Genomic DNA, 140,625 nt, shown 5'->3' with positions numbered 1-140,625 from the left:
TGTTTTCGAACTGGCAACAAATTCTTGAGCTCTATTAAAGCTAGATACACATGATCAATACAACAGTTTGTATATCATTTGAAATATCTCTGGGAAACACCCTCATGCTCCATCTCCCCCTCTCTTTACACACACACACACACACACACACACACACACACACACGTGGGCACACATGCATTATGAGCGTTATGCACTCACTCACAGTGCGGTTCTGCCAAAAACAGAGCAGTCATGTCAGCGCACACCTGCATCTCAGTGGGGTTGAAAACAGTTGTTAAGGTTTTAACAACTGCGGTTCCTGACTGCATTACCACCTCGGGTGTGCATTATCTTTCAATAATTAAACAATCCGTCATCAATTATTCCTTACAAATATATATATATATATATATATATATATATATATATATATATATATATATATATATATATATATATACACATACACACCGATCAGCCACAACATTAAAACCAACTGCCTAATATTGTATAGATCCCCCACGTGCCGCCAAAACAGTCCAATCCGCATCTCTGAAAAGCATTCTTCTCACCACAATTGTACAGAGAGGTTATCTGAGTTACAGTAGACTTTGTCAGTTCAAACCAGTCTGGCCATTCTCTGTTGACCTCTCTCATCAACAAGGCATTTTTGTAGACAGAATTGCCGCTCACTGGATATTTTTTGTTTTTGGCACTATTCAGAGTCAATTCTAGAGACTGTTGTGTGTGAAAATCCCAGGAGATCAGCAGTTACAGAAATATTCAAACCAGCCTGTCAAGCACCAACAATCATCCATGTGATTATCCAATCAGCCAATCGTGTGGCAAAAGTTTAGCAGATATGGGTCAGAAGCTTCTGTTAATGTTCACTTCAACCATCAGAATGGGGAGTGTGGCATGATTGTTGGTGCCACTCGATCTGGTTTGAGTATTTCTGTAACTGCTGATCTCCTGTGATTTTCTTGCACAACAGTCTCTAGAATTTACTCCGAATGGTGCCAAAAACCAAAAACGTCCAGTGAACGGCAGTTCTGTGGACGAAAATGCCTTTTTGTTAAGAGAGGTCAACCAAGAATGGCCAGACTTGTTCGAACTGACAAAGTCTATGATAACTCCGATAACTGCTCTGTACAGTTGTTGGGGTTGGACTGTTTTGGCAGCACGAAGGGGAGCTACACAATATTAGGCAGGTGGTTTTAATGTTGTGGCTGATCGGCCACAACATATATGTATGTTTGTTATGTGAATCTCCAAATCCCTAAATCTCATTATCTAATTTTGATGAAAAGCCAGTGATTATTATGATGATAATTGTTTGTTGCTGTAGTATTTGAAGTTTTTGTTGTTGTTGTTTTGTTTTATTTTTATTTATTTTTTGTGTGTTATTTATTGCAGGCCCAACTCTGGCAATATGTGTAACTCATCCTGGCATTTTAATGAAAGTTTGATCAAGGTAGTTTCTTAAATTTCTGTTTCAAAAATATTATTCTTTTCAGTTATACGTACCATGTAATGTGAATGTATGTTTTTCAGGACATACTGCCTGAAATGGAGAAGTTCTGGCCAGATCTGCTCATGCCTTTATCTTCAGAATTTTGGTATTTCCAGAACTTTGTAAAAGTTGCATACATTCTGAGGCCCAATACTTTCCATTTGGTGCCGCTAAAGACCCATAATCTATACAGCATTTGAAGAATAAGGCTTGGCTGAGGTTATCTTTCCTTTTTTTTAACCATATAGTGATTTGCTTTGTTTGTTTTTAGGGAATATGAATGGTTGAAACATGGAACTTGTGCTGCAAAAGCCGAGTCTCTCAACAGTCAACATAAATATTTCAGCAAAGCTCTTGAGCTGTACCACAAGTTTGACCTTAGTAGGTGAGTTCTTGTTTTTCTGTAGTAAAGCCAGTTATTGAGTCTTTCTACAAGTTGGGAAGCTCAGGAAGTTGCTACAGTAGGTACAACAAAGTGTTTTTGAATCAGATATTTGAATATTATATATACTGTACATTGTTGACATTAGGGGTGGGCGGTCTGACCAACATCTCACAGGGTTGTTCAGTGTCAACTCAACTAGAGGTTACTGGCTTGAAGTGTAGTTTTTGATCATTTTTTACTGGTAGATTTTTTTTTTTTTAAAAGTAATCCATTGTTTTGTATGGGGGGGTCAAAAGCCATACATAAATGTAGCAATTATTTGATGGAGCCACATTGAGAGCACCATATCTCTGATAAGAACTCTGATGAAGATATCTAAACATTACTTGAAAAGTCAAGTTTTGGGCTCTTAATTCAAATGTCTAAGTTCCTTGAACTTATTTTTCTTTAAAATACATGGACTTAAGATTTTAAGTGTTAATAAATCAAACGATTGGGTACAAAATTGAGGCTATGGGGAATACCCATAATGCCTTAGGCTTTATTTAATTGTGTTTCCTTGATCAAAGAGAACACATGGGGGCATTTCAAGTTATTAAGAATCCATTGAGGTTTTAGCTCTTTTGTAGTATTACTTAATTTATGTTGTTTATGTGTATTCTTTGGTAAAGTTGGACCCTGTTAAAACCATCTCAGGTCTCCTTGTGAATGTGAAACTGAAGTACAGGTGTCTTTGCGTTTCTGTGGAGAAATACGTTTCTTTAATGGTTGACCTAAAATCAGTTATAAGCTTCATTTTTTTAAGCTGACTCTCTCTTTAAAAATAAATAAATAAAATATGATGTTGCCTCTTTTCTAAGGATTTTAAATTTCTTTTTCATTCGTTTTTGCTCCAAAATCATAGGTGAAAATTGTAAATTTGACTCTACCTTTCCGTTAAAATAATGGATAACTCTGTAAATATTGATCCGTGGCATTTCATATTTTGGCTTTTATTGTCATTTGTTTATTTTTATTCAGAAAAGGTATTAACAAACTCATACATTTCAGCCAAGTTTCTGGAATTTTGTTGATTTGAAATTGAATAACCCACGGTAAATCACAGTACGAGTTATTCAGCCCTAGTGTCACATTTCCTAATGAGTGTTATGTGTTTTCAGTGTTTTAAGGAACCACCAAATTGTGCCCTCTGAAGAGCACTACACAGTAAGTAGAATAAGTGTCTTCTAACTACTTGTGTTGCCAAAACTAAGTTTTGACCAAATCAGGTCTCCGAATGTGTTCTTGTGCCTAAAAAGCTAGACGGAACGCATATAACAGAAGGCTGGTCTAGAAACGCTCTTTTAAAAGTTATTCACAACATTTAAAAAACACAGTGAAAATGAAAAAAACAACAGGACATGCCATCTAGCATATGTTTACATAGACTAACAATGGAAAAAGAGCACAGACGGACACCAAAACGTGATCATGTGAACGGCCCATAAGACTTTGATAAATCCTGTAGCAAGTGGATTTGGCTCCACTATGCTCCGATTCTGAGAAATCATAACATGAAAACTGCAGTAACTACAAAACTCACTCTAAAACCAAGTAACTTTGAAGCCATTTTTCTCCGTTTCAGTCTTGCCGCATTTACTTTGTTTTGCCTTCTGTGTGAGAGGCAGAACCCCTCGAGGTTTTCTCTGTGTCTTTGCTGTTGAATGTAAAGTAGATGTCTGTTTTTTTATCATGACATTTGACCAGAGATGTAGTGCGTGTTGTCTGTGATTTGCTATTCATTTGTAAATAATTCAGAAGCTTGGGTTGCTTTTGGCAGTGTGTTTACTGTAACGGTCCAGCTTCCTGTTGTTTTCTGTTCACGTCAGTAAACCCACAACATGTGATTACTTAAATGATATGATGATCTAGTTCATTCTCCCCATTGTTCATCTAATAAGAGGAACCAATGCTTTTTCCTAAACCACAGCTCAGTCATGTTCAATTGAAAATATGAAAGAATGGGTCATTGGGGGGGCCTGGATAGCTTAGTGGTAAAGGACTCGGTTCGCTAGTTCAAATCCCAGGGCGTTCTGAGTGACTCCAGCCAGGTCTCCTAAATTGGCCCGGTTGCTATGGAGAGTAGTCACATCCAGGTGGACGCTATAATGTGATTCGTTCTCGGTGGAGTGCTTGGTGAGTTGTGGTTGGATGCTGCGGTGGATGGCGTGAAGCCTCCACACGCGCTATGTCTCCGTGGAAACGCGCTCAACAAGCCACGTGATAAGATGCGTTGATTGACTGTCTCGGATCACGGAGGAAACTGGGATTCGTCCTCCGCCACCCGGATTGAGGCGAATCGCTACGCGACCATGAGGAATTGGGCATTCCAAATTGGGAGAAGAAAAAAAAAGAATGTGTCATTGTTTCCCATCATATGCTGCATTCGTTGCAATATCAGCATTTCATTGGAGTCTGACTCCTTGAAAGCTTCTGTTGCATTCATCCAACTTCTCTATTTCTGAACTGAAATTAACCACAATGGTGTGATTAAATGAGTCATATTTTCTGCTTGTTTTAGTTTGATGCTGTAGAGACGGCCATTACCAGCTTCTATGGAGTCAAGACAAAGATTCAGTGCATCCACCCACAAAAGGTATGAATGTGAAAAAGCCAGAACTTATTAAACCCGCCTTGCTATAAAACACCATGGTGGTACCATGGTACAGTGATGGTATCACATGGTAATCCCATGGTTGTTTGTACTTTGATATATTGTATAGCATGGTCGTTGGATACATTCAATTGCTGTTTCAAATACTTTGTTTCAAAATATTCTGTAAAAAAGGTTTAGATTCAGAGTTGCTTTAAATTGTACCAAGTCACTTAATGGGTGTTTCTTCAACTTCTAGAAAGTAAAGCCTCATTAAAACAATTTTCACACTCTCACTAGTTTAACCCTATAACACCATATGTATAAAAAATTATACACCGCATTTAACAGCTCCTGTCTCAATCTCTGTTCAAGCCACAAAAACGTATGTTATGTAAGGCTCACATTTTTATGGCACCATCTAGTGGGTATTGGTGAAAAAAGTGGTTTCAATAGCTGTGTCTTGTTTCGAAGCCTGAGTGCTAGCTAGGACGCGTCCTTTGAAGGCAGCGGTATACCGAGCGTCCTCCTTTAAATAAGCCTTGTTTAAATGAGACAGCCTTTGTAGAACAAACGGAAACCAAACTTACCATGGTTGCAATGACAGCACGCCACTCTTTAACATGCACGAGTGCTTAGAGTGGCATGGGAACAAAGTCTATTTTAGGAGAGTTATATTGATGTAGAGAAAAGAAAATAGATTTTACAAGTGTACTTTTTGTCTATAATACTTTATTTGAATTATATATTACTATAATTATAAACATGATATACTATGTACCTGTCTACTGAGGTACTTCAACTTGGGAATAAACATCACTTGCATTTAAACATAATTTCTTTGAGCAAATTGGCATAATTTTTTCAGACAAATGATGTTCATTTCCATTGAAGCAAAGAATTGTGGGTTGTGAGTGCCCACGATGGATACACCTTATGCATCCTCCGAATTCCCATGAAAGGTTGCATTCAAAGGCTGCATTTGGAGTGTCCTACTCGCTTTTCTGGAACAAGACAGCCTTGATGACATATGCGGTCGACAAATACGACCTCCGGAGGATGCAGCGTTCAAAATGAGACACAGCTAATGTTTGTATCCATCTGTTTAAAATGGTGGCGGACTTCCGCAAAAAATTACTCTTATGTTGGGATAATTGATAGCTTATTTTAATAAAGTAAAAGTGACTAATGATTATATTGTTACTGATATTTTAAAATGAGAATTTGCGGAATATAAGCAAGTTATGCTTGGTTAAAATGTTGTATATTATTTTATTGAAATAGCATGTTGAAAGTACATGTATAAAATATGATACAATAGGTTCTGAGGTATATCTCTCAATCACCATTATATTCTATTCATGCCCACTATAATAAATAATAATCACAGAGCTTTGAAAATATTGATTATTATAAGATATATTTAAAGTTTTAACTTAATATGTTTGTGTTTTTTCATATATGCATTCTGCTCAGCCAAATCTAATCTAATTATTTTACATTACAAGCGGTGATGTCATTTTACCATAAGTTCCTGAGACCCAGTGAAAAAAGTTGAACAATTTCCCTTTATTTAAATGTTAATATAGTGTTTGGTACATAAAATACATATGATAAAAATAGTTTATTGTAAAAATAATATTGTGTTCATTTTGTATTTTAATTGAATTGAACTGTGATGCATTTCAATCCATATTTATAGACCAAGGAGAGGAAGTTGTCACGGCCAAACTCTCAAACATTTGCAACGTCCAACAGTGTATGCACATACTATATACATCAATGAAGATTTGTCATTTTTGTATTTATTTATTTTTTCTTATTAAAATTAGGTCTAATGAAAAGTTAGAAATTCCCAGCACAGAGTCTGTGTGTCATTTCCAGCACATCTCAAGTTCTGTATTGTTTTTAAAACTAGAATTCTGTGGTGGAAATGAAATGTTTCATGTTTTTGGAATAAAATGGCTCTGACTCTTTAGTCTTGCTAAGTTGAATTTCATGGCTAACATTTTATACATCCTAAATATACACAATTAAATAATATTTTCACACTTTTTGCTTAATTTGGAAAAATTTGAGCTTGGTTGGAAATGATGCCCAATAAAAATGCTCACAAGTGATATTTACTTCTATAATTCTTTGTTTTCTTCAAATATCTCATACATTTCATCTCAAGCATGCTCTTCAATTACACTTGTCAAATTGGTTAACAAGTACACAAACTTTTTGAAGAAAAAATATTAGGTGCAACATTTTTGGTGTGACAGAAATTAAAAATAATTTCAACAGCTTAATAAAAAAAAAAACCTGATAATTTTCACACAATAAATCTACATTTCTTTTAGGTTAGTTCACTCATTGTTTTGATGTTCGTGTTTTTATTATGAATTTTCAGTTTAATATTGAAAGTCTGGGACAAGACTAAAACAACTAAATCTATACATTTGAAAAATACCAAAAATAAATGATGAATGTCTGGTGAAAAAAGTTTCAAAGTCCATTTTAATGAGACCATATACAAAAAGTTCTGTTCATTTTAATAAAAATCAATCCCTGGGAAATGAAAGTGCCCAAAGCTGAAGTTATTAAACTGGCCATCACCCATCCAGCTCTCTAGATAACTGTATTGGCATCAGCCATTAAAAAAAACAGATCTGTGCTTTAATATCATGCTACAAGTCCTACATACTACAAAAAATCATGGTAGTAGCGCGGTCATTTTTTATTCTTTCTTGTTCATGCTTTTATTGGCCCAACCAATCAATCTGAAAATGAAAACAAAACATTATTTGGTCACACTTCACTGTATTGGTTCAATTTGTTAACATTAGTTAATGCATTATGTATCATGAATTAACCATTAACAGAATATTTTAACAGCGTTTATTAATGCTCAGTGAACTAACGTGATCTAACAATGAGCAAATATATTTCGATTAACTAACATTAACAATGTTAACATGTACAACTTTTTCAACTAAGTAAATGTTGAAGTTAACATTAACTAAGATTAACTAAGATTAATAAATGTTGTAAAAGTATTGTTCATTTTGTTCACGTTAATGTTAACATATAGAAACTTATTGTAAAGTATTACCCTATATTTTTCTTTAAAACAATGTGCACAGATGGATAATGCACAATAAGACCAGGAATATGTATTAAACAAGTACAGGAGATAAATATGTATTTTAAGTTTACTTTTCAATACAATGGGCTTTATTCATGAAACATGAGCGGAACAAACTTGTATGTAAATCTGTGATTCGTGACGAATCCCATCTAACATAAAAGCTCCCGTTGAACTCAATAAAAAAAATCGTTTCTCTAGCGATTTTCACAGAAATTTGTTTTACCAATGTTTCATGAATAAGGCCCAAGATTCACAAAATGTCTTAATCCAATCTAATTTTTGCAGGGAGGCCAGGTCCAGACTTTGGGCCAAATCGAGATCTGTGTTGACCAGGATTTCCAGCTGATTAATTGTGAAAAGTCATCTAAGGAGGTCTGGAGCAACGAGATCCTGCTCCAGAGTGATCCTGTGAGCGGCCATTCAGACCTCAGCGTGTGTGATCACTCCATGCCAGTGTATTACCCTCCTGTGCCACACAGGTGGTAAACTCTTGTCTCATTGAGCAGTAGTGAAATCAGATGAGGTACTGTATCACTGAATTCAGTTGAGAATCGTCTAGTTTACCTCTTGAAACATTGCACAGAAGACATAATCATGATTACACTATATGATGCATTCTTTAAACTAATTACACATTTAATTCTCTTGTTATTTAACTGATTACACGCTGGAACACATTTACTGAAGATGTAAGGGTAACAAATTCACAGACTGCTGTATTCATGTTATTTTTAATTGATGTCATGATTATTTTTTGATGAATCTCATGAAAACATGTTCAGGCCACATTTTGCCATTTTAAATAAAATAAAATAAATGTACTTTTATTTAAAAAATATTTATCAATTTTTACAAATATTATTTAAAAAAATATGTATGATTTTTAAATAATATATAATAATTTTACTGTGCATTTTCTTTATTCCAAATACAATTCCAAATATGACCTGGACATGTTCTTGACATGTATTCTTAATAGATCTGCTTGAACTAACTGTTCTTGAAATATTTGTTTTTATTCACAGCATTTACTGTTATTGTTAAAATATGTCCCAGGAGTTGGTTATAATGTTCTGTTTTCTATATATTAAATATGATACATTTTATATTACACTTAGAATCAAAAGAGACTATTCATACTATAATTTGGAATGCTAATGTGTAAAATTTGTGGTAGGTTTTAAGTTTTGGGCCTACAGGCTGCAATTGCAGATAATGCACATTTAAGCTCCTGCCACTGGAGGGCAGCACATGCTCTCTGGTGTAATCAGGTTTACAGAGCAATGCCAGTTTACAAGGAGATGGTTTGCACAAAATGTGGTTAAAACACTGTGTCTTTCTGTTTTTTTTTTTTTTTTCTTCAGTATTTTTAAAGGACATATATTTTCTGATCTGTATTATGGCATTTACATATATCTGCTGCTGGGCATAGTTTTTAACGGGTACAAAGTTGTGTTTTTACGGTGTGTGATAAATGTAAATCAATAACATATTCATGTGTCGAACTGAAACCTTCTCGCTCGTGTGTGTGTGTGTGTGTGTGTGTGTATATATATATATATAATTCATGAACTTCTGCTTCTTTTTTTTTGTAGTGCAATGCTAATTGAATGAATATAAAGATAATCACACCATCCCGATTTGCAATTTTTTCATCTTGGTTGCATCACCTTGGCATTACAGGTCTTTAATTATTGAATTGTGTGGCCTTCACTTTATCCATCAAGGTTTGACGTACGTTCAGAAATGCTTTTCTGCATAGCATGTTGCAACGTGTGTTTATTTGGTTATTGTCGTGTTTCCTGTCAGCTTGGACAAGTCTGGCCATTCTCCTCTGACCTCTGTCATTAACAAGCCCTTTTTGTCCACAGAGCTGTTGCTCGCTGGATGTTTTTTGTTTTTCGCTCCATTCTCTATACACTAGAGACTGTTGTGTGTGAAAATCCCAGGAGATTAACAGTTACAGAAATACTCAAACCAGCCCATCTGGCATCAGCAATCATGCCATGGTCTAAATCACTGAGATCACATTTTTCCCCATTCTGATGGTTGATTTGAACATTAACTGAAGCTCCTGACCCAGATCTATATGATTTTATGCAGTGCGCTGCTGCAACATGATTGGCTGATTAGATAATTGCATGAATACAGTAAGTAGGTGTACTTAATAAAGTAGTTGGTGAGTGCATAAAAGTGGTTGGTGTGTGTATTGCGGCAGTTTCTTAGTGAAATAAACACTAGGCTCTACAATAACAATGACTTTTATTCCCTTTCACACAAATCAGGAGTAAAACGACGGATTGTCATTTAATAAACATACTTTTCACCCTATTCCTCACAAAATTCTGTGTTATGACATCTTGGCACTTGTACTACAGGGCATGACTTGTAAGGCAATATTTAAGAAAAAAAAATGTAAGTTCATTTTATAACCGCATTTATAAGCTTAATGAAACCCAATCAAATTGTGCAATAGCTCAACTGATAGAGCGTTGCACTTACAATGAAAAGTATGAGGATACGAGTCTTGAAGAGCCGAAAGTGTCGTAGAAGCACCACAAAATGATGTGGTTGCTTCGGCAATTGCGTTTCTATCTCACATTTGCTTTTTATGACACTAACGGTTAGTGTAGGGAGGTAGGTTTTGTTTATTTAAACTTTGAACAAATTAAAATAAGGCTGACAGATGAAACCTCTTATTTACATGGACGTAAGTTGTCACGTGTTTTATATGTTTTAATTTTATGCATTAATAACAATTCTTGTTGGCCAAAAAATGTGACAACTAGCTCTGGTCTCCCCAACAGTCATTGTTGCAATTGGCAATGTTTCCAATGCAGTGATTGTAATTGTGTTTTTAATATGTGTGCAGGAAAACAGAAACAAATTGATGGTTTGAATAAGATTTCTCTGACACGTGAGCAAATCTATGTGTGAAATAAGGTGTGTATTTAAAACTACATTAAATCAAGGCAATCTTATTTAAGAAACAATCAGCACAAGACAATTAACCAGAGTGCACCTGTAAATTCAGGATGTGTTTTTGAATAAATTATGGAAATTACTTTCAACAGATTAATCGGGAAAGCAGCTAGGATTGGGGAAAAACTAGTTCAGTACGCACAAGACATTTTGGGTACTTTTTCAACAACAACATCAGACTGCTGTTTGTCCCTGCGGTAAAAACCACAAACCTTTTTTACACTTTAAATCCCTGAAATCTAGTTTACCTCATCTAATCCCTTCGTGTTAAATCGTATACAAAGACAGACAGCTTCGAAGATTTTCAGACAAATCCTGTAGTGAACTAGATAAAATGACATAAAATAGAAAAGATTTCCTCATCGCTACAATTTTACAAGGACTGTGTATTGTAATCATTTTAAATGGTCATATATAGTTTATTCAATGAAAAAGAGTTTGAGACACAAAGTAAGTTTTAAAAAAATATGAAATGTCTCAATCATTCTACACACACATTTATTAATTTGTTTTTACAGTAAATAAACTTGTAAAATGACAACCTTACTCTATGCTGTATGACACTATATTTCTAAACTATATTACTCTATAGGTATATTTGTTTGTCCAGAGTGGCAAACTGAAAAAAGAAAAGTTGCAGGTTCAAACACACTTAAGACGTGGTTCAGGAGCTATGACCATTGCTGTGAACTATAAGCACCTCTAGCCTCACATTGCTCTATGAGAACTGTTCCTGGTATGGGTGTAACGACAAGCACTTTTTATGTAAGCATCAGCTGAATGACAAAGTTCAATACAGTATATATATATATGTATATAAGTCAGAAGTTTACATAGGTTGAAGTCATTAAAAACATTTTTTAAACACTCCATAGATTTCATATTAGCAACTATAGTTGGCAAGTTGTTTAGGATATCTACTTTGTGCAGGACACAAGTCATTTTTCCAACAATTGTTTTCAGACAGATTGTTTCACTTTTAATTGACTATTTCACAATTCCAGTGGGTCAGAAGTTTACATACACTAAGTTAAGTGTGCCTTTAAGCAGCTTGGAAAATTCCAGAAAATGATGTCAAGCCTTTAGACAATTAGCCAATTAGCTTCAGATAGGCTAATTGGAGTCAATTGGAGGAGTACCTGTGGATGTATATTAAGGCCCACCTTCAAACTCGGTGTCTCTTTCTTTGACATCATGTGAAAATCTAAAGAAATCAGCCAAGAAATAAGACAAAAAAAAAAAAAAAATGGTTGACCTTCACAAGTCTGGTTCATCCTTGAGAGCAATTTCGAAATGCCTGAAGGTACCACGTTCATCTTTACAAACAATAATTTGCAAGTATAAACACAATGGGACCATACAGCCATCATACCGCTCTGGAAGGAGACACATTCTGTGTTCTAGAGTTGAATGTAGTTTGGTGCAAAACGTGCAAATCAATCCCAGGACAACAGCAAAGGACCTTATGAAGCATGGGGGTGGCAGCATCATGTTTTGGGGTGCTTTGCTGCAGGAGGGACTGGTGCACTTCACAAAATAGATGGCATCATGAGGAAGGAAAATTATGTGGATCTATTGAAGCAACATCTCATGACATCAGCTAGGAAGTTTAAGGTCGGTCGCAAATGGGTCTTCCAAATAGAGAATGACCCCAAGCATACCTCCAAAGTTGTGGCAAAATGGCTTAAGGACAACAAAGTCAAGGTATTGGAGTGGCCATCACAAAGCCCTGACCTCAATCCAATCTGGGCAGAACTGAAAAACCTGGAGGCCTACAAACCTGACTTAGTTACACCAGTTGTGTCTGGAGGAATGGCCCAAAATTCCAGCAACTTATTGTGAGACGCTTGTGGAAGGCTACACAAAATGTAAAACAATTTAAAGACAATGTGACTAAATACTGACAAAGTGTACATTTTTGACCCCCTGGGAACGTAATGAATTAAATAAAAGCTGGAAATGAATAATTCTCTCTACTTTTATTCTGCCATTTCACATTCTTAGAATATAGTAGTGATCCTGACTGACCTAAGACATGGCATGTTTTCTTTGAATTGTGAAAAATTTTGTTTAAATGTATTTCGCTAATGTATGTGTGTGTGTGTGTGTGTGTGTGTGTGTGTGTGTGTGTGTGTGTGCGTGCATGACAAATGCAAACCTAAATTAATCCATGTATTACAAAAATAATACCAGTGTTAAATTCATTAAATAACATGGGAAACACATATGCATGAAATAGGATCCACATATGCGTTCTAGGGGAAGTGATGTAGGAGTGATGGTGGTGTAGTGGGCTAATGCACACAACTGTTAATCAGAAGGTCATTGGTTTGGTCCCCACAAGCCACCACCATTGTGTCCTTGAGCAAGACACTTAATTCAGGTTGCTCTGGGGGGATTGTCCCTGTAATAAGAGCACTGTAAGTCGCTTTGGATAGAAGCGTCTGCCAAATGCATAAAAATGTAATTTCCCTTATGATTTAAAAATATATATTCAACTAAATGTTAAAAAGTAATTTCAAATGGTAGAAGACATCTTAATTGAGGAATACCTGGAGTGGCAGATCGAAAGACCAATTCATGTAAAAATTATGTCATAAAAATGAGATGCTAGGACATTTTTGACCCACTTGGTTTAAATTAAATTAAATTACAATTAAAAAAAATTGGCATAAATCTTTATAGTATTTAAAGAAGTGCCAATGTATGTTTGAAATACTTCAATGAATTAAAAGAAGAATGTAAACGTAAACGCATAAAACATTTAATTCTTTGGAACATCTAGAGAAGTGTTGCTGCCAATGTTTGTTGTAAATTATTAAATATAAATAAATAAAAAAATTGGAAAATTAAGCATGAAACAGAACCTATAAACTATTGTTGCTGCTTTGTTGTTTTAAAGCTGCCAGTTACCCAACATCTGAGCACACTTGTATGTTTTAAGGTACGGTTAATGGGAATGTATAAATGTATTATTTAAAGTTCCAGATTTGTACCCTCATGTACTTGTGAGAGTTATTGATGTAAAACACAAGACATTGTCTATGACCTTGACTGCAACTGCAGATAGAAATGCAACAGAGAGAAACGATGATGATGACTTTAAATAGACTGAATTAAACATCAGGTCCTAGCATGTCTGATGTATTGCTCTCAGTATCAGGGGTGGATCTTCTACCTCAGTTTAATATGCAGACAAAACTATAAGTAAGCCATTTGTAGATGGATTTCTGTTTGATTGACCAGCCCAATACAGCAACATTGGCTCAACCAATGGTGTGAGTTTGGGGGCGGGTCTATCTGTTTTGGCCAACCATTGACAGATGGGCGAGTGTTCGGGAAAGCTGTTTGAAAACAGTACCCCCCCACCCCCCCCCCCCCCCATTTGGTGACACTAGTGAGACATATGACACAAACTTTTGACTTCTGATCACTCCCTACATCCTCAATTATGTTTTATAAAAACTACATAAAAGGACAATGTGTTTTCTGGAAAGGAATGACAGACAGGAAATGCATATCTGCCTTTCTGTCTGCTGTTTTCTTTCATGCTGCAATAACATGTTTCTGCTCACTTTTTCCCCCAGATGTTTAATGTGCTAACTTTGCAAAATACAAGTAACACTTCTCTTGTATTAAACACACAGCTGCATTATTTTATAAGCAAATGTATTTCCAGACACTCAGCATTTCTTACCTTAGCTTGTGGTGTAACCACAGAGCTGAGGATCATTTACACACCATCCGTATCTTTACACCTCAGGGCCATTACTATTTGACAGTGTGCTTTTACTCTTTTCACCACAGAAGTTACACACAATTACACACATTAAAGGTTGTGATCATGTTGCAGAAACACACTCTGTGATGTCTGTGATTCTCCCAAAGAGTAACTTTGATTTTCAGTGCTTATTTAAAAGAATGTTTCACCCCAAAATGACAAATCTGTCATAATTGACTTACCTTCATGTTGTTCCGAGCTTTATTTGTATCTGAGAGATGGGAATTTGAGACAATGAAAATACTAACAGTTGTGCTTTGCTAGACAGTGCACTGACATTGGAGAAAACCGAGTTAACTTAAAAAGATTATATGAACAGACTTACATTTTACATTTACATTTATGCATTTGGCAGACGCTTTTATCCAAAGCGACTTACAGTGCAATTATTACAGGGACAATCCCCCTGGAACAACCTGGAGTTAAGTGCCTTGCTCAAGGACACAATGGTGGTGGCCGTGGGGTTAGAACCTGTGACCTTCTGATTAACAGCCCTGTGCTTTAGCCACTACGCCACCACCACTCCATGTTTTCACTTCATTTTGATTTTAATTACATTAAGTAGAAAGAACATGATACAATGCAGTTATAGATAAAATGTGAATATTTTCAACTCATATATCTCAAATGCAGATAAATACATCTTTTGTGCAAAACGTTTTTTGTTTTTTTTGTCAGTGTAGCCTCATCTTCTTATTCCAACTATTATTTTGCCTTGTAAATTAATTTGAAGACACTATAAAACAAATAAGAACAAGTTTTCAAGTTACCCAGATGAACATTCTTTTGCTCAGAAGTTGATAAATTGCTGCTCAGGGGACTTAAAAAATTATCATTATTCAAGAATGAGGAATTATTCAGTCTCGGGTGTTTCTCCTAAAAGTACTAAAGCAATAAAAGGACAACAATGAGACAATTGTTCATATACAGTAAAATTATAGAGCTATAAAATTAATAATTTGCATACTTTAAGCATACAATCGAATTGTCAACTATAAGGCTGCAGGTACCAGTGCACGTCTGAAGATGTCCCTGCACAGCCTTTATATCAAAGTAAGCTTAGTCCATAAGGCTGGTCAGTCCATTCTATTTATAGACCTCAGTGCCATGCCAGCTCTGATGACTCACCACATCATTCATCAATTAAAATAGAAACTAAGGAAACCACTATATAACTGACTGACTGATTGATGTTATGTATGGGAGCCAGCTGGCAGATAGCTGTGCAGTGTGTAAACCTCACTCTCCTGACCTCAAGAGGTGCACTTGCGACTGACGCTAGAGGCTGTAGCCTTTAGCCTCCTTGTTAGCGCACCCACCTCCCAGTTTGTTTTATAGATTATCTTCTGTTGTGTAATTCTGTTTTACAGAAATTGTATAGAAACTCCAGACTTGAGCAATCCAATGGCAATGTTGTCGCAGGGGCTCTCATAGACGTACATAGACTGTTTGATTTTAGAGGGATGGATGCTGGTTGCTGCAGGGTTAATGTTTTTCTTTTTTCTGTTTGTTTGGTTTGGGGTTTGATTGTTACAATAATGTGGAATGTGGTTTTAAAATTGTATTTTTGACACACAAACTATTTTTTCCAATATGTCAAAATGTCAAATGTTAGTATGAGTGGATTGTCTCTCTCCACATGGAATGTGAAAGGTTCGGGCACCCAATGAAAAGAAGGAATGTTATAGCTTTTATTAAACATAAGAAATATGCTATAGTGTTTTTCAAGAAACGCATCTTTCCCTGTAGGAAGCTGAAAAATTTGGAAAGAAATGGGGTGGACATGTTTTCTTTAGTGCTGGCTCAAGTAAGAACAGGGGAGTCATTACACTGATAAGTAAGCATCTACAATTCAAATGTCTCAAAAATATTAAAGATAAATTAAGAAGAGTCATTATTGTTTTAGCAGAAATTCAGGGGCAAAGTCTGATTTTGGCTAATATGTACACACCTAATGCTGATGATCAGGGCTTTTTTATAGATCTTGAAGGGATGTTGCAAGTCGTTGGCACCCCTCATGATATAATATTGGGTGGAGACTTTAATCTATTGATTGAATCAGTCCTTGATCATAGTGAAGCAAAAGTGTGCAAGCGCTCTAGAGCAACATTGACGATTCACCGGATGTGTAAAAATCTTGGTCTTACAGATATTTGGAGACATTTGAACCATACTGTAGGGAATATAATATTTTTTATATCTAAGTCCCTCATTTCATCTGTTCTTGATTGCTCAATTGGAAACATCTTAGTCTCAGATCACTCCCTAGTGAATTTAGAGGTGTTGCCACATACAAAGAAAAAGAAACCATATAGTTGGAGCTTTAATGTTTCCCTTTTTCAAAATCCTGAATTCCAACAAATGTTAAAGAATGAAATCAATGTTTATATGGAGACCAACTGGTACTCAGTATCTTCTGTGGGCATGGCTTGGGAGGCACTTAAGGTGGTTCTTAGGGCTCGGATCATACAGTATGCTTCATTCATCAAAAAATCCAAAGCATGAGAACTTGTGGAGTTGGAAGGGAATATTAAAAGTACAGAGGCAGAGCTGAAGTGCCGAATATTGTCTGATGGCCTCGATTGAAATACAGATATAATACTATTTTGTCACAGAAGGTGGAGTTATGGCTATTCTGTGAATGACAGTCATACTTTGAGTCAGGGGACAAAGCAGGGAAGCTTTTGGCTAGATATATAAAGCAGAGAGGGTCTTTTTCTACCATAGCCTCAGTGAAATCTGCTGCTGGTGAAATATTTACCTCAGCCATTGATATTAATAATGCCTTTAAAGCATCATATCTTGACTTCTATAGTTCCAGGTCTTTGTTGAACCATTAGAACTCCCTATACTGACGAATGTGCGAAAAAATTATCTTGATTCTAAGATAACCTTGGAGGAGCTTGGTGAGGTGATTAAGGCCTTGCCTACAGGCAAGGCTCTGGGGCCAGATGGCTTTGATGCTGAGTTTTTTAGATCTTCTGCTACAGAACTGATCAGACTCCAGTCGCTGCCATCTCACTTGACGCCGAAAAGGTGTTTGATATGGTAGAATGGTATTATCTTTTTAAGATTTTGGAAATTTTGGTTAATACATTTATTGGATGGATTAAGTTACTTTCTAGACACCCAGTAGCGGCGGTACAAACAAATGGATACATTTCAGATTATTTTACCATGTATAGGGACACTCGGCAGGGTTGTCATCTTTCCCCATTATTGTTCTGTCTTGCCCTGGAACCATTAGCAGCCACGATAAGAAAGGATGATGATTTTCCAGGGATGATGGTGGGAGGTGTAGTGCATAAACTTTTGCTTCACGCCGATGATATATTATTATTCGTCTCTGACCCTTCTAGATCTATGCCTTGCCTCCACATAATTGTTCATTCCTTTTCTAAGTTCTCGGGATACAGAATTAATTGGGCTAAATCTGAAGCTTTGGCTCTGACAGCGTACTGCCCGATAAAGCCTTTTCAGCAACAGGCCATTAAGTATATGGGTATTTTATTCCCAGCAAATTTGAGTGATTTAGTTGAAGTTAATTTTGACCCTTTAATCAAAAGGTTTTCGAGCCATGTGGGTTTCATTATATTTATCGATGATTGGGAAGTTTAATATTATTAAAATTAATTGTATTCCAAAATTCAACTTCCTGCTTCAGTCTCTCCCTATAGATGTCCCCCTCTATTATTTCAAGCAATTTTGATAGCATAGCGAAGTCCTTCATTTGGAAATGTAAAAGTCCCAAATTACATTTCAGCAAGCTGCATAGGCCAACTGAGGGCTAGGCCTACCCAAGAATTTGTTTTATTATTATGCGTTCGGTCTCAGACATTTGGCTCATTGGTCACTTCCACCTGAGAGAGCCCCTCCCTGGTTCTGCACTGAACAGGAAGTTCTTGCCCCTATTTTGCCATAACAAAGCCTTTCTATCAAACTAACTGGAGGAGTTACAGTACACCACTTTATCTCGCATTTGTACTCGGTATGGACAAAAGTGTCCTGAGTCTTAAATGTAGTCTCGAGCATATGGCTGAACCCCACATTATGTATTAATAAGACTATAGGAGAAAGATTCAAATTTGATATTGTAGGAGGGAGAGTGCACCATGATACTAAAAAAAATTAAGTCTGCATCTAGAGACTTAAGGATGTGTCTTATGCAATTCAAGATTTTACATCGATTCTATTGGACTAGATCGTATAGGCTTGGTCTTAAAGACACACCTACCTGCTGGCGATGCCAGTCAGAGGATGGAGACATAACCCATGTCTTTTGTGGTGTGCTAAGATCCAGGTGTTTTGGTTGAAGGCTCAGTGTTTTTTGTGTGACGTATTGAGCACTCAAGTTTCATTTTTCCCCAGATTTTGTATTTTGGGCGATGGGGCAGTCATCGATGTAGAGAATAGAGACAAAAAGAGTTGGGTCCTAACCAGTGTCAAGATTGCCAGACAGATAGTTTAAAGGGATGGAGGGTAATTTAGAAGACTGGGGAAATTGGACTTGTTTGTGGGGAATTGGGGTGGATATCTGGCATTTCTGGAGGGCTCTTTGGGAGGGGCAGTGGAGAGAGAGGTGCAGTTGTCAATGTGTGTGTGTAATCATTGTATGACCACTGGGATGTTGTTGGGGGCCATGGTGGGGTTGGGGATTGGGAGGGGTAATGGTGGGGGTTAATTGTTGATTCTGAGTATAAATGTTTAGTTTTTCTATGTTTAATATGTGAATCAATAAAAATGGTTATGTATATTGGTTTTACTCATTCAATGCGTCTTCAAAGACGAGACCCAATCCATTTGTCATTTAATAATTTCTCTGGCATAATGTTGATTCTCACAAAAAAGATATTTGACTTTTCTTTTATAATAACAATAATCCTTTACTTAATAATAACAATAATAATAATATTACTAATAATAATAAAAATACATGTGTTTATGGCACTTACAATGTGAAGATTTTCAGTGCATTATGACTTAAGTTTTGTTCTTCACATAGAGCTATTGTATGGCTTTAGAGGATTTGAAATCTAGCCCACTGAGACTTGTAGACCGATTTTATGGTGTTTTTAGTTTTTATTTTTTTCTTGACATCATCAGTCTCCATTTGCATTCATTGTGTGGAAAAGAGCAGCGTGAACATTCATTAAAATTTCTCCTTTTGTGTTTGTGTCTGGTCTTAAGGTTTAACTGATCTGGATCAAGCAGATGGTTGACAAGTGTCCATAACCTCTCTAAAACCCTCCAAACAAATCCACCTAACCAGCTTGGCCAGACTCGGAGTCCAGCTAACCACCTCAGGCTGGTGTAATCTGGGCTTTTCAGATAGACAGGTTTGTATTGACATGAGGATGAGAAAGTGATGACAGTATTTCCATTTGCGGGTAAACTATCACTTTAAGGAGCTCGATCATTTGGGAGGGTTTCACAGCGCAAGTTCAACAGTGTAGTAGAGTATGACTGAAGGTGGTGCTGAGGACAGCTCCCGTCATCTCTGCCATGCCACAACCGAACTGAGGCCGAGAGGAGAACCTGTCAGCGTCGCCAAACCTTCCTGAACCTGTGTGTTTTGTTCTGTTATGACCTCACCCCCCTCATAACTAAGCATTATGGATTAGTGGAGGGGAGGGGTGGCGGTTGTAAATCCCTGCTGTTGAGCGCTGATCTGGATTTAAGCACTGGGCAGAGACAAATTGTCATTTGAGGATATCAGGTGAACCGGAACGATGGATACGAACATGCGGAAATTTACGGTGAGAAGATGGTTTTCCGTGTACCTGCGCAGAAAGTCGCGGTCCAAATGCTCGAGTTTATGCAAACTAGAGGTAGGTGTCACTTTATTTGTTTCTTATGCTAACCAATAAGTCGCATTTTGGACATAATGGTGTGTTGTGCTTGTGAATAATGGGGTAACGTCAATTTGCGGTCGTTCGGGACTGTCATGGAATTTTAGGAAGTGTGAAATCGGATCAAATCAGATGCGAAATATTTTCACTGCTCAAATGTATTTCAGCTCTTGGTTTCTTCTGTTTTTTTACTGGATTCTTTTGGTTATTCCGTTTTCTTTTGGAAAAATTTCAAAAATCTTGTCAAAAATCCAAAGGAATGTCTTCCTCTGTCTTCCAGTCATAATTTGGTACCAATCCTAAAGGATCCTCATTGAATAAAATACAGTATCGTCCAACTGCAGTTCTGTAATATTTATCAGAACACTTCTGCAGCTGTTACTGGAATGATATTTTGTCTACAGGAAAGATAAATGAGCTATATTCGTTTTAAGATACTGAAAGAGGTTGATTTATTTATTTACTTTTTTTTTTTTTTATCATGTTGGGATCCTAATAATCCGTTAGTAGATACAGTATGTGTCAGAATATATCTAGATGTAATTTTGTGTGTTAGAATCCTAAAATTCCCTTGAGGATTTTTAGGATGGTTTTAGTTGACATTATTATAATTTTTATTAGCCTAATAATATTAAACATATTCTTAATATTATCATTATTATTCATATTAAATAAATTAATATGATTTCAGAAACAGGGTGTTTTATTATTGTTGTTGTTGTTGTTGTCATTAGAGACAGCTGTAGCTGTAAACAGTATGTGCTCATGTTTAGTTTTCAGACAGCTTTGGACTTTGCATCAATTCATTCCTGTGTTGTTTTTGCTGAACTCTCAAATGTCTGCTTGCACTGATAATCAAACGTAACATACTTGTAATACATAGTAATAGTTGCCTCAAAAGCATTGCATTTCTGTGCAGCACCTGCACCCTGCTGCCCTGATGTTCAGTGGATGATGAAATGGACCCAAATTGATTTCTGATGTCTTTAAGAACAGTGTATTTATATTAAAGTGATGTTGGTGTATGTGGGTAGAAATACCATTTTAATAATATGACATGTCTTTGAACTGTATTTTATTCTAAGGTTAAATTATGTATTTGCAGGAAAAGTGTATTTTAGGTGCTGTATCTGTTCACCATTTCGAAACACCGTCACATGATCAATTCTTTTCCAAAGGATTTTTTTTTTCTGTTTTACCTTTTAGAAATGTACACATGGAAAGTACAAATATTTTACTGTATGTATAGTTAAATATACAGGAAGTATAGAAACCATGCATTTTCATTTTATTGCAAAATATTCTGATATATACAAATATACGAGTAGTTTGAGAGTGTGGGAAGACTAACACAGTGCGTTATGAGAGTGGATGGCCGCTGCAGAGCTCTTTTGGTGCACTTTGTCGAAGAGCGTTTCTATTCAAGATCATAGTACAGTTCTTCACCAGTAATTTAAAGATTAAATTGAATTTAGATTGAAAAATATATAAAGTTGAAATAATGTGGACTAATGGCTTTACCGGAGGCATATGCCAACACACTCTCACGGCAAAATCCTCAGTATTTGTACAACTTTTCTAAATTTGGCTAATTCATATGATATTGTGCGACTGCAATCGTTTGAATTCTAAGAATTTCACTACAGCCAATGACGTCGCTGGACATCGTTTCCATCTAATACTCGACAATGACTTGCTCCTGTCACACACAACAGCTTGCTATCATGTTTACACACTCTACTGATTGGTTCAGTTTAGATAAGGGATTTGAGTAACGGCATAATATTAACAAGTGTGTCCTTAACACCTCGTGTGCGGAATTTGTGCTTCCGCATAACATATCTGGGAATTTGCATGTGATGAAGTTGAGTTTATGCGAACAACATTGTGCGAGACCATACGAAATAGCCACCTCATAAATCATGTACGATTTTTCATGAGATCTGGTTGCGTATACCATTGATTAAAAACCTGGAGCTCACAGTAGGTCAGTCTTTAAAGATTTATAATTTATTGTTGAAAAGCAATTTGCCTTTGGAGAAAATAAACAGGATTTTTACTTCCGTAACCAGACTGCTGCAATCTAGGTCTTGTCAGGTTGGCGGGATAATCTCTTTGAAAATTAATTTGTATGAGAAAAACTCATTATTGTGTCTGTAAGGTTTCTGTGCCCACAAGCAGTGTTAAACAGGTATAATGCTGCCAATGTTGACAGAAATGAATTTCTGATTTACAAAGAGGCCTTGTATGATTTGATGGGAAAGATTAAAGCTCTGTGCACCTCTGAACCAGACACAACTCTTTCCCTAGACACAGCTTTTTGAACTGAGAGTACATTGCATGAAGGTTCCACTGCCAGAACAGGGTTGAAATAATGGAAATCTATATGCTGCCTATTTTTATTGATTGACAAAGTACTGCATGTAGTGTACTGTACAACTCAGTGACCATGTTTAATGCACATCGTTTTCCATTTAAGGTTTGTATTCTAGAATGTCAATGTGGCAGGGCGGAGGGCGGGGCCGGGTAATGATCCTACACACCCGGTCCGTATTAGGCTAATCAAGCCTCCCGAGAGGGATAAAGGTCGACTGCAGAGGATCGTGCGGGAGAGAGAGATAGTTAACAGACATGTCCGTCATATGTGTGTGTTTGTCTTTTGTTTAAGTTGTTAATTAAAATATTATTTATATTTTCAAGCCAGTTCTTGCCTCCTCCTTTCCATGGATCCCTTTACACTGGTGCCGGAAACCCGGGAAGGAGGAGGGATACGCCGTAGTAGAGTTATCGCCACTACCGTCCACCCCAACGGAGCAGCCGCGGCCATCTGCCGGGGGACGAAGAGTCCAGTCGCCTGAAAGAGGACGATGGCCGCAGACCCTTATCCCTCTCGGGAGGCTTGATTAGCCTAATACGGGACCGGGTGTGTAGGATCACGACCCGGCGCCGCCCTCCGCCCTGCCACAGTCGTTAATATGAAAAAATACGTATTCATGCCATTGGAAAATTTTCACAAATTCCTGTAGTGCATGTAATCCGCATATTCCGAATAAACAATATAACCCTGTATATTAAGGGTTTTATACATTAAGTCACCTCAAAATGACTGACACCATTGGTCCATTAGAAAGACAGAAATATTTGTTCTCTGTTTATAATTATCTGGCTGCTTCTGGTTATTATGCACAGGTTATAATGAAATCCCACTGTTTGCAAAAGTTATTTTATCACCACTTTAATAAATGCATGTCTTCTTGACTCTTGTCAGCAATTCTGAGCATTATTAGTTTAGATGCTGACTCTCACTGTTTTGATAAGGTTCCATTAACCTTTCCTGCAGATATAGACTGTCTGCAGTCACAGAGCCCTAGGGAACTGACTTTATTTTAACAACAGTGATAGGTATAGTCAGCATACAATGTGGTTTGGAAATTAAATGTCTGGAGTAAATTAGTGCACAGACACAGACCATAAGATTGGTTTTGATCCCATCAGGTTTTGCAGCTGAAAGATAAAACTACTCATTTTGATTGTCAAATTGTTCTGCATTTAATGAATTATAATGTCATTACAAACATCTTAACATGCACAGTTTACATGCAATACATTATATGCAATACAAGTGAGTTCATAATGTTTGATCCAGTTAAATATTAATATCAATACAGATTTATATCCTGCAGGTGGGTTGTAGCTTTCACAGATATTTTCATAAACAGTGGACTGTTATTTATGACCATGCACTAGACGGAGTTTACAGTGAGGCACTTACAATTTAAGTGAATGGGGGCCAATCAGTAAACGTTAAAATACACACTGTTTCAAAAGTATAGCCACAAGACATAAACCAGATGCCTGTTTGCATGATTAATTTAATGTGATCTTACTAACCTTTTCTATGTAACGTTATAGCTAATGTTTGTAACTTTGTTGCTATGATTACTGTACATAAACCCTGTAATCTGCCTAGAACAGAAGTTATCTACAAAAATGTCCATTTAAACAACTCAACAGCTCAAACCATACAAGTTTTAACAGAGTAATCAATGAAAGTGCTTTTATAAAATTACAAGCTTCACATTTCTGCATTTCATTGCACATTTCTCACTATTGCACTCTTTTAAAGCAGCAAGACTTACTGTAATTAATTCAAGAATCTACTGCATGTAGTTCTACGCTCAGTGGCACTTTTAGTTCTCCATTCAAGGTTACATGCTGTTTCATCCATAATTTGATGTATGTTAAGATAATTAACGATGCATCATATGGCAAATAGTTATTAGTTCAGCTAAGAGCTGAACAGAAATCTGAGCTAAGTCCAGTCATTTATTTCAATGAAGGGATCTGACAGGCCTGAATCCATATCTGTGTCCATATCAAGTTATGTAACGCAGCCAGGTTGTCACGTGTCAGATTTGCAAAGATACCATAGATTATATTGTGACATATGTGCCTTTCTTGGTATGGCGGGGTTTTGATGAGCCACGAAGCTGTTATAAAAAGTAGACAAACACACCCGTGAGACTGCACATTCAACATTAAAGGGATAGTTCCCCCCCAAATTTAAATTCTCTCATTATTTACTCACCCTCCCAGATGTGTCTGACTTTCTTTCATCTGCTGAACACAAACAAAAAAGAAAAATAATCTCATCCTTGTTGGTCTATTCATTGCCTATTCAAGTAAATGGTGACCAAAACATTGAAGCTCCAGAAAGTATGTAAAGGCAGCATAAAAATAATCCATACAACTTCAGTGGTTAAATCCATGTCTTCAGAAGTGATATGATATGTGTGGTTGAGAAATAGATCAATAATGAAATAACGTTTTACTATAAATCTCCACTTTCACTTTCACATTCTTCTTCTTTTGCTTTTGATGATTCACATTCTTCATGCATATCACCATCTACTGGGCAGGGAGAAGAATTTATGATCAAATATACTTAAACGTTGATCTGTTTCTCACACCTATCCTATCACTTCTGGAGACATGGATTAAACAACTGGAGGCAAATGGATTACTTTTATGCTGCTTTTATGTTCTTTGTGGAGCTTTAAAGTTCTAGTCACCATTCACTTGCATTGTATGGACCTACAGAGCTGAAATATCCTTCTAAAATCTTGTGCTTTGTTTTCTATGTCATTGAATTTATGATTTTCATCCGGTAGCCTCAGTCACTTTACCTTCATTGTCTGGAGTGAAAGTGACCGAGACTAATACCTCCTTTTGCGTTCCACTGAGAAATAATGGGTTTAGAACAATATGAGAGTGAGTAAATGAGGCTCATGGGATCATATGTAACTGTATGACAAGTAGTAGAGTTCTAACTTGATGTCATGTTCCATTATTTGTGCTGTAGACCAATCCTCCATTCAAACTAAATAAAGTGAGTTCACATCCTTGAGGCAGATTGTACACTCTCACGTACAGACTGCAGCTCAAGTGAAGTGTGTGTTAACACTGGCGCATATGCCGGATGGTGAAGAGCACCTCTGACATTACTACGCTAAAGATCCATCTTTTGATTACAGTATAATCATGCCAGCAAGGCCGCAGTGCTCTGCTATAAAATGTTAATAGATTTTTGACACAATCATTGCAGGAGAGATAAAGAAGTATAATTCTATAAAGTATAGAGGGTTTTATACAGAACCTGAGTAAGGAGGGCTAACTTTGATGTTGGCTTGACAGAGCTTTGCCTGAAAGTAAAAAAGAGGGAAGTAAAAACATGGGTTTAAATATCCTTGAAGTTAGAGGTTGCCTGCTGAATATCTGTGCAGGGTTAGGAGACAGACAGACAGACAGACAGACAGACAGATGGACGGATGACAGACAGACAGATAGATAGATAGATAGATAGATAGATAGATAGACAGACAGACAGACAGACAGACAGACAGAAAGATTTTAAAATGTACTGTAATTTCAAATCAGATGATTACAACACACTCCAAAAAAGTTGGGACAGTCGAGTGTTTAGCACTGTGAAACATCACCATTTCTTCTAATAACACTTATTAAGGGAGTGGTGGTGGCGTAGTGGGTTAAAGCACATAACTGTTAATCAGAAGGTTGCTGGTTCGATTCCCACGTTCTCCACCATTGTGTCCTTGAGCAAGGCACTTAACTCCAGGTTGCTCCAGGGGGGATTGTCCCTGTAATAAGGGCACTTTAAGTCGCTTTGGATAAAAGCGTCTGCCAAATGCATAAATGTAAATGTAAATTAAGCAATTAGGCGCTGAAGACATATGCTTGTTAAGTTTAGAAAGTGGAATTTTCCCCCATTCATCCATTATGCAGGTCTTCAACTGCACAATTGTACGGGGTCTTCATTGTCGTATTGTATGCTTCATAACATTCTTAATTGGAGACAGGTCAGGACTGCAGGTAGGCCAATCTAGCACCACATTCTCTGCTTACACAGCCATGCACTTGTAATCCGGACAGTATGTGGTTTGAAGATGTCCTGCTGTTAAATGCAGGGACATCCCTGGAAAAGACGGTGCTGGATTTCAGAATTTGTTGCTCAAAGATTTGTAAATATCTGTCTGCATTAATGATGCCCTCACAGATGTGCGAGTTACCCATGCCATGGGCACTGACACACCACCTGATGCTAATAACAGCTTGGATGGTCCTTTTCCTCTTTGGCCTGGAGAACACGACAGCTGTGTTTTTCAAAAACTATTTGAAATGTGGATTCATCAAACACAAAATACAGTTCCACTGTTCTACTTTCCATCTTAGATGAGACCGAGCCAAGAGAAGTCGGCAGCGCAGTGTTGATGTATGGCTTCTCCTTTGCATAGTAAAGTCTTTATTAGCATCTGTGTATGCAGCGGCGAGTGGTGTTGACTAACAAAGGTTACTTAAGTAATAACAAGCCCATGTTCATGATATTAGTTATAGATGAATGATGTTTTTAAGATAGTGATGTCTGAGGTATCAGAGATCACGCACATTCAGAAGGAGTTTTCATCTTGCCCTTTACACACAGAGATTTGACCAGATTCCTTGAATGTTTTAACTATATATTTAACATCATTGAATATACCTGAATATATTAGGTTACACCAACAATACTAGTTTTATGGGTTTGATAAGGTTAACACCTCCTAAAGGTAACAATTGTATGTTTTGCAGTGCAGGTGATTGAAACCAACATACAAAACCTTTGTAAGTGTTATTATAGTTAACGAAAACAAAAACTAACTAAAATGATTTTCGTTAACTAAAATAAAAATTAAAACTGAAATTAGTTAAAAAATGAAACTACACTAAAATACTTTTTCATAACTCCAACAAAAATAAATTAAAAATGATCTCAAATTAATTTGAGTTTTTGTTATACTATGGTGGATATGGGCAAAGTGGGACACTTTTGGAAATGTTACTATTCTTGAGACTTTGAATTATGATCTAACCTAACATTATACCTTTAAAAAAAAAAAAGGATGTCTTCGACCTTTGTCAAAAGCAAAAATTAAGAAATATTCAATACTAGGATGTAGAACTTTTGAAGACCCTCTTTTGACCAAATCCCAGATTGTTTTAACCAGTACTGGTAAAGTGGGACAGAGGAAAAAAATATTCTCTAGAAAATGTCTACATCTAATTGGAATGCATTTTTATATTTCCACATACATTTTAATATCACAACATTAAGCTAACTTTTACTTTTTTAACTTTGACATGTTTTTAGAAGAATATTTCAGCTCTGTAGGTCCATACAATGTAAGTCAACAGGGTTCAAATCTCTGACCCTCCAAAAAAGCACGTAAAGACAGCACACAAGTTATTCATAAGTGATTTAATCAATGTCTTCTGAAGTGATCTGATCTGTTTTGGGTGAAAACGGACCAAAATGTTACTCCTTTTTCACTGCACACCTTGCAATTGCATTCTACAGGACCGATCATTATTGCATTATTGCATTAAATCAAGCTTGAAATCATGATTGCCAAGGAGACAGCTGATATCAAGTTGTTAAATATTCATCTGTTTCTTACCCACACCTATCGTATCGCTTCTGACGACATGGATTTAAAAACTGGAGTTACTTTTATGCTGCTTTTATATGCTTTTTGGAGCTTTCAAGTTTTGACCCCTATGTTGACTTGCATTGTATGGACCAACAGAGCTGAAAAATTCTCCTAAAAAATCTTTATTTGTGTTCTGCTGAAGATAGAAAGTCATACACATCTGGGATGGCTTGAGGGTGAGGAAATGATGAGAGGATTTTCATTTTTGGGTGAACTATCTCTTTGAATGTTTACTCCCCAAAGATTAGTTTAGTAATGATTTTTAATCAAAGGGCTGAGTTTGAACAGTGAATATCCTCAGTGTACTCATCATCACATCACGCAAGTGATAATGCTGATGCGCATTTATTTATTCTGTTGCGTGACTTAAGCTGGTTTAAGAGGCCTCTGAGCTGTGTGTCAGACCAGTGCAGACTGCATCATTCATCTGCGCTCAGGATTTCACAACACAGGCACATTTATGCAGTGTGGCAACAAGCGCTGTCCAGACCATCCCCTCTGCAGGGATTCAACCTTTTTTTGTATTTTGTAAGTTGCTTTGTAAGAAAGCACCTACTAAATCAATATGCAGTACAGTATGCCAATGTATTGCACTCATAATCATACTTTGAACCCTACTCCTTGATCTGTTTGCTATTATTAACAACCGGGTCTGATTGGGCCAGTGCTCAGGGGCCTCTAAACCCAAAGAGCCCCAAACAGTAAATTGGAATGGTGGCTCAGTGGTTTGCACTGTCACCTTACAGCAAGAAGGTCCTGGGTTTGAGTCCCGGCACAACTAGGGCCTTTCTGTGTGGAGTTTGCATGTTCTCCCTTTGTTTCCGTGGGTTTCCTCCAGGTGCTCCGGTTTCCCCGACAAGTCCCAAATTTAAGGTCAGACTATTAGTCTGATCATAGCTTGCAAATGCTACTAAATGTGGCAATGGCATTATGTCATTATACAATACATAATAACTGAATTATTTGCAATCAAAGAGAGTTCTGCATTGCAGATTTTTATACTGAGTGTCTATTGTTAATGTGAATTTGTGAATTGTTAACTAGACACATACAGATATCAACACTCAGCATATAAAACTCAACGATTGTGACAATTAACAATTCGATAAAATGTAAAACCTAAACCTTTAAAAACAAGTAACTAAATCTGCAACAAAACAAACATCAAAAAAATGCATGTAATTTCTTCATGTCGCAGTGCATGCTGGGAGCTGAAGCAACGACATAGTACTGTAGAACAGTACTATAATTACTTTGAAAAACAGTAGCTGTCAGTATTTGATGAATACAGTAAAAAGCTGCATTTGAGCTTTACATGAAGTGTGCTGTATATTTGCAGTAAATTGCTGGTGAAATTGCTGCCAGTGATTAACTGTAAATCTAAGAGTAAATTTTGTACATTGTACTTGAAAAACCTACCCGAACCTGGTCCAAAACCTGTAGGTTTGTTGTGTACTGTCAGACTCAGTTCGGGTTGAAGACCTCTAAACATGTGCAGAATCACCGAATAGTGATTTTGGTATTTGAATACCATGCTAATCCCTATTAATAACGTATCATTTTGGATCAGTTCATAATGAAAAAGTACATATAACTGGTCGTGTAAGACATTGCTCCAAACTTTTCTTCCATCAATTTAAAAAATGCAACAAAATCTGGCAAGCGAATTCAAGTGAGCGTAGTCACGTGACACGTCATGGGGGGCCCATTGGGCCTCTCAGTTCTTAATCCATCCTTGACTATTACTCATAATGCCAGCTGATATCATTCCTCAAAATATACTTAAATACACAACATTATGGTAAAAGCATTTGTTTATTTTCCTCTAAGTTGAGCATGTGCCATCTGTTGCCTTTTCAGGATGACAGTATCTTAAAGGAGTTTGATATCAGCCATCATGTGAAAGAAGGCTTTGAGAAAGCAGATCCAACACAGTTTCAGCTGCTCAAGGTGTTGGGACAGGGCTCGTATGGAAAGGTAAGCTTCAAACTGGGGTTGTCACGATACATGAAAATGTAACTGAAATTTCTTGATTCTCAAAACCAATTTTGATGCCACTGTATAAATTATATCTGTGTTAATTTAGTAAACATTTTTTCAAATTCTCAAGAAATTATTCAAGACAAAACCAACTTAATCTCATAGAAATAAAATGACTTTGTAACTACATTTTTTGCAATGTAACTTTTATATGCCTCATTTTAACACTTCGACCCGTTCCGAAGGGTATTCGAACCTGTGTCTCCGGTGTGGGAGGTGGGTGCACTAACAATGTGGCTTAATGCTACAGCCTCTAGCATCAGTCACTAGTGTGCCACTTGAGGCCAGGGGAGTGAGGTTAACACACACTGCACAGCACGTACCAGCTGGCTACCACTACACTCACCCCCCTAAACCTCACTACCATCCGGGTCACGGCACCACTGTAACCGGTCCTGCTCAAACCGCCCCAAACGGGATTCAAACTGGCGTCTCTAGTGTGGGAAGCAGGCATGCTAAAAACTAGGATAAAGGCTACAGCCTATAGCGTCAGTTGTAATCACTGGCATTATAAAGCTATTCACACAGTCTACTTTAATGAAGAAACTACATTTACCGGAGCTACCTAAAGACATTCAATGTCAGGCACAGGTACACGATCGATCGCTTTGCTTATGCACTGTTTGTGTGTGCGGTGTGAAACTGCCCTTACACTTATCCTCTGGATGTTACTGTAATGCAGAATCACGTATAACATAACTAAGATTAGATGTGACAGGCGATGTACATTCATCGTAATTCAGTAATTCTGTCGATCACAATGCAGAAGTAAAATGGGTTGCAAATGCCGTTTTATGTTGAATTTGAATTTTAGCTTTAGTATGACTTAGGATTTTGACAGCCACATCTAAAATGAGTGAAATTTGTATTTATTTATTTATTTTTGACTTTTCAATTTACAGGTCTTCTTGGTGAGAAAAATCAAAGGCTCCGACACAGGACAACTCTATGCCATGAAGGTCTTAAAAAAGGCAACACTTAAAGGTAAAATAGCCCTCAGATTACAGTGGCGGTCCATCAGAGGAGGCAAGAAAGTCTGAGCCTCCTCAAAAATTCTAAATGAAAGTAACAACAATTTAATTAACAGTTTTAATTAACAGTTGTTAAATGAATTAACAGTATCTATTAATCTGCATAACTCAGATGCATACAACGGAAAACAAATGACCACGTTAATGCATTTAATTAATTTAAAATGTTTAACACATTATTTTTCTTAAACACGATTAATGCATTTACCAATTTTCACATTAGATTCTAACATTTTATTTTGCTCTGTGTTAATTCTGAGCACAAGTTGTAATAAGGCAGAACCTTTGCAATGTGTCCGGGGTCAATTAGACTGACACACACACAACACACAACATCTATTCAGATTTTTTACAAAACAAGCTGAGATGGGACTTGTGAGAAGCCACGTTCACACGATCCGCTGCAGCGAAGCATCAACATTTCCCTGGCGTTCCGTTCCAGACAGTGGATGAAGTATCATTACATGGGCAGTGCCAGCGTTAAAAGCAAAACTTGACGTTCTCTGCAAGCGCTTTTCATATGGAGTTCAATGCAGTATGAATCATGTAAATGCAGCTTCACGATTGCTGTAGCAAAGTGGATAGCCACGATTAATATTGTGGAGGATGAGAAATGAATGGAAAATGTGATTGTCTTCAGAATTTGGATGTACGCACCGTTAAATGATAGAAAATGTATGTTGTATTAATAATTTTCATGTAATGGCGCACAAATCATTGCTAGTATTAACAGTAATTGTATCGGCACACATTTCTCTTCTACAGGTCAATTTCAATTTCAATTTTGAAAGTTTTTATTAATCTATTTAAACAAGGAAAAATTCAACCAAAAATATTTCTAAAATAGAAATTACACTTCAGACAAAACAAAAATAAAATCAAAATAACAAAAGTGGTCAAAAATCATAGCCTACCATTTCCAAAAATGTGATTCTCTCCAACTTCTTCCAATGGCCCATTTTGCAGTGACTTAAATAAGGTAGTGCATTTGTGTATGCATGTGTGTGCACGTGTATGTATGTTTGTGAGCGTGTGTAAATGCGGGTGAGCACTAAAAAAACTGTTTGTTTTTTCCGATTTTTTTTCTCTCATGCACCATAGCTGAGACAAGTCTATAAAAACTCATTTTTTTCCATCCGAAAAAGGCAATATGAAATTTGCCTCTTTTTGAATATACAGTATAACCAATCATCAGAAGTAACTTGTCAAGCCAATCAGCTTTCAGTATCATATTAGCGTGTCATCAATCATTGTGATTAATGCAACACGACAGGTGAAAAAGGCTTTTGAATTTAGCCATTATAATGAAATCCAAATTATTGAAGGATCTCAAAACTGAACTGAACAGCAGGATCATATATAAATTTAAAGGAACATTTCACACAAAAATGAAATTTCTCTCATCACTTACTCACTCTCTTGCCATCCCAGATGTGTATGACTTTCTTTCTTCTGCAGAACACAATCAAAGATTTTTAGAAGTATTTTTCTGCTCCATAGGTCCATACAATATAAGTGAATGGGTGCCAAAATTTTGAAGCTCCAAAATCCACATTAGGGCAAAATAAAAGTAGGCCTACTCCAGTTGACTCCAGTGGTTAAATCCGTATGTTCTGAAGCAATTTGATAGGTGTGGGTGATTTAAGTCCTTTTTTACAATAAATTCTCCTCCCTGCTCAGTCACTCTCCACTTTACTTTCACTTTCTCATTCTCCTCCTCCTGTTTATGGTGATTCACATCCTTCTTTCATATTGCCCTCTAATGGGCAGGGAGGAGAATTTATGACAAAAAAGGCCTGAACTATCCCTTTAACTCTTTGAAGGAACGGACAATAGAGTTGATGTACGCATAAGTGAGCAGCAGATGATTGAAACCCTCCAATCATTTACTAAATGTGTTATTGATCATCTGTAGATTAACAAGTGTTTGGTTGGTGATCGGAAAATGATAATGCATCATTAATTTTTAAGATAAGCAGTGAGAGATCATTTTTGAAGTGCTGTCTGGCTGATTGTTTTTCTGTATCATCAAATTGTTTAACATAGGGGAAAAGTCCCACTCAGATCCCCAAAAATATCTCTGAGTGACTATTCTAGAGCACACTTCAAATCATAGCGACTTCCCTGGAACAGAGAAAATGAATTGAACTCAAGGCTTACCACAAGAAGTCTTAAGTAGCTAACTGTCTTTCTTTATCACACATTTGTTGTGATTCATCCCTTCGTTTTACACAATAAACTCAAATCTGAGTAGGAATGCAGTTGTTGTAGTGATTCATAATGTTCAATTATGAGTGGTAGTCTCACAACCTGTTCGCAACCCACATAACCTATTCACTGGTGTAACCATGGTTACATCCCAAAGTCTTCGCTCTCGGCGGTTGATGTTAGCAAGTTCTTTATGTACTTGTGAATGAAAATAACACTTTAGGTGACTGGCACCTCACAGTCAGACCACAGCAATGCAGCAGCTGTTACAAAATATGTCCAACTCTAAGTGTCCAGTGACAAATGAAGCATCTGGCACCCTGATTTTTGTTTTCATACTGAACATGTCAATGATTAGTAGTCCATAAGGAGTCCTGCAGGCCTGATTTTAATGTATACCTCTTATTACAATATAAATTGCTTTTCTTACAATGTCATACAATGTTGTCACTTTGTTGATTAAAGCATCTTTGCAGCACATTAGGTTGGTTTAGACCAGCGGTTCTTGACCCAACAGTGGATCGCAGGTGTGTTCTGATAGTGTTGCAGATGGGAGGAAAAAACAATGCTAAATGCAATTAATAACATGCAACTAAACATATAATCCTGCATAGTTAGGATAGCAAAATAAATAGGCTTATCAACTTTTAAAAGGCAGGAGAAAACATGCCCCATATCTATTGTTGTAGATGTTAAAGGCTATACATCCAATAAAAAGGCATTATTCTGGAGCAAATTCATCGCTAACCTGTTAGGATCTTGCAATATAAGGTAGACTCCATCATGTACAGCAGGGATGGGCAACTTTGAAGGGGCATTATTTCTCCATTCTACCAAGGAGCCGGATTACAAATCCACGCTCTAACAATGTTCACCTCTTTAAACAATTTCCTCATTATTGTGGGTAATCCATGCACAACTAATTCAATGTCCTGATGCCTTTTACCCTTGTATTTTATTTACCCTTTACATCTGTGAGGAGAGCAGATCTGGTGTATGTATCTCTCATACTGTACGTCTCTTTGATCACTTTGTGTATTTGCGAATCAAATTAAAATCTTTAATGACAGATTTCAAATCCAGGCAAACAAAAGACATGAGTTCCACCTGCGTACATTAACATTAGTGTGCACTATGTCAGACGGGCCATATTCAGTCATACAGAGGGCCGTATATGGCCCGCGGGCCACCAGGTCCCATCTCTGATGTACAGGTAGCTTGACATTTCATCATTTGTGAAAACAAATGAAATTAGGCGTAAAATAAATATTAATGATTGTTTGTTTTTAAGAGACATTTTTGGGCAATACTTCACATTTATGTTCCTTTTGTTAACCCTCTATTGCACTGTGTGGCCTCAAGGTAACAAACCCAGTTTCTTCACTTTGCAAGCACATGATGAACATATAAGATGGCCAAAATACTTCCTGGTTGTCACTTTTGTCCCTTTTTTTTTTATGGTGCACTGTGGTTACACTTTTGTGCTCTGGAGAACTGCAGAGTTGTTGTTTTTTATACGTATACCCAAAAAATATAATTCAAATTTGTTAGTGAGTAAACGTTTTTTTAAACCATTGAAAGTCATATTTTCTCATTTTCTCTTCTTGTTATAAAGAATTGCTTACATTTATTTATTTTTTATTTTTTATTTTTTTTACAGTGAAGTGGATATATTTTTTATATTATCCATCATCTAATGATTTGGTTGACAATTAAGTTAAATTTAGGTACAAAGCTACCTAAGTGACAAATTTATTTGACTGTTTCCTATAGCAGATGGTTTAAAGCCAATTACAGTGCAGAATGTATATAATGTATATATATATATATATATATATATATATATATATTAGGGCTGTCAATTGATTACAATTTGTAATCAAATTAATTACATGATGTCCCGATTAATTAATCGCGATTAATCACATTTAATCGCATATACAAATATTTACTGAGAAAGCCCCTCATATAACAATAATTCAATATATAATGATGAAATAATTATACATAGTTATCTTTAAATATAAAAACAATTATATATATTTATCAGATATATTAAAATGCATTACATTCTTGTGGCAGAAGAGTTAATCATTGATAAGAAAATACAAAAAGCGGCTGTAGAATACAATGTATTGTTTTCTATCATATTATTGATCATAAGTCAATCATTGGCATATAGTTCACAGCAATCCATTTCACAAGTGAAATTGTCAATCAGTTTGAGATTTATTATGAGGGCTTGTTTAAGGACACCTGCGTCAGACATGCTTGTGTAGTGTCTCAGGTGTGTTGCGCCATAAACATAAAATGTTTAGGTCTCTGTGTCAAGTTAAATATATTTTAATACTAAGAACACATCTTGAGATCCCTTAGTTCGAATTTGCGCTCCATCAAATGTTTTGAATGCAAGAACATGACTCATGTTTGGGTTGTGTGTCTGCCGGATGGTTGTTTTCTTCACTGTGTAAACTGTGCGTTGCTCATACAGCTGAAATATCAATTACTGCCCTCTGGAGTAAACAGGTGGTACTACAAGCTTACATTTCTCAGGAAGCTTTCTTATTACAATCCAGGGGCATTGTGATTAATTGTGTTTTTTAACACGTTATTTTTAATAAAATCAATCGCACTGAATTAAATCGACAGCCCTAATATATATATATACAGGGTTGGGAGGGTTACTTTTGAAATGTATTCCACTACAGATTTCAGAATACATGCTGTAAAATGGAATTTGTAATGTATTTTGTTAGATTACTCAAGATCAGTAATGTATTCTAAATACTTTGGATTACTTCTTCAGCACAATAAAAACTCTGTCAGTACAGTAAGACATAATACATGTTAAAAATACATTCTCTGAAAAACCTAAATATCTTATGCAGTGTTGTTTCTAAATTAAGATTAATCAAATTGATCTTGTTTTAAGGATTTTTCGATATTTTCACAGGAAAACAATAAAAACAATACGATTTTTGCACTAATATCAAAGGTCTTACTAGAAAAAAAAAAAATTATGATCCAACGTGAATTTTCTTGATAAAAAACATGATTGTGCCTGGTAACATGTGCATGTAGAATGGCTAGAAATAGCATTTTAGCTTAGCATAAAGCTGACAGTTTACACAAGGTTTATTTCTATTTCTTCTGCTTCAAACTTACTTCTCTGTCTGCTCGTATGAATGTAACACATCATAAGAAAGTGTTTCATCACGGTTCAAATGCACTTTGGATCACATCATTTATATGTATAAATGTTTTCCATCTGAAAGGACTAAATATTAAATGAAACAAATGACAATAAAATGCAAAGTAATCTCTTCAGTAATCAAAATACTTTTTGAATGTAACTGTATTCTAAATACCAATGATATGAATTGTAACTGTAGTGGAATACAGTTACTTATATTTAGCATTTTAAATATGTAATCCAGTTACATGTATTCTGTTACTCCCCAACCCTGTGTATATATATATGGCAGTGACCAATTCTAAAATATTTTGACATCCACAAAAGATATTTTAACTCAATTTCACTTCAAATATTTAAATAAATAAAAACCTGTCTTTAATTAATTTATTTTCATTGTTGCAAAATGTTGCCTCCAAGCAACATACCTAAAATTCTTATATTAAATGATTATTTTTCTAACTTTGTTTTGATTTTAGCAATAAGGTCCATTTTACATAAGAAAGTAATTTTTTTTAAAGATTCTTTAAAAAATGATTTCATAATTCTATAGAGGTGGTTATATAAATCTATAAGGGGTTTATAAAGGGGTTAAAAAATCTTTGGGACTTTCATACAATTCTCACACTCTAAGCATTTTTAACTTGTTATTAATACTTAATAAATACACTTATTAACATTATATCTTTATTAATACAAATAAAAAAGAGGAAGGATTATGTCATTTTGCTACAGTCTGCTTTGTGTTTATATTCAGTTATCTAGTTACATAAAGTCCTCTGCAAAAACAATGAAACAGTGAAACTGGTTGAGAACCACTAGTTTAGACTAACCTTTGCATGTTTCATTTATGTTCTGTCTCTGTCTCTTTCTTTTTTCCTTTTCCCTTTTTTTTGTCTAATGAAGTGCGGGACCGAGTGAGGTCCAAAATGGAGCGAGACATTCTCGCAGAAGTCAATCATCCTTTCATTGTCAAACTCCACTATGGTGAGTTGTTCTCTCAGGAGGAGATTGTAACTCAATAGAACATTTATGTTTGTCTTAAGTCCAATCTTGAAACTTTGGGAAAAAATTGTTTAAATGTGACCTTTGTTGCTTTTTCCCACAGCCTTTCAGACAGAAGGAAAGCTGTACCTTATTCTGGATTTTCTCAGAGGGGGGGATCTTTTCACGCGCCTCTCTAAAGAGGTCAGTTTTTCTCATACAGTTTAAGTCAGCGAAATAATTCCACTTAAAGTGTCAAAAATGCTATTTGCGTTCTGTAAATGTGTGCTCAAGGGATTGTTCACCCAAAAATGAAAATTCTGTCAGGTCGTTCCAATCCCATTTGACGTTCTATCTTGAACAGATCATAAAGCACTGTGAATGAATCATTCTGACCAATTCATTGAAAAGATCTGACTTAAAGAACAACCTGTTCTCGAATCAGTCACACTAGCCAACTTTGATGATACATTTATGGTGTTTTTGCATCTTTTTTTTCATCTTTTGAGTATCCATATGGGTTCTGAACAACCTGAGGGTAAGTAAATGATGACAGAATTTGCATATTTTCAATCCTTTCATGGGGTCAAACCATACTGTTGTGTCCTTTCATTATACAAATCCAGTCTAAGCTCACTATAAGTTCTTATAACATATTTATACCTTTGATCAGTTTAACAATTGTCAGTGCTTCCACCTGCAATAACAGAGGCACAGCAAGCTGTAATGGACATGTTGTTTCGGTCCAGATGTTTGGTAATTAGAGGCCAGTCGACAGCTCTTCATAGATGGATAGATCCTGTTTGGTGTAATAGGTCCCAGTTAGCATTTACTGTAATTCTCCTTAATAGAATCTTTGAATTACTTAATAATGTCACTTATCTTTTATATCTGCCTGGTTCAGTCAAAGCCTCCCTTAAGGATTTGTGCCTCTTCTCGCATGAGGGACAAATCACATTTTTGATCCTTTAACAGCAACACTCCAGCGAGCCCTCACTTTCCGAGCTGTGAATCACGCATTTTACTGCAGTCGAGGCCATCGGTGGAAAATTATAGTGTCATTGTGAGGAAGTACAATACTGTCTAGGTGCCGGAATGGATGAAGGCAGAAATTATTGTTTTACAGTGTGTTGGTCATTTAGTGGCACACTTTGTGTCTGGATATTTTGTAGAGTTTTGTAATAGATACCTCTGCATGCTTTGGCTATCAAACCCATTGGAAACCAGACATTCTTCACTTTAGCTGACAAGTGTATACTGTATTTACAAATGGTTGAATCTCACGAAAACATGTAAATGTCAACAGAAAAATAATTAAAACGTATATCTTTCTTAAAGCAAATAAAGCCTATTGTAAGGCTGTTACATTTGGGTTTTTTTCTTGCATTGGGACATTCATTTCATGAAGTTAAATACATTTTCCCCCAAATGCTATAATGTGTCCATATACAGTATATATATATATATTGGATCAATGCATCAATCAAATCACCAACGATACCATGTCATCGATTCAAAGTGCAAACTTCAATATATATATATTTTTTGAGATGCACCTTTATTTTGAAATTCTCATGCCTGCCACGTCCATACACATTTCCATCATGCGATGCAGCAACCTTATGATTTTCATCTCGCTTCATAAGCGCTAAATATGCTTCTTATGTGGGACACGGATGCGCATCAACTGGGCTGTGAGCCCCGGTGACAGGATAGCACAGTGTGGATCACATGTGCGATTAAATGCGCGATTAAATCGATATTGTAGCGCATGCGAAACATTTGAATTCTACATGAGTATTTTCTATTTTAAAGGGCTGTGAAACAATTCAACCACATCAAACAGCTAAACAGCAGTGATTTTCTGATCAGCACTGACGAGGGAAAGAGAAAACACCTGTGCTGCACCAACATCAATTACAAGACTTTTTACATCTTCACGTCAACACACTTACTAACATTTATCACACTTCCTGTAGCACTTGCCATAGATGTGACTGTCTTGTCAGGCACTTCTCACGCACCTTACAGTCTAGCTGATCCCACAAAAGCTCAATGGGGTTAAGATCCATAACACTCTTTTCCAATTATCTGTTGTCCAATGTCTGTTTCTTTGCCCACTCTAAACTTTTCTTTTTGTTTTTCTGTTTCAAAAGTGGCTATTTCTTTACAATTCTTCCCATAAGTCCTGCACCCCTGAGTCTTCTCTTTACTGTTGTACATGAAACTGGTGTTGAGCGGGTAGAATTCAATGAAGCTGTCAGCTGAGGACATGTGAGGCGTCTATTTCTCAAAGTAGAGACTCTGATGTACTTATCCTCTTGTTTAGTTGTACATCTGATCTTCCACATCTCTTTCTGTCCTTGTTAGAGCCAGTTGTCCTTTGTTTTTGTAGACTGTAGTGTACTACTTTGACTTAAATCTTCAGTTTTTTGGAAATTTCAAGCATTTTATATCCTTCGTTCCTCAAAACAATGATTGATGAGTTTCTAGAGAAAGCTGTTTATTTTTTTTCCATTTTTGACCTAATATTGACCTTAAGACATGCCAGTGTATTGCATACTGTAGCAACTCAAAAACAAACACAAAGACAATGTTAAGCTTCATTTAATGAACCAAATCGCTTTCAGCTGTGTTTGATATAATGGCAAGTGATTTTGTAGTACCTAATTAGTATTTTAGCATGATTATTCAAGGATAAGGTGTTGGAGTGATGGCTGCTGGAAATGGGGCCTGTCTAGATTTGATCATAAATAGCTTTTTTCAAATAGTGATGGTGCTGTTTTTTACATCAGTAATGTCCTGACTATACTTTGTGATCAGTTGAATGCCACTTTGGTGAATTAAAGTACCAATTTCCTTCCGAAACAGCAAAATCTGTACATTATTCCAAACTTTTGGCAACATCTGATATCATTCTTAGTAACCAGACTTTAATGGCAATTCAACACCACTATCTAGCATTATGGATTCTGTTAAGTTCATGTATACACACATAATTCCTGAGGGACTCTTCCACTCTTGTAATGATGCTTGTGTTTTAAATCACTGCCTGTGTTTCAGAAACTCAAGGGAGATCCACCCATTTATCTGCAGCTGACTTTTCTTTAAGACATTGATTAATGTGACTCATTGACCATTCTCGTTGGCCCATATCACTCTTCCTCAGTCACATTATTCAGTCTTTACTGGCATTGCTTAGAGATGGATGTGTTTATTTATTACTTGTGAACCATTGTGGTAACATTGTACCTCATACAAACCTTTGCATTAAAGCAATGTTATATAAAACTAGAATTGAATTGTTGGAATCACTTTTTTCACCCTTGGCTCTTTCAATTATTAAATGTAGATACATACAAGGGAACGAAATTTCGTGCCTCACAGGACCACGCTGCTACATATATAAACATATTACACAAAGACCTATCTAAATTATTGTCATGATTCACTGTTGTGTTTATCCTTTGTCTTCTTATTTCCCTGGAATACACTTCCTAAAATGCACTGCCCTCATCTCTGTCAGCTGTTTCCAATTGTTCTCACCTGTGTGCCATTCCCTCGTTAGTCCTTGTGTATATAAGGCCCTGATTTCTGTTCAGCCTTTGTCAATTGTTGTGTTTTCTCCAGTTCCTGTACCAGTTATCATCTTGTTTGTTTTGTTTCCTAGTTCCGAGTCTTGCCTTGTTACTGTGTTCCCCCTGTTTTGTGTTTTATAAAAAATCTTTCCATTAAACTTAGCTGCATTTAGATCCGGCTCTCTTGACTTCCTCCAAATGTTACACTTATATATTTTACATATACTTTTAACATATACTTTACAGACAATTAACAGAAAATTAACACACATAATGCAACAGTACAGAAAAACAGTGCAAAGAAAACTTTCAGGGCTAATGATTGGTCTCATTCTCATTCAGTCCATTCTGATCCTGTTTTTGTAGCACCACATTGAAAAAAGATACCATGACCGTGCCAACGAGACCAAATTTGTATGGAAAGGCACGATTTAGCAAAGGCAACCGTCTGAGCCCATGGTGCAAAAGCGCATAAAGTTTGAAACCGACCATAGGACCAACAAGTCATATATGTCATTCGATTGCTGATTCAGTTGCAATTTCATGCATTTATCCACTATTTTCTACTGTACAAAACGTAGATGTAGAGATGTAGAGAGGAGTAAAGTTATCAAGTTAAATATGTCACAAATTCATTCAAGCTCTTGAATTGGTCATCAAGAGTTATTGCACCCTCAAAACCCTGTTTATCAAGTTAAAGACAATGGAACGGTTAATGAAACAGAATCATTACATTCCTCACAATAGTACATAAAGACCAACCCTGATTGCACTGTACAAAAAAGACCAACTTCTGCAAATTACCCTCTTATTGTAGACACTAATTCAGTTTCTCAGTAAAAGCATGTGAATTAAGGAAGAAGCTAGGACACTTCCACCAAGCGATTTGCACTCTTGATTTAATTGAGCTTATCTGCGCAGGATCACACTTGTGAATTAAGGTGTAAATTAATTACCGCTGATGCTCAAATCTCTCATCAGGCTGCAGCAGATGCTGCTCTGCTTCCTGGAACTTGTTACACCGATCAACTCTCCTCAATATGGCACTGTCGATCCCCTGAGCAATTTTTGTACCATATAAAAATGCTTTTTATATCAGCAGCCCAACAGTTTAATACAAGACCTGCCACTGGTCAGCTTTTGCATTAAAGGAATATTCTTGGTTATTTCAGCCGGCATCCATTGTAAATTACTGTAAATATGTTTCTCATATGTTTTTCATCACTATTGTGCCCATGAGAAAGACACTCAACCTCAGATTTCTGCAAGCTTACTGTCTCTGTTATAAATGGACTGTATGTTGCCTTGGGTCAAAGCGTCAGCTAAATAAAAAATAAGCTATTTATGATATGTTTATCTCTAGGTGATGTTTACTGAGGAGGATGTGAAGTTTTATTTGGCTGAGCTGGCCTTGGCCTTGGATCATCTTCACAGTCTGGGCATCATCTACAGAGATCTCAAACCAGAGAAGTGAGTAACACCCAACAGACCAGTCAATAACAGCCATCAAATTTCCCTTTAAAACTGAGCTGATGTTGCTCATGCAAAGACAGAAAAAAAATCTTAGGCAAACTCAATAATGTGTTGTAAAACGATTTATTGAAGAGCCAAACGAATGGACAGAGAATCAACTGCAGTCTATCTGCATATCTATTGATTTTCAGTATGGATCTGAAATCTGAATTTGTGAGATAAGTATAGCATCCAAGAACTGTATGGAGATTCCAAGTTCATTAAGGCACCAAATGGAATTGCAAATATATGAAAGACATGTATTTCTGTCTATAAGATCACAAGATGTCTCGCCATGACACAAATAATCAAGTTATCTCAAGAAAACAAGACAGAACAATTACAGTAATGTTCTACCTTTAGATACTTATCAATACAATGTTAAATAATCATCCTGTAATAGTTAGCATATATATGTACAAAAAACTATATGTTGATGATTCTTCACTTTCCTGCCATGTTTAGATTTTTTTTTTTTATTTTAGCTTTATTGTTTTCTGTCCATTTGTTTATTTTTGCAGACTTTTTTAAGAGTGTTGAACATTTATGTTTTCCAGATTAATTTTTTTGTGTTTTTTGTGTTTTTTGGCTTGTCCCATACCCAGTCTTTTTAATTCTAGAATAAATTCCACTCTATATAATTTTTTTAAAGTGTCAAAATTAAGAAAATTATATAAAGTTTTTGATAAGAACTGAAAAAGAAAAAAACACATTTCTATCGATTTTTCTCAAGAAAACAAGAAAAAAATATTACAATAATGTTCGATCTATAAATACTTCTCAATACAATATTAAATGTCACAGTTAGCCTATATATTGGCAAACAATTTAGACAGTGTATATATATATACATATATATGGATGATTCTTCACTTTTCTGATTTTATATAATAAATCTATGTATTTATAAAAATTAAGAAGAGTATATGCACTTTTTCATAGGAACTTAAAAATATTAATAATATTTTATAATATTTATAATATTATTATGATAATAATATTTCAGTCTCATTTGATGTTTGCGTACAATTTGCATTTTATAATAAATAATCATAAAAACCAAGGTCATGATTAGATTCTAGAACAAGTAATACCCGTTTTAAATAAATAAAAAATATATATTACAAGTATATTTCAAGATTACAAGTAGTTTCAAAGTAATTTAGGAATCACCCAAATATATATTTGAGGAGTTACATATATATATGCTGGCAAGGACGAAGACGATGATGTAGTGAAGAACCCAAGTGCAGTTTATTTAAATAAACATGAAACCAAAAACCCTAACAATAAATGAGAACTAAACCTAAACATGAACTTTACTTGAACTAGTCTAGACTTTGCTTTGCATGGAATGAACAAAAACAACAAAGTTACACTTACAAACATCAACACTAGACAAAGGAAATGGTAAACACAAGGGCTTAAATACATGACATGGGGGACATAAATCAATGATCAAACAGAACACCAAACAAGATAACAAGACAATGAAATAATAAACCAATGAAAACAAGACACATGAACATGGAGGGAAAACAGGACATCACATGACTAGGGAATCACATGACATGAAACAGGAACTAAACTTATCAAAACATGAACAAAAACACATCTAAAAATGACATATATCCCTCAAAGATATTATCTGTTAAATAGCGATAGATTTTGCTCAGCAAAAACATTGTTTCAACAGAGCTTCAACATTGTTACACTGCAAGCAACTAACGCACCTTAGATAGTGACCTTATGCCTGTAAAGCCACCAGAATGCCCTTGTGTTGTTAACCTGAGTAGAACCATGATTGGACGAGATGTTCAGGAAAGCTTAAATCTTGTATTTTCAAGCATTTTATAATCCACGTCTGGATTAGAGCTGAGGGAACTCGGTGAAACTCTTATGTAATTACAGCCATAATTCAGAGGATCAAACTGGGTGATGCAACGACACAGAGAACTCCCCGTGCTGTTCTTGTATCTTTGGTGCTGTTACAACAACTGTTTTGTGTCCCTATGCTGTTTTCACAGTGATTGTCAAAGCCTTTACCTATGTTATGAACAACTACCATGTCTGTAAGGTCATAGTTCACCCAAAAAATACATAAAAAAAATATAATTTTCCCAACATCGTGTCATTCCAAACCCGTCAAAATACTGAAGTATTTTGTTTCTGTGCAAAAATTATTCTTCTTAATCAGTATTTTTGTCTTGTTTTCCATTAAAATTTCAAATAAAAATAAAATATCTGCTCTTCAGGCCTCTAATGTTCATTTCTCCAGGAAATGAACTACCGTGATATGTACAACAAGGCACAAGCTCCATTGCAGGTTCAGTCGCTATGAACTGTCATTGTGTGGAAAATGGCTGCGTGAGGATTTGTTGTATATGCTCCTTTTAAATACCACAGAAAAAATAACAACATACAGGTTTGGAACGACATAAGGGTAAATAAATGATGACAAAAGGCTTAGTTTTGTGTGAAATCTTTTACTAATACAATCATACCTATTGCTCCCACTTATCGCAATGCCCCTCAGCTTGTGCCTTTCTACATCTATTCAAACTATACTTCAAAACCAGGTGCACCCGTACACTGAATGGCTCTTTTGAGGGATTCATTGCAGGAAATAATGAAAGGGACACACTGTACAGTACAAGAGAGAAACATATTCCTTGTGACTCTTGTCTCAGAATCAGGTATCGGCAGAGCTCTCTATATCTCTTAAGAATGCGCTGTTTTGAGACTTGCCAGAGATGATTAATGACGGATAGGCAAAGGCAACCCTAAGGACACTGCACAAGTGCGTTCATAAAGAAAATATATCCCCAATCTTGTCAGCCCTAAATACCTATATAGCTGTAGCTGCTCTATATGATGTAAAATAGAAATGAAATGTATTCTTTAATTCACTGTTGTTTTGTCTTTCCAGCATTCTCCTTGATGAAGAAGGCCATATAAAGATCACAGGTGAGCAAAATGTTGATAAGGTCCAAATCTGTAGATTTGTCAATGACTTAATGCTGTATTTATGGTTTAATATCTTCTGTGCTCTCTCAGATTTTGGCCTGAGCAAAGAGGCGATCGATCATGACAAACGAGCGTACTCGTTCTGCGGGACCATCGAGTATATGGCCCCAGAGGTGGTTAATAGAGGGGGTCACACTCAAAGTGCTGACTGGTGGTCTTTTGGTGTGTTAATGGTAAGTGTCCTTGCAGATTGTGGAAGATCAAGTCAGCTACATGAGCACTACAGTGTTTTAGTGTTATAAGCTCGTAGGGTTAGCCAGGGGCTGAAGAATAATGTGGTCATAGCTACATTTTTAGCTCAACTTTACATTATAAAGGTTTATGAAGGGGTTAATTAATTACTAATAAGTTGTTTTAAATCTCATATGTTATAAATGCTTAATAAATAATGTTATTCATACTTATATTAATCAAAATGTATGATTTATGTCACAATGCAGCAAAAATGGACTATTGTAGTGAGATTAAAATTAGGAATTATATCATTTTGCTAGAGTCCGCTTTGAATTGACATGTCTTGACTCACTTTTTCACATTGATGTCAAAAGAATAGTACTTCTCCGAACAGTGTCTCAACTTAACTAGTCCTAGTTACCAAAATCCTCTGCAAACACACTTTTCAGCTCTTCCTGCTCATTCACAGCATACAGGATATCATGTAATAAACCCTGATGACCATTAAACCATACTGGACTTTATGTACAAAGGTGACATTTGTTTCCTTAATAAATGCTTCATATATGTCCACTTTACATTAAGGTTAATTTTCATGGGTTACTAATGTTAAATATGTGTTATTAAGCATTTATAACATGTGAGATAAAATAGCTCACTCTTTGTTAGCCATGTCATGAATGTCACCTTTTTATGCATGTTGTTATAACTGCAAATCAATGCTAATTATAATGCATTTGTAAATGACATATTAGTCGTTATTGAACCACTATATAAACCCTTTACAAACTGAACTTTAATTTTAAGTTCTACTATTAATTTAGTTTTAGTGTGTGACACAGTATATTACAACATTTTTAACCATCACAACCCACTTTCATTAAACATGAAAATGGCACTAAATAGCAATAACACTAGATGGTCTTCAGAAATGTAGCTTTTTAAACATCAGTTTATGCAGTAACTTTGGCAGCCCTAAAATCCTAAAACTGAACTGAAATTAACAGTCACAGAGTGAAAACTGATGAAAATAAACTAAATTGAAAAGGCAAATTGAAAATAACATAGACTAAATTAAAAAATGTTATATATAATAGCCCTGCTTCCTTCTTGTTAAGGTATAGTAAAAATTCCTGATGCTCAACTGGTAGAGCATGGCGCTCACAACACCAAGATCATGGGTTCAATTCCCAGGGAATTGACACTATAAAAGTAAATAAAATGTTTACCCCGAATGCACAGTATGACGTGTCTGCCAAATGCATAAATGTAAATGTAATTACGCATAGCACATTTGTGTCTCTCATATACTTTCACTCATATAAAGAAATGCTTGGTTTTCTTAAAGAGACAGTACCGGGTTTTAGCACTTGTTCAACAACTCAATGTAAATTTCTATGAATAGTACAAATTATGCTATTAAACAATAAACATGTAACACAATATAATATATGCAATATAGTATCATATTTATTGATGAAATACATTTATTTGTTCAGTTTTAAATAGTAAAAATGTGACAAATTATGAAAAACGATTTAAATCTAATTGGTCAAATGTATATTTTCATAATGTACATAGTTAGAAGATCCCCTGTGTAATTCACAGAAGTAGCTGAGAGAGAATGTCTTCATATGTAAGCAAAAGGGACATTAAAACTGAAATAACATATTAACCCATATGAATCGGAATCGAATTAGGAACTCTGTATCAATACCAGCCCTAGGCCCTACTTTAGTTAATTATTTTCCTGTAGTGGAGTTAGTAAGGATTCATACAAGAAGAAATGTCTCTTTTGTCTCCCACTCACCAAGGACATTTTCAAAAAATCACCATCAAATCTGTTTTTCATTCCTGCTATGTTACTTTTAATTTTTTAATACTTACGTACAATTTAATGTGGTACTTTTTTACTTTCACTCATGTATGTTTCTGGCTAGATACTTTGAATTTTAATTGAGTCAAATTTTTACTCAGTGTCCATACTTTCAATTAAGTATAATTTACGAGTACTTTTTACACCCTTGATGATGGCATTGCCATTTTCTTTCCTTGTCCGTCATCTTCCCAATGTTAGACTCTTCAAACAGCTTTATGGTCTAAAGTTGGAGATATCAAGTATCCCACATCCGACTTTGAATGGAACACATCAGAGTTGCCTATTTTTGCAGAAACACTTGGCAATAGTTCTAAAAGTTATTAATTGATAGGATGCTTCCTTACAATATGGCATAACAGTGGATCATCTTGTTGCTGCACTTTGGTAAAGATTTTTCCATTTATTCTAAAAAAAGATGCCTGAAAGATTCTTTTAATTGCCTTGAGCTGTTTCTGGTAATTACATCTAGATGAGGGTTTGTCCTCTAAGGATTCTCATTCCCTCTGCAGCAATTTACTCTGTTGAAGCATCTGTTGAAGCAAATTAACTTTAGAAGGAGGTGCTTCATTAGAAGTATCAAGACCTCGGCCAGAAACAAGATGACTAATGTGGAACAGATAATAGGTGTTGTAAAATTGCAGAAGTTCACTCATTTTGGCCAGCCTGGTCTCATGAAGTTTAGGTCAACATGACAACATTTTTGCAATTCAAAATAAACGTGCTGTATAAAACTTTTGGTTGCAGTTTTCCAGTGAAATGTCCAGCTGGGGGCGCCAAAAGCGAGTAAAAACATTTCGGATTCAGACGAGGTTTTAAAGTGAATTTTAGATGAATGTTTTTAAACTTTAACTTTTGACTGTACCTAACCAATAGTGTTTTCAAATATAAATGAGACTTTAAAAAAAGACATCCTTACCTAATCAATGCCTAAACCTGAGCAATAGGGTTTTAAAATGCATGCGCTAAAATTAGCTTAAAAAGCTAATTTTCTGAAGCAACCACCTCATTTCGTGGCACTTCTATGAGTCTGTAATGTCACATGTCAGGTTGAGTTCATGGTTGGTGAATAACCCAGCCTTAAAATTATTCTCTCACAGGGAAAATGGTTACATAAGAATGAGCACACTGAGAAGAGGCAGATTTAGTTTCAGCGTGTAATGTTACTGTGAAATGGTGCTGAATATACACTTCTTATTGTATTGTCCTGTTTCTGTTACTGTCCCCAGTTTGAAATGCTGACTGGATCCCTGCCATTTCAAGGCAAAGACCGCAAAGAGACCATGGCATTTATTCTCAAGTAAGATTTACTGTTGTATTTGTGCATTGTCTGACAGGCTAGGTTATTGAACAGAGATAGTTCACCCAAAACTGAACATTCTGCCATCATTTACTAACCCTCATGTTGTTTCAAAACTGTATGTGTTTCATTTAATCCATGGAACACAAAGTTTGGAACTGATGTCATGGACTGACAGCTTCAGTCACCATTCACTTTCACTGTGTGGAAAAAAAAAGACGCAATGAAAGTGAGTGGTGACTGAAACTGTCGTACGGGTGAGGGCGAGTAATGACAGAATAGTCATTTTGGATGAACTATCCCTTTAAAGATTTGCGATTCTAAAGGTCTCCTCACAAATGGGTCTGTCAAAATGATTTGTGATGTTTATGGCTTTGCATCACAGTCTCAATTGATTTCAGAATCAAATAACAAAGTGAACTATTTATTTTCTATTTCACAGGGCAAAACTGGGCATGCCACAGTTCCTAAGCACAGAAGTCCAGAGTTTATTGCGGGCTCTATTTAAAAGAAACCCTTCCAATAGATTAGGTAGGTCACCATATGACACCAATGATGCTTTCACCCAACAAGTATATGATATTCGCCTGCCCTCCATTGCTGCCCAAAAGACTAACTGAAAGAGCTCGTTCATCCATAGATGAAAATTCTGTCATTTTTTATTCATTAACCCTTGGGTCATTCCAGATTTTTTAAAGAATGTATTGGTCACCCTTTTCCATATTTTGTAAGTGAAAGGGGACTAAGTCTATCAAGCTTCAAAGTGACAAAAAAATTAGAAAGAAAGAAATACAAATAAAAAATTACAATTGTAGGTAACCTAAAAAATCTGCCTTTATGTGGTAATATTGAAATGAACTGGTTTTATTTAATTAAGAAAAACAATATAATCTGACTAAATTTACATGACAAATTAGGTTAATCCAACCAAAGTAATTATAATTCAGTCAGCTGAACCCCTAAATTATTTACTTGAAGTATCTTTTAACATATTATTAATTTTACAACTTTGCTCTTCATTTAATTATTCATGTTGCATTTGAATGAATCTTCATTGCATTAATTGTTTTTTTCATATAATAAATATACATTCTGTTTTATTAAATTTCCAAACGGAGGTTGAGCTACAAGCGATCTTCTGTCACTGACGTACTCAGTTGTAAAATATCTGTCATGATCTATTTTTTTCATCATGTTTGTTTTCATTTCCCTGCTAATTCTATAAATACATGCAGATGTACCATTTATATTTTCGGGCCCCCTGACTTTGCACTCTGGGCCCCCATCTCATCGCAACCTGAACGTATATGATCATCAATAAAAGACACTAAAAACAAATTTAAGTTTGAAAAGTTCATTCAAATAACTTAATGCATTTAATAGAAATAACTATACAATAAATGAACATATATGAGCATGTCATTTTAGTGAGTTGGGTCTGCATTTCTAATGGAAATATTGGATTTTTACGTTTTAAATGATGATTTTAGACAAGGTAAACAAAAGCAGATTCCCCCTACAATTAGAGAGCCCAGTCCAACATTCATATAGGTCCAGACTTGATTTGAAAGTCCTTGATTTTACTTTTAACCACAGATTTGACCATGGATGGCTCATCATTTTTGATGCAATTATGATGCATTCAATGCAATTATGGTTTCTATAAAACAAACTATTTTTTGTTAAGAAAAAAAAACTGTAGCCGAAACATTTTAAATCTGCAATTATAGTAAAACTAACTGCTTCACTTTTTATAGTTTTAATATGAATCAATAACATATCTTTCGAATCATATCTGTTACTACAGTAATGGCACACACTATGATTTCTCGTCTTTTCCTCATCAGTAATGTTTAAAATGTCAGGTCTGTCTGGCCTTATAAGATGTTTGACATTTTGACTAGTGCTTTAAAGTAGAAATGTATCATTTTAATTCAGGTTTGTGGTCTGTACCATGCTGTTTATTGCACAGCATGAATTAGTCGAGCCTGGTTTTTGTCTCATCCAGAGCGAATCGCACCGTGACTATACAAATGGGAAGCTCATTTAGCGCTGAAAATGTTCTTTTGGGATAAACAATGCACGGCCATAAGAATCGACCTGCTTAAAACAACAATAATGCTAAAATGAACGTATCTTCCTCTCAAAAAGATATCGTATGGCTTCAGAAGACTTGGAATATATAGCACACATATCATATGGATCGTTTTATGATAATTTCAAAGTGGATTTCTTAAGTTGGACAGATTTTTTTCATTTTTGGGTCAACTATTACTTTAAATCAGGCTTAGGTGGTTCTCTAGTCTTAGCTGGTTTATGCTGGTCTACTAGACTGACCAAGCTGGTTCTCAGCTGCTTTAGCTAATTGGCCATCTAGTCACCTAAAACCCTCTAAAACCATAAAATTAGACCAGCCTGAGCAGTGGAAACCAAACTCATGGACAGCTAACACCAGCAAACCACATTAGGCTGATTTAAGCTGTTTCTTTGAGCAGGGATAGAAAAAGAAATGTATCACATGTTGTTCTTGGTCACAATGTTGCATCTTTTAAAGCATTGTTATTTTGACAGCAGTGGTAGGGCAGATTTTCATTTCAAGTCAGATTAGATGATTTCCTGAGCTAATGACTGCAGTCAGATCCAGACACTGCTACTGAATGTTTGTCAAATCTGAGGTTGAATTTAACTGGGTGAATCACTTTATCCATAATTTATAAGGCTGAGAGAAATGCAACCGACACCTTGTGTTGACTGCGGCTTAATGTCTCAGATTAGCTGTGCATCCCCACTCAAATCCCAACTCACTCAAGTATGACCGTGTACACACTGAAAGCTAAAGTGAAAGATAACTATGTATAAGACATGTGGTTGTGGTCAGGCAATGTAGAGCAACAGTAGGGTTCCAGAAATAAAAAGCTCATTCGTGTTCATATTTAGAAGGTTAGCTATGGCAAGAAAGGGCAAAGAATATTCGAGGAGGTGCTTTCAGCACTTGCCTGACTCAATGACAGAATATGTTTCAAGGCAATCTCATCCTTCAAATAGGTGACAGATGGATTTTATGAGACATTTGGTTTATGAAGCATAGAATGACAAAATATTTCCATACATCATGTTATCTGATTGGTTTTCCTCTGCTTGTTCGGCAGGCGCAGGACCTGATGGAGTGGAAGAAATCAAACGGCATATTTTTTTTGCAACAACAGACTGGAATGTGAGTTCCAAACACCCTCAACATAAGTGTGTGTCTTTAATAGTGTAAATTATAACCTATGGTCTTATCTGTTCACAGAAGTTATATAGACGTGAAATCAAGCCTCCGTTTAAACCAGCAGTGGGCCGACCAGAGGACACCTTCCATTTTGATCCAGAGTTCACATCCCGCACACCAAGAGGTGCCAGATTCTGAATTTCTGTTGATTTGCGCATTGTGACTGTAAAACTTCACGGCATTGGGAAGATCCTTTGTCAACTGCTACTTTGTCAACTTAGGCCATTGGTCATGCTAATGTTGTTGTGTCAGACTAGTCTATGATATCTATAGAGGAACAGTTTGTACTTTTTTTTTTTTTGGTGAAATCAACCTACGAATGGCTTACTTATAGTTGTCACTTCATATTAAGTTTGAATAGGGAAAAAATGCATATTTCAAGTTTAGGTTAGAAGCTTAACAACTTCAACTATTAGTTACTCTGCAAGAGTGAAACCATATGGTATTTTATTTGATGAATGCTTTAAAGAATCATTCAAAGTTTGGAATAGATCATTATCATATTCTCAAACAATGAGAGGTAATGTGTGAGACAGAGAGTCTTACATCACAGCCTGTGCCCAACAAGTGTGGGGAGAGTGCAAAAACTAATTGGAGTGAGTTGCCATTGCAATACCTGTTTACCAGGAGGCCTTGGGCATCGCCACAGTCAGTTCCAATGCTCAGAGGGGATCAATTGTGAGTTTCAATTCAAAGAGAGACTTTGTCCTTGTTTCTAAGACTTTCTAAGTGTGTGTGTGTGTGTGTGTGTGTGTGTGTGTGAGCGTGTATTTATCACTTTGTGGGGACCAAATGTCCCCATAAGGATAGTAAAACCCGAAATTTTTGACCTTGTGGGGACATTTTGTCGGTCCCCATGAGGAAAACAGCTTATAAATCATACTAAATTATGTTTTTTGAAAATGTAAAAATGCAGAAAGTTTTCTGTGAGGGTTAGGTTTAGGGGTAGGGTTAGGTTTAGGGGATAGAATATAAAGTTTGTACAGTATAAAAACCATTATGTCTATGGAAAGTCCCCATAAAACATGGAAACACAACATGTGTGTGTGTGTGTGTGTGTGTGTGTGTGTGTGTGTGTGTGTGTGTGTGTGTGTGTGTGTGTTTGTGTTTGTGTTTGTGTCTGCAGATTCACCCTGTGTTCCGACCAGTGCAAACGCCCACCAGCTCTTCCGTGGCTTCAGCTTTGTGGCCTCTAACCTGGGTCAAGAACCACCATTGGCCGAGACCAAGCTAAACTCTGTGAACCCTATTGTACAGGTGAGAAGGACTGGTCCATTCCTGTTCATGCCACAGACATGAATAATACCTCAGTCTCAATATATTAGACATATTAAGCCCTTTGCAAGGTATTATTCATAATTGCTTATTGGTAAGAAACCACCTAGCAACTACACACTGCACCATAGCAACCACATATCAAAGTCCTGGTTACCACCCATAACACTAAGCATCCACATGGCAAAGTCCTTGCCACACCTCACAACAATCTAGCAACCATGCAGCAACCATGAAAAAAAACACTTGCAACCACATAGCAATGACCTGGTAACCATCCACAACACCCTTGCATCCACATTGCAAAGTCCTGGCAACCACCCATAACTACCTAGCAACCAAAAAGCAATGCCCTGGCAACCACCCACAAAACCCTTGCAATCACTCACCAATGCCATTGCAATCGCCCACAACACCAATGCAACTACACAACAACCACCAACAAAAAACCCTTGGAACCACATAGCAATAACCTGACAACCAACAACACCACCCTATCATCCTCAAAGTCCTTCCACCTACAACACCATAGGAACCAACCACAAAACCATTGCAAGCATATAGCAATGCCCTGGCAACAACCCATAACATCCTAGCAACCATTCCTCAAATACCCACAAAATCCTTTCTACCACATAGCAAGGTCCTGTCAATCACTCACAACTACCTAGCAACCACATAACAGCATCCAGGCAACCACCCGCAAAACCCTTGTAACCACATAGTAAAGTCCTGGCAACCATTCACAACACCCTAGGAACCATCCATAAAACCTTTGCAACCACATAGCTATGCAATGGCAACAACAACAACATCCTAGCAACCATTTTGCAAATGCCCACACAGTCCTTGCTATCACATACCTATGTCTAGGCAACCACCCACAACACCCTAGCATTAACATTGCAAAGTCCTGGCAACCACCGATAACAACCTAGAAAACACCTAGTATCACCCTGGAAATCAACCACAACTCCCTTGAAACCACAGAGCAACACCCTGGCAACAACTCACAACATCATAGCAACCACCCTTTTACCACCCACACAACCCTGGCAACCACATAGTAACACCCTGGCACCTACCCAAATCATCCTTGCAATCAAATAGCAAAGTTCTGGCAACCACATACAACTACTTAGCAACCACATAGCAATGCCCTGGCAACCACCTAAAAATCCCTTGCAATCACATAGCAAAGCCCTGACAACCACCCAAAACACCCTAGCAACCAATTAGTATTGTCCTGGAAACCACCTGCAACACCCTAGTAACAACCCACAAAACCCTTGCAATCACATAGGAAAGTCCTGACAACCACCCACAGCACCTTAGCAACCAACAAAACCCTAGAAACCAAACAGCAACGTCCTGGCAACAATCCACAACATCGAAGCAACCACCTACAACACCATAGCAACCACATAGCAATGTCCCAGCAACAACCCACAAAATCCAAGTAACTACCAAGCAACCAACCACGAAATCATTGCAACCACATAGCAATGCCCTTACAACCAGTTAGCATTGTCCTGACAACCACCAACAACAAGGGCCGGCCCAAGCATTTTCAAAATGAGGCCCCACCTACCTTCAAGGACACCTATAAATTGTGCAAATAAATAAGTCTATTTGTTTTGTAAGTGTAATGCTCCTCACTGTTGTCTTCAAATGCTAAGAGCGGCTTTAGAGAGAGCGGTTTCTTCAGGTCCAATAAACGTGTTACCGCCACCCTCATTCCACTGGCCCGTGAGATACTGAGCCTCTAATCAACCACACATTTCATACTTGGAAAGGTGTGCGTGCGCCCGTCCACCCCCTTCTCGTCACTGCCTAACCTTTAGTGATTACGACAAAAATGCCACGTTCATTTTCAGTGATTTCACAGTCCCCTTAGACACTTTATTTAAACATTTTGTGTTCATTTTAATTTAAATGAAGGGACTTTCCGATGGCGTGTACTGTATGTCTTCAATGACATCAATTAGATCAATAAGGGGAGAATACTGAAATAGGCAAAAGGTGGCCTCAAACCCAGATCACCCACACATCTAACTGGCTATTTTACCAATGTCACCACATCAGATCTCAGTTTGAGGGTGGTCAAATTCACATACTTATCTCTCCATGTCTTTTCTTCAAAGCGTATGAAGTATTTTTAATAGTTTTGACAGGTTCCATAGGACTATTGGCATGCATATACAGTAGCTGCTCTGTGTGCCCAGTGTTATTTTCACTTATTGCAAATAATGTTATGGCTATACTGAACTAGTGGTAGAGGGGCCCCTGGTGGAAGCGGGGGCCTTATGCAGCCGCATGTCGCTCATTAGGCAAGGCCGGCTCAGCCTACAACACCTTAGCAACCACCCACAAAACCTTTGCAGTCACATAAAGTCCTGACAACCACCCACAGCACCCTAGCAATCACCTACAAAACCCTTGCAACCAAATAGCAACATCCGACATTTTTTTTATTGTCATTTGTTTATATTTTATTTTATTTTTATCAATATCCTAAACCTTTAATTCCATGTTTAAATGTTTAAAAATACCAGATTTTCAATGTGATCTCAGTCTTAAGGACCCCACTGCAATTGAAGCTATTACAGTAGTAAGTTAACCTTGTTCTGGCTGTGCACACAGTCGATTCAGATCTATCCTCGGGGGAACCACTGTTTGGTGCACAATATCAGAAGAAAAAAAGAGTACCATATTACATAAACTGAACTAATTCTGCCAGATGGTACATACCTGAAGAGGTGGTTTATTGAAGTGTCTGTGTTGAGATATATTGATTGGTGGGAGCATACGGGCCCATATGAGTCTGACACAAGTGGATAGCTCTGCAGTGCTGTTATCTAGATCATTCTGATGTGATGCGGCACCTGTCCAGCATACTTCCTCTGATAGCGCTCATAAACATGCATGAGTGCAGCTATTTCTGGAAGGTAGATTGCTAAACCTGTGATGTGAATTGCTTTCGTGAGACGTTTCATCCACCTGATGCGGTCGGTCATGTGCATTTGTGTCACATACTGTCTGTTGTATATTTATATCTCCATGCACTCTTACAAAGCAATACAGAATATATGAGAAATATGTTATAACTTGTTAATTAAAAATATATGTATACTGTACTGAATGGGCAAAATTGTTCAAGAAGAGAGAGACAGGGAGAGAGAGAGAGAAAATAATTTGATTACTTCGATGTTTTTTTTATAGATTTGTTTTAATCTAATGCAATGACATTCAGACAAATGTATGTGTGTCTTAAAGGTGCAATACCCCCGCCCCCCACCCCATTAAAAAATTGTACTCCTAAAGAAATTAATTGTAATTTTGAAACGTATATGTATAAAATCATGACCACAAGAGATGAGGACTCTAGTCATATCAGTAACCTTATAAAAGCTGTTTTATTCTACATGGGGCAGGGGTGCCCTCATGGGGGCTGCCATTTTAGAATCACATGACCAGCTGAATACTACTTTCTTAATATCAGTAACCATCTTGTTATTGGACAATTTCACTCATGGATTAAATTAAGCATGTCTGTTTGTGAATAGTGAATTTCTTCAATGGCATCTGCAACTGAAAACTATTGATTTTGATGCTGCATCCACACCACTAGGTGTCACTGTAAGTCCAAGATTTACATTTACATTTACATTTATGCATTTGGCAGACGCTTTTATCCAAAGCGACTTACAGTGCACTTATTACAGGGACAATCCCCCCGGAGCAACCTGGAGTTAAGTGCCTTGCTCAAGGGCCCAACAGTGGCATCTTGGTGGTGCTGGGGCTTGAACCCCCGACCTTCTGGTCAGTAATCCTGAGCCTCAACCACTGAGCCACCACTGCCCCAGATAACACAAACAAAAAGCTGCTCGGTGCACCTTTAAGTGTCCAAACACTTTTTGGGCCACTGAATGTAAATATTTAGTAATCAGTATAATCAGATGTGTTGGTATTTAATTGCAGCAACTTCATGGCAACAACATCCTTTTCACTGACGGCTACGATTTAAAGGAGGATATCGGTATCGGAGCATATTCGGTGTGCAAGCGATGTGTCCACAGAATCACCAGCGTGGAATATGCAGTCAAAGTAAGTCTTCTAAAAACATCCTTGGTCCAAAACATGTTGTTGTCTGACAAAGTCTTGTTTAGTGAGCAGCAGAAGCAGTTGATTAATTGCCATATAGGACAGCATGCTATAGTGTCAGTCTAAAGCATTTTTAGACACTGCTGTGACCAGCCCACTTCATTTCAGATTATTGACAGAGCCAAGAAGGACCCGTCTGAAGAGATCGAGATCCTTCTGCGATACGGCCAGCACCCAAACATCCTAACTCTCAAAGATGTGAGTCAAACCATGAAAAAGACAGAAATGTCATTTTCTCTGAGTTTTTATACTCAGTGTTACTGATGTTTGTTGCATATTCTCTACAAATTTGTCACAAATAGTTTTTCCGTTTTAAAAAGAACCGAGTGAGCCCATCTAAGTTTTCAGAGGATTACCTTGATGTGTTGAGACATTAATGACAGTAGCTGAATAAAACATTTGTAAAGCTACAGAGGTTTGTTTCTGTGCTACTTTTGAATGAACCACCATTTACTCGCCTCAATCCGGGTGGTGGAGGACAAGTCTCAGTTGCCTCCGCTTCTGAGACCGTCAGTCCGTACATCTTATCACGTGGCTCGTTGTACCTGACGCCGCAGAGACTCACAGCATGTGGAGGCTCATGCTGCTCTCCGCGATCCACGCGCCCCATTGAGAGCGAGAACCAATAATCACGACCACAAGGAGGTTACCCCGTGTGACTCTACCCTCCTTAGCAACCAAGCCAATTTGGTTGCTTAGGACTCATACAGGCTAGATGGCTCTTATGATTTACTAGACCAGTTATTGAACCAAAGAATCTGTTCTAAATGAACGAATCAAATCTAGACGCTGAAACTGAAGTCCGAACTTTCGGTCTTGTCCGACTCAATAAGAACCAAAAACCGATGAAAGTGCTGATCCCAGAAGTAATGAGCATATGTGTACAGGACTTGAATGGGCCTGGGTTGAAATTTATGTTTCTTTAATAACAAATTAAACATTCTGGAAATATGCTTATGACTTTTTTTATTTTATTAAAACGTGAAAAAACTTGATTCACGAAAACTTTGTTTGTTGTGCATGCAGATTATATTTTAAGTTGTTACAAGCTGAATCATGTTTTCTGCTATCAGCCAGACAAACAGATAGTCCCGCCCTAAACTCACACCATTGGTTGAGTCAATGTTGCTGTGTGGGGCTGGTTGGGATGCTTAAACAAATAGAGCAATATTAAAAACTACTTTGTTTTAGGGAAATCAACATTCAAATGGCTTACTTTTAGTTTAAGCTGGTTTAACATCGAAAAAATGCCACACTTCAGTTTTAAACGGCATTATAATTGATCCAGTTTCACACGTTGTCTTCTGGTTGTATAAGCCTTCTTGGGCTCCTGCTGCTCTGCTGATGTCTGCCAGTGAAAGGTGCTTAACTGCTGTGCTGTGTGCCACAGGTCTATGATGATGGAAAGTTTGTGTATCTGGTGATGGAGCTGATGAGAGGTGGAGAGCTGCTGGACCGGATCCTGCGGCAGAAGTGCTTCTCAGAGCGAGAGGCCTCAGCTGTACTCTGTACCATCACTAAAACTGTGGAGTATCTGCATTCACAAGGGGTCAGTTTACATACATCACAGTGGAGAAAGTACATCGACAATTGCTCAGAGACTGCTAAAGATAGTCTAGATAAATTTGTTTAAGTTTATGTGCAGTTGATGATTTAGTAACAATAGCATTATATTAGGCTTAATATAATTTGTTCACATTCATTTAAACATTTTGAAATATTATACTTACATACATACACACACACACACATACACTCACCTAAAGGATTATTAGGAACACCATACTAATACTGTGTTTGACCCCTTTCGCCTTCAGAACTGCCTTAATTCTACGTGGCATTGATTCAACAATGTGCTGAAAGCATTCTTTAGAAATGTTGGCCCATATTGATAGGATAGCATCTTGCAGTTGATGGAGATTTGTGGGATGCACATCCAGGGCACGAAGCTCCCGTTCCACCACATCCCAAAGATGCTCTATTGGGTTGAGATCTGGTGACTGTGGGGGCCATTTTAGTACAGTGAACTCATTGTCATGTTCAAGAAACCAATTTGAAATGATTCGAGCTTTGTGACATGGTGCATTATCCTGCTGGAAGTAGCCATCAGAGGATGGGTACATGGTGGCCATAAAGGGATGGACATGGTCAGAAACAATGCTCAGGTAGGCCGTGGCATTTAAACGATGCCCAGTTGGCACTAAGGGGCCTAAAGTGTGCCAAGAAAACATCCCCCACACGATTACACCACCACCACCAGCCTGCACAGTGGTAACAAGGCATGATGGATCCATGTTCTCATTCTGTTTACGCCAAATTCTGACTCTACCATCTGAATGTCTCAACAGAAATCGAGACTCATCAGACCAGGCAACATTTTTCCAGTCTTCAACTGTCCAATTTTGGTGAGCTCTTGCAAATTGTAGCCTCTTTTTCCTATTTGTAGTGGAGATGAGTGGTACCCGGTGGGGTCTTCTGCTGTTGTAGCCCATCCGCATTAAGGTTGTGCGTGTTGTGGCTTCACAAATGCTTTGCTGCATACCTCGGTTGTAACGAGTGGTTATTTCAGGCAAAGTTGCTCTTCTATCAGCTTGAATCAGTCGGCCCATTCTCCTCTGACCTCTAGCATCAACAAGGCATTTTCAGCCCACAGGACTGCCGCATACTGGATGTTTTTCCTTTTCACACCATTCTTTGTAAACCCTAGAAATGGTTGTGCGTGAAAATCCCAGTAACTGAGCAGATTGTGAAATACTCAGACCGGCCCGTCTGGCACCAACAACCATGCCACGCTCAAAATTGCTTAAATCACCTTTCTTTCACATTCTGACATTCAGTTTGGAGTTCAGGAGATTGTCTTGACCAGGACCACACCCCTAAATGCATTGAAGCAACTGCCATGTGATTGGTTGATTAGATAATTGCATTAATGAGAAATTGAACAGGTGTTCCTAATAATCCTTTAGGTGAGTGTATGTATATATATATATATATATATATATATATATATATATATATATATATATATATATATATATATATATATAGCCGTGGCCAAAAGTCATGGCTGTGACATCAATTTTGTGTTTTGCAAAGTTTGCTGCTTCAGTATTTGTAGAGTTATTTTCACATGTTTCTATGGTACACTAGAAAACAATGATAAGCATTTCATATGTTTTAAAGGCTTTTATTGGCAAAAACATTCAATATATGCAAAGAGTCAATATTTACAGTGTTGACCCTTGTTCTTCATAACATCTGCAATTCACTCTGGCATGCTGGATATCAGCTACTGGGCTAAATCCTGACTGATGGCGATCCATTCTTGCCTTATTAGTGCTTTGGAGTTAATCACAATTTGTGGGCTTCTGCTTGTCCACTCGCCTTTTGAGAATTGACCACTGGATCTCTATGGGATTAAGATCCGAGGAGTTGCCTGGCCACGGATCCAAAATTCCAATGTAATGATCTCCGAGCCACTTCATTATTACTCTTGCCTTGTGACATGGAGCTCCATCATGCTGAAAAATGCACGGATCATCACCACGTTTCTCCTGGATCGTTGGGAGAAGTTGCTCTTGCAGGACGTTTTGATACCATTCTTTATTCATGGCAGTGTTTTTGGGCAGAATTGTGAGAGAGCCCACTCCCTTGGATGAAATGCGACCCCACACATGGATGGTCTCAGGAAGCTTCACGGTTGGCACGGCACAGGACTCATGGTAGCGTTCACCTTTTCTTCTCTGGACTATCGATTTTCCAGATGTCCCAAACAGTCTGAAGGGGGGTTCATCAGAGAAAATAACTTTGCACCAGTCTTCTGCTGTCCAATCCTTGTACTTCCTTCAGAATTTCATGATTTTCTCTGAGAAAAGTGGCTTCTTTGCTGCCCTTTTTCTTGACACCAGGCCATTGTCCAAAAGTCTTCGCCTCACTGTGCATGCAGATGCACTCACACCAACCTGCTGCCAATATTGTGCAAGCTCTGCACAGGATTCGGTAACTGATTCCTCAGGAGGAGACGTCATGGCACTTGCTGGACACTCTGGGACGTCCTGAAGCCTTCTTCACTGCAGTTGAACCTCTCTCCTTGAAGTTCTTGTTGATCTGGTAAATGGTTCTTTCAGGTGCAATATTCTTTGCAGCAATTTCCTTGCATGTGAGGCCATTTTGATGCAAAGCGATGATGGCTGCATGTCTTTCTTTAGAGGTAACCATTGCTAACAAGAACACAATGATTGGAAGCACTTCTTCCCTCCATTTATAGCAAACAGTCATCTCTTATAATCCAATCAGAATGATAGAGTGATTTCAACTGACTATTACTCGTTCACACTTTCCCAGGTGCTGCTGAAATGATTAGTGAAATTATGTTAGCTGGTCATTTTGTGCCAGGACCAAAAACTGTGAAATTTGGGTTTTTGTGATAAAGTTAATTTTTTTGGCCAATAAAGCATTTTGCAATTATTTAAAATTCATCTGATCACTCTGCACAATAATCTAGAAACAATGTGAATCAACATCACAACAACTGAATCAGAAAACTTGTGCGAAACACAAAACGTATGTCACTGCCAATACTTTTGTCCATGGCTATATATATATATATATATATATATATATATATATATATATATATATATATATGCTCTGTTGCATACAATGAAGGCAGCAGTGACCAAGAGCTGTCAAGCTCCAATAATTAGGATTACATGACTGTGTCGACATGTCCACTGAGTGGTGCTAAAAGCAAGTTACATTTTCTCCCAAATAGATTTTTTTCACGACAGGTTTTTATGGTTAATGCTCTGTCGAGTTTTAAAGCATCAACACCCACCCACCTCCCTACCCTAAACCTTAAACTAACCGATAATGTCATACATCTTTAGCTATTTATTATTATTATAACTGATCATACAATAGACCTATTTTATTTTTTAAACTGATTAATTGTCTACAAAACACTGCAAATACAACATACATTTTGGACACTTTTATGTCACAATTTACTAAATCACTGTGTCTTCTTTTGTGTGTAGGTTGTACATCGAGACTTAAAGCCCAGTAACATCCTGTATGTTGATGAGACAGGCGACCCGGAGTCCATCAGAATCTGTGATTTTGGGTTCGCCAAACAGTTACGAGCAGAAAACGGTCTGCTCATGACCCCCTGCTACACTGCAAACTTTGTAGCACCAGAGGTACCTTTAAGCAATTTTTCTTTGCATTGTTGTTATGATCCATTAAAGGTGCTGCATATATTTTTTTATGGAATAGCATGCAGAAAATGTCCCTGCTGTCTTACAGATATCACTGAAATAGGTGTTCAGAGAAAACTGTCTCACAGCCCTAGACTCTAAACAGCAAACAAAACAAACAATGACACTTCATTATTTTTGCAATTCCATTTGGTGCCGCTTGTGTTACAGAAATAACAAAAGTTCACCTTTAAAAGCTGACCAAATTCTGTTGTTTGTAACCCTGTTGAACTTTACAGATTGGATAGTTCCCACCTGGATGCCGGGCTAAAATCCATAAATAGTAATAACTGGTTACAAAGTTTTTGTTTTTTTCACCTACTGGAAGGATGACGTTTAATGAAAATGCTTAGTATAACAACATTTTAGTGACAGTTGTATTCTTTATACAAAATTATCTTTACTGACTTAAATTTCAACCTAATTACCACAACTTATTATTACTAAAACATGTACCAGTACCGTAGTAATTTATACAGACAAGAGCATTTGAACAATTATTGCATGGCAAATCTGAAAATGGATCCTTAAAATAAACATTAGCCATATATATACAGTGCCCTCCACAATTATTGGCACCCCTGTTTAAGATGTGGTCGAGGACTTCTAAAAATTCTCCTTTTTTTTTAAACAACATAGAACCCAAATGCAAAAAAAGAGAAAAATCCAACCTTTCATTTAAGCACATTACTTTGGTGGTAAAAAAAAAAAATCACACATTTGAAAAAAAAAAACTGGAAATCACGTGTCCCACAATTACTGGCACCCCTGATGTTTGACTTTGTACAACCCACTTTTGCCAACAAGACAGCACTTAATCTCCTCCTATAACATTTCACAAGATTGGAGAACACAGAGAGAGGGGTCTTTGACCATTCTTCTTTGCACAATCTTTCTAGATCATCCAGTGTCCTGGGTCCTCTCTTATGCACTCTCCTCTTTAGCTCACCCCACATGTTTTCGATTGGGTTGAGGTCTGGGGACTGAGATGGCGATGGAAGGACCTTGAGTTTGTGACTGCTGGACCATTTTTGTGTAGATTTTGCCACATGTTTTGGATCATTATCCCGCTGAAAGACCCAATGACGACCCATCTTCAGCTTTCTGGCAGAGGCCATCAGGTTTTTATTTAAAATGTCCTGGTAGTTCAAAGCGTTCATAATGCAACACCCTAACAAGTTTCCCAGGGCCTTTGGAAGAGAAACAGGCCCACAGCATCACAGATCCTCCACCATACTTCACGGTGGGCATGAGGTGCTTTTCGGCATACTCATCTTTTGTTTTACGCCAGACCCACTTAGAGTATTTGTTGCCAAAAAGCTCAGTCTTAGTCTCATCTGACCAAAGCACACAATCCCAGTTGAAGTCCCAGTGCTGCTTAGCAAACTCCAGACGTTTACGTTTGTGAGTGTTAGTGAGAAAAGGCTTTTTCCTTGCATGCCTCCCAAACAGCTTGTTGGCACGTAGAGAGCGTCTGATGGTTGTTTTGGAGACTTTGTGACCCCAAGATGCCACTCTTTGATGCAATTCTGTGACAGTGAGCTTAGGACTTTTTTTTACTTCTCTTACCATCCTCCTCACTGTGCGTTGTGGCAAGATAAACTTGGGACCTCTACCAGCCTTGTTTGTCACTGTTCCAGTTGTTTTAAACTTCTTAATGATTCCTCTGACTGTAGATACGGGCAAGTTGAGGTGAGTGGCTATTTTCTTGTAGCCATTGCCTGACTTATGAAGGTCGACACACATCTGCCTTACTTGAATGGTGTGTTCTCTTGTCTGTGCCATGTTGACAAATGGGTAAGAGAATTAGGCCTCTGTGTCACGTCATATTTATACCCCAGGGAAACAGGAAGTCATGAATTACTAATTAAAAGTTCCTAGATACCCTGACCAACTTTAGCAACTACAGAAAAGTATATTTAAAAAAAAATCAATTAAATTTTTCAGGAATTGTTAGGGGTGCCAATAATTGTGGGACACATGATTTCCAGTTTTTTTTTTTCTAACTGTGTGATTTTTTTTTTTTTATCACCAAAATAATGTACTTAAATAAAAGGTTGGATTTTTCTCTTTTTTTGCATTTGGGTTCTATGTTGTTTAAAAAAAAAGGAGAATTTTTAGAAGTCCTCGACCACATCTTAAACAGGGGTGCCAATAATTGTGGAGGGCACTGTATATATATATATATATATATATATATATATATATATATATATATATATATATATATATATATGTTGTTTTTATGCTGCTTTTATGTGCTTTTTGTAGCTTCAGAATATTGGTCTCATATATATATATATACACACACTGTATACAGTTGTGGTAATGAGATATGATATATTGATAAACAGTGAACACTCTTTCATCTTAATGTTTAGGTTTTTATCTTTAAAAATGAATCAGCTTTTATAAATTATTTTGGCCTAGGTTTTTCTTTGTTACAGTAATGTAAATACTGTATATCCGGACATATTAGGCTAGAGACAATATCAATAAATTGTGGAAAATGTTTTAAATATGTCTTCATAATAGTGTGTACAGTATTTTCAGACCTTCCATTGTATAGAAAAGTTACAAAAATGTTAACTTTCTTGTGTTAAAATTCTTGTGTGTCCTGAATGACATCAGTTTTTTTGAGAATAACCCTAATAGTTTTGTCTTGTCAACCATTTCATTAAAACAATTGCTAGACACAAAGGGATTGCTCACTCAGAAATGAAAATTCTCATAATTTACTCTCCCTCATGCCATCCCAGATGTGTGACTTTCTTTCTTCAGCAGAACATAAATGAAGAATTTTAGAAGTATATCTCAGCTCTGTTGGTCCATACAATGCAAACGAATGGTAAACTTAATAACATGTAAAGAACAAGTTAAATCCATATCTTCAGAAGCGATGTGATAAGTGTGGGTGAGAAACCGATCAATATTTAAGTACTTTTTATACTATAAATCTCCACTTTCACTTTTACATTCTTCTTCTTCTGTTTTTGCCGATTCACATTTTTCGTGCAAATCACCACCTAATTGGCCAGGAGGACAATTTATAGGAAGTAAAATTACTTAAATATTGATCCCACACCTATAATTTCACTTCAAAAGACTTTGATTTAACCAATGGAGTCGGATTAATTACTTTTATGCGGCCTTAATGTGCTTTTTGAAGCTTCAGAATTTTGGCACCCATTCCCTTGCATTGTACAGACCTACAGAGCTGAAATATTCTTCTAAAAATCTTCATTTGTGTTCTGCAGAAGAAAGAAAGTCTTACATATCTGGGATGGCATGGGGGTGAATAAATGATGAGAGAATTTTCATTTTTGGGTGAACTATCTCTTTAAGGATGTGCTTTATTGTAAATATGATCTGTTGCAATTCATGCCTAACAGTTGCCTTTATCTGTGATTATATTGAAAATATAATAAAGCCTCTTGTACCATACTGCTTAAATAGATGTGTGTTATATTGTATATTCTCACATTCACAACAAACCTATAATTCACGCAGGTCCTGAAGAAACAGGGTTATGATGCCGCCTGCGACATCTGGAGTCTGGGGATCTTACTGTACACCATGCTGGCAGGGTGAGTCAAGAAAGTCTTAACTGGATATATATTATATAAGTCATAAGAGTGTGCTGTACTGCATAGGCAAAATGCAGTAACTACAAATTTAAGTCAAAAATAAGAGCCAGACTAGTTTATAATCCACATTTGGCTTTTCAATCAAAAAACTTTGAAGACATTCTTTGTTTCACATTTGGCAACTGCATTTTGGCTTTGTAGAGCGGTATGAGTATTCCCTATTTGTACTCATAATATTTCCCTTATTTTAACACAACAAAATAATATAGTTAAGAGCTTACTTTTTATAAGCAGTAAAAAGAATATCAGTCCTAGCCTAGCGAAACAAACCAACCGCTTGTCTCACATAAGGACATTTATTATGAAGTCCATTATGCCTGATGGATGTAATCACATGTACCCACTCTTTGTCATATTAACTTGCTGTTAAACTAATCCCAATATGAGCAGATTTCATTTGTTGCTCTAAATGACATGGCATACTATATGTAGGTATATTTACATTAAGCTGTCATTTTCAACAAAATTAAGACAAACAAGTCAAAACACTATTAGAACATCTTTTCTCCCATTGCCTTGATGAGGTGACTAATTTCTAGAGCAGGGTTGAGTGGATTACTAGGTAAGCCGGGTCAAGCCAACACTTCACACAGAGTAATTGTCCCGAACACAATGCCAAAGCTATCAGCAGCCAAGCAGCACTCTCAATTTAATGTTACTGGTGATGGATTGAGCTTTAAACTTCTGTGTAATCAAAAAATCCATCTCACTCTTCCGACCTAGCCATATGTGTACGCTAAAAATAACGCATTTAAAAAAATGTAGCCTATTTTCACCCTTTCTATGAAAGCACATTTTCACACGTCCTTTCACATACTCAGCGATCATTCTGTTCCACAGTTTCACGCCCTTCGCTAATGGCCCTGATGACACACCAGAGGAGATCTTGGCCCGCATTGGCAGTGGGAAATTTGCCCTGTCAGGAGGCAACTGGGACACAGTCTCTGAGGCAGTCAAGGTCAGCTTTCTTCTTGCTTTTTATGTAACAAGTCATATTGTCCAAATGAAGAAAAATATTGTAGCTAAGCCTTTACAAATAGTAATTGTAGCCAGAAGCTAAGTATATCAAAATGTTTATGGCAACCATGTTTTCCACACAGTTTTTCACTAAATGAAAACAATCAAAGATATATATATATATATATATATATTCATTTAGCTATACGTACCAGTATAACTATACATTGTAGTAAAAAGCAACATTTACCGACATATGTTTTTAATAAAACATATTAATTCATGAAAAATACCAAAACTATTCTAAAATAACAGAAGTGTAATGGCCCCAAAAAAGACATTTAAATCATCACAATATTCACAATGTTGTTTAAAGGGACAGTTCACCCAAATATTTTCCTGTCATTTACTCACCCTCATGCCATCCCAGATGTGTATGACTTTCTTTCTTCTGCAGAATATCTCAGTTCTGTATGTCCATAAACTCCAAAAACCACATGAAGGCAGCATAAAAGTTATCCATATGACTCCAGTGGTTTAATTCATGTCTTCAGAAGTGATCCAATTGGATTTGGATGAGAACAAACCAAAATATGATGCCTTTTTCACTATAAATATTGACATCAGCAGTCTCATTGGTAATCACGATTTCAAGCTCGACTACACTTCCTATAGCGCCATCTAGCGATCTGTGCATGCGTCAAGCACTTGAAAGTGTTATCGAGCTTGAAATCATGATCGTGCATAGAGACTGAAATGAAACAAAATGTACAGTGAAAAAGGAGTTTGATTTTGGTCTGTTTTAGTAAGCAAGCATAAAAGGATTACTTTTGTTCTGCTTTTATAGGCTTTTTGGAGCTTCAAAGTTTTGACCACCATTCACTTGCACTGTATGGAACTACAGAGCTGAAATATTCTTATAAAAAACTTAATTTGTGTTCTGCTGAAGAAAGAAAGTCATACACATCTGGGATGGAATGAGGGTGAGTAAATGATGAGAGAATTTTTATTTTTGGGTGAATTATTCCTTTAATTTGAATAGATCATCAGCAAACTCATCCTTAATATATATAATGAATATTTGATATGTATCAAAGAATCTCATATGATGAATCTTACTACGTGCTGTGGGTAGCATTTTCATGAGGGTCATCTGAATTATTAGATTTCAGACTCAAAAGAATCATGTTTTTGACATCTTCGAACAGGACATTGTCACTAAAATGCTGCATGTGGACCCTCACCAGCGGCTGACAGCACCTCTGGTTCTCAGACATCCCTGGATAGTCAATTGCGATCAGTTATCTCAGATCCAGCTCATCAGACAGGACGTGCAACTGGCGAAGGTACTGCTCTTTTTCATTTCATTTCAGACTCATTATTCATTTTTTGAATAATAACAAAAATAAAAACAAGAAAAAAACACTAAAACAGATGAAAAAGTATGCTTTGATGACATGATCAAAAGATATTTTCTGTTGGCAGATCCACTATAAAATGTCTTATATCGCCACCTAATGTTTACCTGTAAAGTTGTATCTGAGAACTGATGTTACCTTGCATGGTACACATTGTTCTAACAGTGAAATATGTTTTCTATTTGATTTTCTGACATAAAATAGCTCTAATAAAAACATGTTTTTTTTTTTTTTTAAATTGTTGCAACTCTGTACCACAATATAAAATTGTCCAAAAGACAGTGTTTGTTTAAAACGTTATTAAATTAATTACAAATAATCAATTTCTCCTTAAATTAAATGAATATTTATTTAATTAATTTATGCATTTATACACTTGGAAGTCTACAAACCAAAACTATTGAACCATTATCATGTGTTAATGATCAATATCTCTAAACTCATCCTCGCTGTTGCCAATCGGAAGATCTTACTCTTCTTTCCCTTTCCATTAAACATTGCTGTGTTTATTTTGGTCTGAAAAGAAGAAATACAAATCATAATTGTGTTATTTATGCCTAAATGCAATTATTTTATGGATATAACTCTCATAAGTATATGAATAAATGCAATAATATAATTGATGTCTATCTATAAAAATGATTATTAGTGCAATTCCATTACAGTGCAGAGTTGCCATATGGCAACATATCAAATTTTCCATTATAAACAGCATTGCCATATGACAACATTCATATTTTCTTAATTTTCTGTAAAACAATGTTAGACAAAGTTGATCATTTAATAGCAACATCTAATTAACATACCAAAGATGCAGCAAAAATCATGATGTGAAAGAAGCATACAGCAATGTGTTTAAAAGAGCAATTTGTGGATCACTGTAAGGGTGACCTGAGAACAAAATATTTTGGAGACAAAAATGAAATGTCATGTGGCTTAAAAACAACAATTATATTGTTGGTTATATTATTGGTTCTGAAAGGTAAGAAAGTAAAAAGAAAATAAATTGTTGCCATGTGGCTACACTATAACATACAGGAAATGGAGAGTACTTTTGGCAAATATGATTATCATTTAATCTGACACAAAATCTCAACAGAATCTCATTCAGTATCAGTAGAAAGCTGTTTTATTGTACGTGTACCCCCTCATGTTGACTGCAATGTTGAGATCAAATTACCAGTCAAAGACCCCTCACTTTATGACATTAACACCCCTATTATAGGACACTTTTGGTTGTGGAATAAATTAATCTTCATGGGTGACCAAATGCAGGGAATATTATACAAATGCATATCTTTTAGCTTTTTTTAGGAGCCCTGAATACTTGTCAGGGTAATGTCCAAGACTACTATCAAACTGGCCTGTGAAATAAAAACAAAAATATACTCCATAAAGTACACCATGTCACGGATTTAGAGGGATAGGTTGATAATACTTCCTTTATTATCACCAGAGGTGGGTTTCAATGTATGCTTTCTTGCTTTGCCACAGTATACTGTAATTTATGATATATTAAACCAGTGTATGGCATCACTTCCCAGGGGGCAATGGCTGCCACATACTCCGCTTTGAACCGATCGCCTCAGGCCCCGAAACTGGAGCCCGTTCTGTCCTCCGGTCTGGCTCAAAGGAGAGGAATGAAGAGACTCACATCCACTCGTCTATAGCACTCTGACCACAGAGGCATCAACAGCTTTAAGACATGTCCAGCGTCCAGCCTTTGGACAGGGCACCAGGCTGCCACCAAAGCATCCAGAGCAATCTCCAAAGAGTGGCAAATGATCTGCCCAGTGTTTCCACTGATGTTAAGAGATTGCTGAAGCCCAGATGCAAATATCACAGCTGTCAGGACTGCAAAACAGGCTGATATGTCTGTTGTTTTGTGGATGAGCACTTGTGTATCATTATGGAAATGTTTTAGCTTGGAATGGTGGACAGCATAGATCACGGTTATCCTTCCCAAACTGTGTGCAATCGGTTGGAAATGCTGTCGTTTGCACATGCATGACATGTACAGTACAGTGAGAAATGAATGGTTGAGCAGTATGGTGTTAATGAAAGCACCCATACTTATTTGATTGCTTACTTTCTTTATGTCCCAGTTATATGTTTTATGTTGTATAATGCTGAGACTTCAAGTGGACAACCATTTACGTGAGGAATATTTTATTTTTAAAAGCAGCTATTTTAATTCTGATGTTTGTATATTTTGTTCATCTTCCGTATTTGGACTAAATTGGTTAATTTATTTATTTGTCTTTGGTTCATTTGTTGATATTGCATGTACAGTATATGTACTGTATTTTTATATCTGACTGTCTATGTATTTATTTATACATTTATAGAAAATATCTGGTTCATTTTTGTATATGTAATTATTATTTTTAAGTGACCTTTATGCATAAACATAAAACCCAAACAAGTGCCACACCTTTGTACTAGGTAAAGTGACTATAATATTAACGTGGGCATGCGTATAAAATTTCCTGGAAATGTGAAGAATTTGCAAATACAGTTTGAACTAGATTACTAAATTGTAGCTCTATGTGTATTGCATATAGTCTTTAGATCAAAGTTCTGGCAAACACATGACATGGTGGATGTATTGAGGCCATCATCTACACTGACATTATTATCCCTGATAATCTGAGCTAAAGTGAGGTTTTAGACTACTTTGATCAATATTCCGAAATTCAATGCTATTACAAAAATTAAACAGGTGCTAGAATTTTTGTTAAACTACATAATGCACTCTGTTAAACTTAGAAATCCCATTTGCATGCAGTCGTGCACTTTGAACTTTGTAGCAGCTTCTGAAACACTAATGATAGCAGTAGATGCATTTTGTAAGATAAATTGGAGACAGTCCAATATTTTTGTATGAATATGATGATACAGATGATCAGCAGCCAAACACTTCATCTCTTGTTGGTGTGGCTTAATTTTTACATGTGAAATTGTTTTGTTTGAGATTTGTTGTTTAATGCTGGGGTTTTTTCAGCACCCTCACCAGTGTTTAAGGGAAACAGGCTTATGTCATTACATCAGTGCTTTTGTTAGAAAACTAAACAGTTAATGCTGCACACCAGTGACTCCCTACAGTGATACCAAATAGCAGTATTGTTAGGACACATCCTTGTTAGAAAAGGCTATAGTTTATGCTCTATGTTGGAGTGCATACCAAATGTTTCTAAAATAAACAGCATTGATGAAAATCTGATCAAACATGTCTCAAGATTCTGATAGGTAGTAAAGCCTACTTTGTGGAGAAAAAAAAATGCCAGTTCTCTATTCAAATGGTTATCAGATCATCATTAGGCCCATTCACAATATTAACATATTTAGACATGTCATCTACAGTATGTTTATATATATGTATATATATATATATATATATATATATATATATATATATATATATATATATATATATAAAATTAAATTATTTATATGCTATATCTTCTCTGATATCAATAGGCCTATTCACAAAATTCACATAATTAGAAATGTCATGTATTTAAATTATTATTATTATTATTGTTTTATTTTTCTTCTCCGTTGACACCCTGGGGTCAAAGGAAAAATAAGTAGAAATATACTGTATATATAATTAAGTATATAATAATTTGAAAAACAAAATTATGTCTAAACATTTATATATTATTATTAACATAAAATGTTACATTTTAAAATGTTTTTACATCATAAAATTTTACATCATAAAATGTTAAATAAACAAAATATTAAATCATTTATATGCTATATCTTCAGAAATAGTATCAGAAATAGTATCACGACTTGTGCTGTTTCAAACAAATTATTGGATAAACAAGGATGGATGTGTGTGTGTGTGTGTGTGAGAGAGAGAGAGAGAGAGAGAGAGAGAGAGAGGTGGAGAGAGAGTGAGAGACAGAGCGTGTGTGATCACCTGTTGCCACACCCGAGCAGAGATGCTGTCAGCTTTCTGAAGATCAGCTTTCTCAGTGGTAAAATAGCGATCTGAGCGGGGGTATTCCTCTCCATTTCGCAGTAGGTGGTGCGCAAGAGTCAATCACTAAAGAAATAGGAATGTCCTCTGCCATTTTAAACAGTATGTTTCCTATGTGGAAACTCCAGTCTGTTGTGTCTCTTAGCTGTGATGAGCCTTAATGCTCAAGTTGTTTGTTTAAAGCTGTTTAAATTTCCTAGCTTAAGTAATGTATTAGTAATACGAGCGATCACGAAGTGCTGTTCTATGTAAACAATGACTAACGGATTCACTTCACGTCACCAACTGGCTCATATTACACAAAAAAATTATCTTTTATGTAATGTAAAAAAAAAAAAGACATGTAAAAGAAAAGACAAACCATAGCTCCTAACAGATCTGCACTGCTCTTACACTTTAGTATAGAACAGCACAAACAAAAGCAGAGTGATACACACACACAGTGACGCATCGGAGTGCTGATGGTGTCACACCATCAGTGCACATGTAACGTCTCTCGTCCAATCAGATTCGAGGGCTGGATCTAACTGTTGTGTGTATTTTTCTTCTCCGCTGACATCCAGGGGTCAAAGGAAAAGTACGTTAAAATATAGAAGTTGACAAAAAAGAAAGCTAGCGAAAGAAAGGCTCACTGATATTTGAACATACTGTATTTGTGGAGAAATAAAAAATACGTTTATTTTTGGGTTTGCAGCAGATTTCGTGAGCATTATGCTATGTGTTAAACTCTTTCGAGATTATATTTATTTATTAATTTAAAAAAACATGTAAACTATATGCTTATTAAAATGCCTATAGCCTATTACAGGGCCTGTGATATATTAAAAATATAGGTTTAAACAAAGTTTTGCATTTGCTCGTAAAGTCCCTCGCTAAATTTAAATTGAAAACATACTTTATCCGGGATGTCTACTAAACTTTTAAAAGGGAAAGATCAAAATGTGTCGTTTTCTTGTCATAAGTCAAATGTTTTCATGACATAATGTGTGTTTTCACATAGAAAGGCATTGGTACTATATAATATTTGATGTGATTCGATTGTAGTACCAAAATGTACAAAACAAGAAACAATTACCTACATTGTTTGTCTAATAAAATATTATTTGACACATGTGCACTATATAGGGAATAGAGAACGGTTTGAGATCGATTGTGCGCATGCTCGCCTGCGTTCCACCAGTCTATTTGTTTCCATCCGTTTTCCAGAAAGTCCCGCCTTCTTTATCATGATTGGCTTACCATCTCCACTATCACTTTATGATTGGGCGGTTGAGAAGTCCGTCATCTAGGCGTCCAATCACAGCAAATAGCATTGAGTCCAAGGGCGGGATGTCGGGGAATACGGGTGGGAAAAAACGCCAAGTTTGACTTGTGTCAAATGCTAAACTTCGAGGAAGTGTCCTAGCATTTTAACTAAACAAGCATTTCAACATTCGAACAGCGATGGACAAGTTGCGTCGTGTATTAAGTGGTGGAGAGGAGAATGAAGAAGTGGGGCTTACAGCACAGGTACGAAGATAAAGTGTGCTTTATTAAGTACAGAGAAAGTGTGCTTATTTTGCTGTCTGTAATGGGCAGAACACATTAGTACTGTCAGTCAGACTGTTGATTCAGATGGAGATACATGCTTCACTATCTTTGAAACACTTACAAACGTAAGTACTGTGGCGGTTCCATGGTACGGTAAATGGTAATACCGCTGTACCTTGATATATGCCATGGTATTGTATAATAAACATATTAATTTACCATATAATTTAAATGGGACTCCTCCAATGTATTTCATAGAGTACAGATGTATTACTGTCATTGTAATATATAAAACATGTTATTACCATGCTTACATAAAAAAAAAAAAAAATTTAATCATGGTAATAACATAATAATACCTTGTACTTTGTTGTACGCCATGGTATGTACATAAATAATACCGTGGTATTACCATCATTATAGGATCCAAAAACATGTTATTACTATGGTACCATGTCCAAAATATAGTATTTCACAGTACTTCAAAACGTACCATAGTCTCCTGAATGATTAAACTCATTAAACATGGTTTTTAAAAGAATAATATGGTATTACCAGCATGTTGGCATCCATAAAAGTATGGCATTACCATGGTACCTTGTACAAAACTGCATTTTGTGTATGTATTTGCCAATAATTGTTACGTGATAATGATATTTGTAACATTGCTGATTTTACATGCTTCCTGAGGGGAAGGATCATGTGAGGTAAGGTCATGACCTCCGGATGTTGTATGGTTTGTGCCAGCCAATCTGATCTTGGGGTTTAAACTTCATTACAGACCCTTTCAATTGTTTTGTGTCTTTAAATCCTGATTTGTTTTATATAGTGTTTTTAGAGGGGTCATATTGTGAGAAAATAAATGTTTATTTTTCTTTTCAGTTTTATCTTTTGATAATTCATTGACAAACTGTAAATTTCAGAACGTAAAACTTCCTCCCAAGTTAAAAACAGAGAATTTATTGAAACTAAGCTGTAAAAACGGTACATTCTGCAACTTTCTAACATCTTGTTGAGAACATGGCCAATTTAATTCTGAGGATCAGATAGAGGGTGGAACATTATCAGAAATTCGATTATAGCTGTTTTTGGCACACATCAAAATAAAAAATTATAATTACTAGGGGTAGACCAATAAATCAGTTTTACCGATTAATCAGTGTCGATTGTTGTTTTTTGGAATTATCGGTTATTGTCAAAATCTGTGCTATAAATGTTTAATTTTTTTACAAAACTTCGGCTGATTAATCGGTTATCGGTATCGGCAAAATCCACTCTGGGTTGACCTCTAATAATAAAAGCATTTTATTAATAAATAATAAAAAGTAAAAGAAATGTATAACCCCAATTCCAAAAAAGGTGGGACAGGATGAAAAATACTAATATAAACAAAACAAAAAAGAGTAGTTTGTAAATGATATTCACACTTTGCTATATTAAAAGCACTACAACTACACAATATATGATATTTTACTTTGTGAATTTAAAAGGTTTTTTTAGAGAATATTCAATCATTTCAAATCAGATGATTGCATCACGCTCCAAATAAGTTGGGACAGGAGCAATTTAGGACTAATAACAAGGCGATGTGAAACAGGAGATGTGAAACAGGTAATCGTGTCATAGTACTGTATACTGTATAAGGAGCCTTCAAAACAGCCTAGTCCTTCAAGAGCAAAGATGGGTCGAGGCTTGCCAATTTGCCTACTGATGTGTGAGCAAATAATTCAGCGCTTTGAGAAATGTAAGCGCAGCTTAGTTCTAGCGGGAAGACTAGCAGCTGTACTTCATTGCACCATTAGCTGGGTAACTCATGTACTCATCACATGTAAGCCATTGCTTTATAAGACTGCTCACAATCTATCACATTGTGAGCAGTTTCAGTGTGATAACACGGCAACCTCTACCACCCCACCACCACCAGTTGAGTCCCGTCCTGGATGGGGGTAGGTCCTCGCCACTGCCTCCTATCTCTGGCAGGATATGACGGTTCCGAATACAAATTCTTCGGACCGCCAGATGGGGACTATGCCAAAGAGAGACATTACTTTTCTGTTTTATATTCATCAAATAAATGTCATCTTATATCTCACTCAAGTCTGCAAGTCTTCCTGATTTCACCATCTAAGGTGCTCAATAGAACGTAACCGAAAACTGGAACTTACTGATTTTCAATGTTCCAGAGTGGAAACATTATTTTTTAATTCTGCTAACCGGTTAATAACTGGTTAATTTCGTTCCAATAATTTTGTCATGATTGGAACAAAGGCCAGAGGGTTTGTCACAGTAAATGTTTGGAACTGCACCAATTCCTGTTGCCAGTAAAAATGAAACATGTACTTTGATCATGAAGGAAACTGCAGCATCACACATTTCTTTGCCTAATTGCCTGTTGTAGATGTTGCATTCTGTGAATGAAGAACTTTTTAACAGCTATGTATAATTACAACATATACTGTACATGCACAGCTAATCCAGATACAAGGAAAACATTAAAGAGGTAAAGAGTACATTTCTCTTTGTTTCTAAGTCTTCAGTAAATTATTGTTAGGTATGAAGCATTAATACAGATTTCAATTTTTGTGAAGTGTTTCAGAAATGCTCGTGGACACAGTGACGGCTGAAAGCGCACCCTTTTTATTTTCTTTATTTTACAAAAGCACAAAGGTTTGTTGTTATTGTGAGTGTACACAAATAAAAGTAGACACTTTATAGTCTCTATTGATGTCTTACACTTATCTGTACGTCCCAAAATTACGGAGTATTTTAAGTTCTTTCCGTTGTAATGAAAATACAATCCAGCAGGACGCGCCGGGGCGTCCATCAACCCCCGAGGGTTAGGTGTTTACTATGCAAAGGAGAAGCCATACATAATCACTGTCCAGAAGCTCCACTGACTTCTGTCCAAAATTTTCTTTAGCTTCTTGCAATTATCTGATTTTAGTGTGTATTTGAATTACAGTCAGTTAAATTCACAAGGTAAAACATCACATAATGTGTTGTTGTAGTGCTGTCAATATTGCACAGGGTGAATAGAATGTACAAAACACTCCTTTTTGTTTTTATTAGCATTTTCCATACTTTCCCAACTTTTACAGAATTGGGGTTGCACGATATGACTCCTTTAAATTATGTACATTTCAGTTAGTTGTCTGTTAGTTAAAATAAGACAGGGAATGCCCTTATGTGTTTATGTTAACTGCCATTTTATTAATATCTGTATCTAAGTTCTGGCCATGCAGGAAATAACACCACAACAAGCATGCATGATCATATAAACATTGACTTGGTAAATCAAAAGCACATTTTCTTCCTGTCTTGTTCTCCCCGTGGATCTGTGCATTTATGCATGAATTGTATTTTGAATGGATCATATGCAGACATCAGGATGCTCAGTTATGAACTCTTTGTTAGTAGGGCATTGAGAATCATGTGACATCCTGTGATTTTTCTTTGTAGGTCCTGGATGGCACAAGCCTCAGTTTCAGCACGCGGGTTAAGTGGTTCTTCATTTGTTTCGCAGCAGGGATCATCTGCTCAATACTTGTAAGTTTTATTTGTTCTGTCGGAAGGCACACTCACATATAGCCTGTGTTGATATTCAAGGCTTTTTACAAATGACAAACAAATAGTTTTGCCTTGCTCTTCAAGGAACAGTTGTAGTATTTTGACATCATTTGCCGATAATTTCCAACCCTGTATGATTTTCATTCTTCCATGAAACACAAAGTAGAATGTTTGGCAGAATGTCCGAGCTGCTTTTTTCCATACAAAGAAAGTGGATGGTTATTTATACTGCCAAGAAAGAAAAGAAGAAAGCACCATCAAAGTATTTTTTTATTTTGTCTACTGTATTTTAAATCCTCTGAAGACATACAATAACTTTATGGGAGGAACAGTCTGAAATCAAAGACTTTATTCACTGACAATCCTTGCCTCTACCTTGGCTTGCAAATCCTATTCACACATTGTGGTTTCCCATGCTTGATGTCATTGACACCAAATGCTATTGGTTCTCACATGTCACATGACACCGGTGCGGTGTTCACGTTCAAACCGACTAACACCGCTGTATCAGAATCAGAATCAGAAAAAGCTTTATTGCCAAGTACATTTTTTACGCATACAAGGAATTTGTTGTGGTGTTGTAGGTGCGTTCACACAGTCTCTAAATATATGAACAAGAATAAAAATAAAGCAATATAAATATAAATATAAACATGTCCCCTCAGTATCAATTAAAAGTAAGTATAAAATAAAAGAGAGCAGAGTAGTGCAGTGAAATGTAGAGCCAGAGGTGGAGTGTGGAGAGTGTCAGGGGTGGGTACCGGGCATTGTTGATAAGGCAGGTGGCGGATGGGAAGAAACTGTTCTTGTGGCGTGAGGTTTTAGTCCTGATGGACCTCAGCCTTCTGCCGGAGGGGAGTGATTCAAAGAGATTGTGGCCAGGGTGGGAGAGATCAGCCACAATCTTTCCAGCACGCTTCAGGGTCCTGGAGTCGTACAGGTCCTGGAGCGGCGGCAGATTGCAGCCAATCACCTTCTCTGCAGACCGGATGACATGCTGCAGTCTTCCCTTGTCCTTGGCAGTAGTAGCAGCGTACCAGATAGTGATGGAGGAAGTGAGGATGGACTCGATGATGGCTGTGTAGAAGTGCACCATCATTGACTTTGGCAGGTTGAATTTCTTCAGCTGCTGCAGGAAGTACATCCTCTGTTGTGCTTTCTTGATGAGGGCGCTGATGTTCAGCTCCCACTTGAGGTCCTGGGAGATGATAGTTCCCAGGAAGCGGAAAGACAGTGTCAATTGTGGAGTCACAGAGGGTGATGGGGGCAGGTGCAGGTGAGGCTGAGTTCTTCCTGAAGTCCACAACCATCTCCACTGTCTTTAGAGTGTTGAGCTCTAGGTTGTTTTGGTTGCACCAGGTCACCAGGTGGTCGACCTCCCACCTGTAAGTGGACTCGTCACCATCAGAGATGAGTCCGATGAGGGAGGTGTCGTCCGCAAACTTCAGAATCTTGACGGACTGGTGACTGGCGGTGCAACTGTTAGTGTACAGGGAGAAGAGCAGAGGAGAAAGAACGCAGCCCTGGGGGGATCCAGTGCTAATGGTCTGTGAGTCGGAGACGTGTTTCCCCAGCCTCACGTGCTGCTTCCTGTCAGACAGGAAGTCAGTGATCCACCTGCAGGTGGAGTCAGGCACACCTAGCTGGGAGACCTTTAAGGTGGGCATTGGTGGGGGTGCCCCGGCCCCTGCTGAGGTGGTGGAGGTGGAGGTGATGCACTGTGGTTGGAGCTGTTGGGAGGTGTCATGGGGGATGGTTTCAGGACTGGCCCATGGTCTTTCAAAGCGGCAGTAGAACTCATTCAGGTCGTTGGCTAGGCGTCGGTCGTTGATGGCCTGGGTTGATTTAGGCTTGTAATTGGTGATTTGCCTAAGCCCTTTCCAGACAGATGCAGAGTCGTTGGCTGAGAGCTGGTGTTGGAGCTTCTCAGAGTACCGTCGTTTAGCCTCTTTCACCGCCTTGCTAAACTTGTACTTCACCTCTTTAAATCTGTCTTTGTCCCTACTCCTGAAGGCCTCTTCCTTATCAAACCTTAACCTTCTGAGTTTGGCTGTAAACCAGGGTTTGTCGTTGTTGTAACTCACCCTGGTGCGTGATGGAATACAGCAGTCCTCGCAGAAGCTGATATATGACGTCACAGCCTCTGTGTACTCATCTAGACTGTTTGTGGCAGTCCTGAACACATCCCAGTCAGTGGTGTCAAAACATGTCTAGAGATCCTCCACAGCCTCACTGGTCCACTTCCTTGATGTCCTCACTACAGGTTTGCAGAGCTTTAGTTTCTGCCTGTACGCAGGAATCAGGTGGACCATGACGTGGTCAGAGTTTCCCAGTGCAGCACGGGGGACGGCATGATAAGCATTCCTGACTGTGGTGTAACAGTGATCCAGAATATTCTCCTCTCTGGTCGGGCATTAAATAAACTGTCTGAATTTAGGGAGTTCATGAGTGAGGTTTCCTTTGTTGAAGTCACCAAGGACAATAACTAAAGAGTCTGGGTTGGTCCGCTCCACACACAGTATCTGGTCGGCGAGCATGCGCTGTGCGGCCTGCACGTTGGCCCGCGGTGGGATGTAAACACCGACCAGAATGAATGAAGCAAACTCACAGGGTGAATAACAAGGCTTACAGTTTATGATGAAAGATTCCAGGTCAGGAGAACAGTGCTGCTGGATCACTGTCACATCGTTGCACCAACTGCTGTTGATGTAAAAACAGATTCCTCCACCTTTAGTTTTGCCGGAAAGTTCCGTGTCTCTGTCCGCTCTGTAAATTTGGAAGCCTGCCAGCTGCAGCGCAGAGTCCGGTATTAATCCACAAAGCCACGTCTCCGTGAAGCACAAAACAGTAGATGAAGAAAAGTCCCTGTTTTTCCCCAACAGCAGTTGTAATTCCTCCAGTTTGTTGGACAGTGAACGCACGTTAGAGAGAAATATTCCCGGTAACGGTGTGCGTAATGCTCGCTGGCGAAGACGCACAAGCGCACCAGCCCGTTTCCCTCTCCTTCGGCGTTTCACTGCTTGAGTAAAGGTGAGTGCACCTTTGACCAGAATGTCCAAAATTTCCAGTGTAGGGAGAAGAAAAGTAGGAAATAAGTCCTCTGGAGTTGTACCCCTTATGTTCATGAGCTCATCTCTGGTGAAAGAGCTCCCGGTACGACGCAACCCTAAAACGAGTTAAAACACAAAACAAAACAAAACAACGCGCATACACACACCGAGGCGGCCGTCTGTGGCGTCAACTTGAATAGAAGTATTAGAATAGAAGTATTACTGCTGGTTGGACACTAAGTGGTACTATGGGGTAAATTTTCAATAAGGCAGCTTGATTTCAAATTTTAACTTTATTTTTTATTAATTTTAACTAAACATTCAAATGAAACTGAAAAAATGTAAATGTGCATTGTTCAACTTTTTAAAAGCTTTTCAACAGTTGTGAAGGGCAACATCTCTTTTCAACATCCTTTATTTATAGAGCACATTTAAAATCAATAGAAGTTGACCAAAAGTGCTTTTCAGATCAAACTAAGAAAATTACAGTGATATAAAAACATGTCGGGTATTTCGTTGTCTGGGCAAATGCATCACTTATTGTGGGATGTTCCAGGTTTAATGTTGGTCTTTTACACTCTTCTTTAATGTTGGTCTTCTTTAATGTTGGTCTTTTTACACTCTTCACAGAACTGCCAGTTTATTTAAAGAGACAGTAATGATTTTTATCATGTGTTCAACAAAGCAATGAAGACACTTGTATCATTTATACGTTCAACAAAAAAATTATAAATGCAATATAATAACATATTTGTTGATGGAATATATTGATTTATATGTTTTTTAAAAGGCTAAAATGTGACAAATGATGAAAACCAAAAAATATATATAATTAGTCTAATTAATATTTGCATAATGTTCATAGTTAGAATAGTTCAAATGTCCCCTGGATAATTAACAGCATTATCTGGGAGAGAATTTCTTTCATATGTAAGTAAAGTGGACATTATAACTGAAATATACCCATATGAATCAAGTTCGAATTGAGAGCTTGTGAATTGAATCAAATCGGGAATTCTGTATAGATATAGATAGTGTATGACTGAATATGTATTTCTATAAAAACTGGCCGCACTCACTGATAAGACTTGTTTTAATTGTACAGAACTGATATAATTATTTTCATTCTACTAATTTTGCCTTTACGCTTTTATTTGTTTTTTCTTCTAAACTTGAGAAAGAATCTGTATATACATTAGTAGGGGCAGAGTTCAGCTATTTTCATCTGGCAAGACTCTTGAAAACAACCTTTTGTAGAGTGGAAAGAATCAGCCATTGTGAGATGCAAAGAGTAAGGAATTATGAGTTGGGTTCTTAAAATAAAAGTAGCTCATTAGCATGTTCAACACCCTGTTTCTATTGAAACTCTGTTTCTCCTCCTTTAGATACCAACTGCTTTCAGCTGATTTGCAGTTAGCCCACAAAAGAGTGATGATAACGCTTCACTGATAAGTCTTACAACAGTGTCCATGAACTATGTGTGCATAAAGCCTTATGTCCTTAAGTATGTACGGTGAAAATTGATGCAGGAATTCCTTTAAAGCTTTAATATGACTTAAAGAAAAAGAGATTAGCCATTATGTTTCTTGACAACTTCGTCCTATATATATACATGACAGAACATGACAGAAAACATTTCATATCTATATAGATATGAAATGTTTTCTGTCATGTTCTCCATATAGCAGCTGTGCAACACCACTAGGTGGCAGAAGTGCTTTGCCTATTCATGTACCAAAAGTTGAAATTGATAGTGGATAACTCACAATAAATGTATTTCCATTTGAAGCTTTTCTGTGTGTTTTTGAGCTTTGAGTTTCACACATACTCTCACCTAAAGGATTATTAGGAACACCTGTTCAATTTCTCATTAATGCAATTATCTAATCAACCAATCACATGGCAGTTGCTTCAATGCATTTAGGGGTGTGGTCCTGGTCAAGACAATCTCCTGAACTCCAAACTGAATGTCAGAATGGGAAAGAAAGGTGATTTAAGCCATTTTGAGCGTGGCATGGTTGTTGATACCAGACAGGCCGGTCTGAGTATTTCACAATCTGCTCAGTTACTGGGATTTTCACGCACAACCATTTCTAGGGTTTACAAAGAATGGTGTGAAAAGGGAAAACATCCAGTATGCGGCAGTCCTGTGGGCGAAAATGCCTTGTTGATGCTAGAGGTCAGAGAATGGGCCGACTGATTCAAGCTGATAGAAGAGCAACTTTGCCTGAAATAACCACTCGTTACAACCGAGGTATGCAGCAAAGCATTTGTGAAGCCACAACAGGCACAACCTTGAGGCGGATGGACTACAACAGCAGAAGACCCCACCGGGTACCACTCATCTCCACTACAAATAGAAAAAAGAGGCTACAATTTGCAAGAGCTCACCAAAATTGGACAGTTGAAGACTGGAAAAATGTTGCCTGGTCTGACGAGTCTCGATTTCTGTTGAGACATTCAGATGGTAGAGTCAGAATTTGGCGTAAACAGAATGAGAACATGGATCCATCATGCCTTGTTACCACTGTGCAGGCTGGTGGTGGTGGTGTAATGGTGTGGGGGATGTTTTCTTGGCACACTTTAGGCCCCTTAGTGCCAATTGGGCATCGTTTAAATGCCACGGCCTACCTGAGCATTGTTTCTGACCATGTCCTTGCCTTTATGGCCACCATGTACCCATCCTCTGATGGCTACTTCCAGCAGGATAATGCACCATGTCACAAAGCTCGAATCATTTCAAATTGATTTCTTGAACATGACAATGAGTTCACTGTACTAAAATGGCCCCCACAGTCACCAGATCTCAACCCAATAGAGCATCTTTGGGATGTGGTGGAACGGAAGCTTCGTGCCCTGGATGTGCATCCCACAAATCTCCATCAACTGCAAGATGCTATCCTATCAATATGGGCCAACATTTCTAAAGAATGCTTTCAGCACCTTGTTGAATCAATGCCACGTAGAATTAAGGCAGTTCTGAAGGCGAAAGGGGGTCAAACACAGTATTAGTATGGTGTTCCTAATAATCCTTTAGGTGAGTGTATAGCTTTACAGAAATGTTTGAAAATGGACTGACATGCCACATTTTGCCCTGTGAAACAGGGAACTGCACTCCTCTTCTTGCCGAAAGCTGGACTAAAGCTGTTTGCGGTATTTTACACCCTTGGAAACATTTCAGCACTTGCAAGGTACGTGTAATTATATTCAGAATTAATTTCCTGGTAGTATATACGTGGATATTCTTGCACAGTGTGTCCATGATCTCTTTGCAGTTTCTTGCTTTGTCCACATCAGCTATAGAAACTGCTTCGTTTTAATAATTTCTGTGATCAGAGGACTGGGGACTCAACTTCCACCCACCTCAAGTGACCCACAGCTTTCCTAACATGAACTCAGACATCAGGAATTTGATATTACATGTTCATATCTATGTTACATGTCATTTCAAGGCATGATTGCATTAAAAAAGCTGACAAGATTAGTCCTCTAAATCATGCTTTCACTTTGGTTTCATAACATTGTGCTGTGTTAATACACAAAATAAGTGCATGTGAGTATAACACTTATTCTCAGTGTTCCACTCAGATTGAAAGAACAAACCTCTGTCATGTCAAGTGCTCGTAATGATTTCCTTGGCTTTAATTGACATGCATTATCTTTTCAGTAGAGTTTTATGTTTGCTTGTTCCTCTCCTCTTACTGTGTTGTTGGATTGCCATGGTACAAGATGTTCTGTTCCCAAATAGTAGAACAGGCCTGCCTGGTTCTCTGAAATCGCCAGCAGGCTGAAGAGTCTTGGTAATCAATACAGTATTTGAAGTGGATGATTGCAGATTCTTGGCACTGTCACTTTTTTAAACAGTTGATGATTTATTCTTACTCTGACAGGTGTAAACTTATGTTACCTGCAGGAAACATACGATACATAAAATAAACTGAGTCGTCTTGGTTGGCCTGCCCCCTAGTTACCGCATGAGAATGAGTAGTAGCCAAGCAAAGATCATCAAGGCCAAATGAATCCTGGTGCTCATGCTCATTGTTCTCTCTATGGCCTCCACACCACACAGTACCACAGTCAGTACTTTAAACCACTTTAAATCAACTTGTGGTTTCAGAATTAAAGGAATATTCTGGATTCAGTACAAGGTAAAGGGATAGTTCACCCCAAAGGTTAAATTATCTTATTGTTTACTCACCCTCATGCGATCCCAGATGTGTAAGACTTTCTTTCTTCTGCTGAACACAAACAAAGGTTTTTAGAAGAATATTTCAGCTCTGTAAGTCCAAACAATGCAAGTGAATGGTGACCAGACCTTTGAAGTCCAAAAGATCTTCATCAGATCAATATGTCATTTTTTTTACCTTAAATCTCCACTTTCACTGTCAAATGTGAAAGTGAAACTAAACAGGCACCACATGTGACTTTTAAATGTAAAAGTGAAAGTGGAGATTTAGAGGAAAAAAAGGACTTAAATATTGTTCTGTTTCTCACCTACACCTAATATATCGCTTCTGAAGGTATGGATTTAAATACTGGAGTTGTATGGATACTTCTTTGGTTCCTTAATGTGATTTTTGGAGCTACAGAGCATAATGGCATAATGTTGATAACCACAAAAAACGATTTGTCCTGTTCGTCCTTTTTTTAAAGAGAAAGAGAAAATAAAATCTTGGTTACAGTGAGGCACTCACAATGAAAGTGAATGGGGGCCAATCTGTAAATGTTCAAATACTCACTGTTTCAAAAGTATAGCCACGAGACATAAACTATCTGTGTGTTAACATGATTTTAGAGTGATAAAATCACTCACTAACCTATTCTTTGTAAAGTTTTAGCCAATTTTACAACTTCGTTGCCAGGACGACATATGCCGTACATTCAAACGACCATTTAAAGAACTTTACAGCTCAGGTAATACACATGTTTAAATAGAAGAATTAATTAAATTTAATGAATTTCAGCCTATAAGACCTTCAAAACTTGGCCCCATTCACTTCCATTGTAAGTGCCTCACTGTAACCCAGATGTTTGCTTTTTTTAAAGAAGAGGGGGGACAGGATGAAATTAGATTTTGTGGTTCTCAACATTATGCCACAAATGCTGTCAATTGAACCTGGAACATTCCTTTAACATTTAAAGCGTGTTGAAACTAGCAAATAATTTGATAATCAGTTCATTTGTCAGTTCTTTCATCAACTAATCAATAAACGTTACAGAATCTCGCATAACCTGTCAAGAACATCCCAAAAGAAAGAAATATCAATATATATTTTGCATAAAGAAAATGTTCTTTATGCCTGTTTTAGAACATTCTGGAAAAAAAACAAACAATTGTTTTGTATTCTTTTTTAGCATTTAGCATTGTAATATAATTTATATGACAGTTAAAGCTACACTATGTAACTTTTGGCCCTATAGTGGTTAAAAATACAACTGCATATGTCTTGCGGAAGAACATTGTTTTGGTAATGACGTAAGTTGTGGTTTGGCTCTGCTCCTCTGCGCGGATGAATGTGGTTTGAGGCACGGGTGTACACGTGGATACAGGACATCTTATCAGAGCGATTGGACATATAAATAACGAAAGATAGGAAAAGACAGATATCTGAAAACATGTCATCTGATCAGATAAGTGCCATATCTTCTGCTGTTGTTTTGACTTATTGGAAACATTGATGTTTTGATATAAATTATGTTACAAAAGTTTGGCAACGTTCATTAACATTCAACATAAAGATTGCTAGTCTGATAAGGTCAAACGTTGTAAAGTTTTTATAACTGCAGGATATTCTGGCCAAATAGACCACGGTAGTAACTAATTCATAGATTGTCATTGTTACCAACCAGTGGTCAACATCATTTCAAGACACACATGTCCTTGGCAAGCCTAGGTCTAAAGCATTTATTTATATAAATGATTGCCGTTATAAAGAAAAATACACACGTGTGCTAGCAAGTGAAAAGTTCTGCACCACTTTAAGTATAATTATTGTATTTCACTACACACACACACACAGACGTGTGTCGCTTTTAAATCCTTTCAGATCTCTTGAGTTGTCGCCACCTCTGAAAAGCCAAGCCGATGTTGATTCGATGTTGATTGAGTCGCTTTCACTTTTTGCTTAGACTCTGCTCTGTTCAGGGTTTCTTTGTTTTTACAAAGTGATTCCCTGGAGGTTTGACATTTGGAATGATCCATGATCAATTTTCAAACTTTCAGCTTCAGCTACTCCCACACACGCACAACAGTAGCAGGATCTTATTTTCTATGTGTACGGATATGACGTCAACATGCACGGGCGAATGACGTATGTATGCAATTTCCCGTGACAGCTCTGAAGTATTTATAATATAATATCAGTATTATAGGCAGTAATAATTTAACTCTGAGATGACACACTTGCCGAAAACCAATCACATTTGGTGATTTTGTTAAGAATTTTCAACCCATTCTAATTGATGCTTTAAAGGCTATCATAAAACATTCTCATAATTTCGACAAAATCTCATCTATGTTAGCTTGTTGGAACTTTATCTTGATGAAATATTTTAATAAGCTCAAACAACAGTAGTCAGAAATATCATAGAATTCATAAAAACACACACAATGAAAAACACAATGAAAATGCATCAGTGGCACAGTTTCCCCCCAGACTGTCACTACAAAACATTCACATCATCACTATTGTAATGGGAATAAACAAAATAATATACAGTATAAACATCATGGTAGTGTTTGTTGTTTATGCTCATTTTAATAAAAAGGTTATTGTGGATGAGATGATTTACATCCTCTCTATTTTCTTTACGCACTATAATATTCTTATTTTTTTCTCTTGATTTTGGTGTGAATCATGAGAAAGTTTCATAATGGAGCTAAAATCCTTGAAAACCACGACACCGGTATATCAAGAAGATCGCGTCTGTCATTTATTTCCAGTCATGATGAAGGAACTAGGAAGAGGCCCAGTGAGTAACCAGGGCAATGAGATGGAAAAACTGCCTAGAAGAATTCCCAGGCAATTTAGGCATTTTCCCAGACTGCACCTCTGCATATCCGAGGACTACTCTTCACTTTGAAGCCTGTGAGAAATCATTTAACTGATACAATTCAGCCACCACGGTACAAAATTGATCAGGTTTGATCAGTAACCAGACTGTTTCCTTAATCATAGACCTGTACTAACAGAGGAACAGAAGTTACGTGTTTAGAGTGACGAGTTATGCTCAGAAGGAATGGGCTATCTGGGTTCTGGTCATGATTTTGTTTTGGAAACCTACTGACCTGATACACTAGCAGGCATCAGGAAACATCATTACAATGTCATGACCCGGACTGAAGTGACAATGCAGATTGTGGTCTTTATTTCCAGCTAGACATCAGAGTAGAAATTGTTAATTACTGGTTTAAAGTGAAGATCTGGACAGAGACTGAAACAACCTGATGAACAATATCTGATGTGCAAATACATGTTAATTGTAGTTTATTTGTTTGTGTGCTGCTAAGTTGACTGAATTCTCTCGAATGCCCAAGACAAATTTCTCCTAAGGGAGACAATAAAGGCTAAACTAATCTAACCTTTTTTATAAGCACAATTTGCATCAACAATGGTCAAAACATCACAGAAAACCAAATGATTAATTTTACATGGCATATGAACACCTGTACAATGTCAGCAAATGTAAGACTGTAAAGCTGATAGGGCAATTGATCAACATAGTCTCATCAAAAAAAACTATATTTTTGCAAACTGACATTTACGTGCAACTTTCTATGTTTCGTCGTGGTTTTCTGGTGAAATTAACACTACAGACGCTGCAAAAACTGTGATTTTTATTCACTTTCACACAAATCATGACTACAGTGGCTGATTATTAATTTATTAACACACACTGCTATGTTATGATATGAACCACTTTTACATCATTTGAAAGCGACCCATTTTTATATTACAAACTCGCCTACATTTACACACTTGTGTAATGTGGTTAACTTTTGTGGTAGCTCACCTCATAGATTGTTGGACTTTGGACTCGGAAGACCAAGGTTCGAGCCCAGACAAGCATTCAAGCTGACATGTGAAACAAAAGTGTCATAGAAGCAACACAAAATGATGTGGTTGCTTCAGAACATTTGCTTTTTATTTTGCATTTGTTTTTAGAAGAACACTATCAGTTAGGTTTAGGTGTTAGTTAAGGGTAAGGATGTCTGGTTTGTTCACATCACATTGGCTTATAGGACACTATTGGGTAGGTTTAGGTGAAAGTTTTAGGTTAGGGAGGTATGTTTTACTCATCAAAACCAACATTAAACTCCATTTAATATTCACCTCAAAAACCTTGTCTGATTACAACAACATTTCACTCGCTTTTGTCGCCCTCACTAGACATTTCACTGGGAAACTGCAACAAATCTTGAAAGGCACATAATTTTTCAGTCACGAAATGTTCATGAGATCAGGCTGCTCACAGTTCCATAAGTTGGCCTGCAACTCTCTCACACTGGCCCTGGGCGATCTGGCCATACTTATTTCTGAGCCCTGTACAGGGAATGAGCAAGCCTCTTTCCTCTTTTAAAAAGTTAAACCTTTGCTTGAAAACATCAGATTATTGCTTCACTCTCATGGGAGAGATGATGACATCATGGCTTCCTCATGCATTAGTGCTTGTGTGATCTAATAAGTGTCCTGGGTAAGGTTGCTTGAATAATGCAGGGGAGACGGGGTTCACCCCTCCCCCAGGCCGCATAAGTTTATAAAAAGTGATATTGATTTTGGAATAATGTTGTTTGGGGCCTTTGATGTCGTCCTGTCACTCTAATGAAAATCAATAGGATTTTATTTTTTGTAAGGACAAGACAAAACAAAAATTATCCACTACTAGGGCTGGCCGATATATCGAAAATGTACAATATATTTCAAATGATCAACACCGTGAGAATTTTTGCACTTAATTTGCCCATTTAATTTTCTAATGACTTTATAGTAATTTATAGAATTAATGGGATAGTTCCCCCCAAAATAAAATTTACTTTACCTTTAATTTATCACCTTTTTTCAGTAGAACACAACTTTTTTTTTTAAATAATATTTTAGCTCTGTAGGTTCTTGCATTGCAAGTGAATGGTGATTTAGAAATTTGTAGCTCCAAAAAACATAGTGAAAGTGGAGATTTAGAGTAAAACATGACTTAAATATTGATCTGTTTCACACCCACACCTATCATATTGCTTCTGAAGACATGGATTTAACCACTGAAGTTGTATGGATTAAATTTTGGTTTCCTTAATGTGATTTTTGGAAAAAAAAGTCTTAGTCTCCAGTCTGTCTTTATCCCTCTCTGAGGCTTGGTTAGCCTGATTAGGGGCCTGGTGTGCGGAATCACGACCCGACCCCGCCCTCCGCCCTGCCACAATCGGTAAAACCGATATATCGGTCTACATCTAATTGAGATAACATTTTCGCAGCTATATCGCTCAGCCTTACTACTCACACCAGATTGGTGCCACTAGATTTTTGTATACAAGTCTCACAAACGTATTACAATTCTGTTAATCCACATATTGAGCAGCTTTGGTGTTACTGTGAGTGATGGATACATGTGTGCCCTCCCTGTGATTGTACCTCATTCTGTGTCACTGTTACCTACAGCACCTGTTTCCTGATGGGACCTCTTAAACAGCTAAAGCGCATGTTTGAGCCCACTAGACTCTTAGCCACCATTCTGATGCTGGTAAGAAACAGCCTCTGTCCCACCACACTGCACTGGAAAGCTCACGAGAAAAGACAATTTAACCAAAGCATCACATTAGCTCATCCTGTTATTGGCAGTCTGGTTTTTCAATAAGCTGATGCCAATATTTAAAGAGCACGGTGGCCAGTGTAATTGCAGTTAATACATCAAATTTAATGGTGACAATGGAAAACAGGAAATGTTTATTATCAATTGACAAGGCTGCCCTTGCAAAAAATGGTTTATATGTCTGCTAGCAGGGCACAAGGAATGCTTCAGTCTTTTGCAGTCACAAATCTGGCTGGTTTTAAGGGGACTATGAGGCATTAAGTGATTCAAAGGGCAGCTGTAATAATCCAGAGACATCACAGCAGCTCTGTACAACACTTTTCCCCTTTAATCTGTTTCTGTCCACAATCTCTCAGACACAGCACAATACCAATCGATCAAAACCAGACTATCAGGATAACTGCAACATATTTTTGCAGACAACTTTGGCCTCAACAATAACAATACTCTTATCAAACATATTATGTATTAAGTTTTTAATAAAAATATTGGACATAAGAAATTGAATTCTTATTCAGCATCCTGTTTCTAAATGATGAGATTATTTCATATTTAACAGAACATAATCTTGCGAAATGTGTCTTTTTAATTAAGATATTTTATTAATTCATACATTTTTATAAAACACAACTAATTACCACAAAATTCAGAACTTATTTTCGAGTCAGAGATGATGAACTGAATAACTAATAATAGAGTCATTTGTTTGGGAATCTGACTACAGTGCTCGTGCTATAGATTCAAAAGAACCAGCTGATAAGAATCATTTGTTAGTGAATCAGACTACATTGGTCACGCTATATGTTTTGCACTGTAGATTGAAAAGACCTGGCTCATAAGAATAATTTGTTCTGGAATGTAACTACACTGGATGCGCTGTATGTTTCGAGCTGTAGATTCAAAAGATTTGGCTCAGAAGAATCATTTGTTCAGGAATCTGACACACTGGACGCGCTGTACGTTTCGAGCTGTAGATTCAAAAGAACCAGCTGATAAGAATAATTTGTTCGGGAATCTGACTACACTGGACGCGCTGTACGTTTCGAGCTGTAGATTCAAAAGAACCAGCTGATAAGAATAATTTGTTCGGGAATCTGACTACACTGGACGCGCTGTACATTTCGAGCTGTAGATTCAAAAGAACCAGCTCATAAGAATCATTCGTTCGGGAATCTGACTACACTGTACACACTGTATGTTTCGAGCTGTAGATTCAAAAGTTTTGGCTCAGAAGAATCATTTGTTCAGGAATCTGACACACTGGACGTGCTGTACGTTTCGAGCTGTAGATTCAAAAGAACCAGCTGATAAGAATAATTTGTTCGGGAATCTGACTACACTGGACGCGCTGTACATTTCGAGCTGTAGATTCAAAAGAACCAGCTCATAAGAATCATTCGTTCGGGAATCTGACTACACTGGACGCGCTGTACGTTTCGAGCTGTAGATTCAAAAGAATCAGCTCATAAGAATCATTCGTTCGGGAATATGACTCACTAGACGCTCTGTACGTTTTGAGCTGTAGATTCAAAAGAACCAACTCATAAGAATAATTTGTTCAGGAATCTGACACACTGGACACGCTGTATGTTTTGAGCTGTAGATTCAAAAGAACCAGCTCATAAGAATCATTCGTTCGGGAATCTGACTACACTGGAAGCGCTGTATGTTTCGAGCTGTTGATTCAAAATAACTGACTCATAAGAATCATTCGTTTGGGAATCTGACTACACTGTACACGCTGTATGTTTTCATCTGTAGATTCAAAAGAACCGACTCATAAGAATCATTCGTTCAGGAATCTGACTCACTGGATGTACTGTATGTTTCGAGCAGTAGATTCAAAAGAACCGGCTCATAAGAATCATTCGTTCAGGAATCTGACTACACTGGACGTGCTGTAGATTTCATAGCAGTGTTGCAGTGCCGTTTAATGGCAGGAAACATTATCTAAGTATTTTAGTACAGTGTTCCGTCCACATTGGCGAAAGATTGTCATGAAAATCACACTGTTCTGGTGTTTTTTTATTTTTTTGTTTATAATTCTCGGTTCCCAACAAACTCTTTACCATATACACTTTAACATATATAAGACCAGTCAGCAATTACACTAATTTAATTTTCTCTTACCATTCACATTTACATAATTGGACCGCATTTCTGAATAGTGATGCATCTTATACATTTATATATATCTTATATGTTTTTTTGTTTATTTTAATGGTTGCAATTCTCAATAAATTGTTATTGGTACAGTAAGTGCTTAACACTAGATCAGTGCTATTTAATTACTTTGGATTATCTCAAATGTCCAATCACTCCCCCTTTTAAATATGAAAATAATAATGTGTGTTTGAGTCATTTCACAGATATATCATATTATCGGGATTAATCCCAGATAAAGGTTGAACTCACCGGCTGTTATTGGGTGCATTGTTCCTGCATACGGTACAATGCATGCGTTGATATCTATTTTGCTTTGCCTCATGGGTATTTGGTCTCTTATCGTGTGTGTGTGTGTGTGTGTGTGTGTGTGTGTGTGTGTGTGTGTGTTTCCTCCAGCTGTTCCTTGTGTTGACGTTATGTGCAGTGTTTTGGGTAAGCTTCTTACACAACAGGTTTATTGCTAATATTTTTGTTGACAATAAAAAGACAAATTGCTCTGATTTGATTCATCTTTTTTTTTCCTTGCAGTGGAACAAAAAGGGTCTGGCGATCATCTTCTGCATTTTGCAATTTTTGTCTATGACATGGTAGGTGATAGACATCAGTCATTGTATTATTTTTGAATCAATCCTTGTAAGCGTTGTTTTTGCTGCCTGTTGTAAGGGGGTTTATCGTATTCACAAATAAACCAAACGCGCTAAACAATATACCTTTAAATACGCTGATAAGTCATAGCACCACTCATAAAGGAGTACTATCTAGGCCTGCTGACCTTTAGTGTAAAGGTAATGTTTCATTGTACATGCAGCATCATGATGTTTGTGTGCCTGTATGTTTTTCTACGCGTGTGCAATTAAGTTTATCCTGGAAGTAAAGTACTAGGCTAAGTGCTCAATCCCTCTAACAACTAAAGACCTGAGCTGGTCATGTGGTATTTAAAAGGTATCTAAAACAAACTGGCAGACTGTTCTGCTTGTCCCTGGAACCCTGCTGCCTGGGCACATCAAGCTGATTACCTGTTAATTAAACTGTGCATGCAGTTTGTCATCCATATCTGGCTACAGGGTTTGAGGCAGGTGGGTGAGTCCTTGAAAATAGAGCCATGATCAGTGATGTGACAGATGATGTGACGAATATTGTGGGTAAAGTGATAAAAGTTATGCCCGTTAACACTAAAGAAACAGAGTTAATAAAAAAAGCTGACAAGCTAAGGTAATTAAGGATTTTGTATTGATTTATAGGTGTTTGCTGAGACAAGCGTTAATGTTACTCTTAAACTGCTTTCTTGCATGGCTAAATTATCCAGATGAAAACTTGAAGGGGGGTGGGCAACGTTTTTTTCCATATTATCTACATGCTCTTTATCAGATCTTCTGATGAAGAGCATGTTGCTTGAAACGTCACGTTTGTTAATTTCAGTGGTGAGCTCATTACATTTTTTGGGAGCAACATTGTGCTGACTTTCCTGGAGTTCCTTTCAGCATTGTTAAAATCACTTCTGAATGTTTTTATACTTTTATACCACTGAGTTTTACACAGAGAGCGCATGGCATTTTAGACAGCAAGACAATTGTGTCAAAATCATTTGGGGCCTGATGAGGGCCACCATTTGACTAGCTCTGCCCTAAAGTATAAAACTTCAAATCATCCTTCGATCGGACAGTTTTCACATAGTGGAAGATAAATTTACTGAAAAATCCCATAGACTTCAGTTGGAGGGAGCCGATTTATATCTAGGGGCCAGAATTGAATTGACTTAGTGTGGGCTCTTTTGACTTGGGCCATTGGGCAACCATCCAAAATGCTCTTGCAATCTCATTGCAACAACATAGCAACCACCCAGATCACCCTAGCAACTGCATAGTAACACCCTAGCAAACACCCAGAACACCCTAGCAACTTTTACAACCACCCTGATCATCTTAGAAATATCCTAGCAGGGGCCCGGGTAAATTAGCAAGCAAAGAAGCTGACTTTAAATCCACAGTGTACTGAGTGACTCCAGCCAGGCTTCCTAAGCAAACAATTGGCCCAGTTGCTAGGGTGGGAAGAGTTATGTGGGTTACCCTTCCTCGTGGTCGCTATGTTGTGGTTCTTGCTTTCAGTGGGAAGTGTGGTGAGCGTGTATGCCACAGTAAATAGCGTTAACCTCCACACCGGCTAAGTCTCCACGGCAAAACGCTCAGCAAACCACATGATATGATAAGATGCGCGAGCTGACAAGGGGATAAAGAAGGGGGCTGACAAGGGGATAAAATCCAAAAAAGAAAAAAGAAATTGTATTTTAAAACCCAAGCAACCACCCTGAATACCTTAACAATCGCATAGCAACACTTTAGCAACCACACAGGACACACTAGCAACTGCATAGCAACACTTTAACAACCACCCAGAGCACCCTAGCAACTGCATAGCAACAGACTAGCAACCACCCAGCCACGCCTAAACAACCACCCAAGACACCCTAGCAACTACATAGCAAAACCCTAGGAGCCACCCAGAACACCCAAACAACCGCATAGCAACACATTAACAACCACCAAGAGCACCCTAGCAACTGCATAGCTACACTCTAGCAACAACCCAGTCATGCCAAAACAACCACCCATTACACTCTAGCAATCGTGGGACAGCGCACAAAGTGAAAGTCGCTGGGGCAGCTACTTTTAAACGGCTACTTTTATACGGGCAAGCACTGCTCACAGAAACTTGAAACATTTTGTTCTTCTGTTAAATCCTAGAAAAATCTAGTTCTTTCATTTTTATTTAAAAATAATTTACAATCAAAATCTTTGTGTTTGTCCTACATGATTCAATGCTGAAATGAGTTCATTGCTCGGTTGCAAGTTTTGTTCACACAAGAGGCACTTTTAAAAATATTCACTGCCAGTATAAATGCAAGAGCAGATGGGCAGTATTCCCATGCCACTAAAGCAGCTAAACAGAACTGGGCAGCGGAACTCATTTGATCCTCTAAGCGTGTCGTGAGTACTGACCCCTTCACTTGGCCATGAGGAGTGCACAGGTGCACAGCCAGGTGGACTGGACTCACCACTCCTTTACCATGCAACAACTCTGCTAGGAATGTTAGGTGTTTGTGTAGTCATTTTTATTTGCTGCATTAAACGCATGTCTAACTGTATAGACATTCCACGCACATTGTTGCTCTCTCAGTTAGAACGGGCCATTAGAGAGCTTCTCATTGCCTGGTTTTACACACGTCAGTGGGCCAGGTTTTACTGGCTGTGTCATTGACGTCAGTTTCACTATCAGGACATTTTCTTCCTCAACACTGTGACTCAGACCACCGGCAGTGACAGATATCACTCTGCATATACTGGGGAATCATTTGGAGGGTGGATTCCTTGAGAGCAATGAGATGCATCGAAGATGCCAGACATTTCTAGGAAGCTGTCAATTCATTAGCATTTCAATTGAAGTCAACTATGCATAACACACAAACGTTATAACATTTGACAACCACAAATTGTTCAAATACTTTGTGCCATTGCCATTTTGAACAGCATATATATTAGGAAATATATATACATTAGATAGATTCTTTATAAATGTATAATTTAAAACCTAACAAACTAATTGTAAAATGTTTTGTGTGAAATGTGTGCTTGTGTTATCTTTCTTCAAAATAAATGCTACTTTGTTGTATTTTGTTTACTCATGCCAGGATATTTTAAAATGCATCTACTATTACATAAACCACACCATTTCATTAATTTAAAAGCAGGCTGTAACTGGAGTCTGTGATGTACTTATGGATTTACTGTGCATTTATTAGACATCTATTTACTTAACTTATTCTATTTACAACCTGCTTACTGTCAGGTTGTTTTGTTTTCAAATCTACTGTAAGCTTTTAATGGGACATTAGGAATTAACACTGTGTGTGTGTGTGTGTGTGTGCTGACGGGCATTTTTTTAATTATTATTATTTATTTTTTTAGGTATAGCATCTCCTACATTCCATTTGCACGGTAAGTAAACACCTCATCTCACCTCTGTGTGTTTCATACTGTGTTTGATCATTTAATTTTGAATGAAAATCTAGAACACATGGCTTATTGTTTCATTTTTTTATTGAAATATTTGTCCCACAAAAAAAAATGTCTTAACATTCCTCTTTTCTGTGTTATTTTGTACGTGATCTCCTTGCAAAGTTAATCATGTGATGAGTCAGTTGAACTAGATCATCTCAAATACCAATTTAAATCCCGGACGACTTTAGTGAAGTCGAAAGTTTGTTTTTCAAATGGCAGCTTGTTAGACCGTGACACCCACTCTTCCCAGTCAATGTTTGTTGGGTGGGATTGGCTTGTGTACGCAGGGGAGCTGAATTCCCTCAATGAAAACATGTTGTTATTTACTCAAGGCTGGACGGCTGTTGGCCGTCACCATATGGCACAAATCCTTTGCAGGAGCACCCTGCTCGCTCAGTGCCATGCAAACACGACTGCTTGTTTTTCTGCCAACCCATAAGGTCATTTCTGCTATTTTTGGGGGCTTGTCCATATCTATTTCTTTGTTTGGAGCTCTTGTGGCAGCCTTCAAAAGAATGTAGGATAGGATCTCACCTGGTAAAATTGTGCTCTTTGATTTGAAATTGGAAGACAGAATAATGGAAAGTTTTTGTAGTTGTGATTTTCTTAAACACTCTGCATGCTTGTTACGATTCCAGATTCCAGGGCCAGAGGTATACAGGGTATAAGACAAAAGGGGATAGTTATCCCAAAAATAAAAATTAATTCATAATTTAGTTACTAACCCGTATGTTGAGACTGGCAGTGACTGATAAATATAATCATTCATTTTAATGCATGGGCCTATATTAAAATTTTTATGAATATTTCAGGTTCAATACAAGTTTAGCTCAATCGACAGCATTTGTGGCATTCATTTTTTTTTTTTTACTTTAACTTGCCCCTCCTTTAAAAATATAATATACAGCAAAAACCTTGGTTCCAGTGAGGCACTTACAATGGAAGTGAATGGAAAACAATTTTGAAAATACTTTAAAATACTCACTGTTTCAAAGGTTTAACCAAAAGACATAAACAATGTGAGTGTTGACATGATTTTAGTGTGATAATATTTTCTTGCCATGACAATGCAATGTCAACAAACCCTAAAATGGCCATAAAATTTACCATTTAAACAAATTTACAGCTCAAATAGTACACAAGTTTTAACAGAAGAATTAATACATGTGCTTTTATAAAATAACAAGCTTCACATTTTGCTTTTAAACCCTCCAAATAATTGGCCCCATTCATTTCCATTGTAAGTGCCTCACTGTAACCTCCATTTTTGCTTTTTTAAATAAATGAAGGGACGATTTGAAAAACTTTTTGTGGTTAACAACATTATGCCATAAATGCTGTTGATTGAGCTTAACTTGTATTGAACCTGAAATATTATTTTAAATATTTCCCATAAAGAAAAACAATATTAGGGGAAATGGAAAAATTATGCATTTTATGCTGATTTGTAGGAAAAATAAATGACAGATGACAGGAAAGCACTTTGTGTCATCTTGGTCTCCCTCTTTATAAAAGCACTGAAACAGTAAAAAAACATTAAAACTACTAGTTTTTCTACTATTTTGTGCATACACCTCTGCACTTTCTGTTGCTTTTGCACAAAGTACACATTTACATTCAAGACATTCTCTCTATGCTCAGACCGTCAGTCCAAATCCGATCAGTTTTTAGAACATTGCACCAAACAGAGTGAAACATTTTGTATGCATTATTGCATTGTTAAAAAATAACTACATTATATGTCATTTTAATTAATAACATGATTTAAATGAGACATCCTTTGTTTTATTTAAACTGCAAAAAGTTATATATTTAAAGTTTATTCAAATATTTCAGCTGATGGGGAGTATAAGGAGACTGAGCTCTTTTGGCACCGATCACATTGATGGATCTCTAGGTTAGTGTAGTGTAGGGTAGTGTAGTACTTTTATCATGAATTCAACAATTAAATACAATTATTTATGAAATTGCACTGATTTGTGGCTTCTACTGTAGCATTGTTTTATTACCTCAGTGCTCATGGAAGGTCTGTCTCAAAAGGATAATATTTTATTGCTAAAAATAATTTTCTCTATGGAGAAATGAATGGGATTTTTAGAACCCGACTGTTTCACTCTATTCATCAGAATGTTGAATCAGTAGATCTGGAAAAGAATCTTTGAGCCTGTTTATATCTGGCATTAAGATCTGATCACATGTGGTGAGGTCAGACACATAACTGTTTGCACCTGGTCGCTTAAATGCTTCTCATGCGACTATATGTGTTCGAATTTTGGGGGGAGGGTGCCTGATTTCATGACGACATACATTAATCACTATGTTACTGTGTTAATGATATTAAAGTGCAGCAAAATCAGAAAAGGTGTGCTGTTTAATCTAATCTCAAATGTAACATTTCAAGCAGAATTATCCGTTATTTTACTGGAGTACCTGAATTTGCTGTGGGTGCTTGTCATCTGTTTCCCTGCATGTGTTGATATCAGTCACACTGAAGACGATCCGTGAAGTTGTTGTGCTTGCGTATGTATCAGATCGGACCGTTATTTCTATTTAAAGGGGTCATGAAATGCTATTTTTTTTATATAATTTTATTATCTTCCCTGAGGTAAACAGATAATGTCAGTAAAACTTTATGCATGAAAACTGTCATAGTTTAGTAATAAATTATAATTTTCCATCCTGTCTCTGGCCCTCTAACTGAAACACTCTGTTTTGACCTCAGCGTCTCCTTTAAACTTCAATGTAAACGTCCACTGTTCTGATTGGCTAACATCGTTTAGCCCCTCAAATTCAGACATATTTGAAACTCAATCGGAAGAGAATAAACAAGCTCTCCACAAAATTATAAAGCAAATTCACAAAGGTTTTCACACAATGCACATCCAACATCTGAATATTTTAAACTGTTCACTTAAGCACATCAGCACCATATCCACCAAATATATCCATTTGAAATATTCATGAATGAAACTGTTTATTCACGATTTTGCAGTCAAGTCCAAGTGTTTTTAACTGCCCCATTCTTCAATAACAGTTCCTTTGCATAGCTTGAATTGTATTATGACTGTTTCACAAGCAGTCCACTCTGATATTAGCCACACATACACAGTCCATAGTACAAGACGTACACACACACCAGAAAACGCATCCAAATGTTCAAAGACATCCAGCTAGTGCTGGTTTATATACACCAACTATTAAAATAGTGCAGATGGGCTCAAGATCAGCAAGATGCAGAGCAGCTGAATGAAGCTGAATGGGGTCTCCTTTTAAATACAACTGAGCAATGTCTTGTGACGTCACGAACACACAGTTTTGAGAAGTGACGTTTCTATAGAGTGGGCACTATAAATTCTCTTTTTAGACTGGGGAGGAAGTTTTGAGTTCTGAAATATACAGTATGTTTTTATAGTACAGTTACCTCATATATGTCTAAATATCAAGGAAAATTTGATTCTCCATTTCATGACCCCTTTAAAGCCACTCTTTTAAGCCCAGTGGTTGATTGACAAGTGATGGGTGACGCTTTGCTGCTATCCGGGACGCATACAGGATGGATTATCGTTTACACCTCAGATGCGTTTTTGATTACCTTCCTATGTGTTTTTTGTGATTTGATCACAAAACATTTTAGACCCCATTTAGACTTGTATTTTGGGTTGACCACTTGTGAACGAAATGCATCTTAATACCAGGTATAACCAGGTCTTTATACCATTTTGCATCCCTGTCTGAACCCCATCACCCCCTCTTCTCCCGCCAGAGGTACTCAAGCATGTATCTGATAGATTCTGACAGCCAGGAAGCCCCCCACCCCCCAACATGACGCCCTCTCGGCTTCAGGAAGCTCTTGAAAAGAGCAAAACAATTCCTCATCAATGATTCCTTCTGAATTCCACCTGCTGCTATTGTTCCATCTAAAGACCAAACCCTTGAGCCATCTCTCCATTTACCTGTAGATGTTTGATCTTAAGATGTCCCCGTCACCTTTGTTTCATTGTTGATTGTTTTCCTAGAAATAACCACACCCAATAAGCTCAGTAATGCTGTTGTTGAGTAGCTTAAGACCGTGGGTTAGGGCTCTTGTCATTGTTTTTACTGGATTAGTACAAGCAGACTCAACGTCATGAGCTGTTTATCTCTGTTTTGAACATTCAGCTGATTTCTTACTGAGCAGGCTGTATATCTGCCCCTCCTTTTCTCCTCGTGTGTCAAATAATAACAACAACATATTGATATTTGTTACAATAATACACTAATCATAATCCCTTAATGTCTTTGCATTTGAATTAGCCCATCATTTGTTTTTCACACAATGCCAACAGGATTGAAAATTAACTTTTAAGTAAATGTAAATGTACAATGTAAAAGTAATTTTTAGGTGGACTGTCCCTTTTTTTTTTTTTTTTTTATAAGGACTTTTTTTCTGATCACATAAAAACATATAGTATTGTGATTTTTTTTATGTCAAATATTTTAATAGAATGTATTAATTTAAATAAATTCTTAATCAGGGCAATTGTGTTACATATTAACATCAAATAAAAAAGTAGTTGTAAATAATGTTTAATATAGCATTATAATATAGCACAATAAACCCAATACTAACCCTAACCTTTCTTTGGCCAATTATACTGCTCTCTATACTGTCTACCATCATTTTAGATTTTAATTTATAAAACAGATAGTGCTGACTCTAATTTTTGATTTATTCATCCAAATTTAAAGCCATTGTAACATGACTAAACGGACTCCTGTGAATGCACATTGTACATTAATGCCCCAAGTTGCTACATTTCTTGGCAGCTGGATATTAAACTAGGTGTCTTTTATCATATGTCCAAAAAAAACAAAAAGAAACATGAATTAGACAACTTCATATTTACAACACACCCAGCAGTACTCAAAGCAAAAACAGATATCTTAAGTTAAATCATTAGCCACTAGGTTCTGACTTATTCAGCTGTTTTTGAAGGAAATCCGGGGCATCCGTTGCTCCGATATTTCATCAGAAAGCAGCGGGAGTTAATCATCATTTATTTACGTGCTTTATGTGCAGCGCTTTTAAGGCTAAACGCTACTGGCCTGATTGCAACTGGCATGTGGGTGTGTGTAATTCGGGAAGTATGACTAACATATCTGCAGACGTTTTTCAAGCTCTTTCTTTCTTTGATTCCATTAACCTTGACTGCATTCACGCCTCCTCCACTTCCTGTGAATTTTGAGCATGACAAAGTCTGCATAGCAACACATTTAGAGAGGGTGACAGAGATAGAGGCGGAGAAAGAGACTGAGCCGAGGAAGGCACCCTGACCTTGTTCTGCTGCTGTTGCCGTGGAGACCGTGATGGTTACCTCATTCTTTTGTTCCATACGATGGCTGGGCCATATAGCTAAGAAATTAGATCTTGATATTTTTTATCCTTTTGAGATATTCAATATATATCTATATATCTATCGTGATACTTATTGATTTGCATTGAAATACATTATATGTTTTATATGCTTTATTATTCTTTTTTTTAACCAGAGGAGCCATCATTTCAACCAGACAGCAACTGCTGTGAAATAGATTCAAAGCGCAAGAAGTAAAATGAAGTAAAAATGCACTTAAAAAAATAACCTTTACTTAATAATCACAAGGCAAAAACATATTTGATAATTTTAATTTACAGTTTATTTACCAATCTAACAATACAAAGCAATAAACGGAAATTAGTGCCATATATATATATATAAATACATTTTGATAGTGGTTGACTGATATGGGGTTTTTAATGGCCGATATCCAGATAACAGGGTGGCCGATATGCCAATACAATGCCGATATATCACACAATTTAATACAGTAAATAAAAAACATAAAATTGCTAAAAACAAATCTAATAAAAGTTAGCACTATATTTACTCAATTTCACACAAAACGAAAAAATGATATTGTATTTTAAATGGTAGATAACAGTTTCTTCAGATTTCTGTTTAGTCATCAAATTTTTGTAATTTATTTGCACATGAAGAAATTGTTTATATTTTAGGAAGAAGGAAATAACAGTACACACAGTAGTCCAGCATCCATGGATAGCATGTCCACGTTAGCAATTGCATTTACTCACAAAATATAGAATCAAACCAATTGTACATACAGTGACAGTAAGACATTTACTTATAGCACACGTGACACGCTTTTCATTTGGACTGCATCTGAAAACTTAAGCAGCTGACTTGCTACATTGCTGCCTAATCAGTTAATGGCTTAATTGACATCTGTATTGAATTAATGGACCTCTTAAGGAAACTTGTCTCCGAACAGTTTGAAAAGCACCTTATTTTCATTGTACCTCCGCAGGCAGCATTTTCCTGGTTTCGGACGCAGCCTTGAAGTTGCACTCATGCGCTTGTGCAGATCCAAAGCAAGCCTCAATCTCCTGACAGTTTAAACATTATGGATCGCCTGCTTGGATTAATGTCATGAGTTGTGTATCAGAGGAACTTCTGATCCTGATCTTGAAGTTTTTGATTCTGGCTGATAGAATATCACTTCAGAAATATAGAAAATATCAATATCAGAAATAGCAGTTCAGAGGAAGATATTAGATGAGCGCTCGACGGGAAAAAAACACTGGATTTTCGTGAGGTTCGTGAATGACATCTGTTTAAATGAGATATCTGCATATTTGCAAATGGTATATGATATTAGTTTTATTGATATTTGCATTTGTAAAGCAGTTCAATGGAAAGGAGGAGGCGAGAACCGGCTTGTCAATATAAATAATATTTTTTATATAAAACTTAAACAGACACAAACACACACAAGACGGACATGTTCGTAAACTATCTCTCGCTCCCGCACAATCCTCCGCAGTCGGCCCTTATCCCCCTCAGAGGCTTGATTAGCCTGATAAGTGACCGTGTGTGTAGAATCATGACCCGGCCCGCCCTCCGCCCTGCCACAGCCTTTTCCTCATTAGACATGACAGTTAAATGTTACAGGGAACTGTTGAGGAGAGAGAGGGAGAATGAAACAGGCAAACACTTTAACATAATGAGCTCAAACGCGTCTGCTGATGTTCTGATATGTGGACCATTTAAATGACACTGTGTTGCACTCCGGTCTATTATTGTAGTAACACAATGGCACATACAAAATGAACCTGACTGCTCGTTTACGTGTCTCAGTCGCTTCACATGCAAGCAGGCGGTTTTCAGCACCCTCAAGAAACAAAGTTGCCAAACACGAAAATGTATCGGCCGATGCCGATAATTAACAAATTATCAATATCGGCCGATTTATTGGCCTCAGTGATGTATTATTGGTCGACCACTACATCTTAATACATGAAAAATGTCACATGGAGATAATGAAAAAAATTTATTTGTTTATTATTTTTAAACAATTTTATTTTGTTTTTTATCAATTCTTTAAAGCAAATGGATTGAACTTTGATTCAAGTAAATTAATCAAATGTATCAGTTTTAATGCCATTTTTTGTTACGGAAGTTCAGAGACATCTCTGTTTTAATGGTCATATATTTACAAGAATTTGTAAATTCATATATTTACGATCATAAAACATGTCTTTACAACACAAATGGAAAAATAAAAAAGCACATTAAATAATAAAATTGACATTTGCAATTTCTGATCATGAAACATTTTAAATATCATGTTGAATGTATCATAAATATTCAATATTTTGCCCAGCCCAACTCCAGACAAGTCCAAAAGAATAAAATATGCACAAGCTCGCATATTAAGCTAATAAACGGCATAAACACTGAGCTGTCATTTTATTTATGATTTAATAGGGTCTTCTCATCAGTGTCATTTTCATTATCCATCTGTTTCTGTGGATTTTCATTTACTATATAATGTGTGGTTAGTCACGCGTTATTTACTAACGTAAGTACATTTATTATCTGTCGCTTTAATACTTTTACTCAAGTATTTTTCTCATGAGTTAATTTCCAAATGATGATTGGGTACTTTATGCAACACTAGATGTTGCTTAATTTTATATCTCTAGTAAATTCATCCTGAATATATCATAAATATTTAATATGTTGCCCAGCCCAACTCTGTACTAAGTGCTTTGTAATGCCTTACCAGAACAAAGAAAAGATATCTTTTAAAAGCAAGCCCCGTTTGAAAAATAAATAATTTAATTTAATAAATAAGTTGAATATTAAGGTAATAAACGACATTAGCGAATCATTGTCATTTCATTTAGAATTAAATACCCATCAGAGTTATTTTCATTATCCATCTGTTTCTGTGGATTTTAATTTAATATTGAATCATTTTCATTTTTATACACCAATATAACAATACATAGTAATAAACACCAATATTTACCTAGATATATTTTACTAAAATATTATAATACATGAAAAACCAGACTTCTAGGGGATGTTTAGAGACGCTATTAAAACATCTGTTTGTAAGTTATTATATTTACAAGGAAAGATCACAAAACGTCCCCACTGACAGTCTTTAGAAAGCTTAATGGCAAAATAATAAAGTGCATTAAAATGGAATTGATATTCACAGTGTTGTTTAATTTTATATCTCTGGCAAAATCATGTTGAATATACAGTATCATAAATATTCAATATTTTGCTCTGCACAACTTCTCGCCAAGAGGGGCATCCAGTGCTTTGTAATGTTTCCCTTCAAAACAGAATAAAATATGTAAGAGCTCCGCCCTGCCACAACAAAGAGACAATCTGTCAAAACTGTCCGAAAAAAGGAATTAAGTTGAATGTTAAGATAATAAACAGCATTAACACTGAGCTGTCGTTTGATTTGGGATTAAATAGGGTTTTCTCATCAGTGTTATTTTCATTATCCATCTGTTTCTGGGGATTTATTTTTGACCACAAATGCTGTGACCCCACCCCCAATACAATACTCTTTATCTGAGTGTAAGCATAAATGTCTTTTTTATTTTCACAGGGATGCTGTTATTAAGTGCTTCACCTCCTGCTTGAGCTAAATGTTCAGTTTTTCATCTGATGTCGGGTCCCGCTGTGGAAGTATAAATATGTCAATATTTTCAGGATCATTTTTGTCATCCAAGAACCTTCTGCACTGTTTTCAGTGACCTTAAAACATTTCCACTTTTGTCTTAATATAATACTTTTAAGTGAATATTGTTTAATATTAAGAGTGACTACGAAATAATTGCAGTAAATGTTTCCTTTTTATCTGTTGATTTGTTTTGTTTTTTGGTATTTTTATTTGTGTGTGGGTGGGTGTGTGTGTGTGTGTGTGAGGAGGATACATGCCTTAAATAATGCTTCATAGATGATATATACTGCCAGTTAAAACTGAGTGAAAAGAATAAGTGCCTGATTATGAAGTGTGGTGTTAATGAATGAAAATACTACTGTTGACTTTTGTACAGAAAAATACATTTCTACCAAATATATTAACAAAACCAGACACCAAATAAGTGCATTACTGATTCTTTTTTCATTAGTTGTGTGAATTTAGGTAGTTAATGTGCCATACATTATAGTCTTCTAATGATGTATATAATGTTGATTATTTGAGCCGAGGGCAACAAAGACAGCTGCCACATTGAATCTCTGGAGAAGAACTGATGAACATATGCCACATGTCCAAATCGCCCTTTTCTCTTGTGAGCTTTATTGAAACAATAGTTTGTTATTTTTATACTCTCATAATCATCCCCCAGATGCTAAGATACATCCGAGCATCACATGATCTTAACGTGACCTAATAACCTAATTAATGGCTTGTCTGTTTTTAGACTGCCTAAGCATGGTGCCTGTGGCTCCAGATGCGGTTTCCATGACAACTGTGGGAGAGCTCTGTTTTCTTGAGCATCTCTCCTCCACGACACACTTCTGTTGTGCACAGTGTTGATCACATGTCTAATTACCATGACAAGATGTTGGTGGACCCTCCAGATTTTAGCTGAGTGGAAATAATGCATTTGATTTTAGACTGCAAAAACAGCATTAAGATAAAATGCTTTAATCTTTTTTCATTAAGTGTAGGCTATGGATGTGATTTCACTATATTTAAAGGAATACTTCATCCAAAATGAAGTTCTGTCAATATATACTCAGCCTCATGCCATTCCATACCTGCATGCTGTTATTACATTTTTTTCTGTTGAACACAAAAGGGATCTTTTGAAAAATCTTCATGCTATTCTTTTTCAATAGAATGACAGTTTATAGTGACCACGGCTGTCAAGCTACATATAGGTATAAAAAAAACGGCATAAAAGTAGGCCATATGACTCCTGCGCTATATTCCAAGTCTTCTGAATCCATATGATAGCTTTTGAGTGTTGACAGACTAAAATTAAAATTATTCAATGGAAATCTTCCCTCTGCTGCAACTCTCAAATCGTATTCCTCATACTGCATATTCAACCTGCTGTGTCACGTTTGGTTAGAACATGATAACCAATGCCGTTTGGCAATTGCTGTTTTTCAATGACGGCAAGTCTAGTGCAACGCATCAATGTTCCGGCTCTGAATCTGAATGCAAAGCGCTGAGCTTCAGGAAAGGGTAATATTTTCAGTGAATAACTGATTAAATTCTGATCTATGTCACACAAAGCTATATATAAACCTGTGATGTTATATAGGCTATTACTGGGCTACATTATGTGTAAATGTTTTCTTGTGAATGTTCATTCAGTGTCAAACAATTTCTACTTTGAAAGGATAAAGTGCTTATCTGTTCACGAGACAAAAGGCACATGGATATACCAAATATACCCTAGCTTTAAAGCTGTATTGTGTGTATTTTTTTAAAGGCTAGAGAGTGTTTTGACTTTAAGCAATCTCTATACTTGTGTGCTCATTTAATTCTGAAGGCAAACTATCGAGCATCTGCCTGTGTGTGCTGGTTAGCAGTAAGGATAAGCCTATTGATTTAGTTCTTCATTTCGCTGGGGCTGAAACACTTCGCAGTGGCTGGCTGACAGAATAGCTGTCACTGTGAAATTATGGATAGCTGTAAAGGGGGGCAACAGATCAATAATATAGAGACAGCTCGTCTTTAACCTTCTCCGTGCTATGCCAAGGTCACTAACAAGAACATATTCATTATCAGCAAACATGAAAACATGAATTATGTTCTTACGCCTGCGTCTCTGTGAGTGCTGATGAGTCACTAACAAGCCATTGTACAGGTGAAACATGTGATGCTGATTCTATGCAACAATGAACAAGTAGGAAACTGATCAGCCACAACATTAAAGGCACCTGTCTAATATCGTGTCGGTCCCCTCGTTCCGCCAAAACAGCTCTGACTCGGGGAGGCATGGACCACAAGACCACTGAAGGTGTCCTGTGGTATCTTGACACCAAGACGTTAGCAGCACATCCTTTAAGTCCTGTAAGTTGCGAGGTGGGGCCTCCAGGGATCGGACCTGTTGGTCCAGCACATACCATAGTTGATCAATCGGATTGAGATCTGGGGAATTTGGAGGCCAAGTCATCACCTAGAACTCTTTGTCATGTTCAATTTTTCAAAGAGGCCACTGCAGTTAGGGAATACTGTTGCCATGAAGGGGTGTACGTGGTCTGCAACTATCTTTAGTAGGTGGTAGGAGTCAAAGTAACATCTACATGAATGCCAGGACCCAAGGTTTCCCAGCAGAACATTGCCCAGAGCATCACACTGCCTCCGCTGGCCTGCCTTCTTCTCATAGTGCATCCTGCTGCCATCTATTCCCCAGGTAAATGATGCACACACACCCCGCCATCCACATGATCTAAAAGAAAACGACATTCATCAGACCAGGCCGCCTTCTTCCGTTGCTCCATGGTCCAGTTCTGATGCTTACGTGCCTTTCAGTGGTGGACAAGGGTCAGCATGGGCACTCTGACCGGTCTGCGGCTACGCAGCCCCATACACAACAAGCTGTGATGCATTGTGTGTTCTGACACCTTTCTATCATGGCCAACATTATGTTTTTCAGCAATTTGTGCTACAGTAGCTCTTCTGTGGAATTGGACTAGATGGGTTATCCTTCACTCCCACACTCATCAGTGAGACTTAGGTGTCCATGACCCTGTCGCTGTTCATCGGTTGTCCAACCTTGGACCAGTTTTGGAGATGCCCTAACCCAGTCCTCTTGCCATCACAATTTGGCCCTTGTCAAAATCGCTCAGATCCGATTTTTACGCTTGCCCATTTTCCTCCTTCCAACACATGAAATTCAAGAACTGACTGTTCACTTGCTGCCTAATATATCCCACCCCTTGACAGGTGCCACTGTAACCAGATAATAAATGTTATTCACTTCACCTGTCGGTGGTTTAATGTTGTGCCTGATCAGTGTTGACGTTATTTTTAATTTGCTGACCAGAAAAACTAAAACTTTTAGAAATTAACTTAAAAGTGAAGTGATTAGTAATTTATCATTAGTAGTTAGTATTTAGTAAAAATACACTTGACGTAATCAGTAATGATTGCAATTTCTAGAGAAGTAATTAGTAACTTGTAGTGTATTACTTTTTAAGTAACATACCCAATACTGGTTATACTGTAATATTCCAATAGCTGCATTCCAAACTATTTCATGAGATAAATTACTTGAATCTTTGTGAGCAGAAATAATTATACCTTTACACTTCTTATTACAAAAAGGCATATGAAATACAGTGGCCCTAAAAATTAATTAGACACTTAATTACTTAAGCCCTACGTAAATGCATAAATGTCACTGCGTAAAAAAAATATTATTTCACAAAGTAATTCCTTTTATGATCTCAAGAATTAGTTTTATTAATAATAAGAATATTATTTTAACTAGTAAAAATGTAACTATAGATATCTATTATTCATATCCTGCACGTGATTACATGTCAAAAGGGCTTGTGATAAAAATAATAATAATAAAAATATATATATTTGTTTTATTATTCTTTAATATTTCCAGATGTCTGAAATACCAAATCGAACATGTTTAAAATTAAATGCATTTACTAATGTAAAAAATAAGCATTTTTACTTGTTGTAATTGAATTGTTGATATCATAATTGCATTAGCAACAATGTGATTATTGATAGAAATAAAAATCACTTTTTAATTGTAAGACGTGCGTTGCTGAAATGCATTTGGAATTTCACCTAGTAATAAATAAATTCAATTTTTAATATCAAGAATGGGTATTCCCACAAATAATTACGTCATTTTTTATATGAAGAATCAAAGTTTTTACTAGTGAAACCCAATATTAAAATGAGCATTTTCTCTAATTCTATGGCTGATCTCAAGAATTATCTATCTGTAACTAGTAAAACACTGAATAATTGATATCTCTAATTAATATCCTGCGCATGATTAAATGGCGAAAGTGCTTGCGATAGTTTTACTAGTTACAACAAGATATCTAATAATCAACAATGCCACTTGTTAAAACCAAAGTACAGCTATAAAACAATCACATTTTTAGTTGTAATTCCATTGTTGATATCGAGAATATGTATTTTCAGTAGTAACAGTGTAATACTGTATATAAAAATGATCATTTTTACTAAGAACTAAATTAAAAATAATCTTGATAGTTTCAAGAATGCAAAGAAATGTGAGGTTTGTATTTGGTTGTTTTGATACTGTATAGCATGCAGTAAGTTTTCATTTGAACATGGCTTTGTTGTGGTCCAGTGGCATGTTTCATACGTTTACGTTGTGACCACGCCCCCTCCGACTAAATCTATACAAAGCCCGCAGTTGCTCCGCCCTTTGCTAGTCTAGCCGTGAGATGTGGAACGTGATGGACAACTGCGTCTGACACCCATAGATCCGGGTGGACCGAGGCGAATGGACTTATTTTTCACGCCATTTACGCAGCGGACTCTTCACTATTTTGCTCACCGATCGCGCTCAAAATGCCTTTTCCACCGATAAACCTGCACTCACGGATAACGTCGCCGGGAAAGGAGCTGTTCAGCAAAATGAAGAGCAGGGACAATGTCGCGCCTCCGCACTCTACGTTCAGTCAAAGAACAGGGGACGACAAGTCACCGGAGAAAGATAAACTTTCTACATCGTGGCCATCGAGTCAGTTAAAGCAACCGGCACAAAATAAGCCGAGGAGAGTCCCGCCAGTTCCCGAGACGGACAGCAAACGTTCATGGCTGAGCGTCCCCAAACCCTTGGCTACCTCATGCGAAAGCGTCCCGAGATCCAGTTCTGGAGAGTCCAGCCATAAATATTCTTCCAGGACCTCTCTAGCAAAACAAGAAGGTGATCAGGAGATCCACTTCTCCCTCAGCTTGACCCCGGAAGCCATCCTGGTTATCCAAAAACGCAATCTGGAGAAACAGATGATGGCCAAGCAACAGAAGTGCTGCGCTTCGGCGGACTTGAGACACCGTCGCGTTGTCCCCTCTAAGAGAGCTCAGGGCAGCTCCTCCAATAATAAGTGCTCCGGCCCTGTTGCCAAACTGGAGGGTTCAAATGACATTAGCACCATTGTGAAAATCTCCCTCCTCAATGATCAGCACAAATATGACGATGTGGAGTACGAGGAGGAGGATGGAGACGTGGACGAGACTGTCGTGAGGAAGTGTAAAGAGTGGCTCAAAGGGGTGGAAAGTGCCTCTGCTTTTAGCAAAGTCGATAAACTGTCCTCTTTGCCTCACCTGAAAAGTTGATAACCCGAACGACTTCATTCCACGAAGAAAGGTCCACTGTGAATACTTTGTTCAGGTGTATCAAACACACTAATGTCAAATAAGGGCGCGTTCAAACAGAACGCGTCCTCGTTAAGTAACCGCAAGACGGAGCGCAGTGGGAAGAAACAGAACACGGGTTGTCTCGAGACGCGTTTTTAAAACGTGTTACAACGCACACAACAGCCATAGACCAACAATAATAGTACAAAAAAGTCTCAGGCGGAATGCATTGTGTAAATGGCCGCTAAAGGGAGTTCCTGTCTGTCGCCTATATTTAAACAGAGTACAGAAGAATAGAACAGAAAGCGTTTTTTTAAAGTTGAACTGTTTTTAGCATGACATGCCTTAACGCGCCGCTCATGGACGCGACGCCACGGCCAAAGACGCCCGTCAGTCTTCTGCGCATATACATAGATCAACAATATATATATTGTTTTTTTTTTTTTTTTAAACATTATATATAATGTTTTTTGTTTTTTTTAAGTTGCGCATCATGTGAATGGCCTCTAGAGGGCGTTCATATAACTCGATAGCACACGTACATCACCCAGACGTTGATGTGTGTTTACATCTGGAAGATTTGTTTTTTTTAGGTTGTTTGCTCATCCGCAATAGGCCCACATCAATAGCGTTTGCTCTCGGATATCCAAATTAAATTCAGTAGATGTCTTTGAGACGTTTATGATTTAGAATGTATGCTAATCTGCTCTTTTTAATATGTCTGTCAGATGCTAATTAGCATGTAATGCTTTCCAGATGTAACGCTGACATTTTGGAGATGTAGGCCATACGTGTGCTAAAGGACTCTTTCTTTAGCACACGTATGTGTGGGCAAAGAAATAAAACAGAACGCGTTTTTAAATGTTTTAAAAGTCTTAATAACGCAATGCTCGTGGACGCGACGCCTCGGCCAGAAAGCCCATATATTTATTTTGTGTATATAACTGTTAAAAACAATAGTGCAGACGGAACGCAAGAAATGTACTTCCCCCAAATATGCTTTCATATAGGACGTGTACTTGCCTTCAAAAACATAAAAATAACGTGTTTTTGCATCCATATTCGTTTTTTAAATGTATTATATATAAACACGTTTTTTCAGCATCTCTCAGAAGAGCGTCAACGTCTTACACTTCATGTCAAGTTTACAAGACCATCAAATTGTAAAAAAAAACGCGTCATGAGACACCTGCATTTTAGCTTGTTTTAGCGAAAACCGTGTTCGATCTGAACGGCCCCTTTCTCAGCTTTCTTGGACTGGAATGTTTTCTGCATTGAAAAGTATTGTTGATGATCACTCAGAGTAATTTAGCAGGTTACCTTTATACTACATTGAATGAAAAACGTTGATTTATTTGCACATTGCTATTGCTTTCACTCTGATGGGCTAAACGACAGAGATGTTTTGACGAATAACTGTTGGAATAATATGGAGAATTGGTGGGAAAAGAAGGAGAATGTCAACCAGTGAAATGCATCCAGTGGTGATAGTCCTTCCTTTGTGCCAGAAAACAATAGCCGTCAAAGACGATACTGTCTGAGAGCCTTAGAATGGACACTTAATATCTGAAACTTGTTCAAAGTTTGTAATATGAACCAAGGAACGTGTTTGATCGACAAACCAGCCGTGTACAGTATTTATTTTGCAATGTGAAGGTGTGTTTATATCCTGTGTGTTGTACCAAGTCCTTTTTAAGGGTTCTGATATTAAAATCTGGAAAATGACTGTCGATTGTTTTTTTTTTTTTTATCTGAACTATCAACTGTAAACCACCAGAATATAACATTGGCCTATGTCTACCGATATGAACTTGACTATTGGGCTACTGTACCTATTGGAGTTATTAATAATTAAGTGGTGTACTCTTTATTTTCTAAAATATTTTTTCTGATGTACTTAATTATATATGAAAATTCTATATATCTAAACGTATAATGGCAATTAAAATGTTGACATCATAGCTTCCACAAAAATGTCTTAATGTAAAAATCAGCGCACGTAGCCTGATACGTTGCCACATTCTCTTGTCTCTTACTCATTTACTGTCTTGTGAGATGCCTTGCCAATCTAAATCTTACAAGAGAAGTCTTTCAAATATTAGGACAATTACTATGGGTTAACTTGAGCACAACATGGCTAGAATCAGCCAAGCAGTGGCGTAGCCAAGGGTGGGCCGTTTTGGGACTGGGCCCACCCAGAATATTAGAGATTATTATTTGATTTCAAATATATATTTATAAAATAGTTTAAAAAAAAATTAATAATTTCTGAAAGTGTGAAAGAACTGTTTGAATGTGCAGCTTCTGTCTTGTTAAAGAAAATTTGGTAAAAAAAAAAAGGGAAAATTTGGGCAAAAAATTGGCCCATCCATTTTAATTGAGGCCCACCTTAAAGCAATTTCCTGGCTATACCCTTAGGGCCAAGATACATCGAAATGACTGCGGTTATGGGAAGAATACACTTTACTTTGAGCCCTTTCTGTGGAGACGAGTTTTGTCATTAGAGAGAGAAAGTTGTATTTTAATACCAAAATCCCTATTTCTTCATCGACTTCGTTGAGGTCTAAATAAATATAGGCTATATAAATGTATATACAGTCATTACAATAATACTCTGATGGTGCGTTTCAAACTTATTTAGCAGCGTAAATCTTGCAAAATGTATTATTTTATAAATGTTTTAAATATTGATTGTAAATTTATAACATAATGCTTTGTGTTATATTACCCTGGAATTAGTGTAATAAAATTAATTACCACAGCTGTGAGGGGGTTTCTATAACAGCTGATGAGAGAGTGACCGTAAGGAAGGATCCTTCTCCAATCTGATCTTCCTGTCTTGTTAATTTACCGCTCGCTATTTTTTTACTTATCTGGAACGACATTCAAATGGAAGAGTGGATTATTTATTTTGCTCTTGGAGCAAATGGGTGAGTGCAAAAAATATTTGCTGTGATCTCCCATTCACCGCTGTCGAAGTTTACCCATGTGAACCTTTACTTCCGTGTTCCAAAACCAGGATTGTGAAAAAGGTCTATTGTGAAGAAACCTGTTTGCTAGTGGGGAGCAAAACTGGTAAGTCTCTTTTATTAGTATGATTTCTCGTTTATTCAGTAATCATTATTAAATCATGGAAATATACTGCTGTTTTCTTTAAGTGCATCTAACCTCAAGTAATAATGTTGAATTAAAAAAGTTCTTGTCCGTGTTATATATCAGCTACATAAAGTATTTACATCTTCAAAGCTTACTGGTCAGATTATGACAATGTACGTTGAAGATGCTCATCATGTTAGCTTGTGTCCTTCCATCCTGGACTCTTACCTGTCAACGCAGTGTCCTGTAAAGGTATGTGTATGTGTCAAAACAGAATGGCACCCAACAGCATACATTAGAAATACTAACTAATAATATTAATTAATGAATGGCAAGCTTCTCCACAACCCATGGTTACAATTGGAACATACTGAATGCAAAAAAAAAAAAGAAATGTATTATCTGACCTATCCTTCATTATTGATACAGTTAAGCATCATGACTTAAACAATAACACTCACACAACATCACTTGCCTGTTGGAACGTGAATAAAATAACTCAATCATTTAACACCACATTCCCTCTCTTATATGGCATAATCCTGAGTTCATCATTGACAAATCTTCCACAAGAAACTGGCATCACACATCTATGTCATCTTTTCATAGACAACAATTTCATCAAATTTCCAGAGCTGATACAGACATATGATCTAAGCAAAGATCAATATTTTTATTATCTACAAATTAGCGTGCTGTCAAAACTAACATTGGCAACAATTACCCCAAACCACCACCACTCATTGAGAAAAACGTTTGGTTACCTATGTAACCTCCGTTCCCCGAGGGAGGGAACGACACGTTGTGTCAGAGAAGCGACACTAGGGGTCTCTCTTGAGCGCCGATATCCACCTCTGATCTATGAAAAAAGGCCAATGAGAGTTGGCAGCCAGTATTTGCATGTCCCGCCCCCGGACATACGGGTATTTAAGCGGCGCAAATACGGGAGTTCATTCAGGATTTTTCTGAGGAGCCGGAAATGGTCCGGCCACAACAGTGGCTCGGTTCAGCGACATGGCGGAGGAAAGACACAACGTGTCGTTCCCTCCCTCGGGGAACGGAGGTTACATGCATAACCAAACGTTCCCCTTCTGTCGCTCTCTCCACGTTGTGTTGGAGAAGCGACACTAGGGGACCCATTCCAATCTTGCCATGTGCTGAAACGTGTACGTGAACTGCCGATACAGAGGCGGGCAGGGATTCATCCAGTGCCACGCATCGTCTGTACCCGGCTGCACGTACCCTTCCCCAATGCCCCATACAAACATCGGGATCCTTCTAGTTACCCTGAGAGGGGAACAAGGCGATGTTTGCCAACATGGGAACGGGCCAGCCTGGCTGGGCCTCTTTACTCTCTATGTTTCTCGCATAGAGCAATCACGGCCGGGCCCTTACACGCATATAGGGAAGGGGTCTTACCCAGACCCTGCGGAGACCACACCTGCCCTTTTTCTTGGGGAGGAAAAGTGGTAGACACGCCACACGGCCGTCTTAGGGCTCGTGTGGAAAGTATGGTGCGGTGGTAGATCCAGCCTCGAAGGGGGAGTTGCTACAGCATCGGCGACCGGGCAGCTGTAACTGCCTAAGGGAGACACGGGGTCCGCTCGTAAGGGGACAGAACCGTGGAAATACACACAGGGGGAGTCCGAGCAGGAGGCCTTACCTGTGGAGCACCTATACCAGTACAGGGTAGCCATCAGGGTAGCCGCAGTGGCTTGGGTCGGTGAGTTCCTCCGCTGAACCGCGGACCCGGAGGGCTGGGGAGGAATCGACCAGGGTCCCGACTCGGAGTGGGGCGCCCTGGGAAAAAAGGCGCACTACTTAACCTTGACGTCAGGAAAAGGCCGCTGGGCGCAAGCGATCCACCCGGCCGGTCGGTCTACATGTTACCGAGTTCTACGGGCTCGGACCTGACAAAACACGAGACGCAACCGACTCAACGCGGAGGTTGTAAAACCTCGCAAAGGTGTTGGGTGTTGCCCAACCCACGGCTCTACAGATGTCTGCTAGGGAGGTGCCCTTGGCCAGTGCCCACGAGGACGCAACACCCCTTGTTGAGTGAGTTCGGACCCGCAAGGGTAGGGACACGGCCTGGGTGTGATAAGCCAGTGTGATGGCGTCGACAACCCAGTGGGCGAGCCTCTGTTTGGAGACGGCATTCCCTTTCTGTCGTCCCCCAAAGCAGACAAAGAGCTGCTCAGAGCGTCTGGTGCTCTGTGTGCGGTCCAGGTAAGGGTGCGCATTGGACATAGCAACGAAAGGGCTGGGTCTGCCTCCTCCCGGGGCAGCGCTTGCAGGTTCACTACCTGATCTCGGAATGGTGTGGTAGGAACCTTGGGCACATACAGTAGCCCGGTCGCGGTCTTAGGATCACAGACGTATCTGCCGGACCGAACTTCAGGCACGTGTCGCTGACAGAGAACGCTTGCAGGTCCCCGACCCTCTTGATGGAGGCGAGCGCGATCAGCAGGGCCGTCTTAAGAGAGAGGGCCCTGAGTCCAGTTGATTCAAGCGGCTCGAAGGGGGGTCTCTGGAGTCCTGCCAAGACTACCAAGAGATCACAGGAGGGAACTAGGCCTGGCCGGGAGGGATTCAACCTCCGGGCGCCTCTCAGGAACCTGAGGATCAGGTCGTGCTTACCCAAAGACTTGCCATCTACAGGATCGTGGTGGGCGGCAATGGCGGCAACATACACCTTGAGGGTGGACGGGGACAGCCTCCTGTCCAGCCTCTCCTGTAGGAACAGGAGCACTGACCTAATCACGCATCTCTGCAGGTCTTCAGTTCGGGAAGAACACCAATCTGCAAACAAGCGCCACTTTAGGGCGTAAAGGTGCCTGGTAGAGGGGGCTCTGGCTTGGTTAATTGTATTCACAACGGTTGCCGGTAAGCCGGCTAGCTCTTCCGCATCCCGTCCAGGGACCAGACGTGGAGGTTCCAGAGGTCTGGGCGCAGGTGCCAGAGCGTGCCCCGTCCCTGAGAGAGGAGGTCCTTTCTCAGGGGAATTCGCCAGGGAGGAGCTGTCCTGAGAAGTCTGAGTTCCGAGAACCAAGTCCGAGTGGGCCAGTAGGTGGCCACTAACGTGACTCGCTCCTCTTCCTCCCTGACCTTGCACAGCACCGGTGCAAGAAGGCTCACTGGGGGAAATGCGTACTTGCGCAGCCCCGAGGGCCAGCTGTGTGCCAGCACGTCTGTCCCAAGGGGTGCCTCTGTTAGGGCGTACCAGAGCGGGCAGTGTTAGGTTTCCTGGGAGGCAAACAGGTCTACCTGGGCCTTGCCAAACCGTTCCCAAATCAGCTGGACCGACTGGGGGTGAAGCCTCCACTCCCCGCCTGGCAGGCGTTGTCGTGATAGCGCGTCCGCTATGACGTTGAGCTTGCCGGGGATGTGAGTGGTACGCAGCGACCTGAGTCTCTGCTGGCTCCATAGGAGGAGACGGCGGGCGAGTTGTGACATGTGGCGGGACATGTGGCGGTACGCCGCCTTGGCGATTTATGTACGCCACCACCGTGGTGCTGTCCGATCTCACGAGGACGTGTTTGTCCCAAACTAACGGGACGAACTTCCTGAGGGCGAGAAGGACGGTCAGCAACTCCAGGCAGTTGATGTGCCAACGCAGCGGGGCCCCTTTCCAACGGCCCGCTGCTGCGTGCCCGCTGCACACGGCACCCCACCCAGACCGGGAGGCGTCGGTTGTGACCAGAACGCGTCGGGACACCTGCTGCAGGGGCACTCCTGCCCGTAAAAAGCAGAGGTCTGTCCAGGGTCGGAGTGTTTTGAGGCAGGCGGGGGTGATCCTTACCCGATGCGTGCCGTGGTGCCATGCTTGTCTCGGGACTCGAGTCTGGAGCCAGTGCTGGAGTGGTCTCATATGCATCAACCCCAGAGGCGCGACCGCCGTGGAGGACGCCATATGCCCCAGGAGCCTCTGGAAAAGTTTTAGAGGGACCACTGTGCCTGGCTTGAAGGAAGCGAGGCAATCCAGCACCGACTGAGCACGCTCGCTTGTGAGACGTGCTGTCATTGAGACTGAGTCTAACTCCAACCCGAGAAAAGAGATGCTCTGAACCGGAGTGAGCTTGCTCTTTTCCCAGTTGACCTGAAGCCCCAAGCGGCTGAGGTGCCGGAGCACCTGGTCTCTGTGTGTGCATAGTAACTCTCGAGAGTGTGCTAGGATAAGCCAGTCGTCGAGGTAGTTGAGAATGCGGGTGCCGGCTACTCGTAGCGGGGCAAGAGCTGCCTCTGCGATCTTCGTGAAGACGCGAGGGGACAGAGACAGGCCGAAGGGGAGGACTTTGTACTGAAACGCCTGGCCGTCGAACGCGAACCGTAAGAAGGGTCGGTGTCGTGGCAGAATTGAGACGTGGAAGTACGCGTCCTTCAGGTCTACCGCTGCGAACCAATCTAGATGCTGAACGCCAGCCAGAATATTTCTCTGCGTGAGCATTTTGAACGGGAGTTTTAACAAGGCCCGATTGAAAACTCGCAGGTCCAGGATTGGTTGTAAGCCGCCGCCTTTCTTGGGTACAATGAAGTAAGGGCTGTAGAAACCCTTCCTCATTTCGGTTGGAGGGACGGGCTCTACCGCGCCCTTGGCTAAGAGGGTCGCGATTTCCGTGTGCAGGGAACTGGCATGCTCGCCATGTACTGCGGAAAAGCGGACGCCCCTGAAGGGGGGCGGGAGCCGGGCAAACTGAATTGCGTAACCGAGTCGAATGGTCCGGTGCAGCCAGCGTGATGCGTTGGGAAGCGAAAACCACGCTTCCCAGCTCTGCGCTAGGAGCACCAAAGGGACGAGTATTTTGGACGTACCCGGCGGGGCCTCGCAGCGGGGCGGAACAGGTAATGCAGCGTCGGGCGGCTTCGTTGCGGCCTGAGGCTGGGGTGCTGAGAATAGACTCAAAGCACTTACCTTGCTCCGCGCACCCGGCAGGTGGCGGGTTCGTGACTGAGGAGGAGGTCTGCTGGCGTCCTCTGGACTCGTCTGAACCGGCCGGCTGGGGGGCAGTCGTAGGCAGGCGGAAGGCGGGATCGCCGTGTCCGGTGTACCGGGACTGTCGTAATCTGAAAGCAGATTGCCGTGAGAACGGCATTTGCGGGCCAGGTGACCCCGAGGCAAAGGAAATAGCTCTTTTATTGAGAATGTGGGTACCACAGCCCCCGTCAGGGGGTGTGGCAAATGAAAAAACAAAGGATTCTCCTCCCAGCCCTCCACCGGGGGACGGAGCGGTCTTACCACCTCCGGAGCTAACGTCTTGGGCTCTGGGTCGGCTGTCTCAGGAACGCTTGGGAGCCTTCCGGGTCCTAGAGGGGGTTCGTGAGACAGGGGGCGTGCGCCGCCTGCGGGGTGCTCGACGCTGGGGCTGAGAGCTGGGCCCGGGTTGAGGCGGAGCAGGAGCTGGTTTCTTCGCAGGGGGACGCCCTCGGCGGGCAGACAGGGCAGGGCCCGTAGCAGCAGCTGTGCGGCGGGGCATGATGTGAGAGATGGCCTCCGTCTGCTTCTTCACCGCGGAGAACTGTTGGGCGAAGTCCTCGACGGTGTCGCCGAAAAGGCCAATCTGGGAGACAGGTGCATCTAGGAAGCAATTCTTGTCGGCCTCACGCATCTCGACCAGATTGAGCCAGAGATGGCGTTCCTGGACCACTAGGGTGGCCATCGCCTGTCCGAGTGCCTACGCTGTGGCCTTCGTCGCTCTCAGGGCAAGGCCGGTCGCTGAGCGCAGTTCCTGCAGCACATCAGGATCAGGTTCACCCCTGTGCATGTTTCTGAGTGCTTTGGCCTGGTGGACTTGCAGGAGTGCCATCGCATGCAGGGCGGAGGCAGCGCATCCAGCCGCACTGTAGGCCTTCGCGTTGAGCGAGGATGTTGTCCTACAGGGCTTGGATGGGAGTATGGGGCGGCCACGCCAGGAGGTAGGGCTACCGGGGCATAGATGGTATGCAACTGCCCTATCGACCTGGGGAATCGCCCTGTATCCGTGGCGCTCTCCGCCGTCGAGGGTGGTGAGAGTGGAGCGGGTGGCACCTAGACGAGCGGAGAGCGGGGCTCTCCACGTAGACGTCAGCTCGTCATGCACCTCCGGGAAAAACGGGACCTGGGGGACGCGTGGCCGCGAACGGCGCGCTGCCCCCAGGAACCAGTCATCCAACCGTGAAGGCTGTGGGGAGGATGGAGGGTTCCAATCCAACCCCACGCTCACGGCGGCCCGGGAAAGCATGTCAGACATCTGAGCGTCGGCCTCAGCCTGGGCCTGCTGGCCCAAAGGCGGCAGTCCAGGGGAGTCCTCGGCATCAGACATCACACTCTCCGATGCAGCGGCGAGCTCATCTGCTTCGGGCTCGGGAGGATAGACAGCCGGGCCGTGAGGCAAGCCGCTATCGCCGCAAGCGTAGACGGGGACCAGCGAGAGTGTCGGGGAACGGGAGGTTCGCGGGGGGCTACCCGGCGAAACTGCACCCGCTGCCGCCCCCAAATCGCCCCCAGTGCCAACCGCATCGTCCTCAATCCCGTGGGAAGAAGGAGCAATGTGGGGTGCAGCTGGGGTGGCTTGCTCTCTGTTGAAAGCAAGCCGCGACCGCAACGTGGTCATGGTCATATTCTCGCAGTGAGAACATGAGCCATCCACAAACGCCGTCTCGGTGTGATCGCGGCCCAAACACACGAGACAGCGCCTGTGGCCGTCTGAAGCGGAGAGCACTCTACCGCATCCAGGAACAACACAGGGGCAGAAGGGCATCTTGAAAAAGACGCGTCCTGAAAAGGACGTTCAACGCCGCTGTGTTTTGCTCTTTTAGAGAAATTCACTCTTTTAAGGGAAATAACTCTTTTAATACACAGTATGTGTGTGTGTCTGCGCTGTCGAAGCACTCAGGGGCAACAATGCACGCCGTGCAATGTGAAGGAGAAAGCCGCTGTTGTGCGCCGTTAAGATCCAACAGCATGCAGATCGTCAGAGGAAACAGGAACGTTAGTGGTGTGTAACTCGCAGCAAACTGCAGACAGACCATCGGCTCCGAAGAAATTTTCTGAATGAACTCCCGTATTTGCGCCGCTTAAATACCCGTATGTCCGGGGGCGGGACATGCAAATACTGGCTGCCAACTCTCATTGGCCTTTTTTCGTAGATCAGAGGTGGATATCGGCGCTCAAGAGAGACCCCTAGTGTCGCTTCTCCGACACAACGTGGAGAGAGCGACAGAAGGGGAATCAAAAATCAGCAACTCAAAACAATTAGTAGTCAAACTAACACCAGTTAAACAATGGGAGAAAGACCTCAACATAACCACAGATATTAATTACTGGAAACAAGTTTGCATAAACACATTCACTTTAAGCAGAAATACTAACATACAGTACAATGAAGCCAACATAAAATCACGCATAGAACACACTTAACAACACAAAATGTATAAAATGGGAATGGCGGACTCAAACAAATGTTTGCACTGCAGTCTCAATGCACATGACGACTACTTTCATGCCCTCTGGTCTTGCCTATCTGTTGCCAAGTTTTGGATAGGAGTACGGCTAAATGATCTGTTTATTTTCATTGGAAAATTCCTGCAATTCCATCGTTATGTCTTTTAGGTGATAAGTCACATATAACCCCCATACCGGAACACCCAACCCCCCCTACTTCTGACTCTAGCAATCGCCAAGAAAACAATTTTGATCAACTGGAAAAATACAAATAAAATATCCATTACACAATGGCTACAATTATTAACAGACCGTATTAACAAATACGTCTTTTCTAACAAAAGAAAAACAGGCTGCCATATTCAAACCCAAATTACCCAAATTTAAACAATTATTTAGCTCCATCGGTTCCTTTCTAAACATGAATATTAATATATATACAATATATCAAGTTTAGGAAATGTCAAAACACACATTGCTATGCATATTCCTTTTTTACTTAATTGTTGTCCTGTATTTCTATTTATATGAGTTAATCTAAGCTTCGAACTTCTTTATCTACATCTAATATACAAATATATCAGTCACTGTATCTCATTTTCTACCTATTCTTCTATTCCGGTTATTGTTATTAACACTATTGTTGTCATCGTCATATTATATTATAACTTTATCTCTAATTACCATCCTTTGTTTATGTATTTATTCCCTTCTTTCTTTTGGAAGAGAGAGAGAAAATCACAAGACCACATTGCCAACAGGTCTGTCAAACAAGAACAGGCTGGCTGAAATATGAAACCTGTCTGAAACACATAACTCAGGATCACAACTGGTGGATCCCGCACAATAATATCCAAGGACCTAAGGTGGAGTCGTGACCAGGTCGTGCACCAGTGTTCTGGAAGGGTCTGCCATGGTGCCAGGATTCAAAGCAAAGACATTCCACCGAAATGTGCATGTACAGCAGGAATTCTGTCTCACGTGTTAACAGTGTGGAGATATTCTGCCAGATTATATGTTCTGATTAGGGTCCGATAACATTCCAATTTGCTTTGGTTTTTACTTTCATTTTCCCAATGGTCCAAATATGAATTTTAGCTTTTTTAATGATTTGGTTTATGGTGATTTGGTTTAGTTCAGCAGTGCTGGTCTGAAACTGGTGTTTGTTAGTTGTTAGTGGGTTTGTGAGTTTCAGAGCCAGCTGACAAAGGGGACTGGTTTTAGGCTTCAGCTCTTGGGTTTTAAGGGCTTCATGTTGCAGTGTGTTAGGGGAACTTGAATTTAAGTGTGTCCAAAATTTGAGGGATAATTTTTCAATATGTATAATAAGGGGGTATCTGCCTAGTTCGGCCTGGCATGCATTAGTAGGTGTTCTTCTCTGAACTCCCATGCAGGGATTCTATGGGGTGATTGTCCCATTTAGAGTAATCTGCCAGACAGAGTGGACCCCAAACCTCACATCCGTACCACAGGCATTATAATACTATCAAAGATTTTACACCAGATTGTTACAGGAATGTCAACTTGGGTAAATTTGCCCTTAATAGCATAGAATTCGCTTCTCGCATTCACTGCCAGACTAAAACACCCTAAAGCACTAATTTTTCGACCGAGGTAGTCGTAGTGTCGGGTGTGTTCTATTGCAGTGTTTCCCAGACTTATCTGGTGTCCTGTAATATGGCTTTTTTCTGGAAGATCATAATTTTAGTTTTTTAGTTCTCTCTCTCTCTCTCTCTCTCTCTGTGTGTGTGTTTTCCTTCATTTATTATTATTATTATTATTTTTTTTTATTTATTACTATTAACTTCGTTTTCCTATTCTGTTTCCCTTTTTTTCTTTACCATAAAGATCTTTGTACTCTCCAGTTGATATATATATATATATCGTTTTTGTCCCGTCTGCACTATCAAGGCACACATTTCTGCTGTTGTGTCTATGATTCGCTCCATGGGATGATGCTGGGTTCAGTAAGGGACTGCTTAGTCATTTTACATAATCTCAGAACCATAAAAAATCCCCATCCATGGAAAATAGTAGATTTGGGAAAGTAGAACAAGTGCTGTCAACTGGCAACATAGTCCACAGGTCAACTTGAGGTCAAGATCTTTTCATTTGTCAAAAGCTCTTGTGCTTTCCACAATCCTTTTACACTTTCATTACCCCATTCTGTTAGATTCTTTGTACTTATATTTCAGTACTTTTTACATTCTGTCCCAGTTTTCTAGTTCAGAGTTTGCTGACATTTTGTTATTGTGGAAATAGGAAATGTAACGAACTTAGAGAGAGAAAGATGACCTCTCTGTCTCTCTCTCCTCTCTCTCTCTCTCTCTCTCTCTCTCTCTCTCTCTCTCTCTCTCTCTCTCTCTCTCTCACTGACCTTATCCCCCAATGTTCCTAAATGTCTTTTTAGAGATAGGGCTGGGACATATATTAAATATTCACAATATATTTGCAATGATTTTGCTGGCAATGTAAAATTAAGCAACATTGTGAATATTGCATTGATTTGAATTAGCTTTTTTTGTTGTTGGCACTGTGCTTCTTTGTCAGAGATGTTTTATGTCTTCAGTAGCAAAAACAGCATTTTAGTTATTAAGTTTGAATCACATGTTTCAAAACTTATAGTCAATGATTCACTTGCATTATCTGTCAAAATGTTCATCAAAGTCCCTGTGTGGCATTTTTTTATGTATTAAAATATTTTGTAAAAACTAGGGCTGATCTATTAAACGTGTTAATTCAGTGTGATTAACTATAAAAAAAAATTGTGCATTAAAATATAAAATATATTGCACAGGCCCATCAGATTGTCCTTTCTTAATTCACAATGGGTAACCTTCATTGACACCCAGGGCTGGACTAGTAATCTCCGTCTGTCACTCACTTCGACGTTGTGTTGAGTGAAGCGACACTAGGGGACTTCTTTTTAAGGCCTCGGTTACCTCATAACTTGAGAAAAGGCCAATGAGAAATTGGCAGACAGAATTTGCATGTCCCTCCCCCAGACATACGAGTATAAAAGGAGGGAATCATGCATTTGTCCATTCAGATTTCTTCTTTGGAGCCGAGCGTTTGTGCGATCAGCAAGGTGAGATCACTTACTGTTCCACTCCCCTCTGCAGAGCTTACGCTGTTGGATCATACGGCGCATATCAGTGGCTTTCTCCGTCTCTGCACGGCAGTGCAGCTTTGAATATTTGTAAAAGAGTTTATTTTCTAAGATTAAAGAGCAAATACATGGCTAGCGTTGAACATCCTTTTCAGGACGCGTATTTATACGTTCCTGGATGCAGTCGATTTCTTTCTGCTCCTGATGGTCACAGGCGCTGCCTCGTGTGTCTGGGTAGTTATCATACTGCGAGAACCTCACCATGGCAACGTTGTGGTCGTGGCTTTCCTTCTTAAAGAGGAATGCCACTCCAGCCACCCAACGCATCGCTCCTTCCTTCCACGGGATTGAGCAATACCCGGCTGGTGATGGAGGCAATTTGGGGATGGCAGCGGGCTCGGTTTCGCCAGGTAGATCCACACCAACCACCCGCCCCCCAGCACGCTCGTTGACTTCCGTCCAAGCTCGAGGTGAGAGGGCATCCTCCTGTGGCTTCCAAAATGTCAGGCAGCACCACCTCAACCTGGGCACAGCTCTCAGCCTCAGCGCTGAGCGCCCCGCAGGAAGCGCACATCCCCCGTCTCCCGAACATCCCCAAGGACCCAGAAGGCTCCCAAACGTTCCTGAGCCGGATGACCCAGGGATTGAGACATTTTCTCCTGAGCTGGTAAGCAGACCACTCCGTCCCCCAGTGGAGGGCTGGGAGTAGATTCTTCATTTAAAGGTATTTTCTTTGCCGCACCCCCTTCGGAATGCGGTACCAACTTTCTCAATAATAGAGCAATTTCCTCTTTCCCTGGGTCACCTGGCCTGCAAATTCTATTCTCACGACAACCCGGTGCAACACTCCAGCAGTCCTGGCACCCCAGACGCGGACCTCTCGCCTCCGGACACTGCTGCCCTCCGGCCGGCCGGTTCTGATGAGTCCAGAGGATGCCTACACGGGACCTCCTCCTCAGTCACTAACCCGCCCCCTGCCGGGTGTGCGGAGCAAGGTAAGTGCTTCGAGTCTTCTCTCAGCACAAAGCCTCGGGACACACTTTTGCCTCCCGATGCCACACTACCTGATCCACCCCTCTGCGAAGACTCGCCAGGTACGCCTTACCCCGCTAAGGGAAGTGGGCATTCTTATACTAAATTATCTCGACGACTGGCTAATCCTAGCTCACTCTTGAGAGTCACTATGCGTCTAGGGCTTCGGGTCAACTGGGAAAAGAGCAAGCTCACCCTGGTTCAGAGCATCTCTTGAGTTAGACTCAGTCTCAATGACAGCATGCCTCACCAACGAGCACGCTTAGTCTGTACTGAAATGCCTCACCTTATTCAAGCCAGGCACAGCGATCCCAACAATTACAGAGGCTCCTGGGGCATATGGCATCCTCTGCAGAGGTCGCGCTACTGGGGTTGATGGATATGAGACCACATCAGCACTGGCTTCAGACTCGAGTCCCGAGATGGGCATGGCGCCATGGCATGTATCGTGTGTTCATCACCCCCGCCTGCCGCCAGACTTTCAACCCCTGGACAGACCTCTTTTTTCTGCGGACAGGAGTCCCCATTCAGCAGGTGTCCCAACACGTTCTGGTCATCACAGACGCCTCCAAACAGGGTTGGGGCACTGTGTGCAATGGGCACGCGGCTGGATTGGCACATCAACTGCCTAGAGTTGCTGGCTGTAATACTTGCACTGCGTAGGTTTCTCCCATTAATACGGGGCAAGCATGTCTTGATGTCTGTCCGATCAGACAGCACAGCTACAATTAGCGTACATAAATCGCCACGGTGGTGTGCGCTCTCGTTATTTGTCACAACTCGCCCGCCATCTCCTCCTTTGGGCGTCATTCACATCCCGGGCAACCTCAACACGGCAGCGGACGTGCTGTCACAACAAGGTACGCTCAGTGGAGAGTGTGGAGGCTCCACCCCCAGACGGTCCAGCTTATTTGGGAGCGATTCAGCAAAGCACAGAAAGACCTGTTCTCTTCCAAAGAGACATCCCATTGCCCGCTCTGGTACTCCCTAGCGGAGGCTTCCCTCGGGACAGACGCACTGGCTCACAGCTGGCATACAGCTGGCCCCGGGGGCTGCGCAAATACTCATTTCCCCCAGTGAGCCTACTTGCACGGGTGCTGTGCAAGGTCAGGGAGTATGAGGAACAAGTTCTTGGATCTCGCACTCCTCGTGACAGCCCCTCCCTGGCAAATTCCCCTGAGGAAGGACCTTCTTTCTCAGGGATGAGGCACGATCTGGCGCCCGTGACCAAACCTCTGGAATCTCCATGTCTGGCACCTGGTCGGGATGCGGAAGATCTAAGTGGCCTACCACCCGCTGTCGTAGACACGATCAACCAAGCCAGAGCTCCCTCTGCCAGGCAACTTTACACCCTGAAGTGGTGCTTGTTCACAAATTGGTGTGCAGTCGGATCAGTGCTCTCGTTTGTGCAAGAGTGGTTGGAGGGGAGGCTGTCCCCCTCCACCTTGAAGTTTTATGTAGCTGCCATATCAGCTCACCACGATGCAGTGGACGGTAAGTCCCTAGGGAAGCATGATCTGATTATCAGGTTCCTTAGAGGTGCTCGGAGGCTGATCCCTCCCAGGCAATGCCTTTTCCCCTCATGGGATCTCTCCATAGTCCTTTCAGGCCTTCAGAGACCCCCCTTCAAGCCGCTAGAATCAGTCGAGCTCAAAGCCCTCTCCTTGAAGATGGCCCTCCTGATTGCGCTCAATTCCATCAAGAGGGTTGGGGACCTGCAAGCATTCTCTGTCAGCGAAACTTGCCTGGAGTTCGGTCCAGTAGACACCCAGGTCGTCCTAAGACTGCAACCGGGCTATGTGCCCAAGGTTCCTATGAACCCCTGCAAGTGGTGGAGGAGGCAGACCCAGCCTTTTCATTCTCGTGTCCAGTGTGTGCTTTGCATACCTATGTGGACCGCACGCAGAGCTTTAGATGTTCTGAGCATCTCTTTGTCTGCTTTGGTGTACAGTGGAAAGGGAATGCTGTTTCCAAACAGAGGCTTTCCCACTGGGTTGTTGATGCCATCGCATTGGCCTATCACACCCAGGCCATGCCCACCTCCTTGCGGGTTCGAGCACATTAGATGAGAAGTGTGGCATCCTTGTGGGCACTGGCCAACGGCACCTCCGTAGCAGATATATGCAGAGCAGCGGGCTGGGCAACACCCAATACCTTTATGAGATTTTACAATCTCAGGGTTGAGTCGGTCTCGTCCCGTGTTCTCTCAGGTCCGAACACATTGAACTAGGGAATGCGGAATGTCTGACCGGGTGTTCAATTTGCACATAGCGCCTTTCCCCTTCACTGGAGGAATTCCCTGACCAGTCCCACTACGGGTACTAAAATTACTCTGTATTGGAATAGGTGCTCCACAGGATGGGCCCTTGTGGATTAATCCCCCTGTGTGTATTTTCCACAGTACAGGACTCGTGTCTCCCTTGGGCAGTCCCCGTTGCCAGTGTTTGTATCAACTCAGCAGTTAGGATCTACCACCGCGCCATTGCCACATGTGGCTTGAAAACCCATGTGACGTATTTCGCCACTCTTTACCTGCCCCCAGCATGGGCAGGTGGTGGTATCTGCAGGGTCTTTTCCCCCTGAAAGAATAGGAGTTGGAAAAGAACGCCTTCCCCGATCCGTATGATAGCGTTAAGATGGCCCCAGCCACTTTAACTCTATGTGATAAACATAGAGAGAGAAAATGCGCGGCTGGACAGGTCTGCTCCCATGTTTGGCACGTCGCTTTGTTCCCCCCTTCGGGGGAAACATTACTGTACATCCAATTCAGCAAAGACCTTCAGGCTATTCTGACTCGGTTGTTTATCTTTTCTAACTGATCTGACTATCATTCTCCTATAGCTGACGAGCAAAAATCCCATAGAATTTTATTGAAAATGTCCTACTGTAATTTCTCCTAAAGGTTTTAATCTACATCCACCAAACTTAGTACAGATATTAAGATTGTTCTGATTGAGCTGTCTGTCTGTAGCAGCAACTCTAGTAACCACCTAGCTGTTGCTCAGAACACCTTAGCAACAGTTTAGCAATACCCAAGTAATTGCCTAGAAACCACTCAGAACACCTTAACAACTGTTTAGCATCAGCCTAGCAACTACTAGAACACCTAAGCAACATCCCAACAATAATTTAGAACACCTTATCAACAGCCTAGCTACCACTCAGAACACCTTATCAATAGCCTAGCAATAACTAGCAAATCCTTTTAAAATGCTTAGCAAACACCTCAACTAGCACCCAGAACACCATAGCAAACACCTACCAATTCCCTAAAGTGGCCTAAGCACAAAATACTTTAGCAGCTATTAAGAAGCACCCTAGCAACCATCCAGAACACTTTAAACACAGAACACATTAGCAGCTGTTTAGCAGCACCAATACAACCACCAGAACACCTCAGAATGAGCAACAGCCTAGCAACCACACAGAAAACCCTAGCAAACACTTAACAATACCATAGTAAGCACAGGACACATTAGCAACTGCTTAACAATATCCTAATAACCACCCTGAACACATTAACAAACACTGAACACTTTAACAGCTGTTTAGCGGCACTGTAGCAACCAACCAGAACACCTCAGAACGGGCAACAGCCTAGCAACCACTCAGAAAATGCTAGCAAACACTTAACAATACCATAGTAAGCACAGGACACATTAGCAACTGCTTAGCCTCATCCTAACAACCATCCTGAACACATTAGCAGCTGTTTAGCTGCACCATAGCAACCAACCAGAACACATCAGAACGAGCAACTGCCTAGTAACCACCCAGAAAACCCTTGCAAATCCATAGCAACACACTAGCAAACACAGAACACATTAACATCTCTATAGCATCACCATAGCAACCAAAAAGAACACCTCAGAATGAGAAACAAGAACCCAACCACGTAGCAGTCTATTTTTAAGATTTACACATTTCAATTGATATGACAAATTCCCCACAAATTGATTAATTATTCTTTAAAAAATATATTTTGAATTCAGAATAAATGTGAAGTATTTAAAATGAGTGAGTATGCTCTTTGAAAACTTTGTATAACACAATGCAAATGTTTTAAACAATACAGTTTGGTAAACTTGTAAAGAAGCCCTAAATGCAGGTCCATTGTTCATAGATACTAGATACAGTACATACTTGTAGGTGACATTTTTTACTTCAAGACACATTGTGCTGCCCTTTATTGGGGAGTAATGATACATGCAAAAATTCTCAGAGCACTGATTGTCACGTTCCTCTGTTGTCTGCCCTGTGTCTCACTAGTCTATTGTTAAAGAACTACACTTCCCAGTATCCACCTGTCATCATCACTGCCATTTTGTTCATTGTTCTCACCTGTGTCCAATTTAGTCATCACTCCCTGTGTATTTAAGCCCTGCTTCTTGTTTTCTCCTTGTCTGTCGTTGTATGTTGTCAAGCCTGGAATGTTTCCCTGCCCGAGTTCTCAGTTTTATGTCATCGTGTTTAGTTTCCTGTTTGCCCATTGTGGCTGTTTTCTTTGTGTTTATTCGTTTGTTTGTTTTAATAAAGTTTAGCTGCATTTAGATCCACGCTCCTCATCTGCTTCCAAGCCTCCCATTCGTTACAGAACGATTGACCACAAATGGATCTAGCAGCTTATCCAGCGAATTACCGGCTCCTTTGCGTCAAGCAGGGGGGCCGCCCTTTGGAGGACCACGTCCAAGATTTTCTGGAGCTGGCACAAATCTCTGATTTCCCCGACCACGCCCTGGTGGTATTCTTCCGGGGTAGCTTGAACGGGTCTCTGAGGGAGCGGTTGCCGCCAACGAATCGTTGCTGGACACTCCTCAATTATGTGGAGGAGACCCTACGAGTCAGCGGATCGCCGCCCACTATGGACGATCTGGAGGATGACGCTACCGCACTTCCCACGAAGGTACTCCCCCTGTCTGCCACGATTCGTCTCTCCACGCCCGTCCTGACTTACAGGCTGCCAACCTCGTCCGCTTCAGAGCCGGTGTGCCCCGCTTCCGCGATCCTCGAGCCGGCGTGCTCCACTTCGTCCACCCGGAGGAGGAAGAGAAGATGGGCTTCCACCTCCCGGCCCACGCCTGCCCCGGTCTGCGAGCCAGAACCCACGCCTGCCCCGGTCTGCGAGCCAGAGCCCACGCCTGTCACTGTGAGCGAGCCAGAGCCTGCGCCCACGTCAGCCACGGTGAGCGAGCCTGCGCCCACGTCAGCCACGGTGAGCGAGCCTGCGCCCACGTCAGCCACGGTGAGCGAGCCTGCGCCCACGTCAGCCACGGTGAGCGAGCCTGCGCCCTCGTCAGCCTCGGTCAACCAGCCAGAGCCATTAGCCTCAGCCGTCAGTGAGCCAGCGCCTGTCGCCTCAGCCATCAGTGAGCCAGCGCCTGCAGCCTCCGATGTCAGGGAGCCAGCGCCTGTAGCCTCCGATGTCAGGGAGCCAGCGCCTGTAGCCTCCGATGTCAGGGAGCCAGCGCCTGTAGCCTCCGATGTCAGGGAGCCAGCGCCTGTAGCCTCCGATGTCAGGGAGCCAGCGCCTGTAGCCTCTGATGTCAGGGAGCCAGCGCCAGCAGCCATGACCGTCCAAGAGCCGGCGCCAGCAGCCATGACCGTCCAAGAGCCAGCGCCAGCAGCCATGACCGTCCAAGAGCCAGCGCCAGCAGCCATGACCGTCCAAGAGCCAGTGCAAGTAGCCATGGCCGTCCAAAAGCCAGCGCCAGTGGTCGTGCCTGTCCAAGAGTCAGCGCCTCTTGAGCCTCCCGAGCCTCCTACAGCTCTGCTCCCAGAGACTCCAGAGCTTTCTAGGGCTCCGCCTCCTGAGCCTCCTACGGCTCCGCCCCCAGAGCCTCCTGAGCCTCCTATGGCTCCACCTCCAAAGCCTCCTATGGCTCCGCCTCCAAAGCCTCCCGAGCCTCCTATGGCTCCGCCTCCCGAGCCTCCTATGGCTCCGCCTCCCGAGCCTCCTACGGCTCCACCTCCCGAGCCTCCTACGGCTCTGCTCCCAGAGACTCCAGAGCTTTCTAGGGCTCCGCCTCCTGAGCCTCCTACGGCTCCGCCTCCTGAGCTTCCTACGGCTCCGCCTCCCGAGCCTCCTACGGCTCTGCTCCCAGAGACTTCTGAGCTTTCTGGGGCTCCGCCTCTCGAGCCTCCTACGGCTCGGCTCCCAGAGCCTCCCGAGCCTCCTGACCCGGCCCCTATCTTGTGGCCTCCTCCCAGGCCTCCTGACCCGGCCCCTGTCCTGTGGCCTCCTCCCGGGCCCCCTGACCCAGTCCCTGTCCTGTGGCCTCCTCCAAGGCCTCCTGACCCGACCCCTGTCTTGTGGCCTCCTCCCAGGCCTTCTGACCCTGTTCTCGTCCTGTGGCCTCCTCCCAGGCCTCCTGACCCAGTCCCTGTCCTGTGGCCTCCTCCCAGGCCTCCTGACCCTGTTCCCGTCCAGTGGCATCCTCCCCGGCCTCCTGACCCTGTTCCAGTCCTGTGGCCTCCTCCCAGGCCCCCTGACCCGGTCCCTGTCTTGTGGTCTCTTCCCAGGCCCCCTGACCCAGTCCCTGTCCAGTGGCCTCCCCCCAGGTTCCCCAAACCTGTCCTTGCCCTGTGGCCAACTTCCAGACCTCCTGAACCTATCCTTGCCCTGTGGCCAGCTCCCAGACCACCTGAACCTGTCCTTGCCCTCTGTGCCCCCTTGGACTTCCTGCCTGCCCTTTGTGCCCCCCTGGACTTCCTGCCTGCCCCTTGTGCCCCCCTTGGACTTCCTGCCTGCCCCTTGTGCCCCCCTTGGACTTCCTGCCTGCCCTCTGTGCCCCCTTGGACTTCCTGCCTGCCCTCTGTGCCCCCTTGTACTTCCTGCCTGCCCCCTGTGCCCCCTTGGACTGCCTGTCTGCCCCCTGTGCCTCCTTGATCTGTCGGTTTGCCCCTTGTGCTCCCTTGATCTGTCGGTTTGCCCCTTGTGCTCCCTTGGTCTGTCTGTGTGCCCCCTCCTTGGATGATTTTTTGTTTGGAGTATTTCCTTTTTTCTTTTTTCTGAGGAGCGTCTGGAAGCCGCTCCTTTGAGGGGGGCTATGTCACGTTCCTCTGTTGTCTGCCCTGTGTCTCACTAGTCTATTGTTAAAGAACTACACTTCCCAGTATCCACCTGTCATCATCACTGCCATTTTGTTCATTGTTCTCACCTGTGTCCAATTTAGTCATCACTCCCTGTGTATTTAAGCCCTGCTTCTTGTTTTCTCCTTGTCTGTCGTTGTATGTTGTCAAGCCTGGAATGTTTCTCCTGCCCGAGTTTACTCGTTTATGTTTGTTTCCCCATCGAGGGTTTTTCCTTTGTGTTTTGCCTGTTTACCTTTTTAATAAAAGTCTGCATTTGGATCCGCGTCTCCTCGCTGCCTCAATCGTTACACTGATATCTTTCAATTTCACCTTTTTGCATAAAGTCGATCATGTGAATCTTCTCATTACATGCACTGTGTAATACCATCAGTTAAACATTATTCTGTATCCACAGGATACCAGCTGCATATAATCTGAGACCTTTGAAACAAAGCTAACTCTGCAGTACATGTCAAACGTTAAATAGTGTTCCACCTGCAGTCATAAGTCAGTGGTGCACAGAGATCATTTTGTAACAACAGGTGGCTTATATTATTTAAGAAGTGGCAGCAGGAGAGAATTAGTCTCGATGTGAGTAATAGTGATTTTACAACCTAAAATCATTCTTACACATAGTAAAATCACTGTAACAAGTGGGCTCCAGTGTCTTATTGTTTTTTGTTTAGATTTTTCCCTTTATAAAACAGATAGTTGTGATTAAAAATTCTGATTGGATGAAGCATGTTCTAAGCTGTTTATTATGTTGATGAATGCCCACCTGAGAAAGCACATTCTATTCATTTATCAAGTTGCTTCATTGCTAGGCAATGGTAAACAGCCTAGAGGCAGGCTAATTGAGTATGTTATTTGGCAGAAAATGTGTTTATTCCAATTATTATGATTAATAAATTCAACTACTTTTGAACATTGGTCACCTGACCCACCCAAAAATATTAGCACCATATTTAATTGACTTGACGGGAATGATAACAAGGCTGTGAGGGATATACTTACAGCCTCTTCAAATCTGCATAAACACAGTCAGTAAATGCAATATCAGCATATCTATTTACCATAAAGAATGAACCAGTGTCAATGTCAAAAGCGAAACAGCGTGAGAGAGACCCAGCATCTGCACGATAAGTGACTAAAAGGCAGTCAGAGAAAATAAAAGTTTTGAGATTTAAAAGTTCAGCTAATTCAACTTCAGCATTCAGTATGTTTTATATTTGTATTAATAGTGTCTAAGAAGACATTGACAATGGACACTTAAGCTTCTCTCATGTTTAATCACAGAAAACTGTGTGATTAATTAGTTAAAACATTTTAACCGATTCACAGCCCTAGTTGAGTATATATTGTGTTGGACTCATTCGCACGTGAAACCATGATTACTGTAGTAAAACCAAGATTATTTTTTCTAAGGTAAGGTTAAGGTTAGGTTTATGGGTAGAGGTTAATGTAGCATGTCTGTAGGACTCTAAATAAACACACTGCAGTGATGCCCATGAAAACTCATATATCATCAATTATGCGTAATAACTGAATATGCAGTTAGCAACCAAAACAAAAATAAAATAAATGCACACAAAAATACCATACATTTAGGTGAAAGCTGTGGGTATTGGTAGACTCTTAATTCTTTTTGTATTAAAAGGTTCTGCCTCAGACAATGCAAGACATCTTCACTCAGGTTAAAATAGATGTGCAATAAATCTGTAAACTAAAAACACAAATGAGGATTCAATAATTATATTATGTGATACATTGCCATAAATGAACAAATACAATAAGTTCATATATTTGAGCATTTGTGTACAAATGTAAATTCCACAAGTGTTTAAAAAACATATGTTACATATATGAAAATTGCAATTTTTTCATGTTTTGAAATATGTTGCATATACATATATACAGAATGTGACCTTTTTATATCAGTAAAAACATTTACTGTATTAATAGTACTTCAAATTCTATTCACATTTTACTTCACAACTAAAGGGTTTTAAAGTGAATTTTAGGGATTCTTTGTATAAACTTGCATTTTTGTGTCTCATTTGCAGCATTCAGTGTGATGATTAAACACTAGCATGTGTGCTGTCTGTGTCCCACAAAGGTTTAGACAAGGACAACACACTGTGGACAAGAGGTGGAGACGCTTCACCATTACTATGGAGATGATACAATGGCAGCTGTGCATTTGGATATATTGTAACTGCTTCAGTCTTTTCAAGCATTTGTTTTGCCACTGTCAAACATGAAGAAAAGTAATGGGATTCCCTTATATTAATTTTTTTTGCGGGAACATTTGCAGAAATTATAAAGAAATTGAAAGCTACCACGAATAATGCAGAGATTGCTTAAATTGGCTGAATAACTAAATCCTAGAGGGACTGATGTACCATTTGTTAGTATTTAAATATGGGTGCAAATAGGATATGACACTATTTGCACCAGGGTACAATTAGTAGCTACCATATAAATTATCTGCCTTAATTTATCTCCATATCATGTAATTAATTCTGTTAAATTTTTTTAATCAATTGACAGCCCTAGTTTTGATATAATTACAGTACATGACGTAATTGTGTAGATCTATGTTAGTTTAGCCGCAAATTGATAGCTTGATAACCGTAAGGGATGCATGGATGGTTTGAGTAATACCTCACAGGCAGATCCTTCAAGGTCAACTAGAGAGTTGTCCAAGTCACATCTGACAACTGTTGTTCCTCAGGGATCAGTGCTTGGACCCCTCCTTTTATTGAATACACTACATCACTTGGACCTATCATTAAGGCACATGACTTCTACCACTGTTTTGCAGATGATACGCATCTCTACCTGCCGTTCCAGCCTGACAACCCCACTGTCACAGCTCATATCTCTGTCTGCCACTTGGAGAACTCAGCCTGGATAAAGGAACGTCACCTACAATTCAACGTTGCCAAGACAGAACTTCTTGTGATCCCAGTCAACCTGTCTGTTGACCACAACCTCTCTATTCATCTTGGTTTAACTATGCTAAAGCCAACCAAGATAGCCCAGAATGTGGAAGTGGTGGTCGATGACCAGCTTATCTTTACTGCCAATTTCTCAACAACCACCTGGTCTTGCAGATTCATGCTTTACAACATCAGGAAAATCAGACTTTTCCTGTCAGGATATGCTACACAGCTCCTGATTCAAGCTCTGGTGATTTCAAGACTGTCCTACTGTAATGCCTCCTTGGCCGGTCTACCAGCTAGCACATTTAAGCCACTGCAGATGGTCCAGAACGCTGCAGCGCGTCTGGTATTCAATCAACCACAGAGGGCTCACGTCACCCCACTCTTGATTTCACTCCACTGGCTGCCAGTAGCTACCCACATCAAATTGAATGCTATGACTCAATGGAACAGAAAATGGAACCGCACCTTCTTACTTCGATTCACTCCTCTGAGTCTATGTACCAACTCATTCTCTGTGGTCAGTGAACGAGCGTCGCCTTGTGGTCCTATCGCAAAGAGGCACAAAGTCTTTTTCACAATCATTCACTCTCTCTGTTCCTCTGTGGTGGAATGAGCTTCCAACCTCCACATGATCTGCTGATACAATCTCAGCATTCAAGAAACAGCTGAAAAAACATCTGTTCCATGAGCACTTAACCAGTGAGCACTTAAAATGATCTCTGCCTCTTTCTTCTGTGCTAGCTTCTTTACTACTCCAGCCACTGTTAGAACTTGGCAGTGAGATACTGCAGATATTGTTGAATTTGTTTGACAAATTGCTTAGTATGTTCCTCATTTGTAAGTTGCTTTGGATAAAATCTTTGGAAACTAGTGTAGTTGGAAATGTTTACAGGCTAATTACTCACTAATGTACTCTAAAGTCTGTCTTGTTGACTGAGTACTGGTTTTCTCTCAAAAGCCCAATTTAGCTCAAATTCACAGGCAGAGGTGATAGCAAAGCCCCAACAGAAGGAGAAAGGATGGGTGGTCATCGTGTCTACTGCCTGTGCAGGGAATTCTGAAATGGTGGATAGCAAACGGAAAGCTCTTCTCTATCAGGTAGGTTGCATTCAGTTTGTGCACATGAACTGTTGAAAAAAGTCACCAAAGCCTGCCATTGTTTCAAATAATGCCAATTTAATTGGTAAAAAACAAAGAACACCTTGTTTACACCTCATTAATGTTTATTAAAGATTAACATTCTGGAGACTTCTTGAAATCCGGTGATTTGCATTTCACAGTTTTCTCTTTTAACATACATTACTGAATACTTTTTTCTGCTATGTTGTCTTGGACTCCACATTAGAGCATTTGCAACACTAAGTTGGCATGAAATCAGGATATGTAATGAGCCCATATACACTGTTAGACCTAACTGGGCTTTTTTATGCCAGGTGGTTAATGTAATTGAACTACTTCAGTGACTAACTGGCAACATTGTTGCCAGTTAATTACTGTAATGCAACCACTCACATTATAATACTGTATACACATTTGACAGTAGTCATACTGTTATTGTCTTATACTGTAAAAAATACAGTAAAAATTAATCTTCATAGATTTATATTTCCTTTTTAAAAAGGGCAAACATTTTAAATGTATAAAAAATATATATTTTATTAGTGTGGCACACATACATACAATATATATAAAATAATTTAAAAAATTCATCAAATAATAACACTATTACACAAAAATGAACATAACATTGCCACTGTATGGTTTCAAGTAATTCATTAAACACATTTCCAATATAATGTCCAATATATAGCATCATATAACCAATAGCGCCTAACAAAACAAAAAAAACCTTAAAGGTACAGTCCAACAACAAAAAAGAAAAATCAGTCACCACTGACTTTTATTATACGGGTATAAGCTGAAAATATTCTTCAAATAATTAATTTGTTTTCCAAAGATGAACAAAAGTCATGCAGTTTTGGAATGACATGAGTGTGAGTAAATTATGATCATTTTCATTTGGGGACAGACTTTGACTGTGCGGAGTGCTTGTACGCTGCTTGTACATGCTCATTGCCAACCTCAATATGATAAACTAATATTCGAATTAAGAGCCTTTTCTTACTCTTAATGATTTTTGTTTTATTTATTAAAAAAATTATAATAATAAATCAGCAACCCGTTCCAACTGCCCTCATCCACACCCACTCCAGCACCTCCCAGCAACCCAGCCAGCCGTCCTTATGTTCCTCACTTGTTCACTGTTTAGCCATGCTAGTCTCTCCCTCAGTTTCTGATAGAGGGTGATATCATAGGAAGAGTCTGATTATTTTTTTGCTGACTTCAGACCTAAAAATGAGCTAATTGCAAGCTTTAGTAATTCCAGCAGGTTGCAATGTGTGACCTTCTAAGTAGGGATCGTTAGGATTTTATCAATACCATTACTCTGATCGAAACTCCTTATCGGTTTGTTATTTATCAATTATTAAATAATTGATACAAAAATATATAATTTTTTAAAAGAATGTTGTTTCTAGAGTAGCAACAGTAAAGTTTACAAAATGTCAATAAAATAATTGTATCCAATGGCTGTGAAGAAAGCAGGGAAGGCTGTCATCAAGGGGCTGTGTTTGATGTCAATCAAACTGCTCACATGTGGGTCAAGTAGGTGGCCCTATCACCTTCTTTGCTGCCTACATAGCGCCGGGGAAAATTGCAATGTTTATTTTTCATATAAAAAATGTTCACTTCTCAGCATTGGTAACGGGTCCCTGGGATCTGGTCACCCCAAGTGTGTGTGTGTGTGTGTGTGTGTGTGTGTGTGTGTGTGTGTGTGTGTGTGTGTGTGGAGTGCAGCACAGCGCAGCTCCGAAACAAAGTAGAGGCTGCAGCAGTGTGATTATAAATTATTACACCAAAACTTTAAAAAGAATCGTAATGTCAGAGCTTATCAATACTAAGGTCTTTAATAATTTAGCACTGGAGCCTTTTTAATACCGGGTTTTGGTACCCATCCCTACTTATAAGGCCATTTATATCTATCTATTATATTGATATCTTATTTAGTTAAGTGAACATGCTAACATTATTTAAAGTTTAAGCTAGCTAGCTGCAGTTTTTGCTAGCCTACACTAGCTCCTCGCTTTGCCATGTTCAGCTTCGGCTGCCATACCTAGTGCTTCATGCTTGGCAAGAAATTTGGCTTCTTTCGTTCACTTTTGCTAATATTTGTTTTTTGTGCCGCTGATTTTAGCCTTTGATGAGGCATTTTGACTCTCTAGTCAGTCCCCACTTTGCACAATGCACATCGTGTGTGTTCCGCACATCTGATTGGCAGGTGTTTCGACCAAACCATTTTCACAATAACAGCGGAGGGATGGGGATCAGAATCAGACGACAAGTTGAAATGTGTTTTAATGCTAAAAATGTATTTATTTATTTATCATGTAAATACATATGCATTCTATTTTCGGTGATATAAGTCAGTAAGTAAATTGTTGTACTTGATCCCATTAAGGGTCAACTATAGACCTTTGCATGGGCCCCCCCTGGGCCTTGGGGGGCCTTTGCTCTATGTTGGTGTCTTTTGACATGTGCATAATCGTGCGTTCCATTTGTCTCGGACGTTAGAGCTCCAAGTTAATTTCTGAGTTCCAAGACCAGAACTGACAAATTGAATGCCCCCCCCATGTTGAAATTCATACTCGGAAACTCGGACGAACTCAGAGGGCCCCGAGTTCAGAAAGCAAGATGGCTGCGAAGAGCATGGACTGTAAGTATGTTGTAGGTTTAAAGTTTTTTTTTTTAGCACTTTTGTCTTTTTTGTGTCCAATTTAGGAAGTCGTATAAACAATAGTGTATTACCTTTGCCTATAGGCATGTTGCTACAATCCTGTTATGT

General features: G+C 39.0%; 4 protein-coding genes across 4 annotated transcripts in view; all 4 read left to right on the top strand.

The window, feature by feature from the left end:
• Positions 1-10,097, top strand: part of LOC127617871 (ribonuclease T2-like) — a 14,496-nt gene extending 4,399 nt beyond the window's left edge. The window contains exons 5-10 of the mRNA XM_052089990.1: positions 1,399-1,456; positions 1,537-1,601; positions 1,767-1,880; positions 3,041-3,086; positions 4,441-4,515; positions 7,931-10,097. Coding sequence (XP_051945950.1) covers positions 1,399-1,456; positions 1,537-1,601; positions 1,767-1,880; positions 3,041-3,086; positions 4,441-4,515; positions 7,931-8,131 — 559 coding nt within the window. The 3' untranslated portion in view covers positions 8,132-10,097. The remainder of the gene's footprint in view (positions 1-1,398; positions 1,457-1,536; positions 1,602-1,766; positions 1,881-3,040; positions 3,087-4,440; positions 4,516-7,930) is intronic.
• Positions 10,098-20,114: 10,017 nt separating this feature from the next.
• Positions 20,115-72,416, top strand: LOC127617782 (ribosomal protein S6 kinase alpha-2-like). Its single transcript, XM_052089854.1, has 21 exons — positions 20,115-20,236; positions 30,163-30,279; positions 31,245-31,326; positions 37,681-37,761; positions 37,883-37,962; positions 42,700-42,806; positions 45,778-45,815; positions 45,906-46,048; positions 49,155-49,225; positions 49,668-49,756; positions 52,375-52,439; positions 52,518-52,620; positions 53,623-53,753; positions 57,753-57,878; positions 58,044-58,133; positions 59,326-59,484; positions 62,975-63,136; positions 66,704-66,780; positions 67,681-67,798; positions 69,006-69,143; positions 70,760-72,416. The coding sequence occupies exons 1-21, from the start codon at positions 20,138-20,140 to the stop codon at positions 70,883-70,885; spliced, it is 2,202 nt and encodes a 733-aa protein (XP_051945814.1). The 5' UTR covers positions 20,115-20,137; the 3' UTR covers positions 70,886-72,416.
• Positions 72,417-74,561: 2,145 nt separating this feature from the next.
• Positions 74,562-108,134, top strand: LOC127618052 (vesicle transport protein SFT2A-like). Its single transcript, XM_052090285.1, has 8 exons — positions 74,562-74,715; positions 78,196-78,282; positions 84,459-84,544; positions 91,007-91,088; positions 93,720-93,755; positions 93,852-93,910; positions 97,286-97,315; positions 106,331-108,134. Exons 1-8 carry the CDS (start codon positions 74,650-74,652, stop codon positions 106,368-106,370), a joined length of 486 nt encoding a protein of 161 aa, XP_051946245.1. The 5' UTR covers positions 74,562-74,649; the 3' UTR covers positions 106,371-108,134.
• A 3,005-nt stretch (positions 108,135-111,139) lies between these two features.
• Positions 111,140-113,807, top strand: LOC127618028 (proline-rich protein 18-like). Its single transcript, XM_052090242.1, has one exon. The coding sequence runs from the start codon at positions 111,260-111,262 to the stop codon at positions 112,025-112,027; it is 768 nt and encodes a 255-aa protein (XP_051946202.1). The 5' UTR covers positions 111,140-111,259; the 3' UTR covers positions 112,028-113,807.
• Positions 113,808-140,625: the final 26,818 nt, after the last annotated feature.

Source organism: Xyrauchen texanus, chromosome 24, assembly GCF_025860055.1.
Source record: "Xyrauchen texanus isolate HMW12.3.18 chromosome 24, RBS_HiC_50CHRs, whole genome shotgun sequence".
Lineage (NCBI taxonomy): Eukaryota > Metazoa > Chordata > Actinopteri > Cypriniformes > Catostomidae > Xyrauchen > Xyrauchen texanus.
This window is presented reverse-complemented; position numbering and strand designations above follow the sequence as displayed.

What these genes read in the sequence shown, in the direction of transcription:
- LOC127617782 (XM_052089854.1), top strand. Translation starts at nt 20,138, where the DNA reads ATGGATACGAACATGCGGAAATTTACGGTGAGAAGATGGTTTTCCGTG. An exon ending in CGAGTTTATGCAAACTAGAG is followed by an intron (nt 20,237 to 30,162) that starts GTAGGTGTCACT and finishes TTGCCTTTTCAG; the next exon opens with GATGACAGTATCTTAAAGGA. An exon ending in CTGTACACCATGCTGGCAGG is followed by an intron (nt 66,781 to 67,680) that starts GTGAGTCAAGAA and finishes TCTGTTCCACAG; the next exon opens with TTTCACGCCCTTCGCTAATG.
- LOC127618052 (XM_052090285.1), top strand. Translation starts at nt 74,650, where the DNA reads ATGGACAAGTTGCGTCGTGTATTAAGTGGTGGAGAGGAGAATGAAGAA. An exon ending in AAGTGGGGCTTACAGCACAG is followed by an intron (nt 74,716 to 78,195) that starts GTACGAAGATAA and finishes TTTTCTTTGTAG; the next exon opens with GTCCTGGATGGCACAAGCCT. An exon ending in AACATTTCAGCACTTGCAAG is followed by an intron (nt 84,545 to 91,006) that starts GTACGTGTAATT and finishes TGTTACCTACAG; the next exon opens with CACCTGTTTCCTGATGGGAC.
- LOC127618028 (XM_052090242.1), top strand. Translation starts at nt 111,260, where the DNA reads ATGCCTTTTCCACCGATAAACCTGCACTCACGGATAACGTCGCCGGGA.